The 118,171-nt window shown below is 40.4% G+C and overlaps 1 protein-coding gene across 14 annotated transcripts; it reads left to right on the top strand.

The window, feature by feature from the left end:
* The first annotated feature begins 56,268 nt into the window (after window positions 1-56,268).
* On the top strand, window positions 56,269-110,984 carry CD44 (CD44 molecule (Indian blood group)). Of its 14 annotated transcripts, none has more exons than XM_061997697.1 (18): window positions 56,269-56,470; window positions 78,515-78,680; window positions 81,157-81,293; window positions 81,921-81,992; window positions 82,627-82,836; window positions 86,346-86,441; window positions 89,165-89,290; window positions 90,280-90,402; window positions 90,946-91,050; window positions 92,207-92,386; window positions 93,727-93,888; window positions 94,893-95,075; window positions 95,931-96,116; window positions 97,790-98,050; window positions 98,906-99,091; window positions 101,812-101,934; window positions 106,167-106,245; window positions 107,696-110,984. In XM_061997697.1, the coding sequence occupies exons 1-18, from the start codon at window positions 56,404-56,406 to the stop codon at window positions 107,910-107,912; spliced, it is 2,679 nt and encodes an 892-aa protein (XP_061853681.1). In that variant the 5' UTR covers window positions 56,269-56,403; the 3' UTR covers window positions 107,913-110,984. The 14 variants fall into 14 exon arrangements, with proteins under 14 accessions (XP_061853681.1, XP_061853677.1, XP_061853679.1 ...); XM_061997693.1 differs by having other exon boundaries at window positions 82,627-82,866; window positions 90,283-90,402; XM_061997695.1 differs by having other exon boundaries at window positions 82,627-82,866; window positions 94,893-95,051.
* The last annotated feature ends 7,187 nt before the right edge of the window (window positions 110,985-118,171 follow it).

Raw genomic sequence — 118,171 nt, 5'->3', positions numbered from 1 at the left:
ACTGCCTATAATCTCTTAATTTTGTAGAGATTCCGGTGTGAAAGGAAAAGGAATCTGGAGGCTTCCATAGATGAATAAAGATGTGCTAGGACAACTAAGGGAGAAAGCAAACATCTATGAGAGGTGGAGAAAGGGCCTGTATAGGAACATTGCCAGAGCATGCAGGGGTGCCACCAGGAAGGCTAATGTCCCTTTAGAATGAAACCTGGCTGGGGAAGTAAAGGAAAACAAGAAGGGCTTTTTCACATACATCAACAGCAAAAGGAAGATTTGGGAGAATTTCTGGCCCTGTTACTAAACACAGAGAGTACCCTGGTGACAGAGGATCCAGAGAAGGCCAAACTACTGAATATCTTCTTTCCTTCAGTCTTTATGGCCAAGGCTGGCCTTTGGATGCCCAGTCCAGCACGGATAGTGGGATGATATGGACAATAGAGGACTTGATGGATGAAGAAGAGGTTAAAGACTTAATACTCATAAGTAAGTGGAACATGATGGGATGCATCCAAGAATGCTGAGGGAGCTGGCTGATATGATTGCTAAGCCACTCTCCATCATTTTTAAACATTCATGGAGGACAGGTGAGGTGCCTGAGAACTGGAGAAAGGCCAGTGTCACTCCAGTCTTCAAAAAGGGCAGGAAGGACAACCCAGGAAAAGTACAGGCCAGTCAGCCTCACCTCCATTGCTAGAAGGGTGACAGAACAACTCATCCTGAATGTTATCACTAAACATATGAAGGAAAAGGAAGTTATCAGGGGAGTCAACATGAATTCATCAAGGGGAAATCTTGTTTGGCCAACCTGATAGCCTTTATGAGGGCATAACTGTCTATCTAGATGAGGGGAGAACAGTAGATGTTGTCAGCCTTGACGTCAGCAAGGCTTTTGACAGTATCTCCCAGAGCATCCTCATCAGAAAGCTCAGGCAGTGTGGCTTAGATGAGTGGTTGGTGAGGTGGATCGAGAGCTGGCTGAATGACAGAGCCCAGAGGGTGGTGATCAATGGCACAGAATCGAGTTGGAGGCCTGTGGCCAGTGGGGTTCCACATGAATTGGTTCTGGGGCCAGTCTTGTTCAACATCTTCATCAATGACCTGGATGAGGGGACAGAGTGTACCCTCAGCAAGTTCCCTGATGACACCAAACTGGGAGGACTGGCTGATTCCCCAGAAGACTGTGCTGCCATTCAGGGGGATCTCGGCCAGCTTGAGAGTTGGGCAGAGAGGAACCTCATGAGGTTCAACAAGGACAAATGCAGAGTCCTGCATCTGGGAAGAAACAACCCCACACACCAGTACAGGCTGAGGGTCGAACTGCTGAAGAGCAGCTCTGCAGAGAGAGACCTGGGAGTCCTCATTGATAATAAGCTAAATATGAGCCAGCAATGTGCCTTTGTGGCCAAGAAGGCCAACGGCATCCTGGGATGCATAAAGAAGAGTGTGCCAGCAGGTCAAGGGAGGTTCTTCTGCCCCTCTCCTCTGGCCTGGTGAGGCCTCATCTGGAGTCCTTTGTCCAGTTCTGGGCTCCTGACAGGGAACTTCTATAGAGAGTCCAGCGCAGGGCCACCAAGATTATCAGGGGACTGGAGCATCTTCCTTATGAGGAAAGGCTGGGAGAACTGGGATTTTTTAGTCTAGAAAAGAGGAGACTGAGGGGCAATCTCATTAATATTTACAAATATCTAAATAGTGGATGTCAGGAGGTTGGGACATCCCTTTTTTCTGTTGTATCTAGTGACAGGACAAGAGGTAATGGGATGAAGCTGGAACACAAAAAGTTCCGTTTAAACATAAGAAAAACTATTTTACTGTGACGGTGACGGAGCCCTGGCACAGTCTGCCCAGAGAGGGTGTGGAGTCTTCTTCCTTGGAGGTCTTCAAGACCTGCCTGGACTTGTTCCTGTGTGACCTGATCTAGGTGGACCTGCTTTGGCAGGGGGGTTGGACTAGATGTTCTCTAAAGGTCACTTCTAACCCCTATCATTCTATGATTCTATGAAAGGTCAAATTTTGCACACTATTTGCTGATTAATGCCATTTGCATGGAGAGAAAAAAGATATAAGTAGAAAGTTTTTCATCATCAGTATATATTGAATGGTAACTTGGAGGCTTAATTGCAATGGGCTGAAGTTTAACACAAGTAGATTTTTTTTTTCTTATATAGAAATACAGAACCACTTATAGTATGTATATGTAATGAAAGAACTGCATTTACAGAACCAGCTGAGAATATAAATTTTCAGTAGAATTCTCTTCAGTTTGTCTTACTCTAGTCTGTGGAAGTACTTTTTGGACAGATCTGGAGGATTGTCTGTTGAGCTGCTGCCTGAATTAAAAAGCTAATTGCAACACAAAACCTTTGGTTAATATTTAGTTGAGAGTTTTTACTAAATGAGTTTACTTCTTTGACTTGTTTTGAAGTCATAAATTTCATAAGCTATTAATCTAACAGTAGGGAAATATTTTGATTTACCAAATCTAGTTTACTATGCAATAATGGACATAACCATTCAATATTTCCAGGAGTTTCTCACTAATAAATTGTGTTCTAGATTGGATGCTAAAGAGTGTTTTGCAATTACAAATGATTAACTGAGTATTTTTACAAGTTGTCAATCCCATGTGACTTTGAAGGGAAAAGCCCACCTATTTGTCTGTTGTCTTTAATAATGTACAAGATATTTTCATTGTTTTGTGTAGCTAAATCTGCTCTGCCCAAGAAAATTAGCAGATGAATTTAAGATCTGATAAACTGATCTTCACTTTTGTACTTGGTGCTGTAGCATGGTTGTGTGCTTACCAGCATTAGTGTGCTCTGTTCTTTAGCTGCCCACATTTAGGGGCTATGTAACCCATGTGTAGCACCATAGTTCTTTATGTGTGTTCATGCCATCCTGCTAGTCAAGATGTTTTGGTTTTGCTTTTGGAGCCACTAGAAAGCACTACTGTAGGTAAGTACCGATTTTTTTTGGTGCCTTTGTCATGGTTTGACATGAAGCTGTTTCTGGTAATGGGGAAGGGGCTGTAAAGATGGCTCCTGTAAGAAGTTGCTCAATACACTCCCCAGCTCTGAGCCAGACCCATTTCTGGGGCTGAGCCAATTAGACACCTCCATGATCACTTTTTAAGAAGAAGTCAGAAAAGGAGGGTTCTTGCTGTTCCTTCTTTCTTCTGTCCCTTCTTCTTTTCTGGCTGGTGGTGATGTGAGGAGTGGGAAGAGAGAGAGAAGCAACCATGCGGACTCCAGGTCAGTGAGGGAGGAGAAGAGGTGTGCACAGATTCCCCTTCATCCTACAGAGAGGACTGGTGAAGCAGTGATTTATTTGAATTTTGCTAAAGACCCCACATCAGGGGCAGTGACTATGGCCAGAGGAGGCCGTGTCCCATGTGAGGAACTCCATATTTACAAAAGCAATTACTATGAGGAAGAACCCATGCTTAAGAAGTTCATTAAAATTATGACCAGAAGAGACCATGTCCCATGGGAGGGGCCCTGTATCTGCAGAATATGAACCCATGCAGAACCCATGCCAGAGATATTAATTAAGGACTGTGTCCCGTGGGAAGGAGCCCATATTGGAGAAGGGGCAGAATGCCAGGAGTCATCCTCATCTGAGAAGAGAGTAGTATGGGCAATTACCCAGGACAGATTCCATCTGTGAGAGGCTGACTGCATCCTGCATTCGCTGCCCCCCTGAGCCGTTGAGCAGGGAGGAGGTAGAGATACTGGGAGCAGTGAGCTGAACCCGAGAAGAAAGGAGGGATAGGGGAAGGAGATCTTAACGTGCTGGTTGTATTTTTCTCATCATCCTTCTTCCTTTTTGCTTTTTGTTCTGTTCTGTTTCATGTAGTTAGTTAACTTTCCTTACTTTCCTCTCTAAGTCAAGTACTGGAGTCTGCTTTGCCCAGAACCGTAATTGCCGGTGAGCCCTCCCTGCCCTTGTCTCAATCCACAACATCCTTGGTTATCTTTTTCCCTCCCATTTCACAGGGGCCTCCGCCAGCCTAATGAGGATTGGGGGTGGATGGGGGGCACTAAGCAAGAGACTGTCGTGGTGCTTCATTGCTGGCTGGGCAAAACCACGACAGTCTCATTTCTGTGTGTACTAACACATCCATTATACTTTCCCTGTTCAACGCAAACAGGTGAAGTCAGTGCAACTTTTGTGCAGATTAAATATAGCTTTTGAGCTAGGCAGTTCTCAGTAAGGCTAACACAAGCTTTAACTGAGATTTCTGTACACCTGCCTGCCTGCCGACATTGTCATTTGACAAAGATGGATGTATGTGATTTGTCAGTCATCAGCCTGTGAAGGAAATCTCTCAAATTCAGGTGTGATAGCATTCAAGTCTCCTTAATTCAGAGTAAACAAACCACTTGGGGATACATATAACTTTAGAAAGACAACAAATAGTTGCCCATACAGATTAAATTATTGAATATCTTCCTGAAGAATTTGAGGATTTAGGGATGGGGGCAAGGAAAAAAATAGTTCAGAAAGTGAACTATATGAAATGGTTATGCTGCTTAGATTTGAAGCAAATCAGATGAAACCCACAAAATTTGCTGGCTTTTATTGTTTCAAATGTCTCCTGTCAGCATCTTTTTTATGTACCTAAAGAACCATGAAGGCATCTACTTTCTTGAAGAACTAAAAAATCCAAAAACCCAAACCAGAAATTTAAGCACTGTGTTAGTGTCTGCTGGAAATATCTGCCTTTAGGATATGCTTGGAGAAAACTACTTTCTTCATATCATTTTCCTTTGCAGAGAAGCACAGTTAGAAAAAAATAAAGGGTAGATATTTTGTGATTATTTGTGGTTGTTGGCAAGTATTGAACTGTGTCATATTTCAATCCCTAATTACACTGTCAGAATATTTGACCTTTTTGGATTTTTTTTTCTGCAATGTATCATTAAAGAAATAAAATTTCCATAATTAATTTTCCTACATGTAATCCCTGAAAGAACCTCGCTTCTACACAGGGAATGCACAGCACTACTTTCACCTAATCCTCTGGTTCACATGCTCATCTTCACCTGTATAAAATGCAGGTAGACCTGGTTTACCATCATCCTGCACCAAGTGAACTATTTTTTTTCTATTTCTTCTTCTGTATAGGGACAACTGATACTGGTGCTGGATGATTCTTTGTTTCAGCTGCCACACTTATAGCAGAGGCTGGAGTAGCTGCAGCACCTGTTGCCAATGTTGGAGTAGCCATGGTGCCTCTTGCCTTCTCATCAGATCCAAAGACCTTCTGTTCCTCTTGAGGTTGCTGAATAGTGCTGAGGAGGGTTTGGTAGGCATGGGCCAGGCCTCAGCACTTTGCAGTGATTTGTGTCTGGAATTGCCAGGGTGACAAGATCCTTCTTCCAAATATTGTACTAGTTCTTGTGGACCTGCTTCTGCAGGGGGGTTGACTAGATGATCTTTAAAAGTCCCTTCAAACCCCTACCATTCTATGATTCTATGAATCTTCAGGATTCTGCACTTGTTCTGTGTGAAGTTCCAGTGCACTCGAGGTGCCCACTGTCCTGGGTAATTGCCCATACTACCTCACACACCCTGCCACTCATCACTGTCCAAACCTCGGGGCAGATCTCTGTGTGGTCCTCTTAAATAGTTGTTTAAATAAGACTACAACCACATTCAGGAACATACATCCTGGTTCCCAGCAATAGGATCATGCTGGTTTCAGCATCCCAAGGATATTCAGAATTCTCAAGAGCTGGAGGAGAATTCTCAACTAGCCTAGAGGAGAAGGGGGAGGTGAAAGAAGTTATCTCCCCCACAGATGGGCTCTGTAAGGAGAAAACAGAAATAGTGTAATTACTAATAGTTTCCAAGAGATGGCTCCTGAAGTACAGAGGTGATAGCAATGCTGAGGGCAAAAACTGGCTTAGTCTCATGGCCAGTAATTTTACTGTACAATAAACCAGTATAATACCGGGATAATCTTAATAAAGGGATAATTTTAATGCACTTGTAGTGGATGTTAAACAGCAGAACAGGAAATAGCTATGGCAGATGAGGGGTTACATCACAGCTCTAAGAAGGAACAGCAAAACACTTGAGATGACAATAAGCCAACATTGTGGCCAGGGACTATTAAACTAATGTAGTGGCTGCTTCTAACAGATTTGTTTTAAAACACTCTCGTCAGATCTGTTGTTTTCTTGACCCTTTGGGTCTCACATTGAGTGCCAAGGAGGACTGTCGTTGTTTAACCCCAGCCAGCAGCTGAGCACCACACAGCAGCTTGCTCACTCCCCCCTCTCCCTGCAATGGGATGCAGAAGAGAAGAGAATAAGGAAAAGAAAACAAAACTAAGGGGTTGAGATAAAAACAATTAATTATTTAAAATGAAATAAAATAGAATCATACAAATAGATTATAATAATAGAAATGAAAAGGAATATAACAAAAAAGAGAAACAAAAGGGAAGAAAAACCCACCCCAAGTGATGCCCAGTGCAATTGCTTACTCCCTGCTGACTGATGTGCAAGCAGTGATCCCCCTCCCAACCAACTCTCCCCAGTTTCTCTACTGGGGATGACATTCTACGGTGTAGTGCCATGGGCACTAGTAGTATGTGTGTGTGTGTGTGTATACCATTTATACCAAAGTAACTACTTATGGATAATAATTACCAGCTTTTAGTTTCAGAATTAGCTTTACAGGCATCAATGCCCCAGGAAAAGCCATCATTTTTATTTAAAAAAAGGCAACTTACTGAATAGCCATATTAGGGGATAGTGCTTGCCTCACTGAGAGAACATTTTGCCTAACTAGTGACAGAAAGCAAGAGAGATTCGGACTAGAAAACAGTTACTCTAGAGAACAAAGTGGCAAAAGAACTCTGATTTTTGGCATACCTAAAGACTGGGGACAGTGTGTTGGTTTGTTTGGGGGATTTGTTTTCAGTTTTCAGATTAATTAAACAGAAAATTTTAGCTTTGTCTTATGAAGTGACAGTTCTTTGCCGTAACAACCACAAGTTCTGTTTACAATCCCTAGAAGATGTTTTTCTGACTCTGGAAGTTTTAAGGGTTTCTTCTGAAGATTTTTGTGATATTAAAGAAAAGTTTTCATGTGGTCTGCTATTATTCTTATGGTTATTTAGAATGTTTAACTGGAGTTTTGTAAGTGAACAGCAGATTAAAGATTGTGGGGGTTTTTTTGCAACTTCTAAGATAAATTTTCCTCAGTAGATCTTCATGTCATCAATACTAGGAAATGTAAAGATGGCTTTTTTTAGGCTCTGAACCAGGTGAGAACAACATGTAATTTTATTTAACCTGTTTGTTTGTTTAAAGACAGTTTCAATGTAATAAAAGAATTAGTGGGCTAGTTTACCAATAACATTTATAAATATGCTGATGCTTTCACAGAACTGTGGAGATAGATATAGTTACAAATGTTTTGGTTGGTATTGCCATGAACATTTCAAAATTGTTCATTCAGAGAAGTTTTGATTTAGATGTAGATTAATATAAATAATAAAATGCATGCATAGAGATGGTTTTATGACCGACCACCACTTTTTACAATACGATGTCATTTATTTATCAGTGTCTAAATCATTTGAACAACTTCTTGTCTGTCAATTCTTAATCAGCTTTTCTGGCAATCCCAAAAGCCTTGGCTCACCACTCAGTGAATTGCTAAGAACCTGTTATCTCTGAAATCCTTACACAGAAAGACCTGTAAGTTTCAATAGAATAATTTGAATATGTTTTTGCTTGCAATGAAAACATATTTGGACTTGAAACTTCAACTTCTTTGAAGTCTGTGAGAACTAAACTATATTGGTGTGATTTTTTTTTTTATACTTTCTGACTGTCCTTTCCATAGTAACTAGGGTCTTTTCCCTATCTGTAATTGAATCTGGAGTTGTGAAATGAAAATACTACTGGAACTGTTAACAAAAGTTATGAGAGACTGAAAAAATTAGGATAGCAGCACCAACTATGTCTTAAAAAGCTGGCTTCAGCTTTTGGTGATACTGTGAAATATCAGCAAGGAAGCATGTGCTCTCTGTGTCCACATGTCCTGGGTCTCCTGGGACTCAGTTGCATCTCTTTCAAGCAATCAAACTGTGAGAAGACAAACAACTGACCATACAGCAGAAAGCTGAAGCATCTTTCCATTGTTTACCAGCAATCCTAGTTAACAGGAGGTCACAGTGGACTGGAAGTTAGCAAATGTGGCACCCATCTCCGTGAAGGGCTGGAAGGAGAATGGGGGTAACTACGGTCCTGTCAGCCTGACCTCAGTGCTGGGTCCCACCCTGGGGCCACACCAAGCCCAGGCAGTGCTCCAAGCTGGGGCAGAAGGGCTGGAAAGCTGCCTGTGGGGGGTTGGTGACAGTGGCTGAGCATGAGCCAGCAGTATGCCCAAGGAAGGCCAATGGCGTCCTGGCTTGTATCAGAAACAGTGTGATCGGCAGGACCAGGTCAGCGATTGTCCCCCTGTAGTGGGCACTGATCAGGCCGCATCTCAAGTGCTGTGTTCAACGTTGAGTCCCTCACTCCCAGAGAGACACTGAAGAGCTAGAGCATAAGTCTGATGGGAAGCAGCTGAGGGCCCTGGGAGTGTTGAGCCTGGAGGAGAAGAGGCTGAGGGGAGACTTTCTGGTTGTCAGGAACTCCCTGATAGGAAGTTGTGGCTGGGGGCAAGGAGGGTATTGATCTCTGCTCCCAATCTAAAAGTGACAGGCAAAATAGAAACAGCCTCAGATTGTGCCAAGAGAGGTTTAGATTGGAGATTGTGAACAAGTTCTTCCCTGAAAGGGTTGTCAAGCCCTGACCCAGGCTGCCCAGGGCCATGGTGGAGTTCCCATCCCTGAAAGCGGCCCAGTTGTATAGCTGTGGGGCTACAGGACGTGGTTTGGTGGTGGAGTTGTCTCTGTTAGATTTACAATTGGGCCCAGTAATCTTAGGGGTCTTTTCCAACCCAAATGATTCTGTGATCTAGTTCAGCTACTTGAGGACATTATAAAGGTTCCAGAGATTAGAGATGAGGGAAATTTTACCAGATAATTCTATTTACATTTTCCTTGTGATGATTTCAAGAATATTCCTGCACATTTAAGATACCAGCTTATTCACTATCATAAATGAGAGAGTTGGGTGTTCCTTGTGTGGAGCTTACTCTGACGGTAGTGGTGATGTTCTAGAGGCTTTTTGTTCTTGTTTGTTAGGTGAAAGTCTCTAAATCTCAGCCCATTTGTGAATCATGTGCTTAAGGCAGGAACCCCACAGTCCTGCTGCCTCCATTTCTGTAAGCCTGGGTTGCTTTCCTTTCTCAGTTGTTAGCTCATCTTCCCCATGGCTTTGAATAATCTTTGCTAGTGCTGCTTCTCCTTGAAGCTGTCTTCTATATTTACCAGCCTCATATCAGGAACTAGTTGATATTTATCTTCCAGAGTCTGCAAAAGGAGAAAAGCAGAGGCTTTATTGTTATTATTGTGTACATATATGTATTTGGAATGAATACGATTTATTTGTTTCTCTAGAAAAGTCTTTGAATGATTTGAGAAAACTACTGCAAGACTATGATGCAAAAGGAAATATTTAATTAGGATTACTTTATTTTCTTCCTTTGTAAACTCTTCACTGTCTGCTGTAATCCTGCAGGACTTGCCACTGGTTCTAAAGAATTCTTTTGTCCATCAGTAAACTGTTTTAATTCTTCAAGATTCACTAACATTGGACTCATGTGTTTTACAGTCTAGCACAGGGCACCTGTAACTGTTGCCAAAATACATCGTTGTTGAAGTTAGCATGACATAATTTGCTTTTACTGTTTTAATTAGTTTTAACCCCCCAAGCTGCATGTTGGGATTGTGGTGGCCCTTTACACCTGGTTTAAAAACAAACAAAGGCAAAGAGCTAAAACAACAGGGGACAATGGCTGTTCTTCAGGAGTGTCAGACAAAGACCAGGTGAGATAGTCAAAGGTGTCTAAAATAACACCGAGGCTCTCATGTAAATGTAAACAATGAACTTCTAGTCACTGAGTTACATCACTAAGCATGGAGGGAAACCACTGTTAGGTTTTGACTTGCTGTTTCTTGTTTCCCTGGAGAATGAACTGGAATGATTCTAACATCAGCAGCTGTACATGTCCTGAAGATAAAGATACAGATGCTACATTCAGCTTCTGCATTCCTGACAGACAGCTGCTTCATACACAGGTAAGAAATCAGCTTGTAAGGTACTCTTAAAATGATAAATAAAGGACTTGCTAGAGAATAGCTCGATTCGCTTATCTCACTGATAGATTTCAGATAATTTATAGCTGTGAACTGAACTTCAATGAAATAGAAACAGCAGAAAAGAGACAAAATCTTTGCTTTTGATTAAGTCTAATCCATTCTTCAGTACCAACTACTGCTACCTGTAATTTGGACGTTCAGATCATGAATCAAAGAGGAGGAAAGTTCTGTCTAATAACTCCTGGCATAAAGTTAAACGTTTACATATGACTGTTGAGTTTTAAGTACAGGTGCCCAAAAAACTCCAAACACAGTCTCACCTCAGATTTCTAAGGACTGCTTGCTTAGAAGGTGTTTACCAAACAATTTACTGCGGCATAGGAAAGAAACTTTCTAAAATTGGGAACTGGAAAACATGCTACTAAACTGGGTAAGATACGTGCAAACAGTGAATTAGAACTGTGTTCTGATTTCATATTGAACATCCAGCCAAGAAAACAACTGGACTGTATCAAGCAGTTAGATTGGAAACAAAAATTAAGCAGTGCTTCTTGGTATAACTGCATTACATAGTAAATAGGTGTCATGGCTTGTGAGGAGCTGCTTTTACGTGGTAACATGAGGAGGGAGCTGCAGTGCAGGCCAGTTAAAGAGTTCTCAGACTTTCCCTCAGCTCTGAGGTTTGGACCTGCCTCTGGCACGGCTGGGCAAACCTGGCACCTCTGCAATCACTATTTAAGGACAGGAATTTGAAGTATGTGGGAGGGAGATGGAAGGGAAGGGCAAGATGGAAGCTACCACACAGACCCCTGGATGTTGGACCAGAGACATCACTGTAGCCTGTGATGAGAATTAGAGGCCCCGTAACAGAGGGGGTGAGCAGTTTAGATCCCAACCCAGAGAAGATGAAGTGGGGTTGCAGTGCCTTGTTGGAGTGGCTTGTGCAGGGCTGCCTGGTGTGTGGGAGACCCTGAGCTGCAGCAAGGGCTGACTGACGAGGAGGACTTCTCCTCAGGAGTGAGATAAGTGGCAAAGAGACATCAGGAAAGGACTGACAGCACTCCTCATTCCCTGTCCCCTGGCACTGCTTATTGGGGGAGGAGGATATGACACCGAGCTCAGGGCTCTGAGCCTGGGAACAGAGAAGGGGTGGGAGAAAAGTGATCTTAAAGGGCTGGTTGCACTTCCATCATTTGCCCTACTCTGTATTGGTTTTCCATTGGATTTTTCTGTTTGTTATGTTTTGATTGCAGACGGATTAAATTAAGTTTTGTTTTCTTTCCCAAGCTGAGTAGCCTGGTCTGTTTTGTCCTGGATGGGCCTATACCGTGACAATAGGAAATAGAGTTACTTGCTCTGTGTGCATTCTTTGATTTAAAAAAACAACATTAAAACCCCTCATCTGAGACATAAACAAAGAAAATCTTACTGTAAGGATATGGGGTTTTTCCAGCATATATGACTTTCCAAAACATGAGAATGTTGATGCTATTGACAACACACTAAGTTTGTTGTCTGAAACCAAGAGCATCAAACCAATGCCTTTGAACTCAAACACCAAGGCAAATGAATTGCTGTAAAAGGCCATACACTGGATTTTTCACAGTACCATTCCAACTGATTATTTGGAGTAAGAATTAATGATTAATTAATGTAATTCTTACAAACAGTCATGTAATTAAGTCCATAATTTTAGAACAGATGAGCATGCAATTTCTATTATATTCCAGGGAAGGTAAGTTGTCTGGATGGTGAGTACATACTGGCAGGTGAGACAGAAAGTCATGAAAAGAGACCATGCAGAGCAGGGTAATGGAGTTTCCAAGAAGAGGAATATATGTTAGAAACCCTCACCTAATGGAGCAAATCCTCCTGGAAACCGTGCTAAGGCATATGGAAAGAAGGAAGTGACTGGTTACAGCCAACATAACTCCACTAAGGGCAAATTCTGCCTGACAAATTTGGTGACTGTCTATGATAGGTTACAGCACTGGTCAACAAGGGAAGGGTGACTGGTGTCACATACCCAGACTTGTGCAAATCATTTGACATTGTCCTTCACAACACACCTGTCTCTAAAATGGAGAGATGTGGATGTGGCAGATGGAGCACTTGGTGGATAAGGAATTGGTTGGATGGCCACACTCAATTTTGTGTCAACAACTTGATGATCAAGTGGAGATTGGTGCCAATTGGTGTCCCTCAGGGATAGGGGTTGGGAACACCTTTGTTGGAGCCAAAGACAGTGGGACCAAGGGCACCTTCAGCAGCTTTGACCATGACAGAGCTGTGTGGTGTGGTCACATGCTGCAGGGAAGGGATGACATTCAGAGAGACCTGGACAGGCTGGAGAGGTGGGTCTGAGAGAACCTCATGAAATTCGAATGGGGCCTTTGAGATTTCTTGTGTGGACACTACTGAGTGCAAACATAATCAGTATAGAGATGAAGTTATTCAGCAGCTTTTCTGGCCTATTTTGAGTATCTGGAGAGGATAATTCGTGCCTGGGATGCTAGCCAGGCTCTTTTTCAGTTCATGTTGGTGGAAAACAATACCTCCTTGACTACACTGTATGTAATAAAAATGAAACCATTTCCATTCCGAATAAAATAGCTTTGATTCTGCACCTCTTTTCTGCTCTGTAAAGTGGTCTCACTGTGTGACTGTTGTAGACCTCTGCTCTCACATTGTGGAGCATTGTAAGAGGTTGCTTCGATGTGGCTCAGAGGAAAATGGCAAGTTATTAAGTGCAGATACCCAGTCTAGATCCCAGTCTAGATTGAATGGCTTGCTAGTTTGCAGTTTTTCTCTTTTTTTGTTTGTTTGACTACTTGATATACTTGAGCCTTTTTGGTCTTTTTGATGCCTTATGTGTAATGTATTAGACAGAAGTACTATATTGGGTAAAAGGTAACTTCTACGAGAAGTTCTCCTAGAGAACTGGAGACCTTCTTGAGATGCTTTGTCCTCTGACGTGAACATATGGTATTCATTCCATATGTTATGGGCCTGTTTCTGTGAGGAAATGAACAGGAAGGTATTTACAAAGCATTTTAGTTAAAATCCTGGAAGAATCAGGCCACATCTTTATATCTTGGATATCTTCAAGAGACACAAGCACTTTCCTTTGCCTGGGTCATTTAGATTAAATGTTTTAGAAAGATAGGAGAAACAAGGGCCTATTAAGCCTTTGTACATGTGTGATGTGGTAAACAAGGATATAAGAAGCTTCTTTAGTTTCTCCCAGTCTAAAGGAGTGCAGTTTTTACCTTCTACACCACTCTGATGTGTCTGCTGTATGGGAAATCATCCCATCATGTGTGGAGGCAGACCTACAAAGACAAATACACTGCTTTCTCTGATCACAGAATCATAGAACGGTAGGGTTGGAAGGGACCTTTAGAGATCATCTAGTCCAACACCCCTGCAGAAGCAGGTTCACCTAGATCAGGTCCCATAGGAACATACACAATTATTCATGGTTTAAGAAACAAGGATTCTCCCAAGTGAGCATCTTTTGCAGTCCTTTTCCAACAAGCTATAGACAACAATACTTTGGTTTATTTTCCTTGTTCCCTTTACATGTTTAACAGCTATTGAACTTAAAAGAGTTTCTGCTCATAGGATCCCATGTTGATGATAATGATAAATGCTAGCAACCTATCTAACTTGACTTTCCTTTAACACAGAACATACCTGCCCCAGGGTCTTGATCAAAAGTTGGGTGCTGTAGTGTAGTTTGCTTTGCACTTGTGTATTCACCATGAGAACACTGTACTGAAATGATTCTCTGCCTTTACCTTCTCCAGCATTTTTTTTTCAGTTCTGACATTTCAGAGAGACAAATCTGTTATCCAGACATCATCCACCCCCGTATGGCAGATTCTTTTATAAAATGGATATTGCTCTTTAGTTGAAGGAAAAAAATTATCTGAATGTTACACAGAAGACAATCTTTTCAGGACTATTAGCAGTAGGGTGGGAAAGATTTTTGTCTGTAGTAACTAAATACATATTACTGTACGTCATCCCTAAGGTAGTATGATTAAATTCCAGTGGGGTATCAGTCATTCTTTTGGAAACAGTTGAACTTTCCAGGCTACATTTCCACAGTGTATTGTTTATCATGAATTTGACAGCATTTCAGGCAGGCATACCCTCTCATGCTGATGTTTAAAGATTCTATAACACCTACTTCACTAAGTAAGTTCACTTCAATTCACTGTAAACTGTTTTCTAGAATGCATCAAAGGGTGTGGAAGACTGTCTAAATTTGCCTATACTAGAGACAGAAAGCAGAATGACATAGAAGGGGGTGTATTGATGATACTAAAGACTGATTTAAAAAATCCATGTATTAACTTACTGTGTACTTTATAACACCTGAAGTGATGCAGAAAAGGATGCTTAGGAAATAAGAGACATTTGCAACTAAGTATGGGCATGGGTAGAAGGAAACAGGAATCAAAGCCTGTAACACAACTATCCCCTAAGTTTGGAAGAAACTCACTTCTTATTGTGATCTGAATTTTCCACAGGCCTTTTTTTAATCTCCAGCACAAAACAGAATAAAACATTTACTATCCTTACACTTTCAGAAAGTCAGGATTTCCATCCTTGATCTTTAGATCCAATGCAAAATCACAAAAGTAGCCGTTGTATTTAAAGCAACACTTTCATTTTTTTGACAGTGAAGAAGCTAAAGAGAAAAAAAGCAGTGTGTTTGAGGGAGGGCAAACACTGCTATTTGTTCTTGAGAAAAGCTCCATTGTGCTTCATAACTAACAGGCCGTATCTCTACTGTTTACTACAGTGTTACTACATCTCCTGGAATCATTACTTACAGTTTGTTTTTAAGAAAGTGCTGTCATTGCTCTCATCTTAGCAGCAGACTTATTCCAACATGGAAGGTATGTGGTGGCATGCTGGCAATTTCCATCTCTAAGAATGCAAAGGCACCACAAGCACTAGGGTTATGCTCCTAGTTTTCATTGACTCCAGAAAGCACAGTGGGCTGCTCTGCTGTGACTGCTAGGTAAACACATGGTGGGCAACCACAGCACTGCGACTGCTGACTACAACTAAAACAAGGCAAGAGCTATCAACTCAAGCTTCTACTCAGGAGCCATTGAGTTTTCAGGGTTAGAAAGACAGAACAAGGGGCACATTTCTGATGAAAGCAACTAGGGAATGGTTCTTTGGTGGTTCAGTTTCTATGGGTCTAGTGTCTATTTGCAGATTGCTTTGCAGAATCTACCTGTCATACCTCTTGCTGGCATTTCCAGTTCCAGCAAGCCTTGTGTACCCACTGCTTTATCCTTACTTTCCAGACTGCCGGGTCTTTGTTTCTCATACCTCTTTTCTGCTATTGCAGTAGTTTCATTTAACCTTACCCTGTTCTCTTAAGGCAGTTTTATTTTCCTCTACCGTGCCATCTGTGAGTATGTTGCTGGCTGGATCTTATGCACATATGATGACACAGTACCTCCAACAGAGCCATGGTAAATCATAAATGCAATATTGCTGAAGACCTTAGTGGGCACTATCAGGGGACATCTGTATAAATCTGTCCAGAAAAGAAATCTTAAAGAAAACCATCCTTTACAAATTGCCTAAATGAGATCTCTGAGGGTGTACATTTCCTGTGAACAGCCTCAGGTCGACCAAGAAATCTGTATAGAGAGAAGATGGAGAAAATAATTGTGTTGGGCACATTACTTGAAGCAACTTTTAGCAGAACACATAAAGCTATTAGTGTTCCCAAAACTTGCACATGAACCATCAAAAGGACAAGGATCTTCCAAGTGATGTTTGTTTTGTTTCATTTAATCCCAGTGCTTGTGCTTTCTTGTGCTTATCTTGTGTTTTTCTTTCCCCATGGCTTTCCTTTCATCTCTTTTCTTCTTTTTTTCTGTTCCTCTTATTCTTCCCCTTAGTGTGTCTCATTTGGTTTGGTTTTTGTAATTTCTTTGTTCTCCAATTTTGTCTCCCAGCACACTTATTTCCACTGCTTCTCCCATAATTCGGGGGGTTTGTGCCTCTCAGTTTTCCATCCTCATTTTCTTCTGTTTGCATTTTTTAAGTCTCTTTTTCTAGTCTCAACTTTACCATTAGTTAAATGCTGCCTATTCAAATTTAATGTTAATTTATATCTCTTCCAAGTTAAACATCTGACCAAGATTTTAACTACTCTGGCCCATCTGAAAGGAGAGGCAAAATTCTTTCCCTCTGCACAGTACAAATAGTATCACTGAGTAGTTTCCCCAGTTATGTCACGCACTGCAGGCTTTTCAGCCTGTGCTGGATAGTTAGCAAAGACAGTCACAGCAGAACAGTGGGGCTAGGAGAGTCCCAGTGCACTGGGAAAGGACTGTGTAGTGAACTGTGCTGGAGGAAATGATCCAGGTTAATTAGCTGCCTCCAGCCTCCCTAGAAAGCTCCTCGTACAGCTTCAGTTTGGATTGTTTCAAACTCACTGTGCTGTGTGACTGTTGTCACTGAGCAGCTGTGGAGATCCATCCTGGAGGCTGCTGCACTTAAAAACCAAACCAAAGCAATCCTTCCCACTCTGTCTCAAACAGATGTTTGCTTGCATGCTCTTTATTATTAGCATGGAAGTACAGTTTTGGAGATTTCTTGATGAAGCAGTGAGTGTAGACTGCAACACAGAAACAGTGCATTTTGAAAACACCCATTGCTGTAACAACCAGACAGCAGTTGTGATCTCTTCTATAAGAAGCATTTCATCATCTCATTCTTTTATGCTCATTATTTCAGCCTAATTTTTTTTACAGCTGTTCCAGTAAATAATACAGTTTGCCTACACGAAGTTAAGAGGCACTCATTGAGCTATTGTGTGTAACTCACTTTTTACAGTTTGACAAAGGGTTTACTAGTCTCAGCCTGTATAGCTCCATTCACTTCTTTGGGGAGCTTTCAGATTAAGTTTTTGTTCTACTTACCTGTTCAACAATATGTAGTAAAAAAACTCTGTTGAACAATCAGTTTACACACCATTCTTACTAGCTAGCAGGTTCATAGGGTTTTGCCCAAGTCATATTTTGTAGAATGCTCAAAGTAAAAAGGAATTGTTAGCTCGTTATGACATACAAAAATAGTACATTAGCTCATTATGACATACCAAAGGGAAATCTTTTTAGATATTTTGCATTTTTTATGCATCAGCTGGTCTGTCACACATCTATCTGTTTTGTCACCCCTAGATACAATTTCTAGCTACATCATTTCTTTTCATAATCTTGTTTGGGCTTTGTGGTTAATATTTGAAAGTAAGCATCACGTTATGTACTTGATGTCTTTGAATCACTGAAGTTCAAGGCATTGGGAAAGAGATTCTCTGTAACTACTTTTTTTTTGCTTGATGACTCAATGGCAACTGCCATTAGAAAAAGTACTGTGTTTCCCCAGGCAGGATGTCCTGTTGTTGGACTTTTCTGTACTGCTTGAAAGTCTGAGCTGCTTCATGAAGAACCATCAGTATCTGCGACTTACAAAGTCTATTAGTGCTGGGGACATGCTACAGATGTCCTATAAACATAGTATGGACGTGCTGCTATTGAGCAGCATAAGGGACATGTTCAGTGCAAGGTAAACATATTATAGCTGTATGCTTTGCCAGAAATTTGGTGTAATATTGATTTCAATACTAGAAACAGAGCCAGCAAGTCAAGGACGCCTACTTTCACCATATAAGTTTTATTAGAAATTAAATTAAATTAGATTAGTAATCAAATCAGATAAAAATAAAGGGAACATATCTTTGGCTCTGAGTTTCTCATCTGTCAAGCTGTACAATTTACAGCCTGTTTTGGTTTGGTTTTCAATTTTCTATTTCAACCAAAACACTTGTGCAAAGTTATCAATGCTGAGAGAGGATTTTTTGGTTAAAGAAATGACAAGGATTGCTCATATTTTTCTTTTCTCCCTTTGTAATGACTGATGCCATGGTTGACGCTGTTTTCAGAAATGTGCTGGTAGTGATGGAGTATCACAAGTGTGCTTTGGAAAAGAAATATTTCTGGTAGTGCGTCTACTTCACAGTCCCCAGTGATTTTCTTCTTTGCTGTGTTTATTTGTCAGGGTGGGTATAGTCTAGAGTAGGTTGTCCTTTCTTTTTTTTTTTTTTTTAATAGTACATTATTATCCAACACAGAATACAATACAAATCAGAGTAGGGGTTTTCCTCCATTGATTTGTTGTTGTTAAGGCACATTTTTATAAAGCCAAATGTTTCCAAGTTACTTTTTAATTACGAATTTTCAAATCTAAACGTGACACTGGCAAAGCACTGAAGTTTGGGCCTATATCCTTTTTTGGTGAAGATGAACAAGTTTTTTCGGCTTGGTATGGATGCAGCTGCCTTGGAGTTAGCCACAATAACCCTGCAGCATCTCCAGGTGCGTCCCTGTCTAGTCAATCATGCAAGTCTGTGATTGTTGTTCTACGCTCTCTCCACTACCTTCTTCTCTGACACCTGTCTCTGTTTCTAGACCTACAAAGCTATTCTCATTCAAAGCACTGTATTCCTAGTTTTGAACCATGGAGAATGATTATCAGCCTTCCACTGTGTTGTAACATGTCCACAGTCTCAGCTAAATGCCTGATGCGGTGATCTGCCTGCTGATCTGTTGGCCAGTCAAAAACCATGGGTGACCTTAACCTCTGTGATACCAGACTGGTATTCTGTCTAGTTTCTTCTGTGGCTCCCGGCTCTGGGCAAAAACTAAAGTTATCTTTGCAAAGTCTTTTCAGGGTACAAAAAAAATCTTCAGGCACAGAGAGCTTAAATTCACTGGTGCAGGAGCTCCAGTCTCTTCTTTACAGTCTAATGATTTCACCTGGGAGATGGCAATTCACCTCTGCATCCTGCTTTTGGTAGTGTTGTATGGTAGATGAGTTAAAGTAAAACAGGAACAAGACATGAGAAATCTATTTGAAGTTATACATAGAGCTGGGGAGAGGATGGGAATTTTCCAGTGATTACACCCTGGCCCATGAGATTTAACTGTCCAAAGCAGTTTGATAACTAATGAAATCTGTTTGCATAGCTAACTCCCTTGATTAGCTCTGAGGAGGTGTGTGGCTTCCTTTCCACTTCAGGGAATGTCTTGTATAATTTTCTATCAAAGGTGAATAACGTCATGTTTCTCTAAACGCAACTGGCTCTGAGAATCACACTCCGTGTTTAACAGCTGAATTTTCAGTCTCAAACAGTTTGATCGTTGTGTCTGCTACAGGAGTTTCTCCTTTTCAGTATGTACCTTGTATCAAATACTAGCTCACACTTCAGACTGTGTCATAGTACCTTTAAAGTGCACCCTTTTCAGAGTAAACACATCCAGATGTGATATATCACTCTGTAACTTACCTGTGTAAATCTCTGGAAGTGGGTAAGAAAAGACAGAATTAGCACAACCACTACTTTGAATGGCAAAAACTCTTTTGAACACCAGTGTGTCCTTTTTTTCCAGAAATTATATGGACTGCCATGTAAATGTGGTTTTGATTGTTAAGGAGTTGTTTGTGTATGGTGATGTAGCCTGTCAGTTATTCTGTATTCGGTGCAGAGCAGGGCACCAGTTGACAACACCAAACTTTACAGGTCAGTTAGCATGGTATCTCTTTAATAAAGTCATTTTCAACACCTTCATCTGAACACATTTCTAAAGACTTTGTGGAGGAATTTTAGTTGAGTTTTTTTTGAAAGCGAAGGCCTCACTCTGTCATGTCATGAAAGGTACGAAAGGAAGCTGAGTAAAACCAATAAGTTTTGCTATAAGCAAGGAAAGTAGAACATTAATAGCTTCTCTTTATGCAGGTCACGTCTGCATCAAAAGTAACTGCTTGAAAGTCTGACTCCAGCTCAGTATTAACATGGGCACAGAAGATGAGTTAAAACTTCCACTGGCTTAATGTCCTGCTGGACTAGCTGCTTTTAAACAAATGAAACTACATTTCCAGGAGGAGATATACTGCCTCCTTTGGCCTGCTGTTTAGCCATGGACAGTAATGCAACATTTACTGATGTCTGTCTGCATCTGTCATTGTGCTTTCTGCTGCCATATAGATCTATCAGGTCAGAGTCAAGAGATTATGCTTGAGTGATACTATTTGATTTCTCACTTCAAGCTGCTGGTAAACATGTATATGAACTGAAAAGGGAAATAGAGTGTTGCATAGGAGCTGATAAAGCTCAGAAACTCTGGGTTTTTCCTTCTCAGACACCTAAAGAGGAAGAACTCAATCCTCATGAGGAGAAGAGGATGCAAGGCCTCCCAGGCTCTGTGATCAGAGGTGCATGCAAGAACATTTCTCATTCAGATGGAATCCTGTGGAGTAAATGTTAGCTACACATGATGGAAGAATACAGGTTTTCATCAGGTTCTTACTATGATTACAACGGTCTTGCCTGGTGAACTTGGAATTCAGAAGTAATTTTTTCTTGGCAGCCAGCATCTGAACTTTGTAAAGAGACAAATGAGACACCTCTTGACTTGCAACACTCTGCCTTACAGATTTTAAGAGAATATGCAATTTGAGGTAGGGCAATCTAATTCACTGTTTCATTCACAAGGAAAGGAGTGGGGCTTGAGAGACTTTGTCCCATGTGTTTGTGAGATTTTGTCCCACATACCTTTTTCACACAGCTGTCCCAGTACCAGCATTCATATTCCTAATTAATGCCCTGGAATTTCAGGCTGTCAAAATTATTGAAAAGCTTGTAAGCTAATGACAGAAGCCTCAGTTACAGAAAAGAACCTGTGAACGTGAAGTGTCTTGCAGTTAGTGGAGAACTGGTCTAGAGGCCAGCCTGGTTGTCCAAGACAGACTGGTAGAGAAGTGAATCTTAAACCTGGCTTTTTTTCCTGGGCTTGTAATTTTCCTTGAGTCATGAACTGAGGTATATGAAAATTCGCAGTAAGAAATCCCCTTCTCGAGATCAGAGGACGTTTTTTTCATTCAAGATGCTGTCATGGTGGCTGTGGGGTTTTAGCACACATGCCTCTGAGAAGAAAGCTGACACTTGGACTTGCTCAGAAAGTAGAAGACTCTGGTTCAAGGGTTTCTTCTGACAAGGGTTCATCCTTCCAGGAAGAAAAGCCAGATCAGAGGGTAAACTGGTACCTGGTTATCTTTACCTATATCATGAGAGCAAGTCACTATGTAGCCAAGAACACAACACTCAAAAAGCAAAGACAGACAACCAGAGAGGCTAAGGTGGAAGGGCATCCAGGAGTTGTGGTTCTCTGGAGTAAATCTGTGCCTTGTTAATTACTTCCCATAAATGAAGATTATTTTACTCTTCAGTGTTAGGTGAATAGCAATCGGGATTTCCCACCAATGATAAGAAATCTGGTCACACTTTTTAGCTCTTGTGATCTGAGTCAATTTGAATTTGGGCTTTCTGAGCATATTCAGTAGCAGAAAGGAAAATCATTTTACTGACACTACCACAGGTCTACATGGAATTAAAATGTTGAGATAAGACTGTTGAAGATCACAGCCTTGAGCTGAGACCCCCTGAATCCTTCCAGATTTCTGCTTGATGTATGTACAAGTCTATGTTTTGATCTGGTTCTTTGCAGGCATCCATTTCTTGGTTTTGCTATCTCACAATGAATCAGTGCTCTGCCTTTTCAAGTCTCAGAGAAAGTAAGGGCCAAACATTTATCAGTTAAAGTAAACACAACCCTCCTGCCTGTAGCATGCTTTGAAGAGAGATGTCCCCTACAAATGGAAGCTGTAAATATCTTATTTTCTTTCTTTCAGGCATAATACTTGATGTGGCATGACACAGGCCTTCTCTTGGTGGCAGAAAGGGGAAGTGCGGTCCTCTAAATGATTGATGACAGTTTCTGTTGATGTTCCCTTTTTACATTCAGTGTTAGAGAAGTTAACATTTGAAAGTGACAAAGGAATTTCAGTACCCTGTGCCGCCACTACCAGTCTTCTGGATGGAATAATCACGACCAGAGATGCCATATTTGCCAGTGAAGGAATTTTTCCTATACCATGTGTGATAGTCCACAGCAAGTGAAACTGAGGGAAGTCCTGAATGCTGTAGAGCCATACTTAGGTAATAACAAAGCCCGAATTAACGAGCTCTGTGAGCATGATTATTCCTTTGGCATGAAGTTTTCCATAGTTATACTGCATAGCTACACTGCATGCAAACGTTGTCCTGCTATAGCAACATGACTCATTTGTTCTTTTAAAGACATCAGGGGGATCATTTCTGGAAATCTGATCTTTTTCACTGAGTCAGCCAACTGCCTTTTCTTTTCCAAATGTGCCTGGTTATCTTCTGAGTAAGCTTGGAGAATGTGAGGCTGAATGACTATAGGTGGGGTCCATGTGTCTACAGGCTGAAAATACCCTGAATGAATACATGACTTGCAGGTCATGCCAGAATTATTCATACACATGCTGTCTAAGAAAGACACCAGTTTAGCAAACCAGTAAATATCTTTTTTCTAACAAACAGTAAATTGAAGAATGCTAACTAAGGAAAAGGTAACTCCTCTTTCTTGGGGGGCCTTGCCCCGGTGTTTGGACTTGCAAAACTAATCTTAAATTGGTACAGAATAACTCCATAAACAAAGCCAAAATACTTGTTTGTGTTACACGAGCTACACTTTATGAAAATGCAATGTTGTATTTCAATTAATAAATAATACATTGTAAGATTTTAGAGGACTTTAAATGATGGTATGATAAATATATGAGGTGGTCTATTGTTATGTTGTCTATTTTAAAATTATTTTGTTTAGACTATATGGTCCAAGACATTTTCACTGAATTTCTGTAAAGTTCTTAACTAGAGATTTTTGCCTAAAGTGGTCAGAAGAAATCAGGATTATATCTCCTTCTATTGATGTATAATTTCATTGGAAAAGTTTATAATAGAAAGCTGTGCTTGTGTGAGAGAACATATTGATGTGTGCACTGCCTAATAGAGGCAGAAATTCTCATTTCTGAAACATTAATTCTGCAGTAGTCATTTGATACAATCCAGAGGAAACAAACCCAAAGCAAACTTGCTAGGTAATGTTTAAAAACTCCTGCCTGCATGCTGTCCGTATGATTTGTGTGTAAAGGAACCATGATATACCTTTGTCACTTGAAAATATGAAAAGTAGAGTGAGGAAGAGCTAGATTTATAAAAAAACAATCAATCTTTTCTTAAAATGGTTGTAAGTAGAACTTAGGCTGAGATTTACCTGAAATTCGGAGCTAGGACAAGCACTGTCTGTATTCCTCTTGAGCATACTGTGACTATAGCAAACAGGCAGATCTTTTTCTTTTTTTGGCAGAACAGTTCTGTCAGTGACACAAAAAAGCCACAACAGTATTTAAAAACTAATGCCTAAGTACTTGTGAAATGACTTTTGACTGTCTTGATGCTAGTGAGAGTTCCTGGAACAAGAGGGATTTCCCAGGCTTGTTGCTTGCTAACTTAGAAACAATGAATCCCATCATTTAAATTGCTTAAAAATGTCTCCCTCCAGTCTGTGGAAACCCACGTCGCACAATTCTGAGGGGTGGCAGACCACTGCTGTCTTTACTTGTAGTCTGCTCTGCTGCCAGTCCTTCAAACATTCCTGTGACATGAGTGTGGAGTGGGAGGCAGGCTCAGCCTCACGGCAGGCGCAGGCAGATGAATTCATAACTTCTCAGCTATTAATTCTGCTCTTACAGGATCACCGTAACCAGCTTGTAAGACATCACAAGCCTCAGCTCGCTGGATTGCTTTGAGTTGCACCTTTCTGCTTGCAAAGGCAGCTCTTGCTGCAGCCAATGGGAGCATCCTGGGCTTTGGATTAATCATAAAGTACTCATCATTTTTTCTAATTAAATGATTCAGGAGGCATTGACATAGAGACTCTCAATCTTTAAAGCTCTTATTCTGTTCTAGGACACCCTCATATTTTTATTAACATTGTTTTCTGTTTGCTGTTAGGCAAAATGAGACGAAGCCAACATCTGTGCAAACTAGGACAGAAATTGCAACAGCACACAGTTATATGATATATACCTGGCATTACACTGCAGGTATGTAAAGATGAAAAATACCAACGTAAAGATCCTAACTGGATCCTAACGCACAGTGTTTCAGCAGCCAGCAGCTTTTGAAATAGGAATTCACTGGATGTAACTCTCTAATCTTGTCCCTGCAGTACTCCAGCTGTGTATGAAAACACACGTTTGCAATTTACTTTCTGCATTAATTCACTCTGTTTTAACATGTAGCATGCCTGTTCCCTCCAGAGAAGTTCGCATGCAAATCTTCATCTAAGGTTCTATTTTTCCAGGCACTGATTGATTACTTTTGGCTGGTGTTTGGACACAGAGCAATTGAAAGAAGAGAGCAAGAGTTACATCACCCTGGGTTTTGTCCTGCGGAGGGTAACACATGCTTTAACCCTGTTGATGCAAGCCAATAAATTATGTACAAGTCTACAAGAGGACACAGAGTCTGGAAAGAAGTAGCACAGGTACTGCAGGTACCAAAATGTCTGTGCATGTATCTGGGGGCTTGATTTGTGTTTCTGCAAAGCAAACTTTATTTTACAATATTCTACATCAGAAAAAGACCAATTAGGATCTTTAGCACTCGAGAAAATAATCACTTGTTTCTTACATACTTTCTTTTTTTCATTCCCTCAAGGCATCAGAAACCTGCTTTGGAATTTAATTTTCTATATTTTTTAATCTGGAAAATGATTACAAGAACAGCCAGAAAGAAGCAATAATAATAGTAATGCATCACAAAATCAGGTATCATTTGAACCAGAAAAACAGCAAAGCAGAGTGCTTGTGGCTGATGTCCTGGGTGACAAAAACTGCTCAGGGTGTGACTGGGAAGAGGAGATTTATGCCATGGAGGTGTAATAATCACCACCCACGAATAAGGAGCTGTTGACCAGTGGGCAGTTAAAGTCTTGGGACGCAGATGACTAACAGGGGACCCAGTTTCATTTTCTGCATCCTACCCATGGCTGAGAAGAGCTGTCCACCTTTTTTTTTTTTTCCTGTGCATTTGTTTGTAGTCAGGATTAAATCAACTGCATGTAGACTGCTGGTGACTGCCTTGCTCTAACTATGCCTATGAGCATTCCTTTGCATTTAAGAACAAGACCTAGAATTCCAGTCAGATTCCAAGTCTCTGTGTTCTGCCTCAAATTCACACATATAATCATCTGAAATAAATAATTTTCAAAACAATATGCTTGCAATCAGTTGTTGTGTTGCAGCGACAGGCAAATTTATCCTTAATGTAGCCTGCAGTTCCAGTCAATTGGTGATGATGGACTGCTAAACAAACAACAATTATTTCCCATTGTAAGTACTCATATAATAAACATCAACTAGATATTGATGTGTAAATTGGTGGATGGGGAAAACGAAATCGATGTATTTTGTATTTTACTTGGTAGTTTTAAAATTGAGATGTAAATAGTATAGAAGCCAAACAGCATCATGAGATCATTTGTTTCATGCCAGTCTAAACATAACAGCAAAACCATGTGAATCAATCACTATCAGATAAGAAGAGTATTAAAATAAAGTTCCTGTCTCTTAAAGAGGCAAAACTAGTGGTACTTGGTACATAGTGATCAGGAAATAGAAAATAAAGTTTTCCTAGAATGGAAAGCAAACTTAAGAGAAAAGTGAGCTTTGCTGTTAGAGGCTACCATGTGAACCGAGCTTCTGTGGAATAATGCTGGGTGGACAGCTTGGGACAGAAAGACCTTTTTAATTAAGAAAAAAAAAATCACACTCACTTGAAAATACTTTAGAGAATGGAACTGAGTTGTCTTGAGTTCTTTAAGCAGAACAGATAAATAGCTTGATTCCTAGTATTGGACATGTTGCCAGGTTTTCCTCTCTTCCTAGTAGCCTGTCACATCCTTACTCACTGAAGGACAAGATATTACACTGAATGATCTTCTAGCCTAATTCCCTAATTCCTGTAAAACTTACAGTTGTTATGTCTCATTCAAGATCTTTCAGATATCTGAATCGTAGGAATCTGTATTAGTTCATGTTTTGGATCGGTTGTTACCAGTATGTAACCTGATTGCTCTGCCTTTAGTGAATCTTAGTTAAGGGGGACAAGATTTAAAACTCCTGCAGATTTTCACAGTTTGGTGTCATTTCCCATTCTCAGCTTCAGAGATTGGTTACAATCTGGAGTAGCATAGTAACTCATAGTAATCATCAGCTGGATCTGTACTACGATGTTGTGTTAATAACAGTCTGTAGAGCCTTTCTTGGTTTCTCTCTTTCTCTCTCACCCCATGTGATCTGCTGTTCCAGTCTCCTTGTGACTCCCTGAGGTTAAACTTCCCACTAATTGTATCAGAACATTTGCCAGTTGATACGGAAGGCTGGAGATGGGAAATGTCCTCTGGGACAGGAGTGGAAAATCTCCTACAGTGAGCTCCAGGAATTTCAAAGTATGGGTTTTTTCCTTTGGTGAGGATTTCCTCATCCTGAGCAGTACAGGAGGAATATTTTTACTGGATTTACACTTTAAAGAGCCTAGAAATTGTCTTAAAAATCTATAGCTGCAAAATTAAAGGTGCATTTTTATTTGAAAGGGCTTTTGCTGCTCTGCCCAGCAGTGGTGCCTTAGAGTGAAATAGGCCTTTGGAGGAGAAAATCACAGTGGAATTTTTAAATATTGCTTGGAGATGGTTGAGAGCAGGCAAAGCAGTTTTGTATGGCCTTTTTTAATAAAAGGCCACACCATAGTCAAGAGAAGGGAGATAAGAGGCTTGATGGTGAGAGATTCTCTAAAAGACAAAAGCGTTGCCCATTCAGCTCTGTCTTGCCAGCACTGAGGTACTAGAGCATATAGCCAGTTTGGATAGTATAGGCTGTCTTGTTAAAATATGAACTTGGTAAATAATCAGGAAATTCTATGGAAAATGGGAAGGTTTGGGGTAATGTGTTTTTCTCTCTCCTTATCCTGTGTCATTTTTTAATGTGCTCATCTCAACAGCCTAACGCTTGGTGCTCTCTCTCTCTCTTGGCTTCTTTGCTGTGGCTTCCCTACAAAGCCACTGTACTTAACTGGGCAATAGATATCCCACTTAGATATTTGCTACACTGATATAAACTGAAATAAACTGATAATTACACAGACATACAGTTTTACCGCTTCAAAGTCAAACATTCAAAAAGGAAGCAAGAACAGCAGGTTTGTCTGCATTGCTGTCACTTTGGCTTCTACATACATTTGATTGCAATGCTTTCTTCAATACATTATCATGTGCTTCCTCCTCTCCTGGCCTTCTCAGACTGGCTTGGTGCAGGACATAGGCAGTGCCCACTTCACAAGCATCTTTTCAGTGGTTTGTTTATTCTCTGGCATTTAGGGACTGTGTCTGATGACCAAGAAACCCCACATGCTTTGAGATGACTCATGCTTTTCTATAGCGCCTGAATGCTTCAAATGCGGTAGATTCTCTTTACAAAGGTTCCTTCACCCCACTACCAGACAAGGAAATTTTGCAATCTCCAGGAAGCTTTATGATTGAAAGAAACACTTGTCTTTATTTGAGACAATACAGTTCTATTTGTTAACACCACGTGCAGTTCTGACAATATAGAGAAATGCAGGGATCATGTTTTGGAACATGCAGGAGTAAATTGAACTTCATGCCTTCAAGGTGTAGCACTCTCAAACTTCACCTACAGCTATGAACCAGTGAGATTTCTTTTCTTGCAGCTGAAGCTTCACTTCAGACACCCAGATGTTAACATGCAATCTTCACTTGTTTACAAAAAATATAATACTTGTTTGAGTAGCCTCTCTGGTTTCAGGTAGAAAATGTGTGGCAGACAAAGCAAATCAGTTTAGCCATTAACCTCAACTCTGACTACGCCTGATTCTCTTGCAGTCCCTTACTCTAACTGCTGTACACTTTTCAGTCTCTATGAGGATTGTGAGTGCTGCCAACAACTTTTACTTCAGAGCTGTCCTGCCTTCCCAGAGTGCTGTGTAGCATATATGCTAAATAAGGTATTGCAAAGGAGTTTCACATACAGTTGTGAAATTATGAAAGTGGCATCCTGATGCATGCAACAGGACAGAATTATGATTATACACTGGTGAATGCTGATATTTCCTTCTTTTGGAACCTTAACCTCACAACTGAACAAAAAAAGAGATGTTCTATGCCACCTGCTTGGCTTTCAAAAAGCAAAACTAAAAGAAAAGCTTCCAGAAGTGCTGCTTTGTAGAGAACTGTCTTGAGTAGTTGTCACAGTCTTCGCATCAGCTAACAGTGATGTTCACCTATGGCAGGCTGATACTTACAACCAGACTGTCACTAGAGGAAAACAAGTAGAGTGGCCAGCAGAGGATAGTGAGGCTGGCACAGAGCAACTGTTTGTTGGGGATGCATTTACTGTGCATCCAGTGGGACAATGCCTCTGGCAAGAGAAAGGGATGTATCTGGAGAGAAGCAGTATGATTGAACAGAAATGCTATTTCTCTTTCAATTCAAAGCTGAGCTGTTCTGTTTCTTCTGTTCTATGCTGCACTTTGCCTCTTGCTTTCTGGCCTGTTTCCTTACTGAGTCAGCCCAGTTCTGCTTCTCTGCCTGCCAGGTCTTTCAAAAGGCTTCTCTTTGCAGTCCACTTGTATAAGGGTCAACTCTTGTCCTCTCCTTGGCTCTGACAGCTTCTTTCTTCCTCTGGGGTTTGTGTGGCTACATGGAGTTTGGCAGTTTCAGGGACAGTTGTGCTCAGCCCCGTGCCTGGGCATGCCCTGTGGAGGTGGAATATTTGATAACCATAGCTGCAAAGAGTCACTGGGTGTATGTGAGGTGCTGTTACTATTAGAATTTTAGGAGCACTCAAACGATTGGAATATGGCATGCTCCTGATGCAACAGCCACTCCCAAGTACAACTGTAAAGTGTGTGGGTGTTAGAAGAATTGATAAAAAAAATTGTCAGAAGTGTAGTTGTTTGAATAAAACAATATATTCTTATGTTTTGGAAATATAAACTATTCTGGTTAAAATTTTCCAAAATCTAAATTTACTTGATCACAACAGACACACAGAAAAGTTTTGCTTTCAAAATTTAGCAGACCTTTCAATTTTTTTTAAAGCAGATATTGTTTAAATATGCCCTTGTTTTAATAGGTGGAGCAACCAGTAGTAGCTGCTAAGCCATGAGCAAATAGGAATATGTTTTGATCTACATAAGACTGATACATATCCAAGCAGCCATCTAAAATCACAGGGCATGTTTTATTTCCAATCTTAGAGGTGAAAACTTACTTATTTAAGGATTTTCTTTAACCAATAGGAGGCATTTCCCTACATAGATAGTCTCTCCCTCCTCTATTCCCTTTTCCATACATACAATAAAATATTTTTCTCAATCTACAGTCCTGAAATTAAATCGAGCATCATTTCAAAAAGATAAAGATATAGGGAGGGTGTTTGAGCTATTAGCTTGATGTTAAATATAATTTTTTCCGTTCTCTTTTAATAATGATTTAGCATTTTCTTTGTATTCTTTGTAGAAACATGACATATAAAATACTTCATGAAAAACTAAGAGCTAGATTTTTGAACTGAGGAAGAAAAAGGAAAGATTCTTGCAAGGCTCTGAAACGTGCAGGCAGAGGAAATGAGCCACCTTTCACTTTCCTTCAGTAGATTTTGATTCAAAATGGTAGACAAAGACAAGAAAAAATAAATCTCGGAACCTCTCCAGATTTCCTAGGATCTCTGTGAGCAACCAATGTTTCCTTGAATTGCCTGAAGTAATTTCAAGGGGGAGCTGTATACTTTCACAACAAAATAAAAGTCAAATATACAGTAGTGCTGATAGTGCTATTGCTCTGGTATCTATTGCACGGTTATTCCTACATACATATACTTCAGTATTGGAACTCAACAGAAAGGTTTTGTATTGACTCTTTCCTTCATTTTTCTTTCCCTTTCCTCCTTCTCATACATTTCTCCTTTTTTTATTTTCTCTCTCTCTCCCCCCCACAACTCTTCACTTCATGCAACTAATTGTTGTTTCTCACATCCAGCCATTGATTAGATTACTGAGTTTCTATGCCATTCCTTGCAAGCCAAAAGACTGCCTCTTTGTTTAAAAAAAAGACACTTGCCAAATCTTTTTCACATCCATGAAGGAAAAATTGGACTTTTTTCTTCGAAACAAATGAGCAATGTCACGTTTGTATTTTCACAGCTGACGACTACACACTTCATGGTGTGTATGTTAAGATCTGCCAGGTCTGGGTGCACAGTAATAAAACTGCAAGGAAACTGGTAACATCAATGCTGTGTGAGAATAGGACAAAGAGGCCTCTCCTTCTTCCAAGGTATCTGCAAAGGAAAATTAATTGCATCTGTAGTCTGCTTTCTGAGGCTAAGGAACTTGGAACGTTTCCTCTGTAAATCAACACTGCAATTGGAGGTTAATGCAAGCCCATAGGCCATCTTTTTCTACGTATTTGTCAAATGCAGCTGAAGGCAATTTTCTCACAACAGTGGTGACTTCATTCAGATACCTAGTCTTTGTACTTGAGCCTTCATGATGATAATTGTTCAGAACTTCATGATAAGAACAAGTTTAGCATCAGAATTCTTTGCTTCTGAGTGCACATTTACGCAATCATCGAGATTTGAAGGGCAAATTTAGAAACCTTGGATACTTGCACAGTAGCAGATAGTTCAAGATTGTGTTTTCTCAGTTTCTGCAGATACAAAATCACCTCTGCTACCTTTCTTCCATATTAAGGAGTTGAAAAGAAAGAAACCAAACCAACTCAAAAAGAAAAAACAGCATTTGGTGTTCTACACTCACAGCAGATATTGTGCTGTGATCACTATATATTCTTTTGTGGTTAATGTGTGTGATCCACCTCATGTAACAAGGCATCAGTTTATTATGTGCTGCACAGAGATATTGTAGAAAAAGACGTTTATTCATCCCCAGAAGGTGTACTACATAGCAACAGACAAAGCATGACTGAAACTGGGAAGAACAATCAAGCAGTGGTTATGTTAGTTGTCAGTATGAAGAGTGTTATAATTCTATAATTCCTCACTCAATAATGAGGTTGTAAATAATGGATATGACAGTGGAGAAAAAATCAGTGTTACTTTCAGATAATGCGTGTTCTGTAAGGCAAGATAAATACCCTGTATAAGTTGAGGGCTCACATGAAAAGCTGTTGGTAAACTGCAAAAATTTTAGAGCAAGGCATGGCAGTAAAATGATTATGGTCTGGAAAGACTGACTTGGGAGGCAAATGTGAAAGGATAACTCAGAGGGATTTATGCTACAGTCTGCAAAAGCTCAAGCATGTGAATGCCAAAGGAGAAGAATTTACTATGATGCAAAAGAAATACTACAGAATTCATGAGCTGCAAAATGTGTGGGAGGTCTAACGATGAGTCTGCAAAATGCTTTAAACTTAAAAAATAAGACTGGACGAACGTCTAAAAAATACAGTGCAGGAATCAGCCCTTACAGACTTTCTTCCACCCCAGTGTTTTTCTGTCAGTAACCTCCACACTTGTGTGGAGCCTGAAGGTTGTGTTTCAGACGGATTATGATGATGATCGTGCACTGTGTTAGACTGTAAAATGCTAAAGACCTAAAAGCTGACCTACTTCAAATCACCTTCTATCCAATTGTCTAGAAAAACCTCTGCTATGGTGAGGAGACATATGAATTTTCATAGCATCATAGAATCATAGAATGGTAGGAGTTGGAAGGGACCTTTAGAGATTATCTAGTCCCACCCCTCTGCCAAAGCAGGTCCACCTAGATCAGGTCGCATAGGAACATGTCCAGGTGGGTCTTGAAGATCTCCAAGGAAGGAGACTCCACAACCCCTTTGGGCAGCCTGTGCAGCCTGTGGGCTCCCTCACCTTCATAGTAAAATAGTTTTTTCTTATATTTAATTTTAAATTAGGGAAGAAGGTGAGGAGAGATTTGTATGATTTTGAGGCTTAGTATTTATAAATCGGATAAGTATAGTATGTATTTATACTTATTTATTAATATATGTATTTATAGCTATTTGTAGATAAATGTATGTCAGAAATAATTATAAAATGGAATGCAAATGAATATGATCAGTGGACACAAGGCAGTAAAGGGAATCAGTTAGATGAGAACAAGGAACAATATAGGTACTGAAGGAACTACACTTCATCTCAGAGATTGAATGTATTCAGAGAGAAACTAAATATTTTTATACTGATGCTGCAGCCTGGTAACACGATGGGGGAAGTTGAGATGGTAGGGGAAATGAAACTAGATGGGGAGGTGAATAGAGGAACATGGCAGAATAAGAATCATGACTGGACTGTAGGTAATGAGAGGGATGTCATAGACAAAAACAGCATTTATACCTTTAGATGGTAAGGCAGATGGACAGTGCAACACACTCAGGGTATGATCAGACACAATCAAACTCCAAACAAAAAAAGGAGGTAGCATGGCTTAAGGAGAATAAGTTTGGATCAAAGGGAAATCTAGTAAAGAACAGTAAAATAAGTTATCATAGGGCAATATTGAAACCTGAACAGATGTTTTAAGATTTCTAACAGTATTAGGAAACACTTTTGGGAATTGCATGACTGTGAGATTTTTAGCTTTCTTGATAAGAGTTACAAAAGAAATGCCACTTGCAGTAACAAGCTTTAGATGTTTCCAGATTTGACATCCCATGGTAGAACTGGGTTCTTACACAAAAAGTCTTGAATGTTTTAAGGAGTAATAGAAATGAGATGAAATCCAGCAGTACAGTAAAGAAAAGCACTCAGTGGAGAGACTAATAAAAAAACCTGTCCTGAATTGGGACTACCACAGGGGTAGGCAGCTTAGAAAATAGGTGAACTTGGGTGAGACAATGGGGAATTATCAGTTACCAGCAAAATACACATCCATGGGAAGACAGGTGTCCTGGGAGCTACCAGTCAAAGCATTTCTAGTAGAGGTGGTGGGTATGCTAACAACTGAGTGGGAGACAAAAGTGAGGCAATGGAGGCACTCAGAAGAAATTTGCATTCCTTGGCTTAGTAAGGCAAGTGGAAAAGGTGATGTTGCTCTCTACACATGAAAAGGAGGAGAACCACTACCAAAAGACAACATCTTAAACCAAAGAATTCAAGATCAAACCGATAGAGGTGCTGTGGAGTCGGAGAGCAAGTCTGAGAGCAAGGAAGAGTTCATAGTATTCAAGGGATCTTCAAGATGGAGATTAGAAGAGCACTAAAAGGCACTTTTGTGACCAGGTGACTGTTTGAACAGGGAATTGCTTTGGGTGAGCTTAGAAAGACAAAACACAATATTTCCACCTTTTTGGTCTCTGATTGCCATTCTAATAAGCAGTCTCATGGTAGGGTTAGTTGATTCTATAGAGTTGTGACACCAAACTGAGGAATGGAAAATCAAGTGCTTGCAGATGTATGCATCTGACTCTATCAGGTTTTGCTAAGTGGATAAGATCTGATGTAGAAAGAAAAATTTCCAGTCTGTTCATTTAATATTATCCTTCATTAAAAATTTTTGTTCTTTTTCTGGAAAACTTGCTCAACTCAACTGGTTTTAATACTTAGGCAAGTTTGTTTCACTGAGAGCAAGCAGTTGGGCTGTACACAAAAATAAATTAGGTGTTCTTTTTTACAAACATACAAGTTGCTACAATGAGAATTTCAGTGGTTTTATATTTATAAATAGTGCCTAAATTCTTTGCATGAATCTGCACAGCAGTAGAATTGAACCATACTTACAGCCGCTGCTTTCAGACAAGAAAATGTTTGTTGGTTTTGTTTTTAAAGTGATTGCTTTAGTTCTCTGTAGAGAACTGTACAAGTAAAAACTGTGTTTTAAAATTGACTTTCAGTTACTTTCTTGGGTCCAGGAGAAGACCTGGTGGAATGTTTTATTATACAATTTTGATAGACTTTACTCATGTTCTTTCTAGCCTATTTATGTCACACAAACTTGTTTCTAAACCCAGGTTTAAGCTTCTCTTGGTTAAATGCTATCCGATCACTGGCTATGTCTATGTGCCTTTGGACTGCTCCATGCAGGGTGCCCGTTCTGTGGATCATTTGGTGTGTATTTGGTGGCAGACAGAGAGATATGGCACAGAGTTAGGCACAAGGTTTGATGTATTAGGTTTAGCCATTAAAGTCTGACTAGTATAGGACAATTTAACTGTGTGAGACTAAAACAGCTTGTGGTTATAGAAGATAACAGATCATGCAGCATAAAACTTTCATTTTCCTTCCACAGCTTCTTCATAATCTAATCCCATTTACTCAGATCTGATAGAGATAGTAATACTTTTCACTAGTTATTTCTAACTAGGTACAGCCTCTTTGTTCCTGAAATAAACAGGAAAACACGATTTGAAGATTTAGTGTTTTCTAGGTAGCACACAGGGGCCAAGTGATGTGCTGAAGGGTAGATTTGGCCTAAGTATTATGGCCCTAAACCACTGAAGGGCAAAAATTGATATTCTTCCTTGTCATGGTACCTGATATGATGAACAGGTCTTCCCGGTATTGACGGAGTGCAAGTAGAAAGGCTACTGAGAGAGTGTTGGAGCATTCTCTGTCTTCATTTGGATCATTATCTGCCATTATCTAAATCTCAGCTGCATCTTTGTACCCTTACCCTTTGTAGGGATACCTTTAAGTGCTCCATGGAAAAGGAGCTTGTTAGTTCTCAGGATGGAGAAGACTGTGGTGATATAGTTCTGATTTCTATATATTTACTGCATTCCTACATGGAAATCTGGGAGAAGGTTGTTTCCATTCAGATGTGTCAGTATTGTTCTGCCTGCTCTAAGCATTTGTAAGTTGCTTCTAATTGTTTGGATCAAATAGAAACATGAATTCTAGAGCTGCTTTGGTGTAGAGGGATGAGAGGATTGATAGGAACTAAACCCCAAATTTCCAAGAATCAGGGATTATTGGCCTTTCCCTCTGTTAGCTCTAAAAAGCCTTCAGTTGCTATGGCAAGGTAGATTCTTCAGAGGAAACCTCACGTGCAGTTTCTTCCTCCCTAGCTTGGCTTTTCTTTATTGTGGAAGCAAATGGCTGTGACATAATTTAACTTCCTTTTGCTTGGTTCTTTCTGTCCAGCCTTACAAACCACAGAAGCCTTCAGATGAACAAATGCAGAGTTCAAAATCAGAAAGCCCTTTGTTCAAGATGAGAGAGTTCTTTGTGAGATCACATTAAACATAAGTACACAGTGTAAGGCAAACCATCTTAATTTTCTCCTCAAGTGCATAACATGTGAAGTTTGACTTTTTTTGCAAGAGGTATTTATCGGATTGAACAATTGAGGAGAACAAATGAAAAAGGGGAAGGAAAGGGAGGGGAACCGAAACACAGAAGTCAGTCAAAGAGGAAAAATTTTATTTAAATAATCTCTGTTGCAGATGAATAGATGAATTATATGAATGAAGAGACTTACCTTAATAGCTGTCAGGAAAAGTTGATCTGTATTACTTTCCCTTAAACAGTAGTTAAGGACAACTTAATTGAGAACGTCCTGAAGGTCTGAAAGCATTAAAAAGCCAAAAATAACTTCAAAAGGTTTTTAATCTAGAATATCACAATGTTTTAATAAAACACCAGTGCTGATCTTCAGACTGATTTCTCAGTCCCTTTGGTACAATTTGAATACAATTTTTGCTAGCCTTATTCAATTGGCTTTTAGAGGGAGAGAATCTGCTACATCTTCCATGGATATACACTGAGGTTTCTAGGAGAGAGCTGGGTCTGTCCAGCTGTTCTTCTCGTAGCAGCTAGCAATGAGCTTTGACAATAGCAGAAACAGCATAAAAGCATATAGGGTTGAGAGTCTGTAGGAGTCGTTTCATCAATGGAATGTAATGTTTGTGTTGGGTACACAAAGGAGAAAATGGACAGAAGAGATTTCACACTTTGGTGCAGCACATACATGTTCATTGTATACATGGGCATTCTAACTGAAATGGTGCATGTTCAGGCAGCGTTACACCAGAAAAAATGAAACAAAATCTGACTAACTGAAAGATCAGAAAAAAGTAACTGTAAAAAGGGAAGTTAGATTCCATTAGTACATGGAAAAGTTTCTAGAGGAGTCTCTGTTTTCTTGGCTCACTTAAGGAGTTGGAGAAGACTCATTAAAAGTTAACAAAGTTTATGTAAAACACAATACAGTAAAATATGGTTGGGCAGATCAGTTGGGCAGATCAGACAGCAGTCTGGTTCCCCTGATTGGCCTGTACCTTGGATTTTAGTACAGCTACATGTTACAGTTCACGATGGTGAACAGAAAGCAGTTTACTAGGCAGGAAACTGAATCCCACAAAGAGAAAACAGCAATGTGCATGTCTTGTTTTATGATTGATAACTAACTGAAAATGAGATTGTGGTGCACACATGGTCTGAGCTGTTCTTTTTTCTGTGTTTTGCTCCTGCTGCTTTGATAATAGGCTATTCTAAACCCCACATTTGCTCAATGACATTTGTGTTCTGTTTCTTCTTTCCAAATGTAAATATTTTCCTTTTTTCCCCCCATCTTGTTACAAGCAGCATGTTGTGCTAGACTGATTCAGCTGCTTCATTTGCTCACTGTTTTGTCCAATTAAGTATTATCTTTGCTTCCAAGGCAAATTCAACACTTTATTAGAAGTGAGTCCATAACTTGTCATTATTAAAACTGGTTTCCCTGACAGCTTGCATAGAAGACCAAAACAGTGGTAGCTTTTAAAGGCTGCCTACTACTAATTGTTGTAGATGCTTGATGTAATGTTTGACAGTCCAGGGGAGATTAAGCTGACCTTTATACCCTGTAATATCTTCTCTGGTGATTACAACAGAAAAGAAAAACTGAAAATGCTGGTTTTGGGGGGTGGGGAGAGGATTCCTCTATCCTGACTACAAAATAGGAAAACTATTATTATTTGCAAAGACATATTAAGAGCTAAACTCAAGAGTCCTGGCAAACTGCTTGGAGTCTCCATTTGCAAGTTATTTTGTCTAATAGAAGACATTGTCAAGCTTACACTCACCAGCTGCTGCACTTCATAACTGCAGTAGTGAAATGTGATCTAGCTGAGTACATCAGACATTGAGGGAGACATTCAGACTCTCCAGTGCAAGGAGTCTGCATTTTTCTATTGCTGCAAAGCTACCAGCTGTTTTCTTCCAAAACTCATGCAATAAATTTCCAGTGCAATGGAAAACTCCACGGCTATGCTATTATAAAAGTAATGTCTAAAAAGGCTGTGTAGATGTTCCAAAGTTAGATGTAAAATATTTACATTCCGGGGGCCACCCAGCTTGGAAAGCGGCTTGGCAGAAAAGGACCCAGGGACCCGGCTGGACACCAAGTAGTAACATGAGCCAGCACTGTGCTCTTGCTGCAAAGGAGGCTAATGATATCCTGGTCTGCAGCAGGCCAAGTATTGCCAGAGGGCTAAGAGGTAATTCGTCACTTCTGCTCAGCACTCATCAGGCCACACCTGGAGTGCAGGGTCCAGTGCTAGGGTCTCCAATATGAGAGACATGGAGAGAGTCCAAGGAAAGGTCACGAAGATGGTAAGGGGACTGGAACACCTCTCTTATGAGGAAAGGCCGAGAGAACTAGGACTGTGAAAAGAGAAGGCTCAGGGCTAATCTTATAAATTTATTTCATTACCTGAAGGGAAAGAATGATGAAAACAGAGCCAGGCTTTTCTCAGTGGTGCCTGGTAACAGGACCAGAAGCAATAGGCACAGACTGAAACACAGGACGTTCCTTCTGAATGTCAGCAAATGCTTTTGTACTGTAAGGGTGGCCAAGCACTGGCACAGGTTGCCCAGGGAGGCTGTGGTGTCTGCATCCTCAGGATTTTTAAAAGCCATGTGGACATGATCCCATGCAACTGGCTTCAGATGGACCTGCTTGAACAGAGGGTTTGGATCAGACACCTCTAGAGGTCCCTTCCCATTCTGTGATTCTTTGATTTAGTTTGGGGACTTATGGGAGTTCAGTTATGACAGGATAGATGGAAAGAAATGCCTAAAAATACTTCTCTGAACCTTTACCTGGTCTCCTGGCACTACTGCTGTGGCCAAGCTGTTTTAGTAGGCATCGGACTAATGAACTTACACAGACATCCGAGTAAAGCTCATGTAGGTGGGCCTCTCACAGTGCATCTTTATTTCTTCATTTGCTTTCTCCATTTTCTTCTTCAAGTTAAGTAGTCTTCAACAAAGTCTTATTTTCACTGCTTTTATTTTGCTCTTTATTCATTCAAGCTGCTTAAACAGATGCCTTGATACTAGTTTATTTCCTCATGTAACTTGCTGAAAGTAACTAATAGTGTTGATTTGTGTTTTTGTCACCCTGTGCTTCTAGAACCAAGGCACTGATACTATATTCACCAGCTGAACTGATCTTCCAGTAAGGCTCAGTAACACACAATAATCTCCCAGCACTGCTTATTTTCAATGGCTTTCCTCCTCAGGCTCATCTGAAAGGCCGCGACAACTGCCCCTCTTCTGTCATCACTGATGAGGCTGATGATATCATCAGTGTGAATGGAGTCTGTAACAGAGACTATTAGATTGCTGTGCATTTTGTATGGAAAATGAAAAACCTATAACTGTATGATAGATAACTTTTGGATATCAGAAAGTGTTCTGGGTGAAAAACCCCACCCTTTACTTTTCACAACTATTTCTGCTTATTTGCTTTTCACATTTTACTTAATGAAGGAAAATATCCTGAATTAATTTTTGCATTTACTGTGTTTAAATCCAATTTCATTTTTGCTCAGTTTTCTTTGTAAACATCAGAAAGGGCTGTTTAATTGCTTTTACAAAAAAGTTTTGTTCTTGTCCATGAAGAGATGATTAGAGCAACTGCTGTAAATGGTATTGGTTTTCTGAAAAATTACTCCCTTACCCCAATATTTAATTCAGTGTCAATTAACATTGATCAAATTTTGTAATCTAATATAATATATTTTCCCAGACCAACAGATAAAATTGGTGATGGACACAAAATCAACATCCATATATCAAGACTGAGGAGCAATACATTATACATCAAGTCTTCAGCATGTGATGTGACAATAAATAAGAGAGCATTTGAAGAGCAAACAGAGAAAACTTGAAATCAAAATAGAGCCATACAGACTATGAGGGCTACTTGAAGGTAGCAATTCTACTGCTTCTGCCCTTTTGAGCAGCTTCAGTATTTTGCAACTAAAACCACACAAACCTTGTATTCCAGATAGGTGTATGTATCAAAAAGGTTCTTTTCTGGATGACAACCACTTTACTTCTGAGATTAGAAATTTGTGATGGAATTGATTCAAGCATCAGATTTGCCTGTGAAAGCTGCTTATTCTGGACTTAAACAGGTTTTTGTGAACTAGTTTGTTTTTCTTTAAGAAATGAACATAAAAGTGGTTATCATGAATATCAGTGGATAAGATACTGATTTTTCTTTACTGTGGAAGTACCAGGAGTGTTTCTGAGAATTTTTGTTTTGTTTTAAATAATGGCTGGATTCTTAGTCACTGAAATAATTTAGGCCTTTACTTAATGTAGGTTGGCAAGAAAAATGCATGAGGATGGTGGAAGTGGTCCTGCATTAGTATTTGTGTAGCTAGTATTGTCTGTGTGTAAGCTATTTGTCTATATCCTTGTACAAACTTTTTCCTTTATTACCATGGAGGTAATTATGCACAAACTGTGCAAAATTCCTACGAGCACTCCAGTGCATCTTTGAATCCTCTCAGCAAAGTTGTGTATCTATTTAAGCTCATTTTTGAGTTGCACACATCTGCATATATGCAAAGCAATATGGATCCAAATTATCTGTTGGAATATTTTCAGTATTCCATGTCACCTTTTTGCTGGGCTCTGTTATTGTTGTCATTCCTTTTGGGAGTGATTTTGTAGGAAACCAAGCTTTGTTGTTAGGGTTCTTTTTTTTTTTCTCATGTGCTGTAAAATTCTGATCACTGTGTGCACTCTCTCTGAAGCCAATGGAGTGACAAACATCAGTATAGAGAACAAAAGTGTTTATTTGCTCCTCTGTGAAAGTGGTGTTTCAAGAGAGAACTGAGGAGGCTTTTTGCAACACCGATCTGTCTTTTTATTTCTAATTTCAGTAGAATCTTAATTACTTCTCTGGCCAACATAGTAGAAGAGAAATGATGAACAAATACTTTAACTTCATCCCTTCAAATGAGAAAATTCATTTTGGAGGAACTTCTTTTGTTTCCATTGCATGGATGAAAATCGATGATGATGAAGAAGAAACTCTTAAACACTTCTGTGCTAATTAACACTACATTTTCTTGCTTAGTCTAATAATTTATTCCATTAAGATCTGATTATGCATAAATGAGGACATAAATGTAAACACATATTCTCATAAGCATGCAATCAGTTACATTTCTAAGTCAGAATCACAAAATTCCATAAAATATCAAGTTCTAACCTGAGACCTGGGAGGGATGATAACCACTTTGCTTAAAGTGCTGAGAGGAATAAACAGTTTATGTTCAGGTTTTGTGTTTTAGCCCAGCACTGGGGAATAAACCAAATAACAAGAAATAAAAGAACATCATATGCAATGGAAGAGAAAATTCTTTAATTCTAGTTGTGATCTCATTGGTGGTGGAAAACCTGACAGTAGTTGCTGCCTAGAGAGCACACGCCTTGGAGGCTGCTAACTGGGTGTGTGGGGAGAAAAATGTCACAGTAACTCCCTCTCTGACAATGTATTCTACACAAATTCAGCAAATGTGTATTCTCTGAAGTGCAGTGAGAAAGTATAGTGGGGAAAAAGTTGCTTTTCTAAAAAAATTATTTTTGAAAATAGTGGTAAATTAGGGTTCCAGTCATACTGTGCATGATTTTATAGGAGTCAGGAGTCGTAAAGATATACTCTTATGTTTATCTTTCAAGAAAAGCAAAGGCATGTAAGAACATTTATTATTTTCTACTTAATCAAGAAGATAGAAGGGCAACAGGTTAGACAGAATGTTTCACTGAACTAAAATGTTTATTCAACTTCTTTTTTGTTCTCTTTTGACTTATTTATTATTAGTCCAATGAGTAAAAAAGAACAAAAAGAAACTGTTCATTTATTGAATACATGAAAATACAGGTGAGCAGTTCTTGTACTAGGTGATATTATGAAACATAGTAAAAAGTTGTGTTTCAGAGATTCTTTAGCAGGTAAACAATTTTCGTTTGTGGCATTTCTTTTTGTCTTGAGCACTGTTGTTTGAACAAAATGTGCAGTAATCAATAGTTTCTGAGTGTGGAGTACGAAATAGGCACTTGATGAGCCGGTATCACGAGCCACTAATGACCATACAGTTACTGCAGATATCCTGAGAATTACCACATGCTGAAGCTAGGCTTCTCACCCTGTGGAAACATCAGGGAGTATGGCTAGAGTTGTCAAACACACTTTCTGTTTGAAATTTTCAAGAATATTTCAAAGAAAATTGACACGGACTCATTTTTTCCCTAACATTTTGCCAGAGAAAATTCGGTTTAACTAGAGTGTAAAACCTAATTGAAGACTAGAAAAAAGTAAAACACCTACTTCTTAAATTTAGGAAAGAATGTTGGGTACTTTTTTGTGATGGTGAGATTACTTGTCACAGGAGGAAAAGGGGGCCTTTTGGGGACTGTAGAAAGGGGAAGTGCAAGTATAAAAATAATGATATGTCAGAAATTTCTTCAGTGAGCTGTTAAGAGGAAACATTGCACAAGGATGCAGGATCTTGGACAAAAAGAAAGTCAAAACAAAACAAAAGGTGCTTCTGTCATAGACAGTATTGTTACTGTGGCATTATAGATTCTAAAGAGGCAGAGATGAGACTGAGATATTTGATTTCCCTTCACAAATTCAGCTCTTTTACGTCCTCGTATGCTGGGAGGTAAATTTCTCATTTGGAATCTTCACCTGAGATCACATTTTAAATTTTCTTTCCTTATTTACAATTTTTTTCCCTGTTTCCTTTAACTGCTTGTCTACTTTGTTCCCTTGCAGCTCAGCTCCCTGTCTCTGTTGTGATAGTCTGATATTTCCTAAGGAAAACAGGGTGTTCTCCATGGCTCCCATGGTCCTAAACACTCAGTTTCTGACTGCAGGAAAACTCAATAATGTGGTGTTGTAGAGGAGAACTTAGTTTACTGTATTCTGAATCACTGGCAGAAATAATGACTTTATTGTTATAATTACTCGCCTAGATGTTTGATCTATACAGATCTAAAATGAGCTGAAAGCACGAACTTTTCGTTCTATTTACAAGATGTCAGGAATCAAGGAATATTTTAATGAATTGGTCAAATAACAAAAACAAATAACAAATTTCAAAACATAGCACATGTCCCCTAAGGATAATTCAGGATGACACATAGCAATTGCAATACACATTTAATATGATAAGAGCTTTTCTTCATGCTTTAAAGATGTAGGATTGATGTTTCTTTGCTTTGTATTCCTTGTAATAAACAGTCATGTCTTTTCTAGATTTGTTTGGAAGAAAATAGAATATGATCTTATTTTAATTCACAATTTCTTTATGTTACACGTTTGTCTTCCATATCTTATTAATGAAGATTTGTGTGATTTGCTTGGCCAGTATTCAGATAAGAGAGTTCAGGAAAAAAATACAGAAAACCTGTTTTACCATTGCCTCACATCCGAAGTAGCCAATTTGGGGGATTTAAAACCATGTACAGTGATAAGCAAATGTGAGAGCAGCAGTTAATTAATTTGTAATTAACAGAAACAGAAGAAAGTTGCTGTATAATAAAGTCTCTGTGGTAATCAGTGATCAGTTAGCAACACAAGATCTCTCATTCAACAGAGTACTCAAACTCACAATTTTAAGCCCAAGAATAGTCCCATTGAAATCAATCACTGACATAATTTCTGAGAAACATTCTTTTTTAGTTCAGAACCAGTAAAGCACTTGAATACCCAATACACAGGTGTGTCAGCTCTATGGCTTCCCAAATAGAAGCTAGAACTTCACCCAGAGTTCCCTATAGAATGGGCAAGTCAAATATCTTAAATGGGATCTATAAAGGACATTTCCTATAATTACATTAGGAAATACTGAGAAGATCATCAGAGAGATGCTGAGAAGTGGTTCCTTGATTTGGGCTAGTGCCATAGCTGAATTCTACTGAAGTCCTTCAGGAATCCCCTTTTCACATATTCATGTAGTTTTGTGATGGGCGATTCATAGTTTCTTGTTTGACACACACCCACACACATATATATACACATAAAAGAGTCTTTGAATGAGTGCATGCTGTTGTGAAGGTTTCAGTCTTCATTTGCATGACAAAATGAAAATAGACACAAAACCACCTGATATCAAAAATATCTTTTCCCTTCTTTTTAAACACATAGTTAAGAGAACATATGTGATGGACATGTACAATGAGATCAGAAGATATATTTCTGCTACAGTTCCTCTCCATTGAAAAAAAAAGAAGGTCTCCACGGGAGGTAACACCTCCATGACTGCATGGGAATCCAAATTAGAAATGCAGAAGAATATTTAAACCAAGCAATCCTAGAAGGTCAGTTTGGTACTTTTAATAGTCTGCTTGTGTAGATGAGAACTTTATTTCTCTTAAGAGGATGATGAGGATTTCTGCAAGTTTAAAATAAATTTTAACTAGAAAAAAAACCTAGCACAAAAACCTCACCAAAAGAATCCAAAGCAAAACAAAACACACTAAGAAGCCAAATACCTTCCCCTCCACCCAGCTTAACAAAGTGTGTAACTGTGTTTCCTTTTAATTAAGTTCTGCAACTTCTCATCTGACGTGCAATTTCTTGACTATAATACAGTTCATTGCCAAATACTTGGCATGGTTAGTTATATCTTCCCTTTGCTTGTCATGTAGCTGCATGCAGAGGAAAAAGAGTTATTGGGCTAAGGTGAATGTGGAGAAAAAGATGTTTGTTCGTTTGGAAATTGGAGTTTATTTATAAACCTAACAGATGGCATCTGATTCCATTTCAAAAGCTTTTGAACATAATTAAACAAATGTGTTTGATGCTGAATTCAACAATAAATTTAAGAAGTGAATTTCTGTTTATCCAGAATGAGTGTGAGTAGGTGGTGATTAATGTAAATGATTACTGATTGAGACAACACAAACTTAATTGCTGGGTGGAAATGAGTTCTCTGTCCAAATCATGGCTCATGTCCTTTCTCAAGCTTGTACATAATGTGAGATTATAGCTTAAAGCAGGGCCCTGATTTCTCACCAGTCACACCTTTTCTCTGTTGTTTGCACCTCTTCCCACCTCACAGCAAATTCTGGTGTGTCTTTGATTTAAAAAGCTGAGGTTTATAAAAATCTTGAGACTTTAGAGTTTCTTTTCCTCTGTAAAATCTGTTGGGTTTTAGACTATACACAGGGGGAGAAAAGTCAGCACAGTATTTGGCCTAGTAAGGCATATTGGTTTATGGAAATAGTCCTACATCTGTAGCTATTCAGCCTTAGGGATAGATTTTGATTCCTAAACACAGATAAACTTTACAGCTGGAATGGGGAAACAAGTTCCTTGATTATAATACCTCAAGAATGGAATAGACCAAATTAGAAATTTGTAACATACTGAGTGCCATTTGGGTTGTATGTTGATCATGATTCTTCTGAAGACAAGCTTATTCAACATCTTCATCAACATACTGAAGGGTGGGTGTTGAGAGGATGGGGCCAGTCTTTTTTCTGTGGTGGCCAGTGACAGGACAAGGGGTAACAAAACCAAGCTGGAACAAAGAAAGTGCCACTGGAACAAGAGGAGAAACTTCTTTGGTGTTGAGGTGAGGGAGCCCCAGCACAGGCTGACCTGGGAGAGTGTGAAGTCTCCTTCTTGGTAGATTTCCAAACCCACCTGTACACTTTCCTGTGCCCTCTGAATCTGCTTTAGCAGGGGGTTGGGCTGGATAAGCTCTGGAGGTCCCTTCCCACCGCCACTACTCAGAGACTTAGTGATTCTGTGGTTTAAATTTGAACTATTTTCCACACAAATTTGCAGTCTGGCTGGTAAGTAGTGCTCTGATCTCAAAATACTGAAAGGGTTCAAACTGTCAAAAATTGTGCTACTCTCGGGAAGTAAGGTATTTTCTACACTGGAAAAGGAAATTCTACTTAAATCAAGAAATTACTTTTCTTTCTACTTCCAAGAGAACAACTCCATCTGAGAGTCTTTACCTTTGGGACAAAGTGGTCTGCATGGTGTGCCTCATGATCCATGAATAGCTTCATTCTGGGACTGCTTATCAATGGGCAAGGCTCATATGGGACCAGAGCTTCTGCTGAATGTGAGTCTCTGCCTGTAGGAAAGAATGGCTGAGGCCAGTGTTGCTGGATTGCCCTGTATGTTAGCCCGGTTCAGCTCTGCCCCAGAAAGGAAAAGTAGACATTATATGGACCTCCTGGAACTCCCCTCTTTTCCTCAAGTGTCTGTAACTTGTCCTGTGGCTCTCATATTTATGAAGATATTTTAGTGTTACTTGCATGGTCAGTGTTGCGTGGCTAAAACCGTGCACATGAGCATGGTAGACTCATGTGAAGGACTATATGTAAGTACATTTTGCTTGGCATCTCTGTCTCTCTATAGTTGATACTATCAGCGACAAAGAACATATCTCCTCACAGATCTCATACTTGGTATTTATTATCATATTTATAGGAAGAGGGCATTATATATTTCATGTTTCTGATCTGCAGCTGAGAAATGATTAATTGACCACATTAAAATAATGCCAAACAGAAAAGAATGTGTTTAGCTCACTCCTGGTACCTGTGTTTCAAATCCCGTGTCCTTTATTTCTGTGATTGCTTTCCCTCTGTTCCGCTTCACTCATAAGGATTTATGAAATGAGTCAGAGCTCCACAGTTGCTGTTTCCAGTATTCCTTAGCACCACCTACCATTCTAAAAAGCAACAATTATTAACAAAGTAAAAGTTCAGTGAGAAAAGTAATGAAGGATATGAATCAGGATGGCAATGAGAGTGTACTTGACCTAGAAGATCACTGTGTATCTCTTTAGGAGAACCCTGTTTTATATAGATTTGTTTCTTTACAATGCCTGTGAGTGAATTCTCAATTCACTCAGACATCAAACCATATGTTTTCTCTTGTTTATGTTAAAAGAAATTACTATGCATCTATGAGGCAGTAGAAACTATTGTAAGATCTTGATCCTATGAGCACAAAGTAAGGAACCATCAAGAATGTACTAACTAACTCAAACTCAAACTGTTCTTCATTTTTCACGTGATAATTGGCTGTCTACTCATAGTCTCTCATCCATCAGGGATGATAAAATGGATTCTTGATGAATTTAAAATCCAGGATGAGTGTGAGCTGGTTAGAAATACGAATGGGGATGAGACAGGTTAAAATACAGAAGTTTTTTCCCCATCAAGTAATTAATCTGTGTTCCAAGAAACAGAGGAAGCTACTGTGTGGCTGCAAACACCCCTGGTCTGCAGTAAACTCTCTAAGGAGCAGCAAATCCCACCACAATGTGATTAATTCCTAGTGCTGGTTTCAGGAACTTCAAGCACAGCACTTGAGACGTGGGATCCTCTTAAGTAAATCACACAGTCAAAAAGTCTAGTCATCTCATCCATGCAGCAAGTCTGAGCATGTTCTCAGAAGCTATTCCACTACGTAGCTGGTATCATAGCAAGACCTTCCCAATATTAGGCTTATTTTTTTTGCTGCCTGAATTTTATCGCTTACTCTAGTTCAGTCTCAGGAGGAATTTTTCTTAGTCTTGCTTGGCCCGACTTCCTGCTTGGCAGAGAACTTCTTCTTTGGCAAGGCCAAAATCTGCTACTGAACAGGCAATTGCTTCAGCCTGAATCCATACCAGCGAAATCTGAAATCCTGCGGAGTTGCAAAATTAATGAAAAGGGAGGCAGGGAAAGGACAAGCTTCAGTGGGAGATATCCTCTCTCTTACCTAAAAGGCCACAAGCAGTGTTACTGGTGACTTATGACTAAATCCTGCAACATGCTGTATTCTTTTAATAGAGCTCACCTTAAGGAACCAGGGACATGACTGCAGCATACAGTAGAAGGTGAAGAGATGTACTCAGCTAGTGCTTCTCGTGTAATGCCAAACTATGTTGAGGCATGTGCTCTGAAAGTTGTAGATCTCTACCAGAATGCAGCTGGTCCTAGCTAGTTAGGTTTATCTGCAAGGCTAATCATCTCATCTGCAATGCCACACAACTGTGGTTGTAATGTTTTCAGCTCTGAAGCTGGCTCAGCTGGCAGCAGCTTAGAGTTTTCTTTCCTATGCAGATGTGCAAAGGTATGTTGCACTCCCTGCTCCCTGAGGAACTGAGAGCCTCGATGCTCCCACAAGAGTGTCAAACAAATCCATCCAACCATAGATTGAGTTTCTCTCCCTGGTCTAATATTTCACTCCCTGTCTAAGCAAAATGGAGCAACTTCAATAGAAATGCTTGAGAGATCCAACTCAAGGGGACCAAACTGTCCTCTGGCCAATGGAGGGAGGGCAGCTATGTTTGAAACAGTCATAGCAGGTCAAGGACTTAAATCTCTCTTCCACATCCCAGGCAAAAAACCTGTACAACAAAATACTTTTTCACTGGTAGCTGTGCATTTAGTCTTATAGTCTTGGCTGCTCTCTTATTCAAATAGCCACCATTTTAATAATTAAGGCTTTAACCTATATGCATAGTTAGAGAAAAATGGTATTTCTATTCTCTGAAATTCTCATACTTAACAACATTGTGCAACAGATCTGCTGTGCCCTCTACATGATGTACCCATATTTTGAAAGGAAATGAGTAATTTCTCGAGACAGGCAATCTGAACCTCCTCAGACATTCAGTAAGAATTTCTGGCTACATGTGACTAGCAGTGTGTGGTGTATTTTTACCTTTTCATTTCTCAGTTTTCTGTGAACGCTTCAATTAGTTCTCTGTTGGGCTAAGCTAGAAAAAGCACAAAGTATTCTGGAAATAGTATTAAACAAAGACTGGGCCACATGAAATGGGTTTCACGTCTGTAGAGAAATGTGTGATTAAGAAGAGAGGAAAAACAAGCTAGACTGGGATTGAAGAGCTGAATTTGAATATGGGAGAGTGAATTTAAAAAGGAATCCTTAAATAGTTGAGATAAGCTTTAGTATCCTTTTATCTTTATTTGAACTAGACTGTTGAACATTCATAGCCTGTCTATCTCATATCTATGCCCCTTGAGATATTCTTCAAATAATTCATTACAGAAGGAGCGATACATTTGTAAGTGTTGATATGGATCTAACTTTCCTGGGCTAGCTAATAGTTTATTATAGCACCAGATCTAGCAGGCTAACAGGGTCCCTCTATTATCTCTGCCTCTCCAAACCATTCCCCTAAGGAAAATTTCCATTGAATTCTTGTAACAAATAAAGAAGGGTTGGTTATAGAAAGCAAATGGGGTGGAGCATGAATCCCATCTTTATGTGTGTAAACTTCTTATCTCAATAGATCTTGCAAAAGATAGGGAGGGGGCATTTTACTGATGGGACTTCAGGTACAATGGACAGCAGGTAAACTGCATGCTCACTGGCCAGCTCTCATATTCATTTGTGTGCCACTGAACTTGCTCTCATGTCGTATCTTTGACATCTCAGATGACTCATAGATCATTTCTCGTAAATTCAGCGGAAGTTGGCTGAAACGTTAACATCTCAAGGAGTCTTAATAGCTTTCCAGATCTGACTTGTTCAAGATGCTGTGCAGACATGAACTACTTAATCCTTCCAACACTTCAATGAAATGCTTAGCATATATAAGTAATCTTTTAGAGGTGAACAAATAACTCATAATTCTTTATTTATCAACAGCTGTATATTTCTGAAAATTCTAAGTTTGTGAACACATTGCAAATGTTTTAAACATGCATTGTGTTCAGAAGAACCTGGTAAATTCCTGAGCAAATGTTTTCTTCACCAGTGAATCACAAATTATTGAAAGACTTGTATGCAGGAACCAAAACAAAAATTATATGGGATTGGCTAGCATTGATGATGATGTGAGGCTATGTCACTGGCTAGCATTGATGATCATGTGAGGCTATGTCATTTGACGATTACTGTATTTACATAAATCACCAGCATAGTGTAACATTTGTAACTTAAAATTGTGTAAAACATTGGATTTCTTTTTTCCTGCATAGAATTTCTGGACAGCTACTACCTCTTGCTGGTAGATCCTGTCACCTCAGAAGGCAACCCAAAAGGACTGCAACTGTGTGCAAGCACATTTTCAAAATCATATTCAAGGTAATATTTTTTTTCTTACCTTCAGTAAGTTATTGTCACTCAATATTCTTAAAAAAGAGACAAAGGAAATAAACCAAAAATCATGTCTATCAGCTTTTGGTCAGTAACGAACATACATTCTCAAACACAGCTGTGTTATTCTAGGTATGTAATGAAAGAAAGAAACTTCAATGCACAATTGAACTCTTCCCAGCTATGTAATAATATCCCAAACAAGTGTTTATTTTTCATTGAAAAATACTGCCTCCATTGTTACTTAAGCCAAGTATCTTATGTGTGGTCTAGTGTTACAATTCCCAGTTATGAGATAAACTCGCTGTGTTGTAATAGCCTTCAACTCCTCCCTCATCTATTTCACTACCAGAAATTCAGGGACAGGGAAAGCTGCAAAATCAGAATCTCTGTCTCACTAACATTGTGAAATCTATTTTCTGTGCCTCCATCCAAGCCTCATACAAGACCACTACCTGCAGAGTCACTCAGAATTACCTTATTTTGCTCTTTTATATTGAGAATGCAGTTTCCCTCAGAAGTTGTCAATAATTTTCCTTGACAGTTCCCACATAAATTATGTGGAGCTCAGAAATGGAAAACACTTTCCTAGCTGCCACCTCTACACACTGCAAGTTTGCTCCAGGGGACAAACCAGGGAGGTTTCCTGCCTTGCACATTCTCCACCTGTGGAGGGGCACTCGGTGCCTTTTGAACCCAAGGCACCTCCTCAGGCTCATTGCTTTCCAGCCGGACTCAAGGAGGCAGCTGTCCTGGCTTTGTCTGGGAATGCCCAGGCAGAAAGTCTCAAATCAGTGAATCGGCTGCTGCAGTTGCACCAAGAGGAGCCAAATTCATTGATTCCTGGCCGTGTTTAACTGCAGAACTTACTGCTTGAGGAAAAAGCTGTGTAAGAGGGGCAGATTGCTTGGTGTGTGTTTTAGCCAGCAAGTTTAGCAATCCAAAACCTGGTGCTGCTACGCCTGTCAGCTGTCTCACCATGTTCATCACATGGTGTGCACACACCTGCACCTTTCCTCTTAGAGCCAGACTGGAACCAGCTATTATCTTTGCCTCTGAAAACAAACATGCTTATTATAGTCTAAAATTAGGATACTTTTCCTTCCCTTCCACCTTTCACAGGGGTCATAAACTGACTAACAGTGAGACTGGTGAAATGTAATAAGTTTCTGTTTATATACAGATCAGGTCTGCTAAGCTTCTTCATAACTGGAAAAGACCAGCTTAACCATTCATTCCCACACTGCTATGTTTAGGGCATAGCCTAAATGTGGCTAGGTTATATGTGGCTGTGGCAAGACTGACACAAACAGACCTGGCGTAGACAGAAATTGTTCCATGAATGAATCTAACTAAAATTTGTCTTTCAGTTTCTTCAGACGGGAAAATATTTTATCAGTGGCTGTAAATCTTATATAATCCCTCCATCCTCTGAGATTAAATATACATGTATATATATATATATACACACAGAGGGAAAAACCTTAATACAGTGTTCAGATATCATGACATAGATATCTGGACTAAACCAAACACTGTTCATAGCTGGCTTGACTCAAAATTCCTCAAAATCTATGGAAAAACTTGCCTTGACTTTTAGCAGCTCTGGTCAGGATCATATTAGGCATAAGAGCTCCTAAGGATTTACCTGTAGGTACAGTGAACAGTTCGCTTATGCAAATATCAAGTGTTTCCCAAGTCATGTGAATGTTTGCATTTTGTAAAGCTCACCTGCTCTTCTGGAGCTTTAAATGTTTGGTTTAATTATTCCAACATGAGGAGAGTGGATGAGAAAGGATGTGGGTTAAGAAAAGGGAGAAATGAGTGGAGATGAGAGAGGTAAGTTGAGGCAGAAGTCAGGAAGCACAATCAAAAGGAAGAGAATGGAAAGATAGTGCAGAGGAGAGTGAGGGAGATGAGAAAGAGCACATTCTGGAGATGGTCTGGTGTAAGCTTCATTTGCTTACTGTTGAACTGCAAATGAAAGAGCTAGACGTGGGAATAATGAATGCATAGTGCAAAGATGGCAGCTCCTCCTCTGCTCTTTGGGTCTCCAGGTTCTTGTGGTGTGTTGTGTACTGTGAAGGCCAACCAGGGGGAGGGAGAGGCAGAGACAGACTGAAACCACCTACAGAGAAAATATGCCTTTCCATCTCCCCTCAGTTCCACACGTAGTTCCCCCACCCCTCAGCCTGTAGGCAGCTGCCTGTGGCTCAGGCATCAACATGTTCAGCATCCGGGGGCAGCTGCTGCATGCAGCTCTCCTGCCCCATCCCCGGCAGTTTCAGCACAGCCGCTCACTGGGCACAGTGACGTGGAAGTCATGACTGTGACCTCTTGCCAGTGTTCTGCTGGGGAGCACAGGGGTCAGATAGGGACTGAGGGCTTTGGGATGACCAGGAGCTGGGGCAGGTGAAGAAGCCAGGACAAATCCGGCTGCAAAGAGCTACTTATGGCCCATCTGGGCAATTCTGGCTGTTGAGAGTTTTGCCTGCTTTGGCTAAGTGAGTTGTTTAGGGATCTGGGGCAAACGAGTAAAATAGGCCGGTGCATCCATGCGGTAGGTGCCAATCTGGGTTGCTGCCTTTTTCAGAAGTAAACAACTAGGAGCCATTGTTCATCTTCTTCACTCTCTGCAAGACACAGGCTGTAAATTACATCGAGGAACAAAAGCTTGATGGGAGTAGAACCGGGTGCCCAACTTCCCAAGGGAGTGCTTTGCCCTCCAGCCAAGAGAGTAGCTTTTCTGGCTTAAACCAGCACAGGCTTTTCTGATGCCTTCCCATCAGCACTCAGAGCCCAGGAAAAGTGTGCAGTACGGGATTTGCTACACTGAAACACTTATAGCCATTTCCACTACAAAACCTTGTTTCAGGGTTGATCATGGAAATTAAATCTGGTCTGAAATGCAGGAAGCAAGGCTGCAGTCTGAGGACACAGGAGGAAAGCTTATTAAAAAATACCATATCTTACTGAGATAACAGTTTAATGGGTATAAAATCCTCCCTCCACCCCCGAAACTGATTTACAGTTAGTCTCACAGACCAGCTGTAGTCTACGAGGAACATATGCTGCCATGACCAGAATTACCTAATGAAATTTCTGCTTATATTCATCAAGACAATGTTCTTCAGATCCCCATAACAAGAATGAAATGTCCACCAAATTATGGCCAGAAAAGGATTTTTGTTTTTTAATAATAATTTTTAAAATTCTGCTGATAATAGGGGAAAAAAAAGGTTTTCAAATTAAGAATTTTTTTTCAAAGATTTTTGGTTTTTACAATAGAAATGCTGGGTAACTTTGGCAGGAATAAAACGTCACTCTTCCCTCCTTATGATTGTCCACATTTGGTAGTGAAATCAATATCCATTGGTGTCATTTGTTTCACGGTAAATTTCACCGTTCAGGTGCATTCACTTTCTGGTCTGTCCATATAATAAAATCCAAATAAATATACATTATAGGGAGAGACTGCCCCACTGAGCATGTTGGAATTTTGGCCTTTGACTGCAGCTAGGCCAGAATGTCATCCTCTATGAGGGTTCTCCCAAGAATAATTTCTGTAAGCCACGTGTGTTCCCTTTCTAGACCTCCAACACATGTACTCACTAATAAGATTTTTATCAGAATTAATGGGTGTTGGCTACAGTTCAATGCAACAAAATCACGAATGAGTTATTTTGGTGTTCCTGTTCTATATTGTACCATTCAGTACCCGCTGTGTCGAAAGCTTCACAAAAAATCTTTTTTGAATTGCTAGGGTTTTATTCTTTTTAGTTGCATTCTTTCATTCTGTTTTGGAAATTTTTGCTACTATTTATTATTTTTCAATTTTTTTAGTGCTAGTCATTTAACTTCTTGTTGCCCAAAGAGTAAGCAAATTCCAAAACCTCAAAAGTTTAGCAACGTGATTTGTGTTGGTAACAACGTCATGGGAACAAATAATGGGAATAAACTGACAGGCTCAACTTAAAGCCATGCTCTGCTGCTTTTCTTCAGCTGAAGATTTACTTTAGGATTTTTCTCTTCCTATCTAAGAGTAAGAGTATCCCAAGCTAAATGAAATGTTATATATTTCTCACAAAGAACCTCCTAAACCAAACAAACTTCCTATAGCTGTACATCTCATTTGACTAATATTTCTCGGTAGCATCAGGCCCTGCCTTCACCCAGACTAAGTCTGGACTGCTGTCTACCTCAGGCCAACATATTTTAGGAGAGAAATTCCATGTTTGGGTGGGAAAGAAGGAAATATTTTTGTGTCACTTTTAAAATTTATTTGTTAATGGCAGCTCTTATAAGTTCTCAGTGCATTGGAATGCAATTGTGTGTCTGTGCTGATGTGTAAGCAGGCAGATGGCATTGAAAATGAACAAACTTATCCTGTTATATACATACAGTTCATTAATTGCTTCTGTGGTTTATCACATGAAATGGCATCCAGTGATTAATTATTTCTCTTGTATACATCTGTGTTTTCCTTTTGCATTAGGTATTAGCATAGCCACGCACCTGGCCTAAATGTGCCTAATCTTAGCCCAGTTTTCTAAGGCAACAAGCAAGAGAGACACTTTCCAAAGTGCAGTACCACTCACCCTGCCAAACACGTGCAGAAGTAGTGAGAATGCTAAGATGCATATCAAATAATATTGAGCGTTGAGAAAAGAACCTGTTCATCGTCTGAGGTCACAAGGGCTGGAATTAGAAACTTCAGACCATGAAGAGACTAGAAATTTCCATTCCTGGTAAATAAGACTTTTGCCTCTGTAACACTTGCCCACATCCCTGAGGTGAACATTGTTCTCCATTTAGCTGTGCCAAAGAAAATTTATTGTCACTTTTTTGTTGTTCCATATAATTGTAAACACGGGGCGTTAAGAGAGAGGAATTTTATGTTCGTAAAAAGAAAAAGAACAAGACTCAAAGATACCTAAATTTTGGTTGAATAGCACATCCTTTGTTTTCATCCATAGTGGTGAATTTTAAAAGTCATTTATCAATTGAAGAAAAAGATAGAAGAATTGCAACATACATTAACTGTGCACCAGCACTTCAAACCTACTAAATTTCATTCATATATTTGATACAAAGATATCTATAGCCGTAAACATACAGAACTATTCACAGAACTATTTCTTTCTACTACTGTTAACAGTAAAGTGTACAGGAGACTGTATTTTCCTTCCTTTTGAAGCCATTCATTTCATGAGAAAGGTAGCCTGTTCACTAAATAAATAATGTTTTATCTGTAACTTCAAAGCTGCTAGCTTCTTAACAAAAATATCCCCTGTGTTTTTTAAGGAAAGATTTTCACTTCAGCCTTGTACCATCAGGTATTCTAGACCTGTAGGAAAAGCCTGTTGGGACCTGCTGCTAAAGCTTTGGCAGGCTGAGGACAAGATAGCCAACCACCTCTAAGTCAAAAGTCAAAGAAAAGGCAAAGTGCTGAAAACGAATTTGTGTAATCTTCTTGTTTCTGTGGCTGGAAAGACCCGTCTGTATTTTTCCATTGTTTGTTTTAATGGAGATTAAAAATTAATCAGAAAATTCTTTCAAGTGGGAGGATTGACAAAATGGTAATCTGATATAGATTCATTAGCTGATATATTAATTTCAAATTTGCCAAGTGAAACTGAAATTGGGGCATTACCTGTTGTCGTTGCCACGTGTTTATGGCCAGAGGCGAGATATACTGGCTTCAGTGATCCCTGATCACCCCCTCCTTCAACTGCACACAAACCACTTTCTCAGTTTTGCAGCTCTGGAGAGAGGTTGGTGTACAGAGATGCTGCAAGAAGTCACTATGGCACGTGGCAGTCCTGCCTCTTGCTTACCTGCACAGGCTTTGAGGCTTTCACCAGGGCATTTAGAGTGGCACAAAACCCCATGTTGCAATGAACCTATGACCCTTGGGAACTGAGTCCTTGTCTGAATGCCATGTAATGCATTCTCTTCGAGTTTCTCTGCTTTGCAAATTGGGAATAGGAGGAATAATTCCTCCAGTACCTCATACTAGCGATACAGTAAAATATCAGCCTCGGTCCTCAGTATTACTGCTGGCACTGGCATTAGCTGCCATGTTGGTTAGAGAAGCCAAGGGTGGAATGGGCTGTGGGAGACTGACCTACCTCAGCGTACCCTCTGCATGAGGTTACCCTCCAAGGATGACCTGAAGCATTTCAGAAAGGTTCATTTGCAGAGCAGGTGTTTTGCTTGCTCTAAATTGAACTGCAAAAAAAGAAAATAGTGAGATATGATGAAATAAGCGAAATATTTTTGGGAAACATCCAGGTAGTTGTGGGTGCCTTTGCCAGCATTCAGAAGCTCCAGTGTTTGTTCACCTGGTTTACAGTAACAAGGAGATTTTAGGATGCAGAAAGGGGAAGCTTAAAACAAACAGTGCCTTTCTGAAGCACTCAGGAGAGATTACACAAATTCTACTGCAAGCACAACAAGTATCATTTCTTTTACTGCCCTTGTGTAAGAAAAGAAGGTTTCATGCCTCTTTAAAACTCGAGTGTGGTTGCTTAGTCAGTACAGGCTCCCCTCTCACTCCCCCTCCTTCCACCACTGGGCAACTTTTGTTGCAATATGGGTGTGACTTTTGATGGAGCTCCCCCTCCCAGTTATGTCAGTACTTCAGTTCCTTTGAATCAGAATAAAAAGTGCAGCAAACTTCAGACTCATTGACTGCAGGCTTAACAAGCGCCGGCTTTTCTGCTTTATCACAGCCTGCAAGGATCTCTGGTTTCTGTAAAACAGTTCTGAGGAAGCAATGGCCAGCTTCACCTTATGGGCAACTTTTGGATTATGTCTGCTGAAGCTTTGCTTGACAGAAACACGTAAGTTTTTTATGAATGAAAACGCTTATGTTTGCTAATAAGTTTATGCTTCAGACAGCAAGAGCTCTTCTGCTAGAGACCTAATAGCTTTCTTGCGTCTATCGCTGTATATAGTTTCATTACTTGTAAGAGTTTTCAGAGATGCTTTAGAGCTGCAACTATAGCCATACAGGTCTGTACAATCACAAAAAGCTGTGGATGGCTTGTGAAGGACAATTCCAGGTCTGGGAAAAGTGAGTTGTAGATCGTTAAGTTTAAACTAAGAACAGAAGTACATTAGGGAATTCAGTATGGCTCTGGTAAAGCTCGGCTCGACAGTATGACTGCTGTTCCACACTTATTTGTTCTCCCAGCTCAGTTTCAGGCAGTAAACAGGAGGAATGGCCGGGGAAGGAGGGGGAAATAGATCATAGGTTCCCCCCCTCTCAGCATACAGCAACTGCATTCTTGAGTTTACACAGGCTGAGCTAACGGCTAATACATATTGTAGTTGGACACAGCCTTGCTGAACAGAAGTAAAACTGCAGTGATCTGTGACTGAAATTTGGAGTGCTTTTCTGACAAGCCTGGTTTTTTTCCTGACTTCCTAAGGTTTCTTTGGGGTTGACTGATGAGATTTTGGAACAAAGAAGCTTACAAGTGATGACAAAATTCAGTTGTTTATCAATTATCTTTCTGTAGCTCTGTTACCTGCTTCAAATATTTGTATTTTAAAATGAAATGTTAATATAGGAAAAAATGAAAATTGCATGTCCAAAATGACAAAATGCTTTTGAAATTTCATGTGGTGCAGGCTCCACTGTGTTTGAGTGAAATGGCCATGCTCTTAACAGACTCTCACTGTGACAACAACTGCCTCAAGGAGTTTTGTGGCGAGGGATAACAATTACATTCTGCATTATTTTTCTACTCATTGGTTCCAGGAGCCTAACAAAACACATTTTTCGTGGCCGTTGCACCCGAGGGCTGTGTCTGTGTAGTAAATGTATATCTCATTTGTTTGAGTGGCAGTGGGCTCCTCTGTCATGGTTGCAGCACTGTGAACGGGTATGTTGGAGCACCCAGCAGCTGAAGCAACCTCACTGCATTTCTTTTTAAAACTGTCACACCAAAATGCTCTTGCTAAAATCAGGTGTATGGATAAAGCCTTAAAGAAAGAGCAGGAGTACTGTAGGCAAATACTATCTCAGAAGTGTTTAAAACCTTGGCATGGTCCAAGTCTACATGATGTACAGGTATTGTAATGATTTGGTTACTGCCTGCTCAACTGATTTCTCCTTTTATGATCTGCCAGGAGTGTCCTAAAGAAGGAGAGTCTGCACTGTCTCTGGGAGAAAAGCGTTTTTGCAATGAGACATGGCAGAAAAGCCCATCATCTAGTCTTTGGTGTATGTCAAGTTTCAAACACACCCCACAGGGAAGCCTCTTGAATGGCTTAGCAAGGTATTAGATTATAGCTACAATACATTCTAGCTGGTATGTGGTGCATTCCAGCATGACTTTGTAGCCAGAAATGGCTTCAAAACAGCAGTCAATGGCAGTTTTGTTTTCTACATAGAGCAGTGGCTGTTGCTGTTAGGAAACACTTTGATGCAAGACACAATCCAGATCTCCTCCAGAACTTGAATTTTGATTCAGTTTGTACAGAATTTCTCAAAACTAGAAAGGACCTGGGATTACTGTAATGTGATTATTAAAAGAAAGGTGAGCTAAAGAGAGCAGCTGAAAAAACTCATGCTCAGTTCTGTATGGTTGTGACTCTACTGTCATTGACATGAGTGCAGTGTACCCATGGTATACTGACGTGACTAGTTGTCTGAGTCAGGATCCAGGAGAATATAGACACTGACGTCTTGGCTAGTGATGATTGTGGGGGAGATTTCTTCCCCTGAGAACATTATGTATTTGCAAAAATATTTCTCTCGAAGTTTTCCTTGATTAACACAAAGCAAATCCTAGAATTTTGACCCTCAAGCTGAAAGAAGTTGGAACAGAAGTACTAGTAAAGATGAAATGAAAGAGGAAGAACGAGTCCACTGTGGGGAGGGAGGAGCTTAGTTATTAGCACTGGAGAGGTCACCAAAGCCTCAGGACAAGGTAAGGCTCTGGAACAAGGCTACTGTAGCTCTCAGTCACAAAGGAAAGGACCTGTCTAGCTCTTGGCTTATGTGTCAGTGTGTGCATTTGTAAATAACGCAGTCTGAAGCAGCTCTTTATGCTGGTTTATTTTCACTTGGTCATTACACTGTGTATCTTGGCTATTTTCCCAAAGCTTTTAAGTAACTAAACTGTATTAAAGTTCACTTGAACTTCCACAGTTGTTTAATGGAAAGGTTATATACCTGCCCTTGAAATACTCAGACACAGAGCCAACAAAGGATTGTCTTGTAGTCTTTGGAGAAATGTTTGGTGATTCTTTAGTTACCGGTGTTCACCACAGTGCAGAATCATTACCTTGAGAACAGGAAGTCAGAGAGAGGCTTAATGAGGAAAGATAGCATCATATGATTGAGGAAGAACTTTTTAAACTGAATGCTTTTAAAACCACTGGTAGCTCTAGCCAAGATTAAATGAAATGTTCCCCCATACTTGGTGTGTCTTTCTTTCCTGAACAATTCCCATGACTTATATAGGCCAGGATTTGCAGACGGTATTAATATTGCAGTTATTAAACTAACACCTAAGCACGCATGAGGTTCTAAAGCAGCAAGAATGTGTCAGCAGGATGAGATATCTTGAGATGCTGACAGACAGGTATAAATAGCAGAGAGAGTCATGAGCTCCTTACTGCCTAAATACTTGTAGAAAAGATGGGGTTTCAGAACTTCATGAAGAGGTGAAAAAAATACTGTAATTGAAGGACAACTGCAATTTCAAATGAAAAAAAGAACTTGTGGAAAAGAGCAGGAAAATATAGTGAGGAAAAATGTAGCTGTCAAAAGAACGCTTGGTTGTATGTGAAGGAACACGGTAGATTGCATGAAGCAATTAAAACTGATTATATAGACAGCATGAACTCGTGAAGAATTGATCTTGGAGAAGAAACCTGAAACATATCCAAGCAAGAATCTAGTGTAAACCTCTGTGGATGTTTCCACTAATTTGGATAGCAATTGTCAGGAATAAAGGGAAATAAATGAGGAATAAGAAGATAGCAGCAGCAATCAAGTTAATGTATAATAGGAGTGAAAACTTAGAAAAAGTAAAATCTACATTGCTGACATGGTGGAGGAATAAACTCTGGTGAGCTCTGCAGGGTATGGGTTAATTAAAAAGCAAAGGGCAATTAATGCAAGATGGCAGTGCTCTTGCCAGGGAATAGATGGTATTTAGAGGGAGTGATTAGACAGCATCTTGTGCTAGTGGGTAAGACAACAGAGGAGAAGACCTCTGGTAACTCTGTTTCTTCTTTGATAAAAATGCAATTTTAGTTCTGAATTATGTTGACTGGTAGTAGAATACATTCTAGAGATGCATGGGAAGAAAAATGTGTAGAGCTTCTTACATAACAAGAGGATAAGTTAGCCCAAGAAATTTAAAGCATTTTGGAATTCCAGACATGCTGTAAGAAGGCTTCTCCATTTGTTTTCTGGTCTCATGCCTAATTGATAAGTGTTTGAAAATTCAGTTAAGGTAGAAAATGATAATCCTCTGTTTCATACGACACGTATTCTGTTAAACCAAAGCATTGTATGGATTTTGTTTTGTTTTTAAAGAGAACACTATGTGAGAGAATGAAGGTAGGTGTTCTGCCAAACTGCCTTCTAAAATGGCTTTTTCCAGAACCAAGGCTAAATGTACATAGTTACACCTGAAATGTAATTTCATATGGAACAAACATGACCCACCACAGTAATATTGTCTACTTTGAGAACAATAAAACACTACTGGAACAATTCAGTGTTCAAAACATGTGACATTTTAGCATTAGATGATAACTGAGAGCATGCTTTATCAAATGTCAGTTTTCATCACTACACTGAATTCTTAAGTTCAAGCTTCCAACTGAAGGCCAGCAAAGTGAGAGGAGTATGACAGATGTTGAGTTTATTGCCAACATATCTGATATACACTCTAGAGTTTCTACCAAGTAAAACCTCTATCCACAGTCCATTTTGTTCTTTACCTTTGTCTGTAAGGGTTTCTTTGTGGTATATCATATATACAACCATATATATGGTGGTTTGGACCATCCTCCACGGGTAACTGACAGCTGCAGGCATGAAGCCAGTTTGGCCTGGCTGAGAGTCTTTTTACAGACTAGACCAAAAGCTCATCAGCTGTTAACATGCAGTTGTCTCTCAACCTGAGGGAGGTAATAGTAATTTCAAAGCCATCGGACACCAATTATCAGTGACCGTTATGGCTGCTGCTAATACTAGTGGCAGAGAGGATTGTGTCAGTCCAGAATGTTTATCAGTTTCCTCCCCGCCAAATCACTGGTCTCCCTCGGTGGCATCAGCAATACTATCAGTAGCAGCTGGCTGTGATTTCCCTCGCTGAGAGCTGGCTGCCAGAGCTCACCCCACCCAGGAGACAAGCAGAGCAGCTCCTCAGATGAATGAGTGTACAGGCAGCCATGAGAAATGGCAAATGAAGGAAAGAGGGGGTTTCCTTGGAGAAACTTCTCAATCAGACTGAAAGTTCAGCTAATTGTAATTTTAAGTTCAAACCTCTGAGACTGTTCCTTGTCTAATGAAACCTGCAGTCATTTTTGGAGTGTCTGCCTACAATTCAGAGCATAATTGAATTATTTTGTACATGCTGGCTTTGGGACTTTCCAATTACTCTAAAACGACAACACTATCTGCAGCAATCTTATTTCACTACAATAACCTTCAACCCTCGTATTGTGAAACAGAAAAAAACCCCAAGATGACAGAAAGGAGTTGAAGAATAATCTACAGTTTTAGCAATTATTAACATGGAAGCTCAAGCAACCACACCTATTCAAAGTTAAAAAATCCAGAGACCTGAATTTTACTTACATTTGCCATTTGAAAAATACATTGCTTTGCTTTTGTCTTTCCTTCTACTGACGACTGAGCAAGGCTCAGTAGCTGGAAGCTCCAAGAGACTGTGTCTTCTCTTTGAAAAAAAAAAAAAAAGAAGAAAAAACAAATGGAAATGCAGCAGCTGTGGCAAAACTTCCGTCTCTGCCTCTGCTAATGATACAGATCCAAAAGCAGTGTGAGAGGGTTATAAAGGAGGCTGCCAGGGTACAGCCTGACAGCTGCTAGGAAGAGGACATTAGCCAGTGATTTCAGCTACATAGTTAATGCCTGTTTTACTGAATACCTGCTTTTGTAAATAAGAATCTGCCCATTATAGGGACTGTATAATGGCGAAAAAACCACAACCCAACAACCTGCTGTGACAGAGCTTTTGTTGATAATATGTCTCACAGTGGCAGCATGTTAGCAAAACAGGTTCTCAGAAGTATATTTCCCTAGGGGGCTTTTTTATTGTTATTTTTGTTAATGGGTAGGTGTCTGTAAAGAAGTAGGGTGTGGTATGTGTGGGTAGATGCAAGGAACAGTTTCTTGCAGCATTCCCATAAGTGAAAGGTTAACTGGAGCTCAGCATATTGTCTATGGACACCCAGACCCAAAGTGAGGTATTAAAAAAAATAAAATCAAGCACCCATCTTAAGTTAGCAGACTCTCTGAGAGAACATCTGTTGCTGCCAGGGAGGTTTGTCAGCAGGGGCTCAGTACCACACTTGCCAGGGCAGTACAACTGCAGCAGTTTCAGAGAGCAGGCAGAGCGTACATGCCCACTCAGAACACATTAAGCAGGCTACTTGTTCGACAGCATATAAATGCAGAAATTAACAGTGCTGCAGGTGTGATTGTGATGATAGTGATTAGACATTTACCTACCCTTTGCCATCAGCTGATGCACATCTCACAAGCAAGATGGAGCATTTCTATCCCAGCATGAGGCTTAGGCGGGGATGGAGTGCATTGCTGCTAGGGAGAGCCAGGCCTTCACAACTACATCACAGAGCTCTGGGCAAAGCTTCCACACAAAGAATGTGGAGTAGTTAACTGCCCAGGTTCAAGGGAAAGTAGTATTTACCAGTTATAAAGAAACATGATGCATTAATAATGAATACTCTGAGGGTGGGGCCTGGGCTTTCACTCACTTCCCTATTCTTCATCCTCCTACTTCATTAGGTGTCCTCCATTAATTTACATGTCCTTTCCCTTTTTCATCATTCACTCAGGCATGTAAGTGTAGAGGAAAACCCTCTTTGGCTAATGAGTCTTCATGGCTATAAAAGTAGGGGTGTATTCCATGTTCCTATATATTGGCTGTATGTAAATTTGACGTATAGGAAAACTTAAAACATGAAACTGAAATAATATATATTCCATTCAAATTAGTTTCTCCAGTAACAGTGATATAAAAATCAGGTAAAACTTTTCTTTGTCGCTCATACAGTTTCATGCTCTGTACTTGTGTGTACCCAGAGGACTAGCAGCCAGTTCCAGTTCAATACCACGTGGGTTCCTGTTAGACAGTAGCAAAAGCGAAGCGTGCTTTTCTGAAAAAGTTCTTATTAAAGACTTACCTTTTTAAGATGAAGGATGTTTGAAGCTGTTTGGCAAATGAGAACTGACTCAATTTTTTTGTCCTCCTCTCAAACAGCACTTCTTCAGGTTCAAGAACTTTAAAATTTATTAAATAATTGACTGAAGAATGATGCCTTAATTTAATCAAGTTTCTCTCCTGTTTGAAGCAATACTTCCTAGCTATCTTCTTGAGATCTTGGAGGTATTTGTACATGAAAGCTTGATAATCTGGGAAAGATGAGTTCTGAGAAACATAAACTGACCCAGCAAGTCAGAGGAGGAGCCAAGATTACACTCACTGTCTCAAAACCAAAGGTTGGGCACTTGATCACTATGCCAGGTGGCCATGTGGCCAGAACATTAAAAGTCCAGAGAACTTTTGAATGTCACTGTGCAGCAACTCTGTGTGTTCAGATAGTACACAGGTATATGTTTTAATTGTCCACATCTTCTTTTGAACATTTTTTTCTATTTTCTGTTTTCCCCACGAATCCATCTCTGTGGCACATCTGTCTGAAGTGGTCCAGTACATCTGATAGGATCTTGTCAGCCTGTGTCTGTGATAGAAGGTTATATCCATTTGATTCAGTAAAGCTTCTGCTCAGCAGCTTAGTCATTCTCAGGCAAAATGAAATGTAGAAACCAAATCCTTCTTTCAAGAGACAGGCCTCAGAGAAGACTGGAATGACAAGAAAATTCTCTTGTTCATATTTTTTATTATTTTCTTTTTATTTCACCCCACTGTGCTGGCAAGTCTGACTTACTGTTGTTGTGTTCAGTGTCAATCTAATAGGGCAAGAGCATCCAGTGGCTTCAGAAGACTGTTATTAACAGAATACCACTTAAGTTGTACTAGAAAGTGTTTCTTCTTCTGAGGAGCAAAAACTCTTCTAACTCAGAAAATAAAACCACTTTTCTTCAGACCTCATATTGAGCTCTAAACCCTTAAACTTCTCTTTTCCAGGATATAACAAAATCATGTTGTAGCCTACAGAGAATAGATACTTGGTGAGTCCAGTTCATCACTGAATGAGCACGGCTAAGGTTTTAGACAGGCAGCTCTCCAATTCACAATTCTTGTATTAAAAGCAGTAACACACAGGTTTTGTGAGAGTGTGAGCACCTTCTCATGGTGACTACCTAGAGACAAGTTTCTTTCCTGCTTTTGTGACTTACCTCGGGAACCTTCCATCCATTTGCTGCTCACTGTTGTGGTGTAAAATGTTACAGAGTGTGCATGATGATTTTTATATTGCCTGACACTTCTATTCAATCAGTCCTACTCACTTTTTCCTACAGTTTTATTTCCTGTCTGCTTGTCAGGTGGTAAAATATTGCAGTGGTTTTGCTTGATTTTCTCAACATCTCTTTGACCTGCCAAGTCTTACACATTGTCTAGCAGTGACTTAGTTTTTGTTCACGCTGAACAAAGTGAAGCCTTACTGGCTTTTCAAATAGTGGAGCAGAGGCAATCTTAGAGCATCATGGAAAGGTAAGACCAGCACAGCTACACAGTTTTTAAAGAGCATCTCTAGGCATAGCCTAGAGTTCATGTAGATTAGAGAAAATCTCGATGGTCCAGTTTTCCAGGAGGAGGCGTATCCTGTGGCTTGGAGGTTATTAAAACAAATGAATCTGAATTTATTCTCTGTTAACCTTTGCTGAGAGTATTTTTTTATCCAGGTATTTCATATAACAATTAGTTCACATTTTTTTCTGGATCTAGACATCTTTTTTCTTCTTTTATATTTCCTAACAATGTTACTTATATGTATATGCCAGTGAGGGACAGACCTATCATAACTTAGTGTACACAATGTATTACATACAGAACAATGAAAGACTGGTAAAATGTTGCAATAGTGCCCTCTAAGATCAGTGGAATTTCTATCCAAAATTTTGCATTTGCAAATGAATGAATTCTTTAAATATTTTTTTTTGCTCACCAAAGGAGGAAAACTTCAAAAATCTCTCTCTACCTGACTAGGTTACCCTTCAAAATAAAATATAGGTAACATTATTTTCTTCAATTGCTTCTATATTGTCACAGTCCCACTACAAAAAAATAATATGTATCTATAGCATAGTCACAGTGCTGAAAACCTTGGTCCCAGCAAGGGTTAAATCTGTTAGTAACCTACAACAGTGTTTGCTGATGACATCCATCACATCTTCAAAGCTCAAGGTGGGCTAGTAAAGAAATGCAGAAATCTCTCCTCATTATCTCCTATAGGAACTCAAACATTTGAACATTTCAACACCAATGTACTTCATCCACTGGGTTCTTCCAGGTACCACAGAAGAGCAACTCCAGCTCTTCTTGAAAGAGGTCTGACATCTTACACATTCACAGCATATCACTTTAGAAACAGGTGGTGACTCTGATGAAATTTTGTTCCGTTTTTTGTTGCATTGCGTGAAGTTCACATGAATATTACAATATCTGGTCTAGAGGACGTTACTGCCTTAACTGGTGTGTTTCATCAACACCTTCAGCAGAGCTGCAGTCAGGCTTGACTTGTTTCAGTTATGGCAGAACTAAAAAATTTAAGTCTAGGTATAGTGTTAAGTCTAGATATAGTTTATTTTAACAGAGTAAAGATCGCAGCTAGTGAGAAAGAAGTGAATTTACAAATTAGGTATAGTGTTAAGTCTAGATATAGTTTATTTTAACAGAGTAAAGATCGCAGCTAGTGAGAAAGAAGTGAATTTACAAATATGCTGATAAAAAACAGTAGCAGCTAGGAGGTTTTGTAGCCCTTTGTGAGTCAGTGATTTTATCTCCATGTCGCAGGTAGGGAAACAAAAGCAAAACGAGTTACCTGTCAGTATAGCTGTAGATAGAACATTTTCTCCTAAGTCCCAGCCTGGTGTTCCCTCAACAAGGTCAGTGCTTCCTTCATTTAAATTTCAGAAAGCAGCCAGAGGGCTATTTCAGCTGAAAGTGTGCATCATTAGTATTCATAAGAAAAGAAAGTCCTTGTGCAAACATTCTTCTGCTGGTGCAGAAGTGAACAGGAGTACAGAGGACTGGAGCATTCTCTGCAAAGCTGTTATCTTAAATCCAGGACATTCTCTGCAGTTACTAAATGCCAATCCATTATTGAGCCTGGCTATGCAATCCTTACTTCAAGTGAATGAGAGCTAAGTGTTTTCCCAATTTTTTAAACACCTTTATAGTTCATTGTTTACAGACTTGCACAGAATTTATTGACAGTATTGACAATGGAATAGTTACCTCACTTTATTACTCGTGCTTACAGTGCTCAGATCATGCTGCTTTATCAGCATCAGTCACAACCACATTACTGTTGACTCACAGCATAATGACACCTTTTTTCCACTCCTGACATGATAGGATTATATCCACAATGATCGTCATGGCAACAAGTTCAGTTCCTAATGTAAGTCTGCCTTTTGCTTTTTAACTTACTGGATTGGCATCTTGAATTGATCTCTGTATTGGGAGATCTTTCCCATCTTTTCAGAGAAAATGGTTTTAAGAGTCAGATGAATTAGCAGTGTTTCAGGAACTGACATAGCAAGGTCTGAGACATGCTTTTAAGATGGTTCAAGAAAGACAAATACACAGTTACTGGAGCAGATCATCTGGAAAAGCAGTTCCACACTGCGTCAACTGCTTCTGCTGATGCTCCTCAGAGTGACCTCTGCTTTTCTGAAAGAGCTTCCCACTTTTATTTTTTTGCAAATATGTGATGAGATCTTCTGATTTCAGAGTCTTTGCCTGGCCTCCTTTCCTTTTCAGCTTTGATAGAAGCCTCCTGCCCTCAATCTGTCTTTTGTACTGCACTATTAGTACTCATTGTCCTGTGGTAATAAGGGGTCACACATGATCAGTTTTTTGCTTTGCCTAGTGTACTTGACTAACAATGAATTTTGCTTTCAGAATGTAACCAGCATCCTTAAGGGGAAAAAAAAAAATCTTGTGGTTCTTTGATAACAATAAATAACTATTTATCTAGGAAATTCTGTTTATTAAGATGGTTTACTCCTAATTTGCTGTTTGAATTGACATTTCATAGAATCATAGCATGTTAGGGGTTTGTGAGAGTGATTCTGACTTCATGATGTCTTTCAATGTTATGAAACTCACAATAACCAAATGGGGGTCCATGTCTGTATCTTTTGCTGTCCAAACACAGATTAATTCTGGATCTTTTCCCAAAATCCAGCTATAGCTCAGAAAAATAGGTTACTAGAATCAATGAGTGTCATAGCAAAAGCACTAGCATCACAGTAATTCCAGCACTTTTGGGAGACAATGCCTCACTATTTGGAGATGATTCCATTCAAACAGTAGTGCATATCTACATATCTCCAATGCTTAAATGTATGTAGGTTTTAATGTAATATTTTAATTCAAATATCAAGAGTATCAAGGTCACGCCAATGCCTCTTTCCCATTGTTTCCTCATACAAGTGAACCTTGACTGCCTGTCAGGAAACCTCTCATGGTTTCTTTACTTTCTCTTTCATAGCCAGCATTTCTGATATCTTCAAACTACACCACATGTAAGTCCTTGTGGATAACGAGGGAAAGATACTCAGAATCCCAGTGAGGACAAAAAGCAGGATTTCAGTGAAACACCACAATGGGAGTCAGCTACTTTTTGCTAACCTTTGATTCTAATAAGTATCTTTCTTCAGTTTTTTGTTTTGGTTTGATTCTTCTTCATCCAGTAATTTGTTAGAACTCTTGGATATTCTGTAGACCTTCAGGATGCAGATCATACTATGCCTTATTCTTCTTTTTCTGTAAAAATCACAAATATTAAAAAGTAGTGTTTTGTCCGCTTTTAAGACTGCAAAGTTACATACAAAGATTATAGCTATATTCCTAATCTGAGAAATCTGGATTTTGGAATCAGTACATTGCATTGGAGGGTTTGGTTCTTTGGTTTGATTTCTAGCAGCCTACATTCAACAGATAATTGGACAATATTTTAATCAATATACAGTTAACAACTGTGCTTCCCGATTTTGGTGTTACTTTGCAGTGTTCTGTAAGGCGTCTCCTCGTAAATTCATACAAGCAATTTGATTTGGTTTCAACTTAATTTTCCCAGACATTTGAAAAAAAAAGAAGAAAAAATGAGAGGTTGTGAAAGAAGCTGGGAATGAGTTTATCTCCATTGCGAGGAAACTGAATTTGGAATACTTGGGCAGGCCTCTCCTGCCATTATTCGTTACTAGGAAGTCTGCCTCAGTCATTTGTCCTCTGACATGTCTTACATTGTGAGGCATGTTCTAAGCAGCCTTCTTCTTTTCAGTATGTCTGCCAGACTAATGTTATCCTTGTTTTAACTGGCTAGCTTTCAGATCTTTTAAAAAGTTTCTTGGGGTTCCTTTCTCTGTTGTTTTTTTGCAAAATGGCCTTGTTAAACTCAACAGATGTTCTACTTCTTATTCAGTGTCCTTTTTTTTTTGTCCCTCTTTTTCAGTTTTGGTTGTTTCTTGTTTTTCTGTAATGAACTTACTGTACAAATGAGTTTAAAATGGTGAGAATACTTATTAGAGGTTTTCCTGTATAACTCAGTGGGGTAGGGGAAATATAAAAAGCACAGTCTTGTAGTTTAGAAATTGTTTACCAAAAAAATACAGCGTTACAATATCATGTGAAAAATAGTTTCAAATCACACTTGGTATGATGATCGAGTAGGATTCTGCAAATAATTAAAATTCAAAATCCATCATTCAGTTGGACTTGTCAATCAAAGGCTTGATTTTGTACTACTTTTTATCTAAGTAACCACAGAACTTAAATCAGATTTAATGTGACTTGTCAAAGCTTAGATGGAAGCTGAGAGTAAAAGCTGTAAGAAAGCAGTAAAATAACAATGTAACAGCTCTTTGCTCTTACAGCATTCTTTAATAGTAAACCTAAAATTGCTTGATTAAGGAGGTCAGTTGCAAACTGAGGCAAAGACAGATGGATTGGCTTGTCCAGGTTATACCACGGGGTTCACGGAAGAGCAGGGAACAGGCCCTTTGAGCTCCAGGCTGGCGATGTGTCTGCTGAGCAACACTGTCTCTCACCTGCTTTCATCCCAAATGACTAAATGATTTCATTACAGTGAAACAGACTGAAATCAGACTTGAGCTGTTATTCATCAGCTTTATTTCATGTGTGTCTTCATTTGGCTTGCATGGAACCAATCCCGATTGATTCACTTCACAGATCCTGTTACTCAGCCTTTGGGGTTAAACTACTCATTGCACAGCCTGAAGCTTTCCTAGTATCGATAGCAATTACTATGTTTTCGTCATCTTGAGGGGGACATATCTGATAACTGTCTAATTCCAAGGCTATGATTTCACTGCTTGCACTTTTTCCACTCAGGTACTGTGCAGCTGTGCCATGTTCTAGTGGAGTCTGAAAATCTTCAAATGACTATTGAGTGAAACTAGTACAAAAAGAATAATATTAATGTCAGCAGCAAGGAAGTTTATCGTTGGTGATGACACTGTATAGGCTAACACAGGATGTTTACCAGAGCAACAGTTTCCAAGCAGACAAAGTGTGTTTGGAAGATGCATTAGCAGATTTTTTTCTTTCCACAGCCACTGCTTAGGAGTGAAACATATTTCTTGTGCTTACTTGCATTTTAAGTGACTCTGTGAGTGGTTGATTCACTAATAGTGCCACCCCTGCCCCCACTTATTTCTATTAGTAGCCAGGAAGGCTATCAGATTAAGATACTGAAGTCTTTTACCCACTGATAAACAGAGAGACACTGTCTTTGAAGGCCAGTTGGCAGATTTGCTAAGAACAATTTAGAAGGATGTCAACAGCTCGAGCTTCGTCTCACATCCTGTTTCCAGTGTGCACCTACTGAGGTAACACAGCCATGGTTAATCTTTGGTGGAGGAAGGAGCTCCTCCTGCAGCGGTGTATCCCTCTCTGGCTACTACCCATGCCCCCAGCCACACTTCTTTTTCTTTTAGAGACCCACCTGGGCCCACTCAGGTCACAGGGTTAGCATGGCTATGTCATCACATTCTATGTAGTGAAACAGCTTACAGGCAAGGAGGAAGCTACTACCTTATTTGCATTTTCAGCCCAAATTACTGGGTACCCAAATATAACATAGGAAAACCTTGGGCACAACTTCAAAGAAAGGCTTTTATGGCTTTGGATCTATGGAGAGACACCTTCGCTTTTTGCCACCACACCCAATGACTAAGAATATGCTGTCTCTATTTTAGCGGGCACTCCTTGCAACATGCAGCTAAATTCCTTTTCAAATGTTTTCCTGGACTTTATTGTTTTAAAAAGCCAGGTGTGCAGGGATTTTTTTTTTCCCCCTAAATACCAGCAATCTGTTAGGTATGTAAGTTTCAAGATGAAAGGCAGTTTCAAACTAAAAAATATACCCCCTTATTTTGCTTCATTTAAGTTCCCATAAGAGATACTTTGAAAAGCAAAAATATGGTTTATTCCCACTAAATCTGGAAATGAATTTCCAATGAATCATTTTAGGTTTCACAACTTGGTAATACCCCAAGGCAAGTATTTCATCTGACAATTCTCGAGAATCCGTGAAGGCTTACTTTCACTGTCAGTATTTGGAGAAGCCTCGCTTATGGTGTAGATGGCTTATTTCCAGGTTTGCTCCTCTAATTTCTGTAGAGAGTAATGGCTGGTAGAGCAAGAATATTGTAACTGGGAGAACAGAAAAATCTCACCCAGACACACTAAATGACTGTATGTGTTGCTTGATCCTTGCCACTTTTTTGTTGTGATGGCAAAGGGCTTGCAGCCTCATAAGCACGTGCTTGCTTAACTCACGTGGATCTTGCAGAATTCAACTTATAAATTTTGATCAGTGTGTAGGCATCCCAGTTCAGAGCCCAATTTTCCCAGCACAACTTTCCTTTCCCCATCAAGCCCTGAGGGATTCAGGTATAGGTGTGTTTTAATGGTGTCGACACGTGTCTATTAGTGACTGTGGCTGGGATTAATGAAAGATTTTACATAACCTAGCAAACAGCTATCCAGTGGTTTTCATCACTTCTGACCTGGGCTTTAGGCCAACTTCTGACATCAAGTTGGAAGTCTCCACATCCTATTTCAGTTGTCTGGGCCACAAATTGCTTTAGTGAATGGTTTTACTAATATCCTCTAAAGAAATGGTGGAATGCTCAGCAGAAAATGATGCCATTCAGGCCCTGCACTATGCTGCGTCGTGGGGTGTTAGATAATCACTGAATAACATTTTGTACATTCAGGTTCTCCCAGATGTCAAAACGGTGGTAACTGGTGGTAATTTTAGTATATCTGCTGATAAAATAACTCGGAATCTGACATGTTTCATGGATCCTCTAGTTGTGAGTAAAATATGCATTCTTATTTAGCCATGAAGTAGTTTTCCTGAGAAACATTGAATAAAACAAACATCAACTGGAAATAGATCTGAGAGCCAAGATCTGAACTGTCCAGACCTCTTCAGGTCTTAGGACAGTATGGACTTGTATGGCCTGATTTCTAGGTTTGCCTCGAGAGGATCTGTAGTTACGGGAAGCCTCTCTTAAACAGATGTTAAGCTGTTTCCAGTATGTCACTTTTCTCTATTACTAGCAAGCACTGAGGCAGAGGCAAATGTTCAAAATGTAGACATCTGTGCTAATCTCAAGATCATTCCTGTTCAGAAGAGTCAAGACAAAAATTAAATAATCTGTGATTGTAAGGAAATGTTTATCTATCATGAGTATCAGCCTAGAGCCTGACATCTGTTCAGTAAATTTCAAACTAAGTTCTCACAATAAACATAAAAACTATATTTTATTAAAGCAGACAGAGAATGAAAATCGTTGGCACCATCAAACCTCTAGTTCTGTCCCTATTTTTGGCCCCAATGTATCATATCCTGGTGGCCTATCAATCATCTTGAACCACAAGCCAAATACAAAAATCCCCATGAGAACAACACAGTAACGTTTCCTGGTTGCCATGCAATACAGACTGTGGTTTTACCAAGAAGTCTGCTAGCAGCCTTGTGTCTACAAGTTTTCATTTAAGGGGGACACGGTTTCAGCAAATCTTCCACTTCTTTTGCTTTAATGTATCTCTGCAGTTGGTAAAATAACACTTTTACAAAAATATGACAGCATCCATCTTGAAGGAAATCTCTAGGCATTGTCTTGAAAACAATGAAAAGCAGGGAGCAGCGTATGAAATGTCCATACACTGGATCAAAAATCTTTATGGAAAATGGGCTCCAGTGGGGAGAACTTGCATGAGTCAGTCTTGCTCATTATGTATAAGGGTTGCAGAAACAGGGTGGAAATGGAGATTGCACCTGGCTTCTCACCATGCAGTTTCTAACAAGCCTCTAGTATTAATAATCAGGGTGTAACTCACACTTTCGAGAAAGGACAATGCTCTTTAGTCTGTCTCAGTCAGTTGTATCAGCCAGTTGTATCACACCAGTGGGCTGTATCTAGCAAATTGTCTGTGGAACTACAGTTAGTGCTTTTGGATGAAAAGTATTAACGGAGCCTGGCTTAGACACGTTAATGGCAATAGCAGAGAAGGCCTTTTGCAGCTGCCTGAGAGAGAGCACCAGAAACCCTAGGAAGACAGGGAGAAATGTCCTGTGTGAAAATTAACGTTCTCCATGCTCATAAAACTCAGTGTGGGATTAGGGGCATTCCATGGCTTTGGGTTGAGTCACCCAAGTCTCATGGTCTGGATGAGATTAATGATAGTGCCAATTCAGCTATGCCTAGTACTTTTTGCTTTTTTTAAAGGCTATTATGAAACAATTTTGTCTTTCTTCTGTAGCAAATCATGTGGATGTCAGGGATAGATCATGGCCTATCAATCCTCAAAGCCTGCCAGCTATAAGAGGGGGCAGAGAGGAAGGGTTTGGGTGTTTGTGATTTCACTGAGTCCACTTTGAATCAGCTCCTTTGAAACTTTGGGAAAAAAAAAGAGTTGAAGGAATCAGTAATAATATGAGTGTTGCATTGCCTTGTCTCTTGAAAAAAAGACACAACAAATCCACCTTTTATACAACCGTGTTAGAGCCAACTAAGTAACATAAACATAAAATTACTGGATTTGACCTTCCTGCTCTATGGGAAAAGGTAAAATATATGGTTAGACTTAGATTTGGCAATCATGTTTCATCTTTAACTCAAAATTAGTCTCAGCACAGACAAAATAATTTAAGATGTGGTGAGTTTGTTTTAGTTCAGATCGAGCCTTTTACTTTTGATGTGTTGTATTGATATGACTAGAAATATTTTCATTAATTCAATTGAGGGGCCCCATTGTCTGGATGATAAGATACAAAACTATAAAGTAAAAACTCTGGGCTCCCTCACAGCTCTGGGCAGTATGCTTCTCGTCTGTATTTTGCCATTTTAAAATTGCTGTGTTTATCCAATTTGCTTAGACTGTGTGAGTTTTAGATGCTGCTGTCATCCTTTTTGCACACTCACTGCTTCACGGAGTGTCTACACTACAGCAATGTAAACCAGCATTTTTAATAGGAGGTGTAGAAATAATCAAAATAAAAACAAGGGATGCTGTCTCAATATTACTTTAGGGCAAAATGACAACTAATTGGATATCCTCAAAACCAGTTTTGAGATTGTCGCATCAACATATTTTTTGCCTGGGGTTTCCTGGACACCCACATGATCTCCCACATAGCATGAACAAGGCTTCCTGAGAGCTGCTCTGGCCCTTCTGCAATGTGCATGCAGCGCAGTTGGTCAACACATGTGCAACAAGCCTAATCCTTCCCAAAAGGGTCCTCATGTACAATGTGTATGCTGTAGAGCCAGGCTGAGCACTTCCATGAGAGAAAGTACACTCCTGTAACTGTAGCCTACAATTAGGCATGTTTGTATAAATAAGCCTATTTATTTTCAACAGCTGAAGCTTAAGGAATTGGCTGCCAAATAAGTGGAATTCATACCACAAATGCATTTCTGGGTGGTATATGAAGCACAATTGTAGAGTTTTGAAACCATGAATGAGGTGAGGTTTGATGACAGCCGAATCAAATTCACTCTAAACAAAAATGAACTTTGCTTAATAATTCAGTGAATCTGGGATGAACTTCAAGATTCACATGCAACTCCAAGGAAGTGGATGTGTCTGCTTTCATAGCAAAAGTTCTTCAGAAATTAGCCTAAAATTATTGGATGAGATGTTGATGTTAGAAATAAATCTAGTTCCAAAATCACCGAGCTTGAAACTTTTAGATAATTGGATAGATCTTTGTGATCTGATCCCTAGATTTAATAGTAAGTTTTGGGCTTCATAGACTAAGTTTAACTCTTAATGAATTTAGGCCTGCCTTGTTCTACAGGGAAGAAAGAATCAAGAAGAAAAATCTCAAGAGAAGTCTTTTTTTTTTCTGTCTAGGTCCTTTGTGTTTGATATAGCTACCTGACTGGACAACTTCCAAAGTAATGTCAGGCTTTGAATATGGATCATTCAGAGACAAAGTAGAAGTAATTCACGTGGCAGCTGTGAGAGCAGCTTCAGCCTGTAGCAGTTGTTGTGGACTACATCCTTTTGTGCAGAGTAGCTATTTGTTGTGTTGTTGTAAGAGAACATTTATCAGGATCTGCATGAATAAAGTCCCTTCTCAGCCTTCTCTTTTTTAAATAGAACTATTTTTCCCTTGAAGAAAACAGCTGTGTCAAAATAATGGCATTTTCAAAACACACATTAGCCTTGTGTAAGTATTACAAACATAAAAAACATATCCTCTTGGTATTTTTTTTTACAATATGATAATAAAATAATTATGAACTGCAGTCAGCAAGACTACTAAGCATCTATGCAATCATAGAATCATAGAATGGTAGGGTTGGAAGGGACCTTTAGAGATCATCTAGTCCAACCCCCCTGCAGAAGTTTTTGCCAGTCTAATTGATGTGGGAGATTTTTCTTTACATTCTTTTGTGGAAAGGCAATCCAAGAGACCATAAGAATTAACTCTATTGCCTATGGTAAAAAAATATTCAAGATTGGATGCACAGCTTTTGAGCTCAGTCATTAAAACTGTTGGACTCCTACCTATGATGTTAATAATGATTGTCTTCTCATATGGATCTAGCAAGATGCTTTATCTCCTTGATTTTTTCTTGCTACAAGGGACACTCCTTGCAGTTTACACTGGATAGATATGCTGCAGATAGAACAACCTCTGTTTACTAATGAACAAAAACAATTGAAGGAAGAGTTGCTTTGTCTTGATTATTATCATTTGCTTTCACATCTATGCTATATAAGAGACTGTCAAGCAAAACCGACATTAGGAAAGTGGCTTGTTAATCACATAAAATGTGACAATTCAAATGTGCATGAATTGCATTTTGGGTCTTCTAGGAAAACAGTTATTAAATGACATATTTTATATCAAATAGATGGTATAGACACCCACTTTTAATATTTGGACTGATCTATTTTTCCCTTTCTTACTTGTGGAACTCCCATTAAAATTGAGATAAAAATGAGTCATGCTCCTTTCTTTTCTGGGAATAATAGGCTGCCCCAATGAACTGTTCTTTGCAGTTGTCATTCTAGTCTGAAGTCGCAAGCACTTTCTTCTCTTGAGGGAAAGGTGGGGCAGGAACAAAGTTAATTCATATTGCTTTGAAGAATCCTGATCTTTCCATGGTTTCTCAACTCACGTGTTCATTCTTACTTGTATTACTATAATCATTAACTCTCTCATAGTTGTTCCTAAAAATATAAACAAATGTTTATTTTTTTTCTCCTTTTACTCAGTCATGGACTTTCCTTGGATTGTATGAGTTTTCCCCTGTCCCTCTTGTACTGTGTAGCAGTATCTTTTCAACATAAAAGTGAAGGGAGAGTGACCTCCTCAGAGCCTTTAGACTTTATGCCTTCTGTTCAGTGTCTGTAGTGCATTAGAAGAGGCTCTCCTTTCCTACAAGCTTTCCATGTACTGCTTTCCTTGTTCATGGTTCCCAGACTGAAGGCAGAAATCAAATTGCACAACATAACTATGGCATCTCAAAGTCCTATATTATTTTATTCTTTATTTTTATCTCCATAGTGCTTACCATTGAAAATCTTTACAGTGTTTTTAAATGAAAATCCATCTAAGCCCTCCTCTAACATTAAATCAAATTACTGTAGTAAGCTTTAAACTCTGATGTGAGTTCAAAAAAACACAGAATGGTAGGGGTTGGAAGGGACCTCTAAAAATCATCTGGTCCAGTTCCCCCCCCCACTCAAGCAAGTCCACCTAGATCAGGTTGAACAGGAACACTTATAGAAGGCTATCATGTTGGTCAAACAGGATTTCCACTTAGTGAGTCCATGTTGACTCCCCTTCATAACCATCTTTTCCTTCATATGTTTATTAACAACACTCAGGATAAGTTGTTCCATCACCTTTCCAAGGATAGAGGTGAGGCTGACCGGCCTGTAGTTTCCTGAGTCATCCTTCTTGCCCTTTTCGAAGACTGGAGTGACATTGGCCTTTCTTCAGTCCTCAGGCATCTCGCCTGTCCTCCATAATTGTTCAAAAATGATGGAGAGTGGTTTAGCAGCCACATCAACCAGCTCCTTCAGCATTCTTGGATGCATCCCATCAGGACCCTTTGACTTATGAGTGTTAAGCTTGCCCAGCAAGTCCTTAACCCCTTCGTCATCCACCAAAAGCAAGTCGTATGCTGTCCAGACCATCCTACTATCCTTGCTGGACTGGGCTTCCCAAGGGCTGGCCTTGGCTGTAAAGCCTTCTCTGCATGCTCTGTCATCAGGGCACCCTGTGTGTTCAGCAGCCTGCCCACATTCTCCCTAATCTTCCATTTGCTGCTGATGTACCTGAAAAACTGCTTCTTGTTTTCCTTTACTTTCCTGGACAGGTTTAATTCTAAAAGGGCTTTAGCCTTCCTGGTTGTACCTCTGCATGCTCTGGCAAAGTTCCTATACTATTCCCAAGAAACCAGGCCCTTTTTCATCTCTCATAGATGTCTGCTTTCTCCCTGATTTTTCCTAGTAGCTCTTTGTTCATCCATGGAGGCCTCCTGCCTCCTTTTCCCATTTTTCTGCTGCTGGGGGACACACTGATCCTCGGTTTGGAGGAAGTGGCACTTGAAGATCACCCAGCTCTCTTGGGCACTTCTACCATCTAGAATCTTATCCCATGAGATCCTTCCAAGCAGATCTTTGAAGATGCCAAAGTCAGCTCACCCAAAATCCTGGGTCACGGTCCTGCTTTGTATCCTGCCTCTTCCACACAGGATCTTGAACTCTACCATCTCATGGTTGCTACAGCTGAGATTGCCTTCCACCTTCACATCCTCAACCAGACCCTCCTTATTTTTTCACACAAGGTCCAGCAGCACATCCCTCCTTGTTGGTTCCTTGACCACCTGTGACAGGAAGTTGTCATCAACATTCTGTAAGAACCTCCTGGACTGTGCATGCTAGCAAATATCAGGGTGGTTGAAGACCCCCATGAAGACCAGGGATTGTCATAGTGAGGCAGCTCTCAGTTGTTTGTAGAAGGCCTTAGCTACTTCTTCCTCCTGATCAGGTGGCCTGTAGCAAACTCCAACAACAGCATCACTCATATTACCCTGCAGTTGGCAGTAAGATGTTTGTAGGTGAGCATGAACTCAGCAAGAGGAAGCCTTTCAAAATGGAAGGAAATACTGTCAAGGCGAATGAACAGAATGCAAAAAGTTCATTCATGTGAACTCTCATATAATGTGTATTTGGTGCTTTTCTACCTGCCCTAGCAAGCTAAGAGGAGCTTAAAGTTTATCTATCAGGGTGTTTTAAGCAGCATAACGTTGTTCTACTTTAGAATATCTCTGCAGAATATCTGTGCAGCTCAATTTTTGTTTCAGGCAATCACACAACATCAAATGGGTGCAAACTTTCTACTTGGGTCAAGTAAGAACACGTTGCTTGAACTAGTTCTTGAACTAGTTGCTTGAACTAGTTCTGAAACTGGGGATTGACATATATAATCATTTAAAGGGGTTCACTGTGAAGGGATTGCAGTGAGGTCTGATTATATACCTTTTCATCTTTTAAAAATAGTGTTATGAATGAAATATTTTGTTTTCTAATACATTTTAATATTTGGTTACTTTTGCAGTAATGATGTGCAATGTTCCAAGAGTGTCACAATATACTTATGTCTATCCATGAACAATTGTTAGTGGTAAAAGTGCTAGGTACCTTTTGAAAACATATTTTTGTGTTGCTGTTTCTGGAAGGGCTGGAGGTTTGAGTTTTGTTTCAGCCCAAAGATGGTGAAGGTATGAAGCTGACTGAAAATGTTAGCACCCTTTCTTAACAAATTGGTACTGCCACTTGTTGCTGGTTTGCCTTGAAAGCACTATGCTTGAAAAGAAATAATTTCCTTGTCTTTAGTGAAGCATTAAGTCCGATAATTTGTAATTCCTTTTTTCTTTTCTTTTCTTTTGATAACAGAATTCAATGTAAGTTGCAGATATGGAGGAGTTTTTCATGTTGAGAAAAACGGTCGCTACAGCCTCACACGACCTGAAGCAGTCGAACTCTGCAGAGCTCTCAATAGCACCTTAGCAACACTAGAGCAGCTGAGGAAAGCTCACGACCTTGGCTTTGAAACTTGCAGGTAAAGAACTTCTTGAAATAAATAGTGTTGTGACAAATCCATCTATCTATGCTATAGTGTAACCTCTTACAGATAAAACTAAAGATTACAAGACTGACAGTATAATAAACCAATTAGGAAGATATTCAGATCATACTGTATCACCAAGTAATTGATAAGTATGTGAGATATATTTAGTGACTTGATGTAAGGTCAAAGACTGAGGATGATATACACAACATGAGGAACTGTCTTCAAACAGAAGTAAAAAGCAGCAAGTGCTACTGTGAGGGATGAACTCTTGACATTCTAGTTAAAAAATGTCCACAGTAGTTTGGATTTTAAAAATTGAGTACTAATACAACAAAATATGTAAGAATACTGAATATTACTGAAAAAACTTACAAGGGTTCTAGTAGATTCATTGTCATTCTACAATTTAATCAAAATTAAATATTTTCTCCAAGGATGCCTTCTGTTCAAACAGTAATCGAGCTGGGATAGTCCTGTGCTCTGTAAATACATCAGACTAGATGATCCTGTGACCGTGCTTTCCAAAATTTATAATAGACTTATCATGCATCCTAAACATTCATATCCAGAAATGAGATTAAACTCAGGAGCTGTAAATGTGAAGTTTGGGGTTTTTGTTGATATTTTTGTTGTTTTAATCAAATAACATAGATTTATGTTGGTAAGCCATTATAGAGTTGAAATAAGTTTCAGTAGATTTCCAACTTTATTACAATCTAAACCAAACAGTGTCTATTCAGAAATAGAATTCAGCTTCTGAAAACATTGTTATACATATAAATGTCTATAAATACCTGCACACTGCTGAAAGACGTGAACAACAGTTCTTCCATGAGAAGGGGGAATGTTGCTTAAAATAGTACCACATGAAGACTAGAGACTGCTCTTTGAGGGAAAAGTCCTGCATAACATAGTATGCATGTTTTTTTCTCTAAAATTAATGCATGACCATATTTAGCATTCTGAATTGTGCAGCACTGTATAATATAGAATCATAGAATCCTTTTGGTTGGAAAAGACTTTTAAGCTCATCAAGTCCAACACCTTCCCTCACAGTGCCAAACCCACCACTAACCCATGGTCCTCAGCACCTCAGCTCCACAGCTTTGCATTATCTCCAGGGATGGGGACTCCATCACCTCCTTGGGCAGCCTGGGACAGGGGCTGAAAATCCTCTCAGGGAAAAAGTTCTTCCTCTACTCCAATCTAAACCTCCCCTGGAGCAACTTGAAGTTGTTTCCTCTTGTCCTGTTACTCCTTACTTCGGAACAGAGACCAACCCCCATATCACTCCAACCTCCTTTCAGGGAATGATAGAAAGTGATCATGTCTCCCCTCAGCCTCCTCTTCTCCAACTAAGGAGACCAAGGATCAAATCCTAAACACCATTGGGTAGAGATTTCTGATGCTAACAGTTATGAGTATTCTGCAATGAAGGAATTTTCTGAAGTTCAAATATAATGAAAGAAGGAGTAGAGGGAAATAATTTTTGCAGTGGGGAACTGTTTTTTTAAATTCATTATTATTAATGTTACAACTCTCCCTAATTCACAGTTTAGCAGAGGATGGATTTGGGCATGTAAGGCATATAGATAGAATTTCTTCCTCCCTTCCTTCTGGCCAGCCCTTCTATCCTTTTACTTCCATTTGTTGATCCTGTGCTAGAAGTCCTTGTGAGTAAGGCAAGGCTCTTATCAAGCTGGAGTAGGAACGAAATATCTATTGCATATAATTTATCAAAATACATGTGAATTAGTGAACCAGATGAAGATGAATCACCAGATCATAAAACAAGTGGGTGATTAATAGGAAGTATGTGTAAAGCAGTTTATAATTCCACCTACAAGAGAGTTTCAGAATTGCAAGTACCTGTGCAGTAGACACGTAACTGGAACAGGACTCACAGATAAAAAACTGCAAAGCTGTGTCATTTACGCCTCCCTGATAAATTGTACCTCCCAGAAGTAAAACAAATCCCAAACCAAGTCCCAGTTCTCATTACTATTCTGTCACACCTCCCAGCTAAATACATTGGAATTAGTCAGGTGTTACAGGATTGCAAAATATTACTAATAGATTGTGTATTATGTAGCTCTGTTAACCACGGTATTCCCAGAAAGGGATGTAAACGCTACCTGTATTGTTTGACTGAAAGGTACAGTAAGAATTTGTGAATGAATGAGTGTTGTATTTGAATATTTTACTAAGCTATCGGCTTTGGAAAAAATTATGTGTCTTATAGTCATTCTGTAAATTTGCTCAGGTGCAAACTGAGCCCCCAGCATTTCTGTGTGAAACGTCACTGAGCAGTATGTTATGCTCAAAGCAATGAAAATGTCATTTGTAAAGAAAAATAGCAGCCAGTTTTTTAGTGTCAGGTAACAGAACCCCACACTGAACCTCAAACATTTATGCCACCTGCTATAAATGTGTGACATGGTGTATTTTCCTCTGTTCTTCACAGGTATGGTTTTGTAGTGGGACATATTGTTATCCCACGAATCAATCCCTATCACCTTTGTGCAGCCAACCATACTGGGATTTATAAACTTTCAGCAAACACAACTGGTCGGTATGATGCATACTGTTACAATGCAACAGGTATGGAGATGCTTTTGTGATGTATTTTAAGTACAAGTTAATAATCAATAGCATATGTTATCTCCTATTTAACACACTGGAGCAAGGGCTTCCATACTAAATATCATCTGTTTTTCAGCTAAGAGGAAATACATTTTTTCAGCCTCTAGAAGTGTATTATAACACCAGCAACAAATTTGACCAATTTTGTCATTAGTGAGTTTTGAACTGAGCCATTTTCTGCCCTTGGCACAAACTTTGCAACTTCAGAATGGTTCTTTCTGATGTCTGGGTGCAGCAAATAACTTTAGCAGTCAATCTGAGAGACACAGCGGCCGATTATTATTAGGGGTTGGACTAGGTGATCTCTAAAGGTCCCTTCCAACCCCTACCAATCTATGATTCTGTGATTACCTTTACAGTGGAAACAGATCTTATGGAAAGCCGTAGCCAAGATTCATTGATGATTTTAATGGTGGTGACATTTTTTCATTTTGTTCTTGGTAGAGCAGCGAAGGTTTGATTTGAAAATTTATTTTCAACTGTCCACATTTAAAGAGGAAGATTTATGGTTCTGTACAATTCATATGGGTATGCACATGACTCCGTTTCTTCAAATTTATATTTTCTGTTTTCCTTCTTTTACAGAAACAAGAGACATAAACTGTGAGCCAGTGGAAAGACTAGACACTTCTTTCCTCAGTAATCAGGATGAAATAGGTACTGTATTGATTAGAAAGATCTGCTAGTAGTTTAACTTTTAGAATCTGGTTACCTTTTTATGCTAATACTAAAAAGCAAGCCAAACATAAGAAAAAGAAGCCAAGAGATGTTCAACAGCTATTAAAGCAGTTTTCTGCTAAATCCTATGTAACTTGATTTCTCTCAAGGTGCTACCAAATATTTCTTACGTAGGTATTTGACATCTTTAGCACCTCAGAGCTGATAATATTTCACATTACAAGTTTGCTTAAGAGAGCAACATTTCTGTATCTCATCTGAGCTGCTGGCTAGTGGAAACTTCTGGAAGTGGAAGAAAATTCTCATAAAAAAAAATTTTGCCCCAATTCTAAAATCCTGATTGGCTTTACAGAGGCTAAGATTTTATGTGCAAAGTGAAAATGTCTGATCTAAATATTTAAATGTTTGATGCAGAGTAGGCTCCATGTGCTTGTCAAATATACGTCAGACATAGTTTAGTGAAGTATGATCTAAACAAATTAGGATGGCAAAAATGGTGAATCTACAACCGTTTCTATTTTTTTTCTGCGGAACTTGAGCTGTTTAGCATGACTGATATGCAGTTATGTAGCTCCTGGATAGCATCAGCTGCTTACTTTCCCCTTCCCAACAGTCATTGACAACGCAGACGGCTCCCGTTACAATGCAGACGGCACACGCCATGGCGGAGAGTCCTCAACCTCGGGTGTGGATGAGGAAAATGTAGGCAGTGGATCACAACATGACACAACGCCTATGGATGCCTCCATCAGGAGATCCAGCCCCTCCTATTATGGAAGTGTTACTCCAGTCTCACAGTTGCCAGATCATTCTTCTGGAGGAGGTGAAAAAGAAATTCCTAGAAAATATTCTGGTAAGGACAGGAGGTTGCCACTGTAACCCCTTTAAAATAACCCAGTGAAGCATTGAGTTACTGGTTAAAGGATATTGTGAGGGAATGAGGAGGACCTTTTCTAATTCCTATCCTGGAGAAGTAAAAGGAGAATGTGTGTCTCTGAAAGAAAACAGAAGCATTCTGAATTTTGAAGGATTTGTTTTTATTACATGGGAGTACAAAGAAGTCACACATCTTCTCAGGATGTTGATTTTACAAATTTGCTCATATTAAAGTATTTATTTCATTAAAGACTCAAAAACACATCTTGCAGTGGACACAGCTCAGTGAGGCTGACGTTATGGGTATAGATATAAGGATAACATTATCTGTTCTCTGAAAGAATGAATGGACATGAAGGGATAAGAACAAGAAAGAGTTTACAAGTGATTTCGCATTGTAGAAATACAGGGAGTTTTAAGACATCTTTTTACTACAGCATAATACAAATGCACAGAGAGATAAAGATGTCAAATCAAAATATTAAGAATATCTTCTTCCTTCAGGTGGTAAAGCCAAATTCTATTTCCACAAAGCCCTACCAAATAAAAATGCCATAATTTTTTTTCTAGGGTGTTCTGCAGGGCGTCAAATTAGTGAGTGAGATTACCTTGCTTGTGTCTTGCTTTCTTGTGAAAGGGGCATGTATTTTATTTCCACTTTTATGTTGCTTATGTGACTGAAATTATCAGAGGTCTGAAAGTGAGCTCTCATTGAACCTAAGGGACGCAAACATAATTCCTCCAAGTACTGTAAAGTTTACTGTGCCACCTCTGACTCCAGGCTTTTTATCAGATCACCAATAACTTACCGCTGAAGACTACCAGTAGTTTTCATCCTTACCCTCAACAAATACTGAAATAAAATAATTTTTAAAATAGCAGAATAGCAGATTTAAAAAAATTACTTTTCACCAGTGGAGTATTCATGACATGTTATGCCTGTTCATCTATGTGGTTAGTATCATGAAGGGTAAATCCTGACACTTTTTTCCTAATGTCATGGTTTAGGCCCATCAGGGAACAAAGACCACGATTAGCCTCGAGTACTGAAGAGGCTGAGGATTGCTCAAGGGCAGGGAGGGCTTAATTGCCACTTAAGGTTCTGGACAAAACAGACCAGGCCACTCGGTTTGGGGAAGAAAATAGAAAATAATTTAATGCAACATCAATTAAAACATACCCCCAAAAACCCAAAACATAACCAAAATGAAACAACCCAGAGTAATACATCAATGAAGAGTCCAACCAGCCTTTTTAAGAACACCTTCCCGCCACACCTCCCCTCTTCCCGGGCTCAGAGCCCTGATCCCGGGGTTTTTACCTTGCCCCCCCCTGAACGGTTCGGGGGGGCAGGCAGTGGAGGTCTCAGTCAGTCTGCTCCCAATAGCTTCTGCCGTTTGTCCCTCCTCAGGACGGGTGAACTCCACACCAGTCCTCCCTGCAAGTCCGTGGGGTAACTCACACGCATGGCAGCCCTGCACGGGCTGCTCCGACGCGCGCCCATTCCAAAGGCTGCAGCTCCTCTCTGCTTCTCGTGTGGGGCTGCTCTGCGGCGTGCAGGCTCTCCAGCACGGCCTGGGCCATGGCCGTCTCCCCACACAGTCCCTCGCCCGTCTGGGCTCACTCACATGGAGCTGCTGGTGGCTCTCAGTCCTGCCATGGATCTCCATAGGTTTCAGGGGCACAGCTTGCATTCTCGCCACGGCTTGCAGAAGGGTCTCCGGTCTACTGCTCCTCCTTCCTTCCTCCTTCTCTGGCTGAAGGGTCCGCGTGGTCGCCTCCATCTTGTATCACTCTTACACCTCCCCCCTCGCATTCCGAATTCCCGTCCCCTAAATAGTGCTCGCAGAGGCGCCAGATTGGCCCAGCCGGGCCGGAGGTGGGTCTGAACCCAGGAGCCGGGGGAGAGTCCGCAAACTCTTTACCAGGTCTTCACTGCAACCCGCTCCCCCTGTTACTAAGCCAAAAGCTGCTCCTTGCTAAACCAGAACATTCCACCCCTCGCCTCTGCGAATCACTTATTCAAGAAAACATAAGGGAATCTGAACCACTTTCACAAATCAACACACAGTAACCAAGATCAAACAGATTCAAACACTTCCCCGTGAAAATAAATGATATACACATAACACAATAAATACACATAAATAAAAATCCACCCCTAGACACAAGGTAGCCTCACCCAGTCGCCTGTTTTGTCCTTTACCACTCCCAATTCACCATCCTTATCACAAATCCCAATCTCCAGCAGGCCCCAAGTTGGGTGCCAATAATGTCATGGTTTAGGCCCATCAGGGAACAAAGACCATGATTAGCCTCGAGTACTGAAGAGGCTGAGGATTGCTCAAGGGCAGGGAGAGCTTAATTGCCGCTTAAGGTTCAGGACAAAACAGACCAGGCTACTCGATTTGGGGAAGAAAACAGAAAATAATTTAATGCAACATCAACTAAAACATACCCCCAAAAACCCAAAACATAACCAAAATGAAACAACCCAGAGTAATACATCAATGAAGAGTCCAACCAGCCTTTTTAAGAACACCTTCCCGCCACACCTCCCCTCTTCCCGGGCTCAGAGCCCTGATCCAGGGGTTTTTACCCTGTCCCCCCCTGAACGGTTCGGGGGGGCAGGCAGTGGGGGTTTCAGTCAGTCTGTTCCCAGTAACTTCTGCCGTTTGTCCCTCCTCAGGACGGGTGAACTCCACACCAGTCCTCCCTGCAAGTCCGTGGGGTAACTCACACACACAGCAGCCCTGCACGGGCTGCTCCGACGTGCACTTATCCCAAAGGCTGCAGCTCCTCTCTGCCTCTTGTGTGGGGCTGCTCTGCGGCGCGCAGGCTCTCCAGCACGGCCTGGGCCATGGCCGTCTCCCCACACAGTCCCTCGCCCGTCCGGGCTCACTCACATGGAGCTGCTGGTGGCTCTCAGTCCTGCCACGGATCTCCATAGGTTTCAGGGGCACAACTTGTATTCTCGCCACGGCTTGCAGAAGGGTCTCCGGCCTATTGCTTCTCCTTCCTTCCTCCTTCTCTGGCTGAAGCTGCTCCTTGCTAAACCAGAACACCTAAGGAACTAGGGTCAGAGCCATTCCCCAATACATATGCCATGTGTTTCAGTTGTTTGGGTGACAGCTCTTATCAACTCTACTTACATGGAGAATTTGGGTTTTGGACTAAATGTCAGAATATGTCTCAGTAAAGAGGGGAATACAGATTACTTCAATCATTGCTCTAGAATCCCTGTCCAGAATGTAAACAGGTACAATCAGAGCTTGTATCACATGAACAGTTAATTACCAAAATGTTCAGTAACACTGTAAATACATTCTTTTTTTGAAATAATCTGTGTTGGTGATATCCTTACTGTGCTTGCAGTATAGAATAATGGGAGTAGTTTTGGGTGCTGAGTTACAATTCAACTGATGAAATAGTAATGATTCATCAATCACCATACAGATGATGAAGTTTCTCCTGTATCGCCTGACATCTCTTTGGTGACGGCAACTGATGACTACCCTGAAAAAGATGATGGACAGTATCCTCCAAGTACTAGTAAGATTTATGTATTATAATAACTATATAAGCTATAGATTGCATTAAAACTGCTTTTTTTTCTTCCAACAGGATGTTCTGGTAAGTGGTGAGGTATACATTATCTCCAGTTTTGGAAAAACATTGAAAGACAATACTTTCCAGACTTGTTTAGTCAGAAATAAACTTCAGAAGGTTTACTGTATGTTTACTTCAATCCTTATACATGAGGTCAGAAAGATTGTTGTCCCCTATTTCCCATTGTGTTTTTTATCACCAGTACTTACTCTTATGAGACACCACAAATTAGTGCAACTAATTATCACTTGAATTCAACTTATTTCCAAGGTAGAAAAAGACATTTTTTGTCAATTTGTGGTGGAAATATTTATGAAATTAATATATTTATGGTTGTGAATGTGGGTTATCTACATCAAAATCGTGGCCTCGCTCACCAAAGCAGTGCTTTAAATAGCATTTCCAGTTGCCAAGCCACTTGTGCACTGCAAAGAAATAATTTCATTCTTGTTGGCAATAAGCATGAGAAGAAAAATGGGGCCTGGGGTAGCTCCACAGACTTTCAGGGCTCAAAGAACAGTAGTATTTTAAGTAGCTATACTGAGTGGGGAAAACTGCTTGTGACACTTGTGTCAAATATGTAGTGCACAGCAGCTACAGCAAATAAAAACTTTTAAAATATCTTAAACATTTCAAAATGGAACTGTACATATAGTCACTCTAGTTCTTAAGTTTAGAGTGATAAAGATCTTTTGCCTGAGAAAATAATGTGAACCTAAAGAGAGAACATTTTAATTATACAGACAAGCGCTACAGAAGAGTGTTACAATAAAGACTGAACTAGTAGAAATGGAAGTTGCTTCCTGCTGAAGCATTTTTTCCTCACTATGGAAGCCAGTGATACTGAGGAATTTGCCCAATTGTTTGTTGGTTGCTGACAGATGGTCAAATGGTCCATGTGACTCAGAGGGACGGTGTCCTTGTTACTGCATTTAAATATCACTGGATAGAGTAAGAATGATTGTATGTCTTACTGAGTTAGCAAAGACAGAAGTCATTCAACCAAACATCATGTCTCAGAGAAAGTGAAGTTTAGTAACACCTTATAAGTATGTAGATGGAATAGAGAAATACAGGTTGGTTTTCTCTCAAACCTTGAAAGCGAGTAGAAAAATTTCTGGTGCTTGTTTCAAGTGAAAGGTTTTGCTACAAACTACTACCTCTAACAGGGGTGGCAATCCCATCTGGTAACAGTGGAGAGCTTGGCTGATTCTGGTGGTGATTTTTCCTTCATATTTGTTCGCCTTTGTATGCGTCTGTGATTTAATGCTTCCTTGTACAGATGTTTCTGTACTCACTGCAGAACCCTGTGCATTGTTTCTAGGCAGGAAAGCTTTTGGTTTTCCTTTTACACACTAATTATCAAATGTATTGATCCTAAATACGTATGTCTCTTCCTTTCCTGTTGCTACCAGTTCTATCGTGGCCATGAGCATTTTACAGAGCAAAAACTAGAGGTATTTAGACGTTGAAAATAAGAATAGAGATAGGTAATAAAAGATGTCAATACTGATACATGTGTACCACAGAAGTGATAGCATGGGTGTAATTACTTGTTGGTTTGAAGCTGATAGATTGATTCTATTGGGGAAAAAAAAATATTATGAAGGTGCTGTACCTGGACTTTTCTGGTGGCTTTAGCTGTTACTGGGCAACCAGTACTAGTAGACTTAACTTTAGGGAGTAGAAAGTGACCGTGAGATGAGACAGTGTTTATTTAGTCAAGGACAGCTTTTCAGAAAGGCAACATCTGTTTGGATTTGCTGCCAAAACAGCTACACCTTGAAAAAGTGCAGTTCTGAGCTTAAGTCCTTAAACTTAGTACACTTTGCAGTTTACGGTTAAGAAAAAACATAACTACTGTAGAATGAAGAACATTGGTTTATCCTGTTTGATCATTAGAACTTTGATTCCTAAGTCTTGTGTTTTCTAATCCATTCATACATTGCACAAAAATTGATCAGAACTAGTGTCTTTGGTATTAGTCTTCAAGGTGATTTTCTAAATTAATTATTTAAAGATGTTTTGTTCCTGAATGAAAAAGAGTACATGGCATCATTTCTTCCTCTTCAAGATATGCTGACAAAAATATTGCTTGTGAGAAATTGCCAGAATAAAAATATTTCCAGAGAAACTTTTTGAAGTAGATTTTGCTTTCTTTTGATGAATATGTGTATGACTTGAAGCTCAGCTCTTCTTGCAAACTCTGCTTCTCAGTTTATTAATGAATAACCTATCAGGGAGAATGGTTGAACTATCACTTGGCTTGCCTGAGGGATTTCAGTCTCTATGGTGTGCATCCTTCTCTTAGCTTTGAATGCTTTCAGTCAGAACAATGGGGGTCATTTCACATGTGATATATGCTTTGATCTGTCACACTTAAAATGCTGCACAGAATTCTTTGCCTTTCCTGGACTTTAAGAGCTGGTAACACAATGTTATACTTTAGCAGAATGTTTCAAACTTGGCTTACACTAAAGGCATTGGGTATTCTTGCTGTCGGAGGAATGTAATGATACCACAGGTTCATACATTTGCCTTGCACTCACATCCATTCAATGGCATGAGCATGCTCAGAGTGATGGTGATGGTGGACTTTGCTGGAGGAGAAACACTTCTCAAGAAACAATAACAAGATCTTGGTTGAATGAACCATGTCCTAACAGCTCCAGGGCCTCATCAGGACAAGCTGGAGACAGCCACCACTCAGGCTCAGTGGAATGCATTCTCAAACCACTGGTTGTGGTCAAATCCTGGAGAGAAGACGCAGGAACCCACGCAAGCACCCAAGGGTAAAGAACATCGTGCTAAGAGGATGCTTTGATTTGGGGCTGAATAACCAATGTACTGGGGCAGCAAACTTCAGAGGCACAAGGTGGTGGAGGGTTGACAGTGTGATACATGTCGCTGCTTTTCATCACCATTTGTTTGGAGTGAAAAAAGCAAATACTGGGCTCTCTGTTGCCAACTGCGCATTTGGCAGCTGAGCAGTTGTCCACATTGTTCATGCCCTGCAGAGGTATTCTGTGTGTCTGAAAGGGATGAGTATGGGAGTAGCTGTACAAAGGATACACTGGGGTTTTTCTTTTTGCCTGTTTGGAAGCAATGTAGGAGTAGACTGTTTCAATGAGAAGGACTTTCCAAGCCAGTCTGCACTCACTCTGCTAGAGGAGGGCATAGTATGGTCAGTTCTGTGAGCATGCACAGTGCATCAAATGTAGCCAACGGCCATGTTGGAGCAGCTTCAGCAGGGCCATGGCAGAGTGATCATAGAATCACAGGATGTTAGGGATTGGAAGGGACCTTTAGAGATCATTTAGTCCAACCCCCCTGCCAAAGCAGGTCCACCTAGATCAGGTCACATAGGAACGTGTCCAGGTGGGTTTTGAAGACCTCCACAGAAGGAGACTCCACAGCCTCCCTGGGCAGCCTGTTTCAGTGCTCTGGTCACCCTCACAGTAAAATAGTGTTTTCTTATGTTTAAATGGAACTTTTTGTATACGAGCTTCTTTCCATTACCCCTTGTCCTGTCACCAGATACAAAAGAAAAAAAGAGATGCCCCAACTTCCTGACACCCACCATTTAGATATTTGTAAATATTAATGAGATTCCCCCCACAATGATGAATTGCTTGTGGGCAAAAGAACCGGAAGGAGATATGGACCATGGCAAGCATGGTGCTGTAGAGTCTGTGATTATGAGGCTGCACGCGGGAAAACATAGCTACTGTCAGTAGACCTTGTGGTTTAGGGTTTCATGGCAGCTTTAACACCATCACAGCAGATGTGACCTCAAGTGGCAATGGTTCAGATGACGAAGACTCTTCAGAAGAGAAAATTTACGCAACAGTGTCTCATGGCTGGGACAGGAGTGTGGCCAAGTACGAGTATGCTCCAAGTACTAGTAAGGAACTTCCTTTCTTTCTGCATGGTTCTTATCTTCTTTTTCCTGTCCTACCTAGTGTTCCTCCTGCTTTGCCACACACATATTGTGTGAAAATGGAATGTTCTCCTCATCAACTGTTTCTTCAGAAATGTGTCTTTAGCATTAGGAAAAAGCCCATATGAAGTCCATATCAATAGAATGAATATCTCTTCTATCACTTCTTAAAATTAACTTCTTGCTGCATTCACTCCTGGTTTACAGTATTCTTCAAATTTGAATTTAAATGTTTATAGCTGGTAATGGTTTTGCACTACTTCTGCTAGACATTATTCTTCTATTGCTTATTTTCACCATTCTTTTGAGAAAATTTTGCCTCTGTGAAATTCAAAGAAAGGAACCACCGGTTTGATGTAAAGGAATTTGATAAGAAGAGTAGAGAGATTACAGATAAATTCTGCATGTATTTCCATTTTCCATCACCCTTATGACATACATTAACAGTAGAATTGCAGTAGTAGATATAGAGCATGGTCAGTGTTGAATCATTCATTGTCCTAACAGCTGTGGATTCTCAACATGAAACTCTTCTGGAAATCTCCACACAAGATCATTGGAACCCAGTTTATACAGATGAAGAGGAGCAGTATCCTAGCTCTACTGGCAAGGGTAAAGCAGTTCAGCATTTCAAATTATATTCAGATTTGTGATATAATTCAGTGAAGTATAACACTGTTATGGTGCAGCTGGTTGTAACTCCCATACCAGTAGCCTCAGTTCAGTATAATATCTTTATTTTATTTGTGCTGGGGCCCTCAGAGCATCGGCAACATTCTTCTGTCATTCAAGTCTGCCTTTTGCATCTAATCTTCATTACTTGCAACTTTACCTCTTGTCTCTGTAGCCAAAGGCTCACAGTGTGCATTCTGCAGCTATTTTTGCTGAAATCTTGAAGAAATCACTTCTGTGATCACTTTCTTTTAGTTCTGAAGTATTGTTATTGTAACAGGTCCAGCTCATTCTTTGCATGTTCTGATTAAGGACCTTTGTTTAACCTTTAAGTATTGCTCATAGAAAAACTGGACACCTAAGGCAAATATATTTCAACCTGAGTTCTAATCTTGTCTTAGTGTTACAGGTAGTATTCTTCTTTTTTTCCTGATATGTCTTTTCTAAGCCTTTTAATGTTCTTTAGAAAATCTCTTAGGGTGATGGTACTTCAGGTGATTTCTGACTGCATCTTCTGCTATGTAAACAACAACAAATAAAGAATAAGCAAATCATTTATCAGCAAGAGCTTTAATTATTATTGAGTTCAGAACAAGTATGCTTCAAATACATGAACCTACTTATTTCATTCATCCAGTCCCAAAAGAAGTGACAATTTCCTTGGAGTGAGCCTTGTAATTACTTAATTGCGATATTAACTCAAACGAGAAAGTTTATCATCTTTTTCCACTTTAAAAAGCCCAGAATACACAGACTCAACAGTAAAGTCAGTATTAGTAAATATGATCTAGAGATGTATGTTGTTGTTTCTATCTGTTCTTCTACTACTTCTTCTGTGGCTTTTCTCTGCCATTGGTGATTGGGATACTTTCTAGAACACTTAAATCCTCTTCCAGTTCTGGTGATGTTTTTGTATGATAGGGTTTCCAAAGGACTTCTGTTTTCTTCCATCTTTCACTTCAAAGCAAGCGCAATAATGAAAAGAAAAAGTCAAAACATAAAAACCAAGCACCCTTGTTGTGTAGACCATGAAGATGAGTTATATGACTGGTGTTGGGTATTTTGATCATTATTTATTCAATCATCATTTTATCAGTGCTAGTTACAAATGAGAATGAAAAACATCAAGGACCAACCCGACACCCGCTGTTACACAATGTTCATGCCGGTTGGATCAGTCAAGAACAAAATCCTGCAAATGCCACTAGTAGTACTGAACAACACGAAGTTACTGTTGCAGGTGAAAAAGATATTGAAAAGGCATCTACTCATACAGGTAATATTACAGGTCACATTTTAGTTTACTGTCAGGGTTTATGAAAGATTTCTTTTTGGGATTATTTTGCTAACATTTTTTCATTCTAAGGCCATAAGAGCAGTTCAGTAAATAAACCTGAGCAATTCTGATGCTCTTTTTTTAGAAAAAAAAAATGTTCTCTTCTTCAAACCAATTCTTGGAGGTTTGATTTGTCTCCTACTTGGATTGTGTGTAGATTAAGTCTGTAACTGCCTCCTATGTTTTGTGTTCTGTGTCATGCAGTCACAAGGTTTTAACAGTCTGTCTACCAGAGCTTTATGTGTAGGAAACAGTGAAGGTTTAAATGGAAAAATAATAACATCTGTTGCATTTTTCATATATTTGGGAGCTGAATTCACTTCTCTGTTGCCAGTCATTGGATCCATATAAAGTGGATCTATTCCTTCAACTAAATGTAATGTTAATAGCCAAAGTTTTGTGTAGCTTACTGCTTCAGAAGTCTCTAAGCTGACATTCCTCTAAGGTATCAAACCATGGGTGTTCCATCATACTGGTGATACAGCACAATGTCTTGCTGATATACACAGATACTATACTGTACTCCTATAGCAATTTATTTGCAAGTGATATTTTCATACACTGTTGCAATTTTCTTATTTGGTTTTTATTGGATTGAGGAGGTTAAATTGGATCGTGCTACTTAGAAGATTCAGGTACTTTTACTGTAGCCATCTGATAAAAGCTGTATATTGGTTGATACAGACAAGACCATATTCTTCTAAATAATCCAAATCCAAATACTCTCCAGTTGAATGATGTCTTATGTGTTGTGTGCATCATCCACAGCATGTGCTAGCCATCCCCTCTGGCAGGCTTCCTTGTCTGTTTTCCTGGAGATGCTGAAACTAATAAAACGGTGACATTTTGAGGGGAAAAAATGAATATAGTCAATACACTTACATTCTTTGGCTAAAACCTTACTGATGGGTCACATTCTTGCAGTTACTCCTGCTTTTTTGTGGTTCTTAACTCTGCATTGGTGCATATTGGCTTGACATTCAACCAATACAAAGTCAACAGCATGATTTGAGGAAATGCTTTGTCAAAAAATGAGATATCTTGACTCTGAAAAGCATATGCTCAGTTTGAGGAAGAAGTCAGACCTATTGGTGAGAGTAGGCAGCTTTTCTAAATGTAAGCCAGAATGAGAAGCAAATCTGCTTTACTTCTCTTTGCTATTAAATGTAGTAGACAAGTGAGCAAGGCCTCTCATAGAGACAAGAACCGAAGAGGAGAATAATATGATAAATGGATCTTTCTATACTGAGTTCATAATTGCTTCACCATCATCATAACAGCTATGGTCTTCAACCATGGGTCCAAACAGAATGACTCAGTGCAAGACACATTGATGCATCCAGGCTGGGACAAGGGAGACGATTATGCCACACAACCTACTATAATGGATAGAATTATTCCTTCCAGAGAGAATAATCATGAAAAAGAGTCTTCCACCACAGGTACTAGCAATAATGTCAATTATATGTCTTTAATTCCTTCCACCTCTCAGATGGCTTGTCTTGGAAAGATACAGTGTGAAGCTGCAGACAGGAGTCACTTACTGGTCTCTTTAACACAATGATACAAATTATAAGGAGATTAATTTTTGCTGTGCTCTGCCTGCATGCAGATGAGATAGAAGTTTTCCAGTTTAGCTCTGTATAAGACATTTATTTTTCACTTACCAAAACCACTTGCAGTGCTTGCTTTTATTTCCTTAGTTACATCTTATACTATTTGGTGTTGCCAGACAGTCTTTGCCGTAAAGTTGAATTCATACCTGTGTATAACTGTACATCATCAGTTTAACACTTTTAATTTATGAATATTCATCAAGGGAAAGAGTTATTTTCATAGATTCTACTGGGTCATTTGTCCTTCTGGTTCATGTACTGATGAGAGAAAGGCATTTACAAAAATTTGCCAGAATTTGAAGCTGATTCTGGGAGGAAAGGTAGTCTTGTAGCTACCACGAACAGAACAATAAATTATAATCACTGTCTGCAATTTATCACGTTGCAGAGTCTTAAGCAACAAAGGCCACTTGATGCCTATGTAAAGGTTTCTTTACTGTTGATGCTCATATCTGAAACATAAAACACACTACAGCAGCACTTGACAGCATCCCTGAAACTCAGGATCTGCAGTCAGTCTGAGATATAGGTCAGGGAATTATCCCCACTGCTCTCTTTATGTTCTTTCCCTGTGTTCACTGTCCTCGAGATTTTATTGGATGAATTAAAAAAGCGGATGAGGATAGCAAAAGAAAATGTTGAATCAATACATTGAGACAGCAGGATGTGCAGGAGGACAAAAGGTCTCCCTTCTCTTTCCCCTTTGTGGTGAGAAAAGGCTAGCAGTGGTTTACAGTGAGCAGAAGACTTGAATGTGGTGGGAATGGGAGAGGCATAGCAGCATACGTGTGGAATTCATAGCTGATTAAATCATGTTGTGGTTAAAACAGCGGCCTCTCCCGATGGTGCCCATGGCAAAGACCCCACTCAGCCCCCTCTGCCTTCAGACCATGAACCAGGGGAGGGCACTGAGGGCATCGCACACCCCACAGACATCCCTGGGGATCAGGTCCTCCACAGGACCACAGCCAGTACGAGGAAACCCGGTGGTGACTCTCCTCAGATGAGTACCAGTAAGAGTAATGGATCACACTCATTTCTCATGCCCAGTGTGAAATGAGGCATTATTTCTTCTGAAATTGACTCCTTTCCCTCCCTCTCTCACCTTGGGGATCTGCATTCTCTGTATGGACTTGTGGTGCAAGAATCTGTGGTGGGATCTGTGCTGTTGATAGAACGCCCTCCTGGCCAAGGTCATAGGGGACTCCTTCCTGGTGCTCTTGGTGATTTCTGTCCTTTGCTGCAGCATGTTTCTGGGTGATTTCCTGACGGCTCTGCACTGTGATGATTCTGGGTCCCCAGCCCTGTCCTTTCCTGGCATGCTGGTGAGATGGGGCTCGCTGTGCTTTGGCAGCATGGCTGGTGTGGTGGAGGAACTCTGGCAGGTTGGTCAGAGGTTGCTCCTGGGACTCAGCAGCAGCAGCACCAAGGCTGGGGAGTGCTGCCCAGTGCTGACGGCCGGACCATCACAGAGGAGTCACACTCCACAGATTCTGCTTTCAGTTCCTCTCTCCTCCTCACTGCGGTGTGGCCACATGCTCCTGAGCTACAGGTCAGGTTGTTGCTGCTGCTGTGGTCTCTCTCTCAGAAGGTCTTCCCTCTCCATCTGTCACTGGCATCTGTATATGTAGGCAGCATTTCCCTCCACCATGGTGAGCCTGTGTGTGGTGCGTAAGGGTGCCTCTCAGAAGCCAAGGACAGTGTGGAAGAAGAAGGGGAGGCCTTCATGTCTTCTCTCCTCTCATTCTTTGAGTGGGGGAGATGGATGTGCCCTCTGGCTTGCTGTGGTGCAGGGAAGAGGGGAATAATGTGGATGGAGGTTTTGTGAGCGCTCACCTTTGGAGCTGATCATGCCATCGTTGTGGCAGTCACAGAGCCTGTGGGTGATGTTAATGGAGAGAAAGCAACCGAGGAGCCGCTGGCACCTGGCACAGGAGCTGGAAGGGAAAGGGAGCAAGAAACCACCACAGATGGCTCCCATGTCAACTGGATACCTGGAGTTTTTCCAGACATAGAAGATCGTCTTAACCACTTGCAGACCCCTCTTCCTACTAGTAAGATCCACAGATTATAATAATTTTCTGTAATTTGTCAATGCTCACAGAATCTTGTGCAGCAAAGGAGACTCCATGCCTGTAGAAGGGGCTTTATATTGCCAGTATTTGCATCTTTAACATCAAACACACAGTAGCAATACTTGACAGTGAAGTACAGTGCAAATATTTTGAGTTTTCTTTTGCATATGAACATCCCCACAAGGATTGTGGTTGAGAGTTGCTGCATTTTCCCTAACTCCCCTGTTTCTTATGTTCCCCAACTCTTCCCACGTTTCTTTTTAGTGGACAGAATGAGAAAGCAATTGCTTAGTGGGGGTGCCAGGTGATGTAAATTAATCATAGACTTAAAAACCATTGTCTGTTCGTACACATAGTTCAATGAGGTTCCAACTTAAATTCCTAAGCTCCACACATTATCCATTTAAAATTATCCCCAATCTAAATATGCCTTTTAAAACATTCTAATAGAATAGTTGTTTAATAGCAGATTTTTATGACTTTATAGTCCTTTGGAACTTTTTGCATCTTTCTTGCATTTGCTAAAAAGGAAAAAAAAAAAAAGAATCAAAGGAGAAAGGAGCATTTATGCTTTCTCTTCTTCAAGAACCATTTGCATCGAGATCACTTAATTTGCAACATTTATGATTTGCCAAAGAGCTATGAAAATCAAATCTTGTGTGGATTAAAATTTAACATTGCTCTACTCCCTACCCCTGTCTTGGAATACGGAAGAGATCCTCTAAAGTTTCACAGTCCACTGTCATCAATCTGTTAAGCTTTATGTGATTGACAGACCAATTGCAAATATGAAAACACAAGTAAAATTTCACAATTTATGGAAATATTTTCCATCAAGTCATTCCAGTCTTACTCTGTATAACAACAGTAATCTTTATACTCAATTTATTCTGAAAACAATGGGGGTTTTTTTCTCCCTTCTATATAGTGGTTACTAGGCATTTTCAAAACTCAAAATTTAGGCTACTGTTCTGGTTTCTCAATTTGCTTAATGATGTTAACTCTCACTGGTGTAATTTTTAAATGAATGTTAACCATTCTTATTCAGCTAATAATTGGGAGCACTTGGAAATTCTGAAAGTGGGTTTAGTTAAGCTGTGCATTTTTCTTAGCGTGCCTTTGTGACATTTTTACTCTATCATATAAACAACAACCTTAGCACTGCCAGATGATGTGAAGGATGTGTATTAATTTCATTCCTTAATTTTCCATTTGAACTGATGTTAAGTTCTTCTGTTGGGAGACAAGCAAATATTCTTATTATCACCTCATGGGAAAAAAGAAAGATACCGAAATAAACCACAAAAGATATTTTTTAACATGATGGTACTGTCAGTTTCAAATAGTAAGGTCTAGGTGGCTGCTAATACACTTTGAGAAGTCTTTACATGCTTTAGTCTGCACTGAAATTTAGGAAATGAATAAGCAACTATTAGAGCAATCAATAGAATATTAGTGAAGAAACAGACAAACTGAAAATAATGTGACGTACACAGAAGACCTTATTTGCTTGTGTCTGCTTTTATTCTCTATATTCTACATAGGCTAAAAAAGAAAAAGGTAGATCTTGTTGAATGTAATAAAGAGGGAAAAACATGTAAGGTGGGGTTTTGCAGATGTCTTTGGAGTTAACTTTACCATCATCACAACAGTCACAGCCTCCACCGATATTCAGAAAGCAGAAGATACAACCCAGGAAGCGTGGGCACCTCATGGCGTGGTAACAACAGCGGCCTCTCCCGATGGTGTCCATGGCAAAGATCCCACTCAGCCCCCTCTGCCTTCAGACCGTGAACCAGGGGAGGGCACTGAGGGCATCGCACACCCCACAGACATCCCTGGGGATCAGGTCCTCCACAGGACCACAGCCAGTACGAGGAAACCCGGTGGTGACTCTCCTCTGATGGGTACCAGTAAGAGTAATGGATCATACTCATTTCCCATGCCCAGTGTGAAATGAGGCATTATTTCTTCTGAAATTGACTCCTTTCCCTCCCTCTCTCACCTTGGGGATCTGCATTCTCTGTATGGACTTGTGGTGCAAGAATCTGTGGTGGGATCTGTGCTGTTGATAGAACGCCCTCCTGGCCAAGGTCATAGGGGACTCCTTCCTGGTGCTCTTGGTGATTTCTGTCCTTTGCTGCAGCATGTTTCTGGGTGATCTCCTGACGGCTCTGCACTGTGATGATTCTGGGTCCCCAGCCCTGTCCTTTCCTGGCATGCTGGTGAGATGGGGCTCGCTGTGCTTTGGCAGCATGGCTGGTGTGGTGGAGGAACTCTGGCAGGTTGGTCAGAGGTTGCTCCTGGGACTCAGCAGCAGCAGCACCAAGGCTGGGGAGTGCTGCCCAGTGCTGACGGCCGGACCATCACAGAGGAGTCACACTCCACAGATTCTGCTTTCAGTTCCTCTCTCCTCCTCACTGCGGTGTGGCCGCATGCTCCTGAGCTACAGGTCAGGTTGTTGCTGCTGCTGTGGTCTCTCTCTCAGAAGGTCTTCCCTCTCCATCTGTCACTGGCATCTGTATATGTAGGCAGCATTTCCCTCCACCATGGTGAGCCTGTGTGTGGTGCGTAAGGGTGCCTCTCAGAAGCCAAGGACAGTGTGGAAGAAGAAGGGGAGGCCTTCATGTCTTCTCTCCTCTCATTCTCTGAGTGGGGGAGATGGATGTGCTCTCTGGCTTGCTGTGGTGCAGGGAAGAGGGGAATAATGTGGATGGAGGTTTTGTGAGTGCTCACCTTTGGAGCTGATCATGCCATCGTTGTGGCAGTCACAGAGCCTGTGGGTGATGTTAATGGAGAGAAAGCAACCGAGGAGCCGCTGGCACCTGGCACAGGAGCTGGAAGTGAAAGGGAGCAAGAAACCACTACAGATGGCTCCCATGTCAACTGGATACCTGGAGTTTTTCCAGACATAGAAGATCGTCTTAACCACTTGCAGACCCCTCTTCCTACTAGTAAGATCCACAGATTATAACACTTTTGTTTTACCCGTTAGTCAGTTGTTTCTTTGGACAATAGTGATCATCCAAAAACAGGTGTGCTGATCAGTATCCTAAATTAATCTTATATTATTACTTCATTTTTGGTTTTTGTTAGATCTTATAACCTGCTTGTAAGATGTCATTGAAGGGAATCTCCTGTGCAAAGCAGAGGACGTTTGCTAAAAGGCTGAAAATAGTGTTTTACCAATAACTGTTTCTTACATTCTATTTGCAGTAGTGCAGCTGTCAAAGTGAAGAAGTGTAAAGTTTCTTCCCGTGCCTTTGATAGAATTCTTCATAGTATTTTGTCTTTGTGTTTTTTCTGACCACAGAAGAAATCTATGTAACATTTAACTGCCTATCACTTCCCCCACATTTGTATTCCCTCTTCATTAGCCAAATGTGTCTCAAAAGAGAGGCAACTCTCTGTGAAATCATTTTTCCTAGGTATGCTTTGTGTTGGTCTCCTGCCAATGACTGATTATAGCTATGTCACTGGACTGTAACTGACATTTCATTTGTGAACACACTCTTTTATTTAAAGGGCTATTCTTCTGACATAGTAGGTGCAGGTAACAGTAACAGTCTTTACTTATTACACTGCATACAACCTTTCTTTTGTGTGTATGGTAACATGCTAAAAGTACAGGAAATGAAGGGACTTTTCCTTATTCCTGAATGCAGTTTCCATGCTAATAGTCACATTAACAATATTTTTTTTTCAAATGCTACTTCTCATGCACAGTGATGCAAATACTATTTTCATGTACTCCCTGGAAGTTAAGGGAACCACCTCAAATGAGATTTTTGCTAATGCTCCAGGGACATTCTTTGCACATAAGCAAGGTTATGTAGCTACATTTCAGTAGCATTATACAGCAAACACTTCAAAGATAATTCTGCTATTAATTAATTTATTAATGTCCATTCATATATTTTCAAGGTAAAAGGTTGTCTACTTTTTTTCCAGAATTTTGTGTAAACCCAGTAAAATCAACCCTATCAAAACTGCCTGACTTATAGTACTTTGACATAGGCCAGCAATATAACTGAAAAATACATGTTTTATACCATTTTACAGGAAAGATAAGTCTATTTTAAATAATGGTTTCCTACTACAACAGACTGAGTTCTTGACTCTTGCCACCTTGTTCAGTTAATTAATCCCTGATTTTATGTGCTGACATTACACACTACATAAAAATGTTTGCTGCCTCCCTGTTTTGAGCATGTAAACCCTGTAAGAACTGGTTTAAAAATAATTTTCAAGGTGAATATCTCCATTTGTCAGTGTCCTGGCAAAGGCTTATAAGACCACGCTCCCAAAATTCTTTTCTTTTTTTCATTTATCTTATCTTGGTGCTTTTTAAAAACACAACACAAGGGAATTGCTCAGACACTACCATTGTCTCCAAAAAAAATATTGCAAGGTGCATTGATTTCCCCATGTAGCTCTGATAGAATGGAAAAGATGCATAAATGTATTGGCAGACCATAGTCAGAGCTTTGTTCTCTGAACAAATGAATGGCTTGTTGCTCATTACTGCTTGCTTCTACTTGATTTTTCTCTACCACAATGTTTAAGCTGTGGTCTGACATCACACTAACGATGGATTTGGTGTTCCAAGTGTCCACACAATAACAAACGTGACTGCTGAAGGAACCCAAAAAAGAACTGTTGAAAGTATAGTAGGTAATCAAAATGAAATGTGGAGAGCTTTTGGGGATTTCTTCCTGCCATTTGCAAACAACTTCCCAGAGCCAGAAAGGCAGGGCCCATGAGGGAATCCTACTGCCGCTGCTCCTCAGAGCTCAGGGGAGGGGAAGGGTGAATCCATCAGTTCTCTAAGCAGACAAATTGTAATCAGTATCTGTGTGTCTTTGTAAAGGGCTTTGTGGTGGAAAAACTCTGGCATTTCTCAAGGATTATTTAAAACACCTTAAAAAAATAATCCCTGCAGAGCTGTGTAGACAGGCTTGGTCAGCTCTCTCTTGGAGGCTAGATCAAGACACTCAGTTGCTGAGCTAGTGCTGTGTGTGTCCTTTGGTGTGAGATAAACACCACGCACAAAGCGACTCACCAGTCAACAAGCTTCATGTTAACAAAAATAGTGAAAACATCTGGAAGATTCTTGAGCTACTTTCTGGCTAAGCTTAAAAGCAGGGGAAAATATGTGCTTCTCAGTTTTGTATTTGCCAGCTGCTATTAGGAAATGAGATCAGAAATGCTGGCTAGAAATGAGTTGCCATGTGTTAAAGGAAAAAAACCAAAAACTTTACAGCTGATTGGAGTAAGAGCTTAATTTGCTCTATGGAACAGACAAGATGTTTGACTTGTATGATAAAAATCTGTGCAAAAAGTTACCAACATGGACAATATCTTCACATTTTCTCCAGAAGGTTTCTGTGCAACTGCATTTTTTGTCACAAAATGATAACATAATCAAACATATAGGAGAGACAAGAGGGGAAATGCGTGAGCTTTGTTATTCAGAATACTAAAACTAGCCATAGTTGAGACAAGTATGATGATGATAGTATATGTAATACTTGTCAGTGTAAATGCTTTTTAATGACCTCAGTTTGAACATCTTAGAGTGTGGGTTTTTAATAGTGACCTTTGTCAGCCTCTCTTCCTTGCTGTGAGGTACTCGCTAAGCCTGTTTGGCCTGACTGACAGTTTTGTTCTGCAGGATCTACCTCCAGTATATATGGTAATCGAGGACCACACAAGGGACATTTTGAATCCACCACTTTCCCTGCCGAGGCCACAACAACAAAAGTAAATTCAGAACAAAGGTCAGCCCCGGTACCAGGTAAGTGTTTGAGATGGTGTATTTTAGCAGTTTAAGCACTGAATGGTATTAGCATGAAGCAAGAGGCAGAAATGTAGGTCAGGTGCAGTTGTTCAGGTGTGGTTCTGAATCAGATCATATTAAGCATTTTCACTAGTAGCCTGTAAAACGGAGCATATTGTAACTCACAGAATTTTCCTGCAATATTAAGATGAGAGAATCATGCATTTGGAGAAGGGGATTAAGATCCAAATAACCTTGCTAAGTTGACATAAAATCAGCCAAAGTTCAGTAAAAATATATGGAAAGAGTCATATCCATGAGAAGGTTTGCTGGAAATAATAGCTACAATGAGTCTGGCAGAAGAGGGCTCACAGATGAGAACAGCACAGAAAGAAGTCAACACTGTGATACAACTGCAAAAGAATGCAAATATATTCACAGAATCACAGAATCTCACGGGTTGGAAGGGACTTTGAAACATCAACAAGTCCAACCCCCCTGCCTAGAGTAGGTCACACAGGAACTCATCCAGGTGGGTTTTGAATGTTTCCAGAGAAGGAGACTCCACAACCCATCAGGGCAGTCTGTTCCAGTGCTCCCTCATCCTCACAGTGAAGAAGTTTTTCCTTAAGTTTCTTTGGAACCTCTTATGTTCAAACTTGTACCTTATGCCCCTTGTCCTATTGTTGGACATCATTGAGAAGAGCCTGGCTCCATCCTCCTGACACTGGCCCTTTATGTACTTGTAAACATTAGTGAGGTCACTCCTCAGGCTCCTCTTCTCCAAGTTAAAGAGCCCCAGCTCCCTCAACCTTTCATCATAAGGGAGATGCTCCACTCCCTTCAGCATCTTTGTGGCCCTGCACTGAACTCTCTCCAGCAGCTCCCTGTCCTTTCTGAACTGAAGGGCCCTGAACTGGACACAATATTCCAGAAGTGATCTCAAGAGGACAGAGTAGAGAGGGAGGAGAATTTCTCTTGACCTACTGTCCAAACCCCTTCTAATATACCCAAGTATGCCATTGGCCTTATTGGCCATGAGGGCAGATGGCTGGCTCACGGTCATCCTGCTGTCCAACAGGACCCCCAGGTCCATTTCCCCTACATTACTCTCTAAGAGTTTATTCCCCAACCTGTTCTGGTACATGGGGTGATTCTTTGCAACATGCAAGACTCTACACTTGCCCTTGTTGAATTTCATTAGATTTCTCCCTGCCCAACTCTCCAGCCTGTCCAGGTCTCATTGAGTGGCAGCACAGCCTTCAGGTATGTCAGACACTCCCCCCAGTTTAGTGTCCTCAGCAAACTTGCTGACAGTGCCCTCTGTTAATGACCTCATCAAGGTCATTAATGAATATATTGAACAGTACCAATCCCATAACTGACTCCTGAGGGACTCCACTAGGTACAGGCCTCCAACTAGACCCTGCCCCATTGATCCCAACTCTCTGCCTTTTTTCCTTCAACCAGTTAACAATCCACTTCACTACCTGATCATCCAGCCCACACTTTCTCAGTTTTTCAGTGAGGATTCTGTGGGAGATGGTATCAAATGCTTTACTGAAATCAACATAAACCACATGCACTGCACTAACCACCATCTATCCACCTGGTTACATCTTCATAGAAGGCTGTCAGGTTGGTCAAACATGACTTCCCTTTGATAAAACCATGTTGACTGCTCCTAATGACCCTCTTGTCCTTTATATACCTGGAGACAGTACCTAGGATAAGTAGTGCTATCACCTTTCCAGTGATGGAGGTGAGACTGATCGGTCTGTAGCTCCCCAAGTTCTCCTTCTTGCCCTTTTTGAAGATTGGAGTGACATTTGCTTTCCTCCAATCATCAGGCGCTTCTCTTGTTCTTCACGACTTACTAAGATGATGGAGAGTGGTTTAGCGATGGCTTCCACCAGCTCCCTCAGTGCCCACAGGTGCATCCCATCAGGGCCCATGGATTTAAGTACATCCATATTGCTCAACTGATCCTTAACCCAGTCCTCATCAACCAAACAAAAATCCTCCTTTAACCTGACTTCCTCTGGAGTCTGGGGCTCCTGAGGACAGTCTCCAGCAGTACAGACAGAGGCAAAGAAGTAACTCAGTAACTCTACCTTCTCTGTATCCTCTGTCACCAGGGCATTCACCTTGTTCAACATTGAGCCTATATTGCCTCTAGTGTTAGTTTTATCTGCAGTGTTAGTTTTATCTGCAGTGTATTTGAAGAAGCCTTTCTTGTTATCCTTGACCTCCCTTGCAAGGCACAATTCCAATGAGGCTTTAGCTTTCCTAGTTGCCTCCCTACATCCTCTGACAACAGCCTATATTCGTCCCAAGTGGCCATCCCTTCCTTCCATGATCTACAGACTCTCTTCTTCCACTTGAGTTTGCCCAACAGTTCCCTGTTTAACCATGTGGGTCTCCTGGCTCCTTTTCTTGATTTCCTCCCTGCTGGGATGCTCTGACCCTGAGCTTGTAAAAAGTGATCCTTGAATAGAGACCAACTATCTCAGGCTCCTTTATCCTCTAATATCCTGTCCCATGAGATGTCCTAGTAATTGCTTCAAAAGGCCGAAGTTGACCCTGCTAAAGTACAGGATTGTGATCCTGCTTGGTATTCTGTTCCTACGGTACAAGATCCATCTCATGGTCGCTGAAGCCAAGGCTGCCTTCAACCTTTACTGTTTCAACCAGACCCTGCTTTCTCATGAGTACAAGATCCAGTAGTGTTCCTCTTCTAGTTGGCACATCCACTATTTGCACCAACAAGTTATCATTGATGCACTGAAGGAACCTCCTGGACTGTGACTAGCTGTGTAGGTCTTCCAGCAGATGTCTGGGTAGTTGAAATCCCCCATGAGAACAAGGGCCTGTGACTTTGAGGCTGCTCCCAGCTGCCTGTAGAAGGCCTCTTCCACTTGACCCAGCCTGATCAGGTGGCCTCTAATCGACACCTACATCAGTGTCACATGTGCTAGCCTGCCCCTTAATTCTAACCCCAAAATTCTCAACTTGCCCCTCATCCTCACCTGGACAGAATTCAGTATATTTCAGCTGCTCTCTCACATAAAGAACAACTCCACTATCTCACCTTGCTGGCCTGTCTTTCCTAAAAAGGACATAGCTCTCCATGACCACATTTCAGTCATGTGAGCTGTCCCATCATGTCTCTGTAATTGCCACCAGATCATAACCCCTTGTCCATATACAGACTTCCAACTTCTCCTGTTTATTCCCCATGCTATTTGCACTGGTGTACAGGCATCTGAAGAAGAAAGCTGATCATGAAGGATTTACTCCTGACACTGGCTTGCCACCCTTAGACTCAACTCTAGTGGGCCTGGTTTTATCCCCTTCCTCCTTCAAAACTAGTTTAAAGCCCTTTCTATGACCTTTCTGGGACCTTTTAACAATCATTGTTAAAACAGAGGATGTAATTATCCCACTCTATTTAGGCCTAGCAATTCTGGAACTGAAGCTGTGTGTTCAGTTCAAGGCATTGTGTTAGTTACACAGAAAAAAAAAACAGAGAAGAGCACAAAGAAAATTTTGGAAAGGAAACTTTAGAAGCACTGTTTGAAGAACTCGTCATTTTCAGAGAAAACTGAAGGAAGTATACGCTACCAAAGAATGCTTATCAGTCTTTTATCATGGAGTATCAATAATTAACTAATTAGAAGAAATAATTGAAGAAGAATGTAAGAAAATTGTTTCAGACAAAGGAGGAAGCTCTTAGGAGAGGATCTCTGATGGTAGTATAGCACAAAGAACATGGTTCTGCAAAGGTTGTGAAATATATACAGGTTTGTTTTGTTGAGTCTTTTTTTAGAGCTTACCCAAAAAATACCCCCCAAAATGACATTTTAAATAAAAGAGATTAGAAGGTTTTGCTCTCTTTGAAAGTCATGCTGCTTTTGTGCCTGAGTTCCTGGGCGTGTCGTTGCTAAGCCTTGTCTTTTGCTCTCAGTGTAAAACGGTGGTACAGCTGCTCTTCACCAGTACCCACCAAAGTACACTGCTCTTGGGCGTTACCAGGGATGTTGGTGTCCCACCTGAGCTAGGCCATCTGCAGCTGGGTGGTGGAAACGTGTTAGATTCGCACAGAAGTGCTTTGTAAAACAGACAAACACTCAGCTAGAAAAGAAGCCTGACAGTTTGAAGAATGTAAGAGTTTATGTTCTTGCAGTTCTGCAAAACTGCATGAGAGACCCTAACGGGCTGTCTGCTCCCCTCCTCCCCTGTCCCCACAGAGTGGCTGATCATTGTAGCTGCGCTTGTGGCACTGGCGCTGATCCTTGCCGTGTGCATCGCGGTCAACAGCCGCAGAAGGTAAGGCACATCCTTTGCTTTTTCACAATATGCTGCCCTCGCTGTGGCCTTCATCAAAGCCTTGTGAAGGAGTAGAGCAGCGTAACACAGGAAAGAGGTTCCTTTGTGAAGGGTCTAGGTCCCACGTGAGCCTCTACACTTGTGGGGAACCACAGGAAATAAGTAGCTGCATAAACCGTTTGGTCTTTCCTTACAGATGGGAACTAATTGTGTATGGATCACAGAGAATTAGTTATTCTCTACCCATTATGTATTAATAAGAAAATCTGGTCCACTGGAAGTGAAAACTATGTGAGGTGGACATAGACATTAGCAAACACAGGATGAGCCGAGGATAATCCTCCGCCAGTAACAATGTCCTCTGTGTACAGTGTTAAACAATTGCTGCCACAGGATTAAATGTTCCTTCCAAACAAAAGGCAGTATCACAGCTGGCAATCATGGGGACATACTCTAACATGGCTGTTAGAGCACTCAGCAGCTTTATTTACTCCACTTTACAGAAGCAACTGAGGAATAAAAAGTTGTAGTGATCTGTGTAAACTTAGCCAGGAAATTTAAAAGAACCTCTAGGCTAAAGGATAGGCTATGATGTTCTTGACTCTTTCTTCTCTCTGAGTGTTCTTCTCCAGTTACTTCTCAGTTGTCTTAAACAGCTTTTTGCTACTTGAATGCTGAACCCTTTAACAGAGTAACCATTTTCCACTTGGATGTTGACTGCAACCTTTCCGTGTCAGAGTAACCTTATAGTATGTGGAGAGGTTTTCTTCAGGAAGCAGTGAGCAAATTCATTCCTGGTTTGCTGGTTGCAGGAAAGTAGATGTTAATGCTCCTGTGAAATAATGTCAAGGTCAAGCATGGTGTGGGTGCCAGAATGAAGCTCTGCCTCTATGGTGAGGTGGCAAACCAGGCAGCCTCTGCCTGGAACACAGAAGGCTTCCATGAGACAAAACGGTACAAATCAAATACCAAATTGTCAGACAGAGTAAACTGACACAGTTTTGTTGAAGTCACTGGTGAGATGCCACTTGGTATTTTTGCCTGATGACTTCACGGTATTTGACAGTATTATTTCCTATGCTGAAATAGGAAAGCTGTCAAGCATATGATGAGGCAGAAAATTCTACTACTGTCTTCCTGTGAAGTGGCTCTGGAGATTGCATCTGACAAGAAATGAAACGATAACTCAGAGCTCTAAATGATGCCCTAGGTATTCGTTAATGGAAAACACACCTTTTACTGAAGGCTTCTGTGCAGATGGGAGGGACTCGGGTATCAGTGGGTGTTTTCAAAAGTGAAATATGCAACACAGAGAAACTTCCCACTTTGCATGATGTAAGTGTGCACAGGCATTTCCAAGCACCTTTTCCTAAATATTGGCTTTCAGGTTTTTTTCTCATCTCCATTAGTCTCTAGTTCTAGTACTCCTTTTCCTTTTGTTTCTTTCTAGGTGTGGGCAGAAGAAAAAGCTGGTGATTAACAATGGCAAAGGAGCAGTGGAAGACAGAAAGACAAGCGGGTTAAATGGAGATGCCAGCAAATCACAAGAAATGGTGCACTTGGTTCATAAAGAGCAGTCAAATGACCGAACGGGAACATGTGACGAGTTCCTGACCGTTAATGAAACACAGAACCATCAGGACCTTGACATGAAGAGTGGAGTGTAATGATACTAAGCTGCCAAGCAGATGAGAGCTGGGGAAATCAAAATCACATGAAACTGAGACAGGAATTCACAGATGCACTGTGCTACTGATGTCTTCTCAACAAAATTAAACATAAGTTTTATTCATTTTTTAATCACTTTAAAATGATGCCTGAGTTACAGAATGGATGTTTTCTTTCCAAAATAAGCCCCCAAAAGCTGCAAAATGTTTTCAGTTCCCAGTTCTGACACAGAGGACACTTGCTATGTCCTGGGTGGTAGGAGGGTCACAAGTTGATGTCATTGCTCTCCCCAGGGGCGGGGGGTCTCTGTTTTGCAAGGTTATTAGAGTATCCACTCACTCTGTCTCGCAAGGATTTAAGGTAACTGCAGTAGCTGTGGTACAAGAGTAAGTGAGGAACAAATGTCAAGAGCAAAAGTAAAATTTACACCAAAAAGGTCTCCTATACACTGCCTAAAGCATCAGAATCCTTCAGAAAAGCCTTCCAGCCAGGAGGAGCAGTAGGTGCGTTCAGAGTCTGCCAGTATGAAAAAAAAGTGTCATTTAATAATGATTTATGGCACAATCTGCAATGAGGGAAACTGAGAAGGACAAAATCTATTTATCTCTATTTTTAATGTCTGTGGGCATACAGCAAGTTGTCTTGGGGGGGTGGGGGGGATAAAGAGATTAAAACATGAGCTGATGCATAATAAATGTTAATATTTTATTACCCTAACAATCTGTATAGTTATCCTTGAATTTCTGAGGTGTTCATTGCTCTTCACCCTCCCTCTTTCAGTGATCACAGTTTGTGCATGCTTTAAATGAGTCTGTTAGTAAGGATAATGAATAAACCACAATGACTCCAGCTCTATCACACATGCACAAATCAAACAATTCGAGATTGTTAGGAAAGATGACAGTATTTTATTCCTGAAGAGTAGGTCTCTATCTTCTGCTGCTCCATTTCACACGGGAGATGCTGAGCCCAGTAAAACCTGCTTCCCCTGTAACTATTAATGTTACACCAGTTTGCTGATATTGTTGCATTTTTATTGTCTCACTCACTTCCTCTGAATTCTATCTCATCCCTGATCTCTCCTCTGCTTTTTAAATACACCACAAGAAACATTGCTTGCTTATTGGTACCAGGAGTTCAAATTCTACAGAAGAGATCAAAGAAAATGAAAGGAAACTCTCCCAGACGTGTAACATAGTAAAGTAGCTACAGCTGCATTGTTATAAGCTTTTGTATTGTCTTCATGTGTCTGCTTGTTATGTAAAGTATTTGTATTAAGCTATGATGCTGTGCATTATATTGATATGGATTGTCAGAAAGGAAATTATGTACCAGCAATGGTCTGTGCCATTTTTGAGAAAGTGTATTGAAATGGAGGGAGATGATAACTAATCGAGCTGCCTCAAGAAAATGCAAGTAAGAGCAACCTCAGGTGATGGCAGCCAGTGGTCTGTGTGGGTTATGGGATGGGGAATGTCCTGGAGTGGAGTTATCCCAGTATTCCTGTTCGCTGACCATAGCACCTGCCTTTGCAGCTGTTCTGCTGTGACTTTATGTTCTCCATCTGAAGCAATTTGGAGGATGAGTATTCTGCTGGCTAAATGCTAACCTTAGCTAGCATTCGTCTTTACTGGCACGTAGAGCACAAGACTGTTGATCATATTTCCCAGTCACAGCCCTCCAGCAATTTCCAATTTCCCACATCTTTTGTTGAGGTGCCCTGGGGTCTGCAGGCAGATCTCCTTGGGGGCAATTTATAACTGGGCAGCAGGTCCCGAGGCTTGATGTGATTGATCTTAAAGTACACATAGGCTGTTTTCTGACTTCACATTGGTCAGTGTGTTTTATCTATGAACAGTCATACAGGTCATGGTCTACAGCTGTTCACACAGACTGAAGCTAATGAGGTCAAAGTGATCTACACACGATCAGTCCATTGCCAAACTTCCCAGTCCTTTTGTGTATTTTAAAACTGAACAGTGTAGTGGGAAGTCTGTTGGTTCTGTGCATCGATTTTTGTTTAATTCCTGTAAAGTTCTTAAGCAAGATTTCCTATTTGTCAGATCAAAATGATCTATCAAACTGGTGTTATGTACTCATTTCACTGAGTATGGAGATCCAGAGTAGGAATGATTCATCTCTTTAAACATGAACTGAATATAGATCTCAGTCAAGAGGAGATACTTCATTGTCTTGAAAGTTAAGTTTTTCTTTAAAATAAGAAAGAAAAAGGCTGTGGCATGTTATTCATCTCCCTGTTCAGATGTTTAATGGAGAACTCCACAAACTGCTTCCTAATTTGCCTGGTGTTCAGTAGCTATAAATGCACGGACAATGCTGGTTGGCTTCTTTTTGTATTTTTAAATAGGGAGATGCTCAAATTCTCTTTACAGAGGCAATGCCATTTTTTATATATGCTGATTCATTCTAGATTATGTCCTGTGATATGTGTAATTAAGTTCCATTACAGTTTCAAAACTAGATGGCTGTTTTTTCATACATGTGTAATATAGTACTTATTTTTATTAATCCTAGTTTTATTATTTGAGGGGTCCTGTATGTATTTTTTATATAAAGCACTTGATATATTTGCCTATTTATTTAACAGGTTAATCAGAATGAAAGTAAACATCGTCTCTAAATCATAATTAGAAATAATATTGCAAAACCCACATTGAACTGTAAAATAATCTTTCAGAAATAAACTTGATTCCACGTGGAGGATAAAACTGATGACTCTTCCTGGCTCATTGAACCAAAGGCCTTTGGGAGAAAGCAGCATGATCCAGCCCTTCCTTCAGGATGCTGACAGACTAACTGGGCCTTAGTCTACCCTTGGTGGCTGGGAAGAATGAGGAGCTCTCCTAAAAACGCTGAGGAGACCAGGCTGGACCAGGAGCAGCCCCTGTGATTAGTTCATGTTATTGTTTTGCCTTGAATGGTTTTAAATAGCTGTAATCCCGAGCACCTCTCTCATGGAAAAACTGTCTAAAGAAGTAAGAATCTTTAAGAGAGAGATTGTAGTTTTTATGAGAACATAAAATTTTCATTGAATAAATGAATGGAGGTGATTGTTTCATCTGCATTTTCTTGAAGATCTTAAACAGAACATTTGATTAAAACAGAGAAAGGATATGTAATATCTGACCAGATGGATGTGTAAAATCCACACCATCAGTCCCAAAAATCGTATTTCTGCACTGTTTTTCATCTGATAGGGATGACTTTTGTGAGTCCTTTGTCAACAACAACAGCCTTTGTACTAAGTAGTTTGAAGCTTATTGGATGAAATATTATTAGGAGACAACTGCCAAGTGCCTCCTCTTCAGCTCATAGGAAGAATGGTGGGCAGGGGCAGAGGTTGGTGTGTCATCCTGGTTAGGGCTGCTCCTAATCACTCTTTCCATAGATGAAGGAAAGAAATCCCCTCAGCATACACAGATGCCAGGATATTTTGTAAGCCAGCAGGCAGTTAATGAATTTATTTAATGCCACATTAGGCCATTAGCCAATAATTATTTCTTAGTCTTATTAAACAGTTGAAGATTCTGGTTGAAAGAGATTTGATTAGTCGAACACAAACCATCTGAGTAACCACAGTGACTGACCAGTTTTCCTCCATGGAGGGGAAAAAGACAAAAAGGTTCCAGATGCATGGGAATAGGTGACAAAGCTCTCATTCCTTACAGAAGGTAAGAATTGTGCAAAGGTGTTTTGGGGGTGGGAGTTTCAGGGGACTGGGGATGGAGGGAGGATGTAGTCACTGGGAAAGGAAGTAAAGGGGGAGTGAAATTTCTGTGTTACTACTGGGAAAGTCCCTTTAACACCCCTAGGATTTTGGCACTTGAATGTTTCACAGCTCAGAGAAGTAAAAAAGAAGTAGCCTTTTCCTATGAATCCCCCCACCTCCAAGTCACCCTCTGTATTCACCACCTCATTTGCAAACTGATATTTTTCCTCTGAGAGTTTATTTCTTACTATTATGATGCCATGCTGCATGTGGCACCCATCATCACCATACTGAGAGAGAGCAAGCAGCTGTGGCCATGGAAAACGAGAGGCAAACCAAAAATATAGCAAAGAGGAGCAACAGTCTCTTTTGTACAGCACAGGAAATATACTTTTTGTCTTCACAGTCTCACTCATTTGGAACAAGGTTAACAACAGCAAGAGTTCGAGATCATTTCTCTTCTTGCTCATCTTCCTGTTTTTAAAGTACACAGATCTTCACACAGGTCAGATTTGCTGCTGCACAAGTGTGTGAAAAGCTGAAACTGAAGCAGCAGATCCCTCATCAAAGCAGCCCTCCTAACCTCTAGGAAGCTGATTATTGTTAAGGTGCAAGTGAAGCAAGAGTTTTACATGTGCTTTAAACACAGCTGCCTTTCCATTTAGTCTGGACAGTTCCAGAGAGCATCAGAAAGGTTTTGTCTGAGAGGCAGCTTCAAGGAACCTCAGACTTTGTATAAAAACTTAGTCTACAGGCAAAAGAGGATTGGATTGAACAAGTGGCTGGATGAAACTCACTTTCATACAAATCTGTGCATTGAGCACCGATGTGAATGTCATTAATTTTGTATTTTCTTTCAGAAAAAAAAAAAGAGAAAAAGGAGATGTTTTGGATCAAAACAAATGTACAAAGACTGTCAAATGAGAAGATGACTTCTATTTGTTTTCAAGAATAGACACAGTTTTAGCTGGTTTTAATATCCCAGATAGAAGGCTCAGCTGTGAAAAATCACTTTTCAGGGGGGAAGATTCACCATGCCTAATACACAACACAGCTTTCCTTTGGACTAAAATGAAATCCTTACAAATAGTTTATTTGCCACCGGAAAAAAAAAAATGTGTGTAAATTTACAGTAAAATAGGATTTGTTAAGTCAAACAGGATCTGACATAAATTCATGTGCATCTGTCAGAAAACCCTCAAGCATTTTTTGAATATTTGGGAAAAGTCTCACTCTGAAACACCTACCTAACTCAACTTTAGCTCAGCAGCATCTCTCTTCTGGTGCTGAAGCTTAGACAAGAGGTTGCCTTCTGAGTGATGCCAAAGGCACAGCTGAAGTGGGGGACGTGTAGGCTGGTGGTGGGAAATCAGCATCTGGCTCACAAGCAGTGGAGTCTCTGTGCAGCAAACAGGTTCCAAGTTTGCCGAGAGTCCTTCAGCCTCCCAGAGCAGCCCAGGATGGAGGAGGATGCAGTGAGGCATTTTGCACCTCCTCTCCAGAGCCTGTCAGTTCTTTTTCCTGCACTTGAGCCTCAGGCAATTGTGTCAGGAGGACGTCAATTGTAACAGCACGTGCCAGTCCCATGTTGCAGTATATAAATAGTTTGGTTGCAGCAGTGTGTACTGGAAGTCATCGGGATATATCTCGCTTCTGGCATGACACACTCAAAAGGCTTCTTAAATTATTATTATTTCATGGCTTAATCTGAAAAAAATCTTTGGCCGTTTGCAGTGACCACATTTTCCTCATATGAGTCAAGACTTTCATTTCACCCAGAACAGAGAGTAATAATCTGGGTATGCTTTGCCTTGTGATCAGACGCTAAATCTCAGTTTCTATTCACCATATTTTATCAGTCTGATCTCTTTAGTGACAAGCAGCTGGTTTGGGGCTGCTGCTGCAGATTGCTAGCAGCACCTTACTGTAGCTGGCTCAGAGAGGCAGTTTTCAGTAGCCTTCATTCTGTAGAATGAGTTTTTCTAAGATAAGCCCAGTATCCAAGCACAGTGAGTCTCAGCTGACAACATATCAAGGGAGAAGAAAGGGAAAGGAAAAAATCTTGTGAGTGCTCTGGACTACAACCATCAGTTAGATGCCTCACAGCAAATCTCTAGAAAAAGTATGTTGGGTTCATTTTACTTCTTGGATCTACAAATGATTCACTCTTTTGGCTCTGTTCAAGTACTGGGAATGCATGTTTAAGTGCTGTCTATCTCTCTGTACCCCAGTGTGCAAGTGTGTGGGGTTTGTTTTAATACAGAACTGGTTTCCAGTTTTCCACTCAACCAAGAAAACTTTGATTTGCAGCAGTAGGTCATCAGATTCACAAGTTTATAGTTATCGGGTACTTTTCTGCAGCTCTTCTGTTCATTCCATGATTCTGTTCTATTCATTTGCTATTGAATGTTTCTTTCATTCATCAAGAGAAACTCTGACATGAACTCTAGGTAAGGCTGTTTGTTTGTTTAGCTGGTGACTCAAAATTCAAACTTACCCTTTGTTCAAGAAGGGTAACTTCCTCCTTGAGGACAGGTATAAAGTCTACAGAGGTTCAGAGGCAGCTCAGAGAGTCCGCCTGCTTCCCACTGACTGCAAAGCTGCGGGTCTTCCTCGGAATCTTTTTAAAGCAATTTGCGTAAGGAGTAGTGTCTTCAAAGATCATTGCTAAAAAGTAAACTAACACAGCTCCTTTGATCCTGGCAATAGAGGTAATACTGGTAACCTCAGTGAAACAGCAGAATGAATTTTGAGCAAATTTACTAGTCTGATCCCCCTTTTTCCCTCTTCCCAGAGCTGGAATTCAGCTCATGACTATGGGAACGACAAACGTGTTTCTAGTTCAGTCACAAGTGAGAATGCACAGCACTCTGAAAGACAAACCCAAGGCTGCCTTCCTAAATGCTCATCCTTGTACTTCAGAAGCACCATAAATGGTGTGAAGCCTCATTCCTCCAGCTCCCATCCCTGCAGGTTTCAGGGGGTGGCAGGCAACTTTGCCGCTTTTCTCTCTGCCAAATGCAGACAGGTTTTGCTTATCACCACGGAACCCGCCTGCCTCGCCAACGCCACCACAGCCACCAGACCCAATCTTGCTGCAACCACGCTTCCTTCCTGTGCCACAGCAGCAGCAGCGATGGAGGCTTCTGCTGGGTGCTGCCAAGGGAGAGCATGGGTGGCTGCTCATCCAGACCCAGGCAGAAGGCAGGGAGACGCCCAGGGAGAAGGGAGGCAGCTGCCCTTCAAGGCCCAGGGAGAGGGCTGGAAGAGGCCTAGGGAGAGGGCAGTTGGCTGCCCACTGAGGCCACGCTGCTACCCTAGCGCTGTGAGCTGTTGCAGGGCTCTGCAGGGCTCAGGGCAGCTTCAGCAGTGCCACAGCACTGAGTCCTGACACGGCATTCAGACAGTGTTGCAGTGTAAGAGCTTGCATCACTCTCATGCACCCAACTGGGTGTCATTTTTAGTGTTCTCCTCCTAAAGCTCTGTGGGCTGGGGCCACCTGTTTCTTTCATGTCCCTGTCCTGTTTACGTGCACTACCTAATACAAAAGAGAAGACTGTTTAACGGTTCTCAGACCTGAAGTTTTCTCTCAGTTTTTGTCTCATGCCTGAGAAGGAAAATAGAAGCATCTCTTAATATGGGTCAGTGACTCATGACTCACCATCTTTTATAGCACCTTACAATAGATGCTTTCCTGTTAAGGGGGACACATTCCAGATACAAAGACACTCCTGAAATCCTCTTCTTCTCTAAGGCTGAGGACATGAAGAAGGAGGCACACAAGGGTCTTGCAAGAGCTTAGAGATTCAACCATTTGGTTATTTATTTTTTAAAGGGGCCATCTCATGTAATCACAGACCTGGCTCCTGCATGGGTTGGGTCTTTTCAGGTTATTCTTGCAGGAACATTGCTTTGGAAAAAAGCAACAGACATAGTGTGGAGCCGTTCATTACAAACTCATTGGCATGATGTGCAACAGAAGAATAACCACCTTTTATGGAAGCAATTAGAATGCACATATGCACATGAAATATGTGAGCGATGGGGAATCCTGAGTGCAATGAACTTCATCGGGGAATTTTATGTCAGCAGCGTGAATTTTTATCAGCAATGCTTGTTGATGAGACCAGACAGGACATTTTTGCTCTGGCAGAAAGCACCAATGTGGTACAGAAATAGCAGCACAGAGCTGGGGCCTCAGATTCATCTCTTGCCCACAGCCTTCCGAGTGCGGCGTTGGGACTCGGTTCGTTAATGACTCAAAGGGCAGGATGCCAGCTGAAGCGCTGCCAAAGCCACTTCCTGCCGTGCTCGGACGTTCTTTAGAAACTACCAAGTGGATGCTGGCCCCAGTTAGATTAATAAGAAGCCAGCCCAGGGCTGTGCAGGCTGTTAAACCTCTCAGCCTGGGTTTCGGTTACGTGTCGCACAACAGCAGTTATGCTATTTCTGTAATGTGTGCTATCCTGCACATTAAACAGTGCAGCTTTCTCCTTGTACCTGGCAACTGCCAGTCCTCTGGGCCACGGTTCATTCCATGAGCGCTTCTTAATTCACTTATTAAGTGGAGTTGGTTTCTTTACAAAGCACTCCAGGTGTTCAGCTATAGGCTGTATTTGTTGTTTTTTTAGAAAGGCTATGAGAAAGAGATTTCTTTTTCAGCAGCCAGGGCAGGGAAGTGGGTTTCTAAAACAGCTGCAACCAGGGATTGATTCTGGGGCCAGTCTTGTTCAACATCTTCATCAACGACCTGGATGAGGGGACAGAGTGTACCCTCAGCATGTTCGCTGATGACACCAAACCGGGAGGACTGGCTGATTCCCCAGAAGGCTGTGCTGCCATTCAGGGGGATCTCAACTGGCCTGAGAGCTCAGCAGAGAAGAACCTCATGAGGTTCAACAAGGACAAGTGCAGAGTCCTGCATCTGGGAAGGAACAACCCCATGCACCAATACAGGCTGGGGGATGATCTGCTGAAGAGCAGCTCTGCAGAGAGAGACCTGGGAGTACTGATTGATAATAAACTAAACATGAACCAGCAATGTGCCTTCGTGGCCAAGAAGGCCAATGGCATTCTGGGATGCATCAAGAAGAGTGTGGCCAGCAGGTTAAGGGAGGTTCTTCTCCCTTTCTCCTCTGCCCTGGTGAGGCCTCATCTGGAGTCCTGTGTCCAGTTCTGGGCTCCTCAGCTCAAGAGGGACAGGGAAGTGCTGGAGAGAGGCCAGCGCAGGGCCACCAAGATGATCAGGGGACTGGAACATCTTTCTTATGAGGAAAGGCTGCGGGAACTGGGACTGTTTAGTCTGGAGAAGAGGAGACTGAGGGGTGATCTTATTAACATTTATAAATATCTAAAGGGTGGGTGTCAGGAGGTTGGGACATCCCTTTTTTTCTATAGTAGATAGTAACAGGACAAGGGGTAATGGGATGAAGCTGGAACACAAAAAGTTCCACTTGAACATAAGAAAAAACTGTTTCACTGTGAGGGTGAGGGAGCAGTGGCACAGGCTGCCCAGAGGGGTTGTGGAGTGTCCTTCTCTGGAGGTCTTCAATACCCACCTGGACATGTTCCTATGCGACCTGATCTAGGCGAATCTGCTTCTGCAGGGGGGGTTGGACTAGATGATCTCTAAAGGTCCCTTCTAACCCCTACCATTCTATGATTCTATGATTCTACAATTGCATTGCATCCTCCTCCTCCTCAACATCTCTTCCCATTTCACTAGACTTTACTGTCAAGAACTGTAGTTTGTGCATCCTGGCCTTTGTGGCAACCGAGCTCAGTTGCAGCTGGCACCCTAAAATATTTGGAGGATTCAGTGAGGGATGAGATTTCTAACAATCTGACAAAGTCGGGTCCATCTTCTCTCTTGCCAGCAGTTTTCAGAACAAGAAGCCCTCTCACATCAGACTGCTTTCTCTAACTCCTACCCCAAGCATTCCCATGGTGAGCCCAGGCTGACATTAAAACTCACAGGTAGAATCCATTAAAATTAAGAATCAGCATTTATTGATGATATGTACATAAGGGGTACAACACTTAGTGAAATATTTTATTCACGACTATTTCCAGTATAGAAAGAGTTTTATACATGAAAGTTACAGAAATCAGTTCACACTGTAGGAAAGCATTAAAAGCAAATGGCTACCGATCACTGTGAGATGAAGAGGAAAGGATCTGACTTACAAAAATAGACCCCATCTACGAGGCGTTAGAGCTACAATATACAAGAACTGAGCCCAGAGCTGGGAGAAATTGCATCATCCGCATTCATTAGTTTTTAAAGTAATTGTGCTATAGATACTGTACAGAATGTCATTTCAAATTTGAGGGTCTTTTTGGATGTAAGGAAAAGACCAGCCTCATCCCTCTTCCTTTTTATCTTTTTTACACAAAACATGGCAAAGCATTCCAGCTTGTGGCTGGGCAAGGGATGCTGGAACAGTGCCCAGCAGTGTGGCATGCTGTTCCTACCAACAGCACCGCAGTGGGGCTCACCAGGCAGGACATGTCCCCTGCTTCAGACCT

This window comes from Colius striatus, chromosome 6, assembly GCF_028858725.1.
Source record: "Colius striatus isolate bColStr4 chromosome 6, bColStr4.1.hap1, whole genome shotgun sequence".
In the NCBI taxonomy this organism is placed as follows: Eukaryota; Metazoa; Chordata; class Aves; order Coliiformes; family Coliidae; genus Colius; species Colius striatus.
Note: the sequence above shows the minus strand (reverse complement) of the source record. Positions and strands in the feature narration are given on the sequence as shown.

Excerpts from the sequence above, each read along its gene's own strand:
- CD44 (XM_061997692.1), top strand. The coding sequence starts at position 56,404 with ATGGCCAGCTTCACCTTATGGGCAACTTTTGGATTATGTCTGCTGAAG. Across the intron at positions 92,387-93,726 it reads AAAGGCATCTACTCATACAG|CTATGGTCTTCAACCATGGG; the intron begins GTAATATTACAG and ends TCATCATAACAG. Across the intron at positions 101,935-106,166 it reads AAGGTCAGCCCCGGTACCAG|AGTGGCTGATCATTGTAGCT; the intron begins GTAAGTGTTTGA and ends CTGTCCCCACAG.